The sequence below is a fragment of the Medicago sativa genome, chromosome 7 (assembly GCF_051527215.1).
Source record: "Medicago sativa cultivar Bolivia chromosome 7, Bolivia_mono, whole genome shotgun sequence".
NCBI classification, from domain to species: Eukaryota; Viridiplantae; Streptophyta; class Magnoliopsida; order Fabales; family Fabaceae; genus Medicago; species Medicago sativa.
The window spans coordinates 11,501,121-11,643,154 of NC_140755.1; the positions used below are offsets into that span (position 1 = coordinate 11,501,121).

General features: G+C 33.2%; 9 protein-coding genes, 6 long non-coding RNA genes, 1 other non-coding gene and 2 pseudogenes across 21 annotated transcripts; 9 read left to right on the top strand and 9 right to left on the bottom strand.

The window, feature by feature from the left end:
* The first annotated feature begins 215 nt into the window (after window positions 1–215).
* LOC146904240 (UDP-glucosyl transferase 73CC6 pseudogene) lies at window positions 216–2,125 on the top strand (annotated as a pseudogene). Its single transcript, XR_015018951.1, has one exon. The product of XR_015018951.1 is annotated as a UDP-glucosyl transferase 73CC6 pseudogene (transcript).
* A 10,753-nt stretch (window positions 2,126–12,878) lies between these two features.
* LOC146904241 (small nucleolar RNA R71) lies at window positions 12,879–12,985 on the top strand. Its single transcript, XR_015020954.1, has one exon. It is a non-coding gene; the product is annotated as a small nucleolar RNA R71 (small nucleolar RNA).
* A 6,943-nt stretch (window positions 12,986–19,928) lies between these two features.
* Window positions 19,929–24,396, top strand: LOC146904242 (tRNA/rRNA methyltransferase (SpoU) family protein). The gene is made up of 5 exons (XM_085729919.1): window positions 19,929–20,450; window positions 22,074–22,212; window positions 22,372–22,433; window positions 22,747–22,885; window positions 23,162–24,396. The coding sequence occupies exons 1-5, from the start codon at window positions 19,954–19,956 to the stop codon at window positions 23,288–23,290; spliced, it is 966 nt and encodes a 321-aa protein (XP_085586045.1). The 5' UTR covers window positions 19,929–19,953; the 3' UTR covers window positions 23,291–24,396.
* PTEN1 (Calcium/lipid-binding (CaLB) phosphatase) lies at window positions 24,052–27,558 on the bottom strand. The gene is made up of 8 exons (XM_085729918.1): window positions 27,353–27,558; window positions 26,466–26,794; window positions 26,058–26,234; window positions 25,809–25,922; window positions 25,418–25,606; window positions 24,912–25,148; window positions 24,674–24,775; window positions 24,052–24,438 (listed from the first exon to the last, which is right to left on the bottom strand). The coding sequence occupies exons 2-8, from the start codon at window positions 26,751–26,753 to the stop codon at window positions 24,286–24,288; spliced, it is 1,260 nt and encodes a 419-aa protein (XP_085586044.1). The 5' UTR covers window positions 26,754–26,794; window positions 27,353–27,558; the 3' UTR covers window positions 24,052–24,285.
* Window positions 26,694–27,317, top strand: LOC146904244 (uncharacterized). Its single transcript, XR_015020413.1, has 2 exons — window positions 26,694–26,825; window positions 26,943–27,317. It is a non-coding gene; the product is annotated as an uncharacterized LOC146904244 (long non-coding RNA).
* Window positions 27,559–28,513: 955 nt separating the features above from the next.
* DND1 (Cyclic nucleotide-regulated ion channel family protein) lies at window positions 28,514–35,132 on the bottom strand. The gene is made up of 8 exons (XM_085729917.1): window positions 34,979–35,132; window positions 33,749–34,406; window positions 31,584–31,799; window positions 30,945–31,258; window positions 30,441–30,552; window positions 29,847–30,083; window positions 29,583–29,669; window positions 28,514–29,460 (listed from the first exon to the last, which is right to left on the bottom strand). Exons 1-8 carry the CDS (start codon window positions 35,002–35,004, stop codon window positions 28,975–28,977), a joined length of 2,136 nt encoding a protein of 711 aa, XP_085586043.1. The 5' UTR covers window positions 35,005–35,132; the 3' UTR covers window positions 28,514–28,974.
* Window positions 35,133–41,876: 6,744 nt separating this feature from the next.
* LOC146904246 (uncharacterized) lies at window positions 41,877–43,991 on the top strand. Its single transcript, XR_015018742.1, has 2 exons — window positions 41,877–42,028; window positions 42,139–43,991. It is a non-coding gene; the product is annotated as an uncharacterized LOC146904246 (long non-coding RNA).
* An 858-nt stretch (window positions 43,992–44,849) lies between these two features.
* On the top strand, window positions 44,850–49,082 carry LOC146904247 (uncharacterized). Its single transcript, XM_085726676.1, has 2 exons — window positions 44,850–45,207; window positions 47,232–49,082. Exon 2 carries the CDS (start codon window positions 47,252–47,254, stop codon window positions 48,884–48,886), a length of 1,635 nt encoding a protein of 544 aa, XP_085582802.1. The 5' UTR covers window positions 44,850–45,207; window positions 47,232–47,251; the 3' UTR covers window positions 48,887–49,082.
* Window positions 49,083–68,267: 19,185 nt separating this feature from the next.
* LOC146904248 (uncharacterized) lies at window positions 68,268–69,135 on the bottom strand. The gene has a single exon (XM_085725783.1). The coding sequence runs from the start codon at window positions 68,987–68,989 to the stop codon at window positions 68,291–68,293; it is 699 nt and encodes a 232-aa protein (XP_085581909.1). The 5' UTR covers window positions 68,990–69,135; the 3' UTR covers window positions 68,268–68,290.
* Window positions 69,136–72,692: 3,557 nt separating this feature from the next.
* On the top strand, window positions 72,693–77,529 carry LOC146904249 (uncharacterized). Of its 2 annotated transcripts, XR_015020419.1 has the most exons (5): window positions 72,693–72,883; window positions 73,054–75,566; window positions 75,660–75,755; window positions 76,698–76,723; window positions 77,373–77,529. It is a non-coding gene; the product is annotated as an uncharacterized LOC146904249 (long non-coding RNA). The 2 variants fall into 2 exon arrangements; XR_015020418.1 differs by lacking the exons at window positions 76,698–76,723; window positions 77,373–77,529 and having other exon boundaries at window positions 75,660–75,843.
* A 2,085-nt stretch (window positions 77,530–79,614) lies between these two features.
* LOC146904250 (EID1-like F-box protein 2 pseudogene) lies at window positions 79,615–83,199 on the top strand (annotated as a pseudogene). Of its 3 annotated transcripts, none has more exons than XR_015020415.1 (3): window positions 79,615–79,799; window positions 81,578–82,366; window positions 82,711–83,199. The product of XR_015020415.1 is annotated as an EID1-like F-box protein 2 pseudogene, transcript variant X1 (transcript). The 3 variants fall into 3 exon arrangements; XR_015020417.1 differs by having other exon boundaries at window positions 81,587–82,366; XR_015020416.1 differs by lacking the exon at window positions 79,615–79,799 and adding an exon at window positions 80,510–80,617.
* Window positions 83,200–86,055: 2,856 nt separating this feature from the next.
* Window positions 86,056–93,115, bottom strand: CLPB3 (casein lytic proteinase B3). The gene is made up of 10 exons (XM_085729935.1): window positions 92,729–93,115; window positions 91,710–91,928; window positions 91,018–91,255; window positions 90,458–90,653; window positions 89,870–89,924; window positions 89,501–89,651; window positions 88,914–89,222; window positions 88,076–88,341; window positions 86,948–87,874; window positions 86,056–86,568 (listed from the first exon to the last, which is right to left on the bottom strand). The coding sequence occupies exons 1-10, from the start codon at window positions 92,972–92,974 to the stop codon at window positions 86,239–86,241; spliced, it is 2,937 nt and encodes a 978-aa protein (XP_085586061.1). The 5' UTR covers window positions 92,975–93,115; the 3' UTR covers window positions 86,056–86,238.
* Window positions 93,116–101,234: 8,119 nt separating this feature from the next.
* Window positions 101,235–102,461, top strand: LOC146904252 (uncharacterized). The gene is made up of 2 exons (XR_015019658.1): window positions 101,235–102,191; window positions 102,294–102,461. It is a non-coding gene; the product is annotated as an uncharacterized LOC146904252 (long non-coding RNA).
* Window positions 102,462–104,860: 2,399 nt separating this feature from the next.
* LOC146904253 (glycosyl hydrolase 5 family protein-like) lies at window positions 104,861–109,986 on the bottom strand. The gene is made up of 3 exons (XM_085730380.1): window positions 109,414–109,986; window positions 105,913–106,522; window positions 104,861–105,282 (listed from the first exon to the last, which is right to left on the bottom strand). The coding sequence occupies exons 1-3, from the start codon at window positions 109,984–109,986 to the stop codon at window positions 104,861–104,863; spliced, it is 1,605 nt and encodes a 534-aa protein (XP_085586506.1).
* Window positions 109,987–114,023: 4,037 nt separating this feature from the next.
* On the bottom strand, window positions 114,024–119,127 carry LOC146904254 (glycosyl hydrolase 5 family protein-like). Its single transcript, XM_085726329.1, has 3 exons — window positions 118,469–119,127; window positions 114,970–115,567; window positions 114,024–114,522 (listed from the first exon to the last, which is right to left on the bottom strand). Exons 1-3 carry the CDS (start codon window positions 119,042–119,044, stop codon window positions 114,101–114,103), a joined length of 1,596 nt encoding a protein of 531 aa, XP_085582455.1. The 5' UTR covers window positions 119,045–119,127; the 3' UTR covers window positions 114,024–114,100.
* Window positions 119,128–125,222: 6,095 nt separating this feature from the next.
* LOC146904255 (uncharacterized) lies at window positions 125,223–126,555 on the bottom strand. The gene is made up of 4 exons (XR_015019257.1): window positions 126,366–126,555; window positions 126,209–126,275; window positions 125,997–126,091; window positions 125,223–125,533 (listed from the first exon to the last, which is right to left on the bottom strand). It is a non-coding gene; the product is annotated as an uncharacterized LOC146904255 (long non-coding RNA).
* A 34-nt stretch (window positions 126,556–126,589) lies between these two features.
* LOC146904256 (uncharacterized) lies at window positions 126,590–128,639 on the bottom strand. Its single transcript, XR_015019258.1, has 3 exons — window positions 128,477–128,639; window positions 127,640–127,757; window positions 126,590–126,868 (listed from the first exon to the last, which is right to left on the bottom strand). It is a non-coding gene; the product is annotated as an uncharacterized LOC146904256 (long non-coding RNA).
* A 4,702-nt stretch (window positions 128,640–133,341) lies between these two features.
* On the bottom strand, window positions 133,342–136,363 carry LOC146904257 (glycosyl hydrolase 5 family protein-like). The gene is made up of 3 exons (XM_085729937.1): window positions 135,788–136,363; window positions 134,483–135,080; window positions 133,342–133,799 (listed from the first exon to the last, which is right to left on the bottom strand). Exons 1-3 carry the CDS (start codon window positions 136,361–136,363, stop codon window positions 133,378–133,380), a joined length of 1,596 nt encoding a protein of 531 aa, XP_085586063.1. The 3' UTR covers window positions 133,342–133,377.
* Window positions 136,364–142,034: the final 5,671 nt, after the last annotated feature.

The following is a 142,034-nucleotide window of genomic DNA, read 5'->3' on the forward strand; positions in this document are numbered from 1 at the left end:
TTTTATTTTTTCTTCATTTGTGAGTGTGTGTCCAAATGAAATTAATTTAGGGTTGTGTCCAAGTTAGAATTTCTCTTATTATATTATTATTATTGTAACTATCTTTCTATCTTAGCGAGACCCACGAGGCACAATGCACATGACTTTTCTGCTAGACTTTATGAGGGTAATTATGAGAAATTCTAACTTGGACACAACCCTAAATTAATTTCAAAAGAGATACACTCTAATAGAAACAAGATAGTAACGTGAATAGTACGTGAATAATGAATAGTTCAGCAATGGTAGGTGTTGAAGTAGAACGACCACTGAAAATTCACTTCATTCCTTATCTAGCATCTAGCCATATGATCCCTCTTTGTGATATAGCAGCTATGTTTGCATCCCATGGCCAACATGTCACAATCATCACCACTCCCTCCAATGCCAAATTCCTTACAAAATCTCTTTCTTATGCCGCTCCCTTCTTCCTCCGCCTTCACACCGTCGACTTCCCCTTTCAACAAATGGACCTCCCTGAAGGCATTGAATCTGTATCCTCCACCACTGACCTCGTCACCACTTCGAAGATCAACAATGGCGCAATGCTCCTCCATCGACCCATTGAGGATTTCATTAAAAACGATCCACCAGATTGTATCATCTCTGACTCCGCATACCCTTGGGTTAATGACTTGGCCGAGAAGCTTCAAATCCCTAATTTCACATACAACGTTTTGTCCGTTTTTCCTGTCTTGCTCATGGAATCCCTTAGAACAAATAATTTACTTTTTACGGATTCTGATTCGGATTCAAGTTCCTATGTCGTTCCAAACTTTCCTCTTCCTATCACCATGAGCAGTAAACCACCAAAGGTTCTTAGTAAATTCATAGGACTGATGCTTGAGACAGTGTTCAAAAGTAATGGCCTCATCGTCAACAACTTCATTGAACTTGATGGAGAAGAGTGTATTCAACACTATGAGAAAACTGCAGGTCACAAGGCTTGGCATCTTGGTCCATCTTCTATATGGAGAACCATTATAGAGAAAGCAGGTGGGGGAAACGAGGGTGCTGAGAGTGAGCACGAGTGCCTGAGCTGGCTCAACTCACAACAAGTTAACTCAGTGTTGTACATATGTTTTGGAAGCTTAAACTCTTTCTCTGATAAACAACTATATGAGATTGCATGCGCAATAGAAGCATCGGGTCACCCATTCATATGGGTTGTTCTTGAGAAGAAAGGAAAAGAAGATGAGAATGAAGAAGAGAAAGAAAAGTGGTTATCGAAGGGATTTGAGGAGAGAAACATTGGAAAGAAGGGTTTGATAGTTAGGGGTTGGGCCCCACAGGTTAAGATATTGAGTCATCCTGCTGTAGGGGGGTTTATGACACATTGCGGGGGGAACTCATTTGTTGAGGCTGTTGGTGCGGGAGTTCCAATGATAACGTGGCCGGGTCATGGAGATCAGTTGTTCAATGAGAAACTTATAACACAAGTCCGAGGAATTGGAGTGGAAGTTGGTGCAACAGAATGGCGTGCACATAGTATTGGGGAGAGAAAGAAGTTGGTGAGCAGAGATGACATAGAGAAGGCAATGAGGAGATTGATGGACAGTAGTGATGAGGCTGAAGGTATGAGACTACGTGCTCGAGAGCTTGGAGAGAAGGCTAAACGAGCTATTCAAGAAGGTGGTTCCTCACATCATAATTTATTAAATTTGATCGATGAACTTAAAAAGTTGAGAGATTGCAAGCCACTTGATTAATTAAAGGAATATTAATCAGAAGTGTCAATGTTATCGTTTCGGTCGATGAATTTCTAGTGAATAATGACATGAAGAGGCTTTGTTGTTTTCAGGATTTTGATTCTGCAATATCTACTGCTCAAATCAATGAAGTATAAAAACATAGCTACTCGGGCAAAAATTATTAAGTTTGTTATTTCTGAATTCTTAATTATTAAGTTTGTTTCACTTATCTTAACATACTTCAATTTTCATTGTGGTATTACGTTTAAGCAGTAATAAATGTATCTTTTTTGTGAAAGAAAATGTATTTTAACTTTTATTTTATTAGTAACATTGGTTACTATGTTGAAGCAGTGATTTGCAAATCATATCTAAATATGCAACTTATTCAATCATATATCACATGAATGTTTTTTTTATTATCAATATTGCCTAAAAATATTAAATAAATATATAATTAAATTGAACCTGATGGTGAAGTTTACAATGGTACGTCAAAATATTGCACTTGCACTATATTGATATATATATAATTTTTTTAAGCAAAGTATTAGAAGTGTTATTGCTTCAATATGATATATTGACATCCCAACCCAACTATGTTGACACTTCATTAAACCACTAACAACATCACGAAAAATGTTATTTGTAATGAAAATGAAAACAAGGGTGGGAGACATAAACCAAACCCACCAAAAAAAAACTTAACATAAACAATAATTAAGCAAGTCAAAAATATCTATAAAAGAAGTTTATCTATAGCAATAAGGAAACTAAGACATATACGAAGAAACCCACATTGGTAACTCTATCAACACATATATTCTCTCCTTGTAAATATGAGAATTTCTAAATATAAAGTTAGGTTAATTTCAATTTTGGTCCATATATTTTCACTCATCAACAAAATTAGTCCTCCTTATTTAAAATCACGCAGTTTTGGTCTCTTTTCATATTTTTCAACATAGAATTGGTGATGTGACATTTTAAATGATGTGTCATACGACCCAATTATGTTGAATTATCACCATGAACTTACGAGAAAACCACCTAAAAACTTTAATTTAAATATGATATATCGTCATTTTTAAGGTTAAAAATCTGAAAAAGAATCAAAATTGTTTGATTTTAAAATTTAGGGATCAATTTCGTGAGTGAGAATATGGGGACCAAAATTGTAAATAAGACTATAACTTTTTTTAACTAAATGCAGACACTTCTTTCACTTATTTTAAAGCTTCGAAGGAACAGGATAAATCTTTGAGAAAGCTCAAATAGTTAAAAGTGAAACACATTCAAGCATAAATTGCTCCAACCTCTAGAATGAACAATTTCAATGCAGTAAACCTCAATGTTCTAATATTAGTTGAAAAATCTCAAAGTTTCAAGATGACATCTAAAAATGCATCCACTTGTGTGTTTCGGGTTGGGCTAAGGCCCAATTCGTGTTGATTTAACTGAAATCCAGCGCAGGGCGCACCCATACCATGGACATGCACTAGATCTCACTGGATCGCGGTCCAGAACCTCAATATGGACTGTTCAGTCCGGATCAAATGTTGTCACCACCTCTAGATCAATACAAGTGTTCCTTTACGATACCTATCCATGTGAAGGCCTAAATATCATAAACCCTACTCATTCCCTATAAATACTAATGTACAATGTTAGGTTATGTATCTTAATTACTCTTTACCTTAATATTTGTCTCACTTTCTTGACCACTCACTGCCTTGAGCGTCGAAGCACGTGAGAAGGACTCACGACAGACCACTATGGACCAACATCATATTCCTCTCTCTTCTCAACAACCGTCAACCCTCATACTATCTTCCTTGGGTCCAAAAGGATTACTGTCGACTTCATTGGGGAATATCCCCTATTGATGTGTGGATTAGGCAAGTGTACCAAATCGTTTACCAAGTAATAAAGTGATAAGTAGAGTATCGTATCCACAGGGATTGTCGTTTCGTCTAAACAATTTGCGTTACTTATTTTTCTAAGTTTGACGATATAAAAGTTAATGGTTATAGAGTTGCAATTTTTATCTGTTTGCAACAGAGCAAGTTTACCTGTTTTTGGTTGCAGAAAAGTAAGCAGCGGTTAGGATTCTTCGAATCCCCTCAGTTTATATTGTTGGATATTAGATAACAGCAATGTCGCGTTTATTTATCTTAGGTAGACTATACAAGTGATGAGGTTGTTGGGACGTTTCTAACCTAGTAGGTCTATCCCTCTGATGGCTAACTGCACCAGCTGATCGCACGGTGATCATTACGTGCGGGGTCATGCTAATTCAAAGGTAATTGAAACATAAGCTTAAATTTGCGTTCCAGTTTTTCCCAAGGCAATGAAAGTCAAGGTTCCATTATTTTAGCCCATCTATGAATCTTAGGACATTCATAGCACACCCTCTCTCCACTCTTAGTAGTACTACAAACGGGCAGCCCTATCTCGTCTACCTTACTAAGGGTTTTAAGAGAATGGTACGATCTAGGTTTATTCCACGAAGACGCTTGTTTCCTTAATTACTAATCAGTTACATCCTAGGTTCAGCAGAGTTACTACTCAGTCTTAGTAATGTCACCTCCTAAGTACTTACTACTAGGGTCAACTCTCTTTCAGTATCTTTTGCTAGTTACTAACTAATTACTTCCTAGACAGATAGTTACTAGTATAATGCTATAAATATCAAGATATAAGCAGCAAGATAGTGATAACAATGTTAGGCCCTATCACAACCTAAGTACCTAATGTAGGGTTACACTCCTTTGAAATAAATGACTAAATCATGAACTTAATAGTGAACAAAAAATAAATAAAATAAACGACTTTAAATTAAATAAATATCCAACAAAAATAAACAGAGGTTCATCTTAGAAATCTAACCTAAAAATATTTAGTTACACATGGTAACTAAAAACAAATTACTTAAGATAAAAACATACCCTAGAAAATCAAGGAGAAGATAAAAAATCTCATGGAGCTCCTTCCTCCTGAACTGCCACAGTTATGTACGAGAAATTCTGAATGCGGAAGACTAGTATTTATAGTGGAGATTTCTAACTGGGTTTGGGCTAAAAACGCGGGCTAAACCCACAAAAACGCATAAAATTACGCATGCGTCCCTTGCATTTCAAATGCTCGGGGAGCATATAGCATGCCCTAAGTGCATGCAAGATGCTCTAGGCGCATGGTATATTTTTGCCATGCCCTAGGCGCATCTCATGTGCTTTAGGCGCATGGCTTCCCATCTTGGGCCCAAGTTCGCTGATTTTCGTTGTTTTTAGGTCTTCGTCTTCAAATAACTTGCCTCGGAACTTGGGAACAAAATTCCTCCTATTTTAAAAATCTCCTCAGGCCTCTTGAATCTTCATGCTTTGTCTTCCCAAAGTCTTCACAAATCTTCGGATCTTCTTGATTTGCTGATTTGCATGATTTCTTCGTGAATTACTTCAAAAAAACGCCGGCTTAATACATGTTTTGGTCCCTTAACTTATTTTCAAATTTCATTTTGGTCCCATAACTATAAAACGTCTCAATTTGGTCCCTTATCTCTACTTCCTTCAATCAAGTTAGTCCTCTCCGTTAGTTTTTTTACAAAAACCGTTAACTCTTGCCACATGTCATTTGTGATTGATGATCAAGGGTTAGATTTGAAAAGCACACACAAGATACAATGGACTCAAAACAGACTATAAATTTAACAACCTTCTTTCTCTATCTTCATCAACAACAACAACGATTTCTTCATACCAATTAGCAGCAACATGAACCTTTCCAAAGTTGTATTTTTCTTATCTCATTTTTAACTAAGATTGAGGATTTACAAAAAGAACAAAGCCAAACAATAACTCATAAAAGTTACCCGAATTCAACACAATTAACAACTACTCATATTATAAGTTCATCTATGCAACTTATTCAAGCACATTGATAGACGTTTGGCAAGTGCACCAATAACTATCGAAGTAGTAAAAATATCGTTCCCATGAGGACTGTTTTTAACTTCAATTATTCAATTTCGTTATAAAAGTAGGATGTATAAAAGTTTATTTTGTTTTGCCACTAGGCAGTAGATTTGGTTTGATTTTAAGAAATCAAATAAAAAAGTAAAGATTTGATTAAGAAAATAGGAGAGAGATGAGATCAGGTCTTCGAATCCTCTATGTTTCCCCTAATTGGTTACTGCACCTATTATTACTAATGATTCTCTAGTTTCACGATAGTTAACAAATTAGCCCTAATCAATCCCTTGAGTTAGGACCCTCTTTTTAAACTACAGCCCCTAATTCCTTAGGTGGTCTAATAATCATCAAAGGTTTAAGCACGTTAACCTAATATCACTAACAAACGATTATCCATTCCTAGACTAACCATGTTTATTAGAACAATTCAATTTAGGTCTAAGTCGAAAGCTATGGTCAGTAGTCATTCGATCTCACAAAATCATGTTTATATTTGATCAGGATATAAAAAGCAGTAAGAACAATTGAATTGAATGAAAACTAGAATATCATTAATAAGTAATAGAGTTTCACAGCAACATATGATCAATTAGGGTTACATAGGTTCATCTCCGACCTAATCTCTAAGAGATTTAGCTACTCATAATTGAGTTTACAAATAGCATAATCAATGAAAGAATTAAAACATACATAAACTGGGTTAGAGATGATGAAATCCTCTCCGCTGCAGCCTTCTGGGTGTTAAAATCGCACTTTCGTTCTCCAAAATCGTAACCCTTGTTCTTCAGATTGAGTGCAGTATTTATAGAAGTCATGGGCCTGACCCGTCAAAATCGCGCCGCGCCTTGTTAATTGGCGTGCCGCGATTTCCCTCAAACAGGGAGGATGTAATTTTGCTTCAAAAATCGCAGCACGGCTTGAAATTGGCGTGGCGCGATTTCCTTCGAACAGACTTCAAATTTTAAGCTTTTTGCACTCCAGAACAGTATAAATTGCATGAGAACTCTATCAAAATGTCACAATAAGTCCCTAATATTACGTAATGACAGAATGTCATCACAACCCCAAACTTAAACCATTCCTTGTCCTCAAGGAATTTGCTTGCAACAGTGACAAATGACAGTAAAATAACAGTTACCTGACAAAACGATAGTACCCAAAAGTTCATTCTCCTTCTAGCTAAAGATGAGCTAGTTTGACTTGTTCGCATCCACCAATTCACAACTCCACGCATCAAATTGAAACAGGGTTCTACCAGTCGACATGCAGGTCTACATATTACCATACGCTTGAAAAGTTTCTAAATATCAATCAAAGTCAATATCATTACACACTTTTGAGGTCTTTAGGGTTATAACGGGGCTTAGGTGAAAGGTGGGATATATTTGGATAAGTAGGCTACACAAAATTTGAGTTAGGCATTCCTACGGAAATTAAAGCACAAAATTCAATCCTTCGATCATTCCCCTTGTGGAAATACAATCAATGCAAAGGTACTAGAGAATATTTTTAACATTTAGGGACACTCGAGTTTGAAGTTACTCGGATTTTAGATGTTTTGTCCCTTTTTCATCATTCAATTTTTTTTTGATACACCATTTTTGTGTGTATTTTGCATGACAATTTCATATTTCTTTCATTTTTGTTCTCTTATTCTCTAGTACCCCTACCCCAAACTTAGTTGGTTGCAAATTCCAATAGCAACTCCAAACTTAATCTTTAGCAACATTCTACAATGCCTTAACTCAGAAATTCATTAAGGGACAAGTCCTAAAAGTCTCTAGGCTTGTAATGTAGTTTGTCACCGAACAAAAAGTTCTAATCCTACCGGCTCACAATTGGTTAAGAAAGGATAAATTCAATTAATATCAGGGTAGGCTTTAAAAAGGCTCACAGGACCAAGCACTTTTGCCTCAGTGTGTAATTGACAAAGACCAATCAATAATAGAGAAACAATGCAAGTTCTAGAAATGTAGTTGCATGGAAAACTAATCTAAATATAAGTAAATTGAAAAACAAGATTTGGCAATGAACCTTATGGCTGAGATTTCTGGGAGTATGTGACTACCTAGCAACGCCGTACACTTCGCCTTTGAATCAAGTCACCCCTCCTTTAGAACTTTTTGGAATATCGTTTCATCAAACAACTGTTACTAAACTGGAATAGGTCACATGAAACAAAACAAATTCATTAATAATAAACAAGTGCAGGAGCAATTACAATAGGGAAATAAGTTCAATGGACTTTGACATTAAAAAGAAAATAGAAACTGAATGTATTGAAAAACAAAGTAAATCTAGTGGGTTGCCTCCCACTCAGCGCTTCTTTATCGTCACTAGCTTGACTGCTAAGGATCCTCAGAGGTCCTTCAGAATGAGTGCCACCCTTCCTTTAGGTAGGTCGCCACCTAGGTATGGTTTAACTCTTTGTCCATTAACTTTGAAACTTCGATCTCCTTCAGGTGTCACTAGTTCAACAGGTCCATATGGTGACACACTTTTGACCAAGAATGGTCCAGACCATTTTGACTTGAGCTTCCCAGGAAACAGCTTCAACCTGGAATTATACAACAGAACTAGTTGTCCACAGTTAATATCCCTAGGCACTAAGTTTTTGTCATGATACCTTTTTGTCCTGGCTTTATAGATGAGTGCATTTTCATACGCTCTAAGCCTCATCTCCTCAAGTTCATTAAGTTTCAAAATTCTTTTCTTACCAGCGGCTACTTGATCAAAATTCAAGGCCTTAATGGCCCAATAAGCTTTATGTTCCAGCTCGACTGGAAGATGACATGCCTTCCCATATACTAACTGATAGGGTGAGAACCCAAGATGGGTCTTAAAGGCTGTCCTATATGCCCACAGTGCGTCATCTAATTTCCTAGACCAATCTTTCCTATTTGACGCAACTGTCTTCTCCAGAATCTGTTTCAGCTGTCGGTTTGAAACCTCTGCTTGACCACTAGTTTGTGGGTGATAGGGAGTTGCAACTTTGTGCTTAATGTTATATTTTTTGAGCACATTTTCAAGAAAATTATTGCAAAAATGCTTCCCCCCATCACTGATCAATACTCTAGGAGTTCCAAACCTAGTGAAAATATTCTTTTGAAGGAAGTTGACAACCGTTTTGGCATCATTAGCAACACATGGTATCGCTTCAACCCACTTTGTGACATAATCAACACAGACTAGAATATGGAGATAAGAGTAAGAGGAAGGGAATGGTCCCATAAAATCAATACCCCAACAATCAAATGGTTCAACTTCAATGATTCCTTTTAGGGGCATTTCATTCCTCTTTGATATGTTACCTGTCCTTTGGCATTTGTCACATCTTGTGACGAAGTCGTGGCAATCTTTGAAAAGGGTGGGCCACCAGAATCCACTTTGCAAAATTTTTGCAGCTGTTCTTTCTCCACTGTGGTGGCCTCCATAAGCTGAGCTATGGCAGTGCCACATTATACTATGTGCTTCCTCACCTGCAACACAACGTCTAATCAAACCGTCAGTACCTACCTTAAACAGATAAGGGTCATCCCACAAGTAGTGGTTTGCATCTTTGAAGAACTTTTTCCTCTGAGGGTAGGTTAGATCATCAGGAACTATGTTGCCGGCCTTAAAGTTTGCCATGTCAGCAAACCAAGGTCTTTCTCCAATAGCAAACAGCTGTTCATCGGGGAACTCGGCCTTGATGGCCTTCTCCTTCTTTGTTACCTCGTCATTCTCCAGCCTTGAGAGGTGGTCAGCTACCACGTTCTCGACTCCCTTCTTGTCACGAATTTCAAGATCAAATTCTTGCAATAATAGGATCCACCTCAACAGACGAGGCTTTGAATCCCCTTTTGTTAAGAGATATTTGAGAGCTGCATGATCTGTAAAAACAATGACTTTGGAGCCTATTAGATAAGAACGAAATTTTTCCAATGCAAAGATTACCGCAAGCAATTCCTTTTCAGTTGTGGAATAGTTAACTTGATTTTCATTTAAAACCTTGCTTGCATAGTAAATTGCATGAAAAAATTTGTTCTTGCGTTGGCCTAGGACTGCACCAACAGCATAATCACTTGCATCACACATAAGTTCAAAAGGTAAATCCCAATCTGGTGCAATGATTATTGGTGCAGTTACCAACTTGTTTTTAATCAAAGAAAAAGCATTTAGACATTCAGAGTCAAAATTAAACTCGTTTTCTTTGACCAAGAGGTTACAGAGGGGTTTGGAAATTTTAGAAAAGTCTTTTATGAACCGCCGATAGAAACCGGCATGCCCCAAGAAACTCCCCACTCCTTTAACATTGATTGGTGGAGGAAGTTTCTCTATAACCTCTATCTTAGCTTGGTCCACTTCAATGCCTTTAGCACTTATCTTATGCCCCAAAACTATACCTTCGGTTACCATAAAATGACATTTTTCCCAATTCAAAACAAGGTTAGTTTCGGTGCATCTTTTAAGTACAGCATTTAAATGGAACAAGCATTGATCAAAAGACTTACCAAAAACAGAAAAGTCGTCCATAAATACCTCAATGTTCTTCTCTATCATATCAGAGAAGATGGAAAGCATGCACCTTTGAAAGGTTGTCGGCGCATTACACAGCCCAAAGGGCATCCTTCGATAAGCAAACACACCGAATGGACAAGTGAAGGCAGTCTTTTCTTGATCTTCCGGAGCCACTGCAATTTGATTATACCCTGAATACCCATCCAAGAAGCAATAAAAGGCTTGGCCAGCCAGTCTCTCAATCATTTGATCCATGAATGGTAATGGAAAGTGGTCCTTTCTTGTTGCGGTATTCAACCTCCGGTAGTCTATACACATTCTCCAACCAGTGACGGTGCGGGTGGGTATCAATTCATTTTTTTCATTTGCTACCACCGTCATTCCTCCTTTCTTGGGTACCACATGAACTGAACTTACCCATGAGCTATCTGAGATAGGGTAGATCATACCTGCATCTAGTAACTTCAGCACCTCTTTTTTTACCACTTCCTTCATTGTTGGGTTAAGTCTCCTTTGAGGTTGAACCACCGGTTTGTATTCAGCCTCCATGTGTATTTTATGCATGCAATAAGCTGGACTAATACCCTTTAAATCAGAAATGTTCCACCCCAAAGCTCCTTGATTGTCTCTTAAAACCCTCATCAATTTTTCTTCTTCCAAAGGTGTCAAGGTATTGCTGATGATTACTGGTTTAGAGGCATCCTTAGTGAGAAAAACATATTTCAAGTGAGAAGGGAGTTCTTTTAATTCTGGATTTTTCTCTCCTTCTCCACTCAAAATAGGGGCATCTATAGAGTGCTTACCCATTAATTCTTCTGTTTCTACCGGACCCAACTCTTGCTTGCTTGCTGCTAGTTGCTTCACACAATCACTTACTTCAAGATCTTCATCATCTTCACCTTTTTCTATAGAATTCACAATTGCACGTTCAAGAGGGTGTGTTGGTTGATGTTCACAAGAGTCATCTTTAACTATTTCTTCAACAATGTCAATCCGATAACACTTGGGATTTTCATCTTTGTGCTTCATGGCCTCAAATATATTAAACACTACTTGCTCCTTATGGAATCTCAACATTAGCTCTCCTTTCTCAATGTCAATCAAAGCACGGCCAGTTGCAAGGAAAGGTCTTCCTAGAATGAGTGGCATATCCCCATCTTCAGCCATATCTAAGATCACAAAATCTGCTGGAAATACCAAGTCATTAACCTTGACTAGCACATCTTCAAGTATACCGAAAGGATAAGAGATTGACCGATCAGCTAAAGTAATGGTCATTCTTGTTGGTTTTGGTTCCCCACACTTAAGCTTCTTCATCATTGAAAGAGGCATCAGATTTATACTTGCTCCCAAGTCACATAAAGCTCTTCCAATGTCTACCGGTCCAATGGAACAAGGGATAGTGAAAGCACCAGGATCCTTCAACTTAGGTGGCAGCTTCTTTTGAAGAATAGCACTACAATTTTCAGAAAGTGCTATGTTCTCATCATCCTTAGGCTTCCTTCGTTTGGTTAACAAGTCTTTCATGAACTTAGCATATAACGGCATTTGATCAAGAGCTTCGCCGAAAGGAATATTCACCTGAAGTTGTGAGAAAAGTTGCATGAACTTCTTGAATTGGCCTTCATCCTTTTCTTTCTTCTTTGAAAGGTGAGGGTATGGAAGCTTCACATATGATGGAATAACCTGTGGTTTGTCTCCATCTTTCAAAATTTGACTCTTCGACTTCCTCAAGATTGAATCTTCATCAATTAACTTCTCACTTTTTTCTCCCTCTATTTTTTTCTTCCTTTCGTTTTCAACTACTCCATGATCATTTTCTTTTTCAACTCCACCCTCATCATTTTTTTCAACTACATCATCCTCCTCTACCTCAACTACATCATCAACCTTCTTTGGAGCTTTTGGAACTAAAGGTGTCAAAACCTTTTTGCTCCTCAATTCAATAGCATTACAAGACTCATTCTTAGGGTTATCTTTAGTGTTACCTGAGAATCCGCCTTTACTTTGTTCAGCCAATTGCTTAGCTAATTGCCCCAGTTGAGTTTCAAGCAGCTTCCTAGAAGCTTCATTGTTCTTTCTTTCAGCTTCTTGACTCTTCTTCATCTCTTCAAAGTTGCCTTGAGTCATCTTCATGAAGTTCATCATAGTTTCCTCAAGAGCTGATGGCTTCCTTTGTTGTTGTTGAGGAGGAGTGAGCATTTGAGAGTTCAAAGCATTGTTATTTGAGTAGCTTAGATTGGGATGCTTGTTGATGCCTGAATTGTAGTATTGATTCTGCCTTTGATAACCTCCCATGAAGTTAGCTTCTTCATTTGACCCTTCTGGAACACATTCACCGTTGGGATGTTCTTCACCACATAAGTCACACTTGATTGCAGCTACTTGTTGTTGTTTATGGGCCAGAGTGAAGCCTTGAAACTCCTTAGTTAGAGCTTTGATTTGTTTGTTCATAGCTGCTTGGTTCGCAAGGATAGCAGTTTGTTCACTCACCCCAAACACTCCTCTTTCTTTCTTCTTAGCTTCAGCACGATACTCATTTCCAGCCATGTTTTCTATCAAAGCTTGGACTTCATGATCAGTTTTGCTCTTGAGACTACCTCCCGCGGAAGCATCTAAGAACATTCGAGTGTTTGGTGTTACCCCCTCAGTGAAGATTTGGAGGTATTGCTTCTCGGTGAATTCATGATTAGGGCATCTCTTGAGAAGCAAATTGAATCGCTCCCAAGCATCATACAATGATTCACCTTCTCCTTGCTTGAAGTTAGAGATCTCCATCTTCTTGTCCCAATACTTAGACATAGGGAAGTATTTCTCCAAGAACTTCAGCTCTAACTCTTCCCATGTTTGGACAGTCCCGTTTGGAATTGTTAGCAACCAATCTTTTGCTTTTCCCGTCAAGGTGAAAGGAAATAGCCTTAGCTTCTTTTGTGCTTCAGTCACGGTGGCTGGTTGCACACAAAACTCGCAGGTTTCAGCAAAACGGCTCAAGTGTTCATGAGGACTCATAGCTTCAGTCCCATCGAATTGCTTGTCCCTCAAACCGTTGAGGACAGTTGTCTTGATGTCGAAAGCTACAGGGTTAGCTGGTTGAAAAGTGTGGGTCAGTTGACCGCGATGAGTGGCTAACCCGTAGTCTCCTAGCTTAGGTCTCGATGGTACAACTCCTTCTCCTTCCATAGTTGCAGATTTAGGAGAAGAGATTGTTTCAGATTCACTTGAGAGTTGCTCCGGTACTTGTTCTCGAACACCCGGTGGAACGGATTGAGCTAACCTTTGCGATCGGACAGCTTTCCGAAGTGCTCTAGCAGTTCTTTCAATTTCCGGATCGTACTCTAAGTCGTCCGAGCTCTGTTTACCTCGCATAAACAGCAAAATACCTTAGTAGCACTGCACAACGCAAAGTAATCAAGTGAATATAAAAACAGAAAAATTAAATTGCAAAAACCCTAAATTATAACGTAATTGCCTTGTTGAAATAATTCAACAGTCCCCGGCAACGGCGCCAAAAACTTGATAGACGTTTGGCAAGTGCACCAATAACTATCGAAGTAGTAAAAATATCGTTCCCACGAGGACTGTTTTTAACTTCAATTATTCAATTTCGTTATAAAAGTAGGATGTATAAAAGTTTATTTTGTTTTGCCACTAGGCAGTAGATTTGGTTTGATTTTAAGAAATCAAATAAAAAAGTAAAGATTTGATTAAGAAAATAGGAGAGAGATGAGATCAGGTCTTCGAATCCTCTATGTTTCCCCTAATTGGTTACTGCACCTATTATTACTAATGATTCTCTAGTTTCACGATAGTTAACAAATTAGCCCTAATCAATCCCTTGAGTTAGGACCCTCTTTTTAAACTACAGCCCCTAATTCCTTAGGTGGTCTAATAATCATCAAAGGTTTAAGCACGTTAACCTAATATCACTAACAAACGATTATCCATTCCTAGACTAACCATGTTTATTAGAACAATTCAATTTAGGTCTAAGTCGAAAGCTATGGTCAATAGTCATTCGATCTCACAAAATCATGTTTATATTTGATCAGGATATAAAAAGCAGTAAGAACAATTGAATTGAATGAAAACTAGAATATCATTAATAAGTAATAGAGTTTCACAGCAACATATGATCAATTAGGGTTACATAGGTTCATCTCCGACCTAATCTCTAAGAGATTTAGCTACTCATAATTGAGTTTACAAATAGCATAATCAATGAAAGAATTAAAACATACATAAACTGGGTTAGAGATGATGAAATCCTCTCCGCTGCAGCCTTCTGGGTGTTAAAATCGCACTTTCGTTCTCCAAAATCGTAACCCTTGTTCTTCAGATTGAGTGCAGTATTTATAGAAGTCATGGGCCTGACCCGTCGAAATCGCGCCGCGCCTTGTTAATTGGTGTGCCGCGATTTCCCTCAAACAGGGAGGATGTAATTTTGCTTCAAAAATTGCAGCACGGCTTGAAATTGGCGTGGCGCGATTTCCTTCGAACAGACTTCAAATTTTAAGCTTTTTGCACTCCAGAACAGTATAAATTGCATGAGAACTCTATCAAAATGTCACAATAAGTCCCTAATATTACGTAATGACAGAATGTCATCACACATTCTCACACTTCAAAACCAAACAAGTCTTTCATACCATAAAAACAATCCAAAGAGTCGTAAATACAAACACAACACCAACAATTTTCACAACAACCACCACTTAAAATACCCATACACCCCAATTTCTCAAACTGAACCTTCATTAAACTAGAAGGAAAAAATATGTAGATTTTTTTAAAGATACAAACCCAGAATTGAAGAAAGTTTCTGCAAAGTTTTGAGAAGAAGGAGAGGGTATTCCAGAGGAAGAGAGAGTATTTTTATCTCTTCCATATATATTCATCAATCTCAACAATAGAAAACCCAAACTTAAAAATTGAAAACTCCAAAAATAAAAACCCATAAATAATAATAAAATAATAAAAAAACATAACTCCATCTTCATCAATCTCTATACTCCTAACTAAAATTAAAACCCAGAAATAAACAAAACTACACATTCAAGCATTCTCATGAGATAGAGATTTCAACAAATAATAAGCTTAAGATTAGGATTGAAGGTTAGAGAGAGAATGCATGATGGGAATAGTGGGGAATCAATAATTTGGGGGTGTTTTTTTTTTTTTTTTTGCAGAATGTTCATTGCAGAAGAGGGAGCGCGAGAGAGAAGAAAAGAGATCTGGTTTGTTTAGAGAGAGAGAGAGGGTGTGAGGGAGAAATGTTTTATTAAATTATACAATTTTTTTTAGATTTATTTTTGTTTTTATCTTTATTTCTGGGTATGTGTTGATGAGTGTTTGTTTTGTTGTGGGTATAAGGTAAGAAGATGAAGATGGAAGAAGATGAAGATTGTTGATGATTTTTAATTTTAAGAAATTAAAGACAAAAGGAAATGATAATAAAAATTATCATATGTTGTGAGTCTATTATATCCTTGTGTGTGCTTTTAAAATTCAGCCCTTGATCACCAATCACAAATGACATGTGACAAAGGTTAACAGATTTTGTAAAAGAATTAACGGAAAGGACTGACTTGATTGACGGAAGTAGAGATAAGGGACCAAATTGAAACGTTTTATAGTTAAGGGATCAAAATGAAATCCAAAAATAAGTTAAGGGACCAAAGCATGTATTAAGCCAAAAAACGCCTAAAATTACTATCTTTCAGGAAAACTAGAATTACATACTCAAATATAGAAAACATTACAAAAGTCCCAAAATCATAGGAAATTGTTCTAATACTCCTCCTTTTTGCTGCTAAAACCTACTGAAAATGACTGAAAAACATGCTAAGAATAACGTAAGATGACTTGTCATCACCTATAAATAATCTCTTCTCACAAACAAGATGATTAGAACAAACAACGACGAAGTCCAGATCAAGGAAACATATAATACCAAAGAGGCCTAGGTCCAGTCATTTTCGCCATTGTTCCAAGAACCGCCACCTCGACGATGGCGATAGTTCCGACAGCATACCCGATCCCAACGACAAATCTGGTTTTGAACCTTCAGCAAATAATGAACTTGCCACCCTAGGTGTACCAAATAGCTCTACTAATGCCCCAAAATATCATGATCTAGTAGAAACCACCAATGGATGAAGAACCAACCACACGACGAAGAACCAAACCTTGATAAAGGCACAACCTTCTCTATTTTGATACTTTCGTAAGAGCCACCACTCTTCCCTCAGTGTGAAGACAAACCTTGTTCCTCTTGGGATAATTTCGGAAGAAATTAAGGAGAAGGATGGAAGAAAAGTAGAGAAGAGGAACCTAGCCCTTTATCACCAACAAATATCTGATGTTGAGTGAACGGTGATGACACATCAACCCATTGCAATCGCCTTCGGTTAAAGATAATGGACTAGAGTTCATACGATGAAGAATCAACCATGGAAAATGCATTTCCTAAAAGAATCAACAACCTGGTACCAAAGTCCCTCCTGAAACCCTATGATAAGACAACATATCTCGACAACCTTATTGAGACCGTCGACACATTGTTGTCATTCTGTGAGGTCCTCGGTCTGGTGAAAGGTAAGTTGTTTGTTTTGACCACATAAGAATGATCCATGACATGGTTTAAGACCCTTAAACCTTGGTCAATTGATTCCTGGGCTGAACAATGTAAGAGGTTCAGGTCTCATTCAAAGCCTCAAGGAAGCAACCAAATTTAATAAAGAGGATCGTCCAAGTTAAGGGCACAAATGAAAAGATGAAGACTCATCTGCTTAGGAAAGATTTGCTTCCAGGCACCAAGTTTGTTGAACACATCGACATGGAACCTCCTAAGAATTTAAATCACCTCTTAGCCGAGGGATACATTCAATACGATGAAATTTTTTAGGACAATAATGTGATGATAACTCAGCTGAAAAACAAGGTGATAAGTTATGCAACAAACATATAATGTCTTTAGTTGGATGTAAATTAGCAGTGTATGTGTATACACATATAATTCAAAAGAAAAATACATTATTAAATATTTTTTGCTTTATACCCTTTTTCAATTGTGTGTCTCTGTGTGTGTGTGTGTGTGTGTGTGTGTGTGTGTGTGTGTGTGTAATGTTTGTAAAGATAAGAATCGTCTAACGTTATGGTGCCAAAGTCATTCTAACTTTCATTCTTTATATATTATTGGATCAATCTCATGTTTGAAACAATGCCACATGCATGTCCTTTTTATTTAAAAAAAAAAAAATCGAATCTTGCATCTTCTCTCTCGCCACACCATCTTATTCCAAGCCAACCACAATTATACCACCATCGTCACATACCGTCGTTAACTAAGTCCACTTCCACTCATCATCATTATCTCCATGTACATGCGACAATTTTCTGAAGACGTCGTGGACATCATCTGATTAAGACTAACATACCTGATATGGTTGTGAAGTTGCATAACTCCTCCAAAGGAAACATAAGCTCTCCCTTTTAATGATTGATAAAGACAACAAGGAAACAATGATGGACATGATGGATGGCAATTTAGGTTTATGTGTGTTTGGCTTTACATGTGAGTTTTAAGTTTTTTTTTAAGAGGCCAAAAGGAATAAATTAACAATTGAAAGTCTCAATCAAGCACAAGATGTGCCTAAAAAGGAGCCAAAACAAAGTCACAAGATACATACTCATAACACAAACCAAAAACAACATTAAACGTTGACATAATCAATGCAAACCGAAAGATTATTCCACCAAGAATGGAAATAAAAAAAAAGAATGTGGTTTTTTAGATTTCAACCACCACCAAAAGAAATGTTTGATGCGATATGATGATTGAACAAGATTCCACCCCTTGTTGCCTAAAGTTCATGAGTTCTGCTCCTTCCAAATGAACCATAAATAAGCCAACCAAATCACTTGTAAGCAAGGACGAAAATTCTTCCTAAACAAATGTGAGCCACAAAATTGCAAAGCATACAAGCAAACATCAGATGGTTGAACACACAAAATCCCCAACCAATGCATAACGTAATGCCATATTCTACCAAATAAAGCAAATTCCATAAAAAAGATGATTGATTGTTTCCTTCTTTTCACAGCCACCTAAGCACAAGAACCTGAAGGAAGCATAGCAAGACGAACCAAGTTGTCTTATGTTAGAATCTTTTTTTTAAGAGTGGTCCAAACAAATAACGAGACATTGAAGGCACAACTTTGTTCCATATGATGTCTGATGAGAGTCACGGTCATTTTGAAGACTCTAATTTAGAATCTGATAAACACCCTTTACCGAATAGCCAACCTCATGATCATATTTCCAAATCCATTTGTGAACAACATTATCCTGCACTACATAGTTATCTAACAAAGAAACACACTCAACAACCAATTCCTCCTCCCAAACAAAAAGTCTCCTCCTCCAGCTCCAATCTGAACCCTTACTCCCTAACCTTCATCTCAGCTACAAAAATAGTAATATCTACACATAATTCAGAAAGGTGACTAAACCTGAAACACAAATAACCACCTTCTAACCAATGATCAGTTCATAAATAAATATTTTCACTATTCACTGCTATACACACCAAAACTTTATGAAACCACCCCTACTCCTCCCTTACACCATACAAATCCTCCCATCATGTTGGCACCTTAGATCCTCCCCTGACACAACCATCCTTACCCCCATATTTAATAACCAACACCTTATACCATAATCTTCGTAGATCAACATTGAACCTCCAACATCATTTCTCTACCAACGCTAAGTTAAGCTTCTTAATCCTTTGGACCATCAAACCTTCAAATTTGATATCATAACAAACCTTATTCCAATTTATCCAATGAATTTTCCTAATTTTCTCACTCACACCACAACAAAAAATTAAGCAAGGATTAAATAAAATAAATTGTACATGTAAGAGTCTTGAATAACGAAAGAAAATAATTTAGAAGCGAATACAAATATTAGACAAGAGTAGGTCAACCGCCTATGAACAAGTTTTTACTCTTCCAACAATAGAATTTAAGTTTTTTCTCACAAACATGAAAAGTGTCTACGTGGCATAATCTTGACAATTCAAATGACAGATAAAAATGAATGAATTGCACTATACCTTTGATGCTTAAACGTTAAAGGATTCATTTTCATCTTTAAAATTCAACTTCTATAAGGTGAACAATTCACTTTAGATTATAAAACAAACTGTATCAACCATTACTTAAGAAATAAAAAATTAGATATTATAGATACATCATAACAAATCATAAATTCATTAAAATAATAATAATTCTAGATTTTCTTACTTTACATTTTATTCTCTTTAGAGAATTTAGAGTTTAAATTCCATTATGACCAAGACTACCGACCCGTTTAGATTGACTTAATTTTAAATTTATGCAAAACAACTTATATAATAAATAAATTTATATGCATTATTAAGGTTGTTAATGTAATATATAAAAAAACAAATTATAAAAACATATTTTTCGTTAATTAATACTTATACATTAATATAAAAATTTATTTATTTACGTAAAGTTAAAAAATAAGTCAATTCAAACAGTAAAACATGTCATTGTATGTGTCATATCGAGGTTAATTGTTAGGGACAATGCATATTATAAGGTTTGGGGTTTAAACCCGGCCACTGCAAATGAAAAAAACAAGAAACATGTCATGGTATGTGAGGAGATATATGTTGTTGTGTTATCCACCTTCAAAATCAAAGTAACAAGAACTAAGAAACAACATGAGCAGTTGTAAAACCATGTTGTGTTCATCACTCTCTTCCACCTTCAAATTCAAACCCTCTCTCTCCTCTTCTCTCCGCCGCCACAAATCCACCTCACGATGCTGCTACACCACACCACAAACCGCCGCTATTCCTCAACCAAACGACACCATCCACAACATCCTCACCTCCAACGAAGGTGTCACAACCCTCATGAAAATGCAACGAAAACCACTTCATCACCAATCTCAACCTCGTTGGTTCCCTTACTTAGACAGTTTTCGATGCGAAAATGGTTGTGAAGTTACAAGTTCTGAAGTTATTGAAGCTGTTGGTCCATGTATTTCTGAAACGAGGAAGGAGAGATTTGGAAAAGCGGTTTTGAATCGAAGCTATAATGTTTGTCTTGTTGTTGAAGGGTTGTGTGATTTTGGAAATGTTTCGGCGGCGTTTCGGTCTGCCGATGCTCTTGGTGTTCAGTCTGTTCATGTTGTTTCTTCTGATGCTAACAAAAGGTGTTTACATTGTTGTTGAGGTGAAATTTGATAATGGATTATTTTTTTTTTTTTAGTTTTTCAATTTGTTGTGTATTTTTGGTTTGTAGACGGAGTGACACTATTAGAGAGAGTTAGAGTAGCACCTATAGTATAAAAGACGGGGAAAACTAGGTTTAGGTGGTTTGGGCGTTCAGAGAGAAGACATATAGATGTTGTAGTAATGAGAATGGATCAGATAGAGTATAGTATCACTAGAGGCAACGATTGACCTATAAAAACTTTTTTTTTTCCTGAAGAAGCTAAATTAGCCCACCTAAATTGGCACCAGAGAGAATCGAACCTGAGATATTGAGGAGGAGCACACTCCCGGGTCCCAAGTCAATACCACCAGGCTTGACCTAGAAAAACTATAAGAAAAACTAATAAAAAAGATCTAAAGATTAGTGAATTGGATCGAAATATTGTTTATGATAAAATATTATAGCGTAATTTGATTCATGTGGCCAACCCATTTAGTGGGATAAGGCTTTGTTGTTGTTGTTGTTGTTGTTGTAGACGGAGTGACAAACACCACTGAAAACTCACACACACACACACAAAGGGGATATCTTGGGTTTGAGCCCAGGTAACCACGGAAAATGTTCGGCCTAACAATCTCGGCATTGCCAGTTGAGCTAGGCCTTACAAACTCATTGCATTTGGATTCATGAAGTGATTGAATATCCTAACTGGTGCTTGAAATTATAGGACTCAATGAGTCTAGTTGTTCACATTATCGATATTTTAAAATGATTTTGAAATTGCAATGTTTTAATCATATTCGTCCTTCTGTTGGTTTTTGCAGAGACTATAATGATATTAAGTTGGTAATATCAGAGATGAATTTGAAATTAACTGAATAATGTCAGAGATGCATTTGATATTAGATAGATGGACAATCTTGATTAATATTTTACAATTCTAGGGATCTTTTTGGAGTTTTGAATTATTGATAATATGGAGAATTAGGTTTATACGACCGTACAATGTCAAGGATTGACTTGGATATTTACTCTTCATAAAATAGGTTTGATTTATTGATTTCGTTGAATTCAAAACACCTTAACCTTGGGAACTTAATTATGAATATATTATAGTGGAGTTATATTTCATTAGAATATATTCTATAGTGCAGTTGATTTAGTGGAATCAAAATTGCGTTTATCGTATGAAGTCCCCTCTATTGTAGAAAATTGTTATTATCTATGTAGCACCGACACTTCAGGTTGAAGGCATGTCTGGTGCCTTACTATATTCTTAAATTATCAGTGGTGTTTAAGTGTCAGTATTTGTGTTTGTATCAGTGCTTCTTTGGTTATTATTGTTGGGATTATAAATAAAGAGTGTTCCATTCTATTATATTTTCCATTCTCAACCATAAATGAAGTTAAGCCAACAGTTATTTATGTTGAATTATTGTATATATGTTTTTATTTTTTACCCTTCTTGAATAATGTTACTTTAGATTTAGCCAATCTCATGAGCTTTTTGTTATCAAGATCAAAACTTTTCACAATTATGAATTTGAAGTTTGTGAATTTAAATTGAAATGAAGTTAAGAAAACCTTTACTACTACGTGTAACATAGTTTGCTTGTCACAGGTATAAGGACAATCGCCATGTAAGCATGGGTGCGGAGAAATGGTTAGACATTGAACTTTGGGACTCTACAAAGGAGTGCTTTGAAATGTTGAAATCACGTGGTTATCGAATTGCAACGACTCATGTGGGAATCGATGCGGTATTGTTTGTCTCTACTATTTTTGTTAGTTCATATCCTGAGAAATAGTCTGAACCCTGTAATCATGTATTGATGCATTGTATTTATATATGTAAATTGTGTCGAAAATGCTCATATGTCATACAGTGAAGTTAACTGACCTTTTCTTGCTGTGTATAGGTTTCTATCTATGACATGGACTGGTCCTGTCCAACTGCAATAGTAGTCGGGAATGAAAATAGGTTATTTCCTTCATATCTGTCTCTTGTCTTAGTTGTTTATTTCTATGAATTAATAATAGATGTATTATTAGTAAAGCTCGTTCAGTTCAATTTGACTTAGTTTTGAAAAATAATATTATATATTTCCTTAGTGTTGGTGCTTTTGATATGCGGTTGGATTAAGAAAATTCCATGTAATACTTTTGAAGATGCAAATGTGAGCTTGTTTGTATGTTGGATCAATGTTAAATAGTTGTTCTATTTCTTGTAACTTGGGCTCGAATTTTCTGCTCGGATTTTTGTTTATATTTAAGGTGTTATGTTCTTTTTGCAGGGGTATTAGTGACGAGGCTTTGGCAATCTCAGATTTGCACTGCAGTATTCCAATGAAAGGGATGGTGGACTCTTTCAATGTTTCAGTTGCTGCAGGAATCCTCATGCACCATGCTGTTTGTGATAGAATTTCTCGCACGGTAATGATTTTAATTTTATACTTTATGTGGTATTGCATACCTGTACATATCAATTTCAATCTGATACAGAAATACTTTGCTGGTTAGAACAGAAAAATCAAACGCCTTACAATTCTATACATATTGGAAGAAACAAGTTCTTATATTTTTGCTCTTATAAGAAGTTAATTTTGTTGATATGATATTAAAATCATGTATAGTTCTATAAATTATATTTGGTTTTTCTGCAACTCATTTGGCATTTAGTGAAGTCTGAATTTTTCACGGCATTTGCAGGGCCGTCATGGGGATTTGACAGTTGAAGAAAGACAAATTCTACTGGCAGAGTTTTCGCTGCGTCATAGCAATAATGCAATCAGTGTTGTCGAAGACTATGCAAAGCGCAAGGCATCATTATTGACCTAGCAGCATTCACACCAGGAAGTTAACCTACTAATTGTATGTTCGTCCATCATTGACAATGAGACAGGCAAGCACTAGATCACCCCGATTCATTTTCCTGCAAACTAGCTAAGCAAATGCTATGTTGCATTCACCTAAGCATGGCGGACAGGCCTTACAGATGATAATGGAGAACTCACCGTATAATGCCATGCATCTGTTAAAACTGTAATATTTCCTTTATGTGCTTACTATCCCAATTTTCGTAGCCATGGGAAACGATGCAACTTATGTGCAATTTTTTTTTTTGTTGAGTATTTTTTTGGTATTATTGACTCGTGAGGACAAGGATTTTATGTTCCTAGTTCGATTCATTTTGACATACAGTAGTTTGTATTATAATCAAGGAAACACAAAATGTTATGCTCAAAGAATGATTGATGTGTCCTATAATACCATTTGTAAAAAAAAAAACGTAAATGGTCTGCTGCTGGTTCGAATATCATTCTCTGTCTTGATAATTTCTTTTCTGTGTTTTGAGACTTATTATTTGGAAATCCTTTGAGATTTGAAAATTTGTTAACATTAACTTACTGTCGATCAATCAGGAGTACTTGAGTTCAAACCCTAACTGAAATAATCTTTGGTTGAGTTTTACTGACCTCAGCCGAATTCAAAATTACTAGTGTCCGTTTTCCTTAGAAACCGGAGGGTTAAGACAAAATAGAATTAGAAACCCAGATAGAAAATGACGATCTTTGTTTATTATAATGCTATGAGCCTCATTTTCTGAAAATTGCTATTCAATCACTATAACAATACAAGAATTACACTCATGCCTTTCGCCTATGAAAAATTAGACGACAAGACAGCTAGAGAAATCAGTGCACTACTACACAACACAGTAAGGGACTCATTGTTGGGATCATTTTGCAGAAAATATGTTACTAAAACAAGTTGTGTAGAGAATGGGTCGCGATCTTTCATATTTATTTTTTTTGTATAGATATGTGGACATATTATAATGAATCATCACTAGAGTTTTCACCAATAGATATACTTGATGATGAATACCCTGTATTAGCAGGACCAAACAATAATTCCAGGCAGAAAGTAGGGCCACATATTGATCTTCCTTTCTTCCCAACTTTGTCCAATTCATTTACTGTGAGCTGCAAAAAGAAATAGTTACAAAAGTGAACACAATCAGTTGAACTCACAGTGGATTCTATTGTTATTATTTTCAACTTATATTGGTAATGTCGAATCCGGCTCCCATGCTATCAGGAATTTCCCACATTCATGCAATCAAGTAATGCGTGTAACTGTGTGCTTTTCTAAATGCAGTGATTCCAGGTTCAATTCCCTTCGATGTATTTATCAGTTTCCTGAGAAGGATGAGATTACCTGTAGTAAGCTGTTCCTAATAAAAGCTGTATTAAAGCAGCAGTAGAAAAGACGGCCTCCAATCATTTTCTCGTAGAATATCACACGTACATCTCCGGTTACCTGGTAAATTGTGAATATTTTAGAGACTATTTAGTAGTTCAGAGATCAAATAGAAGAGAAAATGATAGTTTAGGAACCAAATTAACGGTTTACTTGAAAAATACTGTATTATGTTTGATAAAAACTTATAACTTACTTTTATAGGTTTATCAAAATAATGGTCCAAACAAGATTTCTGGTATATTGCAGGAGACTCTGTATCCATTTGAACTACAACACGAGGTTCTTCTATTTCTGATTGTTCTCCATCTTCATCACCTTGAGGAATAGAAATATAATAGCAAGGACTGTTTGTTCTCTGATAACCTTTCTTAACTTCTCTACAGCAGCTCCGACAAACCTCCACTGATGGACGGTAGACCTCATTAGGAATCTATCAACAAAAAAATGGAATAACACATGTTGGTAAGTATACAAAGAAAATTTTGCAGCTTATCATTATTTAAGGATTTTCTCAAGACAGTTGCTAGTATTTGAAAGTGTTGCAACAAGAATCCAAATATTAACTCAAACACTAGCCTCAGCATGTCAAAATTAGCACACAAACTTAAATATTAATGTGAGTTCCTTGAACCATTACCAGAAACATATTTTGGTCAAATGTGGTAAAACATTTCATAAATAAATTGTGATGAAGCTAACCTCCTGCAGTTCTGATATAACAAAGAATACTGTGTCAATGTTGACAGTGTCATACAACCGGATTCGCCGCAATTCTCTGCTACACGGTTGAGGCAAAGTCACCTTTGGAGGTCCATATCCAGCACCTCTAGGTACAGAAAGTAAACTTTCCCAATACCCTACATAACGTCGTTGGCTTGGTATCGATACCTGATAAGTGTAAAGACTTTTCATACTCAATCAATCATAATGGTTAGATCGTCGAAAACGTTTAACTTTAATCAAAACTCTTTCTAAAGTCATACATATGATTAATTCTGATTTGTTGATAGTGTAAAACTTTTTACACAGATGGTTGATGAAGATAAATTCACATTTCAAATTGTAGGAATTATACCTAACATTAACTTACTCCTTCATTATTGGTTGTCCTTCTATCTGCATATAATTGAAGAGCTTCATCTGCTGACATTCCGCAATAAGTTAGGTATGAACTCACCATCAAACCAGTTCTACCTTTACCTGCCTGCATCATTGAAATCAAATGAGAAGAAAACATGTAACTTGTTGCAGTTAAGAGCTTAAAGAACGGTTGAGATCGAAAACTGCGTGACGCAATTATTGCATCGAAAATTGGAATTGTGAATGTGAAATCTCATACCATGCAATGAATAACTACAATATTTTTCGGATCACGTGTCAGCCATGAATTCACACTTTCACAGAAATCTTTAATCATTTCAAGAGATGGAACATGATTGTCATCAAAAGGGTATTCTTCCACACGACCATAGAACTGTGCTGGATCATAATGTTCTTCTATACACAGATTATAGACCTGAAAATTTCAAAAGTGGTATGCTTCAATCAATAATTGTGTCATCCACTTCTAATCTCAAAAGACAATGTTTGTCTGTCGTGGTTAGATTTTCGAACAACTTTCGAGTATCGGTCCATAGTCCGAGAATTTACTCACATAGAGAACTAATTAACAAACATGATTATTAACGGTAAGTAAGATGCTAGTAGTACTATGAAATTTACATGGTGGTGATTCAAACTTGCATACCTTATAATGTTCAAGATGTCTCATATCCAACACAGATTTGACTTGCCAGAGAGGATTTCTATACATTGCTCTCATACGTTCAGCAGGAAATGACATTGCTAATACTCTATCTGTGATATATGACATATCAAGATCATAACCAGCAATAAGCATTCTTCTCCTTTGCTTGGATACCAAGTTACGAATAAAATTCTTGGTAAGGTAATGAATCATTCTTTCATGTAATTGCAAGCTTGTTGGACTACTAATTTTGGGTGGTGAACCCTGCTTTGTAAGTTTCAACCCCATTTCAGGTTGATATGCCAGGTTCCACACTGACAATAAGGTACCTATCACAGAAATAATCACATGTAGTAAAAGGTTAGCAACATTGTTTCTTCTCTTCAAAATTGTGAAATGTCAAAAACTTATATTGTTGGCTCCTTTTTTATGTTACAATAATAATAGATAAAATTTGTTTCTAAATTGTGGTTGCAGTTATGCTGCGAATACTGATATTGCGCAAAATACAGAGAATTTCAGCAATGTGGCCGCCATTATGATTGTGATGGTGAGAGACCTCTAAAATCATTATATTTCAACCGCAATTACAACAAATGTTCGGCTTGATTAGACTTTTTTTCTTGCAAAACTTAAATCATATGTACATTTTGTTTTCATCAAAAAATTTATAGGTTTCAACATGGTTTTAAATTGCCGTTTAAGAATCGCGACATAGAAGTTTTTGAAATTTTCACAACCGTATCGCAACCGCAATCAAACTATATTAGACACATCACAATTTGAAACCTTGGTAAAGAGATATACAAAAATTTTCACTTTTAATACACCCTTTTGAAAACAATGACAAAAGATAAACAAGAAGATTCAAGAACAAAATGTGGTACCTAATGAATCTGAACATGTAGTAGCAGATTAGTGGCTCTAGAATTGAAATAAGCACAATCCAGGGCTCCAAAAAGAATTGAGGAAGCCCCAGAGAAAGGCAGTATGAGGAGGATGATGATGAAATGAAAGGTGATGATGAGAAACTTGATGATCCATGCTGTTGTGATGATAGGTAGGTTGGTAAGAGAGAGAAAAAAATGGAAATGGGATTGGCAGATATGGTTGGCTATATTTAGAGGTAATGATGATCTCACTTCCAATCAATTTTTCTCTAAATTTGGACACAACACAAACCGTTATCATAGGAAATGGTTCTTTTCTGTTTTGTTTGTCTATTTCTTTTCTGTTGCTGCCAAATCACACACTGTTTCACAGAAGTTACAATTAACTCTTATTTTAAATTATCTATAATTTATTTGTATTATGAAATTAAATAAGTACTCATGCCAAATATAAATAGTTTTTTTTTTATAAAAATTATATAATAGGTGCGAAAAATCCACCGTCCTGTCCATGTATAATCTTCGTCGAAGAACCTAGCTAACTATCTCCAAGCCAATTTTTTTCGAATAAACAATCATTTTTATTCTGATATATGTGATGTGTTGTCACAATAGTCCGTGGTTATATCAAATTACAAAGCGATGCCTAAATGAGGAATCTAGTTGTTTAACTTCAAATTACTCTTATTTGCGTGAATAATCATTTTGATCCTTGAATATGTGAGACGTTGTCACAATGGTCCTTGAATGCATCAAAATTACAAAAACAAATCTAAATGGGTCTTTTGTTAGCTAATTTAGTCCTCAAATATGTATGTGTGTTGGAATGCGATTTCACTAGTCAAGTTGGTATGTGTGTTGGAATGCGATTTCACTATTCAAGTTGGTATGTAAAATCATTTAATAAAAGACACATTTGAGGATGTTTTTGTTATTTCGATATATTCAAGGGTTGTAGTGACAATGGCCTACACATATAATAACTAAATGACTGTTTACTCCATTTTTTATCCATAAGGCTTGAATTGGGCATCTCGTTTAAACAACTCGAGTTAGTTTCACTCTGACCAATGTAATATTCATAACAAGTTACTAACTTGAAATTTAAGATACATAGTTCCCTATTTTTGTTTTTAATAGAAAGGAAACTTCTTAAGATTGAAACAAAACAAATCTGACTATAGTTCCCTTCATTATTTATTCAATAAGTACAAGGCAGCCTTAAAAGGAAATTGTTCAAATACAAATCTCATAAAAAATGAATGAACAGGAATTCAATGATTCCTGAATCACTATTTCTCTCTTTTTTTATACATATCATGAATTATTTCACGATTTTCAAATAACAATTTCAAAGGTCTGAAGGGTTTATTTTCACATAAAATTTATTGAGGATCGATAACCCCAAAATAAAAAACCAAATAAATAAAAATAAATAAAACCAATCATGGACACAAGTTTATCACATGGTTTTAAATTGCAATTGTGGTCGCGGTTGCGCTGAGAATCTTTATATTGCCGCAAAATGCAGAAATATATGGCCGATGTGGTCGAAATTGTGATATGTGATATTCCTGTGGAGAGTTCAAACTTCTTTCCATTGCATTCACAGAACTTTATCATTCAAGATGATCATGTGGCCTAATTGACATGAACATTGCAGCGTATTGCATAAGCCTACGCTCAGTGCCTCCATTATCCCTTACAGGAGTCACCGGACCTCTAGTCCTCTGCCTGTAACGTCTATAAGCAAGTTGAATGTTAACTGCAGCCCATGTTCTCCAATTCGACGAGTAGTATCTCGCCGTTCTCTTTAGCCTCTCATTTGCAAATTTGTACCGGAAATGATCGGTTATGTACCTTAAGTTTTGAGCATCAAGACCGAATGCTTCAGTTGATTCAAGACAAACAAATGTGGCTGAGGAAGCTGGAAGCCGGTCGATAAAAGGGCGTCGAAGGCACCAAGAAAGTAGTTCGTCGCCTAAGAAACCTCCTGGTTCGAGGACACTAGTTGCTACAATGCCTTTGCTTAGACTTTGGTTTCGCTTTATGCGTCCGCGAACAATGAACACCATCCTTGGTACGGGATCTCCTTCTCTAATTATCTGTTCCACAAGGATACATATCAAAGAGTTAAGAACCATGATCGTCATTTTGAAGTCCTTTTTTCAAATGGAATGCTTTCGGTCTCTAATTTCAATTGTTTATCGATTCATATCATTAATACCTTTTCATCTCGAGAGAAGACTAAAGGCTTCACCCTGTCACAGATGTTGTCAAGAATAAGATCATCCAAGTTGTGAAACAATGGTACCTGTCACAAACAGACACTACTTATCAGGAAAGGTTACTATATATCACAAAAGAAAGATCATTTTATAAGCTTCTTCCCTTAATTATTTTTAATCTAACAACTTAGGAAATTTATCCATCTTCTTCAGGCAACTTTACGGTCAAATTTGTTTCATTTGCAGGTATGAATATTTCTAACCTTTTTAATGAGGTCCAAGCAAAGGTGGCGCTTGATGTCTCTCCTCAAACCCTCAGGTAAGTCTTTGATCAGTTCCATTTCATCTTCTCCTCCCATGGCCGCCCATCTCTGCCGTTCAAAATGCCGAACTCTTTGTCTTAATCGGGACGGCAACTGCCTCCTCCTCATCCACCATTCCATGTCTCGACATCTCAGCTGCATCTTTCTCTTCTTTGCCATGACTGCATGTAGGAATACCTTCATAGTAGAAATAGTCCCATTGTTAGACCATGTTTGAATAGGAAACAGTTTTTCAATAACTGTAATAATATCTAGAATTTTTCATATTTATTTGTAACAATATTGGATTGGATTTCCGGCAGTCGCCGATCCCACACGACACATTTACACAATCATCCCATCGCCGATTTTTGGATCAAGATTAAACTGTTCAGAAATCAAGAAGATTTGAATTTTTACTTTTAATCTTCAAATACTGAACTTAAAATCTGGACCGCCTGTTCTTGATCCAAAAGTCACCAATATGCTGATTGCGTGAATGTGCGAGTTGTGATTGGCTGCAATCCAAATCCAATAATAATCTACTTCGGATACCTGGATGTTTCCGATCAACAAAGTGAAAAGTAATAGTCCAGCGAGTACAATGCATATGCTAAAAATCACTTCTAGCCAGTTACTTGTGGGTTCAAGATCATTTCCAAAAGTGCTGCAAGAATTAGTAGGGATTAGGAAAAACATAGATGTTAACTAAATCAAGGGATTATTATGTGAAATAGAATATTATTTGGATACATCTTAATCTAACACATTGAGGAAACATTGTTTTATGAAATTAAACTTCAGAAAGATTTTAGGCTTTCACCAGTTACCAGAATTACATTTTAACACTCCCAACAGTTCAAGATATAATTAAGTCAAATTGTTTTCATAAACGTTATAAGCTGTTTTCATAAGCTACCCTGGAGAACTTATGGAAATAAGTTGGAAACAGCTTATGGACATGTCATGAGTTGTTTCCAAAAGCTCTCCCAAACAGTTTGACAAGTGTTTCTTTTAGTAGATAAGTTCAAATAAGTCAATTCAAATAGCCCAATTTACCTGAGGGTCATCAAACCCCAAAAAATGGGATAAAGAATCTTGACAGCCAAGGAATTGCTGGATATGACTGGAAGTGCCCATTGGTAAATCCCATATTTGTAAGGTCCGTCAACATCTAAGCACATAGGCTTCGACATCATCGTTGAGTTTCCACCACATGGATTTCCAATCGTTCCTTCTGGTAACAAGGACTTATAGCATACCTCCTCTGAACATGCCAAAGAAAGATTGCATCCAATGGTTCTTTCACACTGCTGTTGAAGGCATGATGCAACGCGTTGAATCGCAAGAACATACCAACACCCTCCAGCAACCTATAAATTATAGCATAACGTTTTATCTTAGAAGTGTTTATATATAAACTATTTATGTTACTTAATGATAATTTGGTAATAGTTAAAAAAAGGGCAGCTCGGTGCACTAAAGCTCCCGCATACACAGGGTTTGGGAAGGGGTCCCACCATTTTGGTGTATTGTACGCAATCTTACCCTGTTTTTTACACAAGAGACTGTTTCCAGGACTTGAACCTGTGACCTTTCGGTCACATGGCAACAACTTTACCGTTGCGTCAAGGCTCCCCCTCTAACTTGGTAATAGTGACGAGGCTATAATTTTTGAAGTATGCGAGGTTTACTTACGTGCGAAGCAATGAAATAAGCGATGAGATTGAGTCCAAATCCCCACCAAATGGTGCCAAAGATGTAGCCTGTGACTTTTTGCATTCTTCTCATCATAGATATGCTATGGTAAACCTTAGGGAGAAATTGGAACAAAAAAATCAATAGCAATGTTGTCATAATGATTTTAATTCTCTCTTCTCTTATCAATTTTGGTACTACTAGCCAAAACACAACCTGCAAACAAAATAAAATCAGATTGTCAAAAAAAAGCTTATTCAGAATTAAGAAGAACAAACATATCAAGGACTAGTTATCACTTATGTTACTTTTGAAAAGAAAATATATCTACTGTGTCACATATAAACTTTATAGTTTAATGTGATAGTTTTGATCAATTTATAAAGAAAAATTAACTTAGTGAGCTATTTAGAGGTATATTGGTTGAGTCATTTTGAAGCAGTAATCGAATCTAAAACAAGGCAATAATCAAGTAACAGGATATCGACTTTTTTTCACATATGTGCAATTTTGCGTGGGAATTTGACTAATTAAAAGAGAAACAAATTATATAGAATTTTAGAAAATCTATATTGTAATGAAAATTTAAGCTCAAATTATAAAGAGATAAATTTTTATAAAAACTATAGAAACCATATTATTTAATCAAAAAATAAATATAGAAACAATATTATTATCCAAAAAATATGCATACTATTTATCAAAAAAAAAAAAATACACATACTAGAATATTTTATTTTTAAGTTAATTTGTTTTCAACAATTTAATTTATTCCATGTGTCTATAGGACTCAAATAACTTTTTTCAGTATTACTCTCTAAGAACTATTTTATATTTATCTTTTATTGTTCAAAAATTAAACTTTATTTTCATAATTACTTAACAAAGAATAGAAAGTATCAAAATCTTTTGTTAGTAGACCACAATATTTCAGGAATCAATTATTTCGTCCTCTTTATCCAACAATAAATAAACAGTTTTTTCTTGGTTACAATATATAATCAAGTTGGTCACAAATAAAAACCACATAGAACCAGAATCAATTATTTCGTCCTCTTTATCCAACAATAAATAAACAGTTTTTTCTTGGTTACAATATATAATCAAGTTGGTCACAAATAAAAACCACATAGAACCATAAGTTGAAAAGCATCAATTTTATATTTAAAAATCTCACATGTGTGTGGGGCTGTAGGGCAATTAATCATTGATAGTATAAACAAACTAAAACATCTTCCATAATTATCCTTAAAAGAACAAAAGATTAAACCCACGTTTAAAATTTTTAAAGATAAAATTTACACTTTTCATTTTTAAAAAGTGCTTCTTTTAAGTACCAATTTGAATATTTACTCATTCTTAAAAATTTAAAATTATTAAACTAAATCTGTCAAAAAAAAAAAATTATTAAACCAATCAAAAGTGGACTCAACTATCTATTCAAGAGTATAAACTATAAACAAATCAAACTAAACTGTATGTAAGTCAAGCATTTATTCTTTATTAATCTAATAAAAGTAAACCAAGTAGTAAAAACAAAAACATTATTAAAAAAACAATAACTATTAAAAAAGTAAACTAATTGAAGAATTTTCCAACACCGGAGAGACAACGTGTGAACCAAAAATATATTAGTGGACCACATCAAACAATCTCAAACATAAACAATATCATTTCATCTAAAAGTTTAATTTACAAAAATAAACTAAATAATGTAGAGTTTAATTTCTATGCACTACTAATCATAATCATGTTTCTGAATTTAAAGGTGATTATGATCAAAATCACAATTTTTCATTCATTTAACGATTTTGGTTCAGTGACAACGTAAAATATCTTTACATTGTCGGTGCATTTGACGATTTTGATTCAATGCCAACGTAAAATATGTTTATATCGATGCATATGAATTCAATTCAAAATCATAACCTAGAAATGGATCTTTATATATTAACCGTATAAAACTCTTTTACTCATACATTTGATCAAATCATGATATGTAGATATTTTAAGGTATTTTAAAAATTTATCAATAAAAATGATGATTTGATTAAATGAATATGTATATAAAAAAGATTTAAGTTGTTGATATATATCAAATTAAATCCCACAAAAATATTATAATAATTGAGTAAAAAAAAAAAGAATAATGGAAAATTTCATACCTGAGGAACAGGAAGAATAACAAAAACATCAAACCAAAAACCTTTGAAAGATCTCATATAATGAGAAGCAATGGCACGTGCGTCCCACACGAGTTTCCCACATCCAACAACAAGCGATTCTCTCGACACATACGCTAATCTAAACTGCAACCAAACATGAAACAAATGCACCGCATCAACCACCGTACGCGCCACCGTAACAACCGCCGCTAAACCACCATCCATATACAAACACGGCGACCCTTCTCTCCCTATAGACAGCGCGTAGAAAAACAACGGATCAATAGCTAGAGCAACTCCACGCGCCAACAACAACGCGCGGTTAGATAATTGCACGCGCTTGCTTCTTGGATCTAATACTTTGCCTAAAACTCCCCAATTTGGCTTTGATACTGCTCTTGCGAATTTTCCGGGACGGTTTTGGATTGGAACTAGATAGGAACCGGCGGACGCTTCCCATTCGGGTTGGTGACAACTGTCTGCACAGCTGGTGGAGTGGAACACTGGCACACCAACTTGTGTGCATGCGTAACACTCCACCATGCTGATTACTGGGTTGTCGTCTGCTGAGACGGCAACTCCAGGGTCATCACTGCTGTCACCAACGTTGTTGATTGTGTTGCTAGGATTCCTTCCCAAGAATTTTCCACCAATCCACCTGTAACAAAAACATACATCAGAATTTTGAAGAACTCAACTATTTCATATCAAAATCATCATAAAATAGCACTAATACACTACTACAAGTCTACAAGGAGAAAAAAACACATATTATCAACACTTAAATGCCCTTTGAGAAGTAGAAAATGGTTGAAATTACATAGATGGAATTTGATCCAATGGTGTATAATTGGTGGATAAATAACTTAAGGGTAATCACTACATAAAATGATAAAAAATTCGACAGAAATTTTTTGAAATTTCTCTCTAATTCATTCGTCACAAAATTTAATGACAGTGTACAAAGTGATTTCATATTTTCCCTCGTTAATTAACATATTTAGTAGAGATTTTTTTAAAAAATATATAAATTGAAAAACCAGTAGTACTCCATCTGATCTTAAATACAAGTAAAAAAAATTCGTGTATCCAATCTAAATTTAGATTAAATACATAAACTTTTTTGTTATTTGAGACCAGAGAGAGCACATTTTAATTTAATGTTTGAAATATGTGAAACAATTGAAAGATGATATTGAAGGATGAAATTGGTAGAGTGATGGATGGTACCTAGGGAGAGAGGAGAAGGTGGGCATGGTTGATGATGAAGAGTAAGAACCATGAGAGAGTGATGAATCAAAGGAGTACTATTAGTTACATGAAAGAGAGAGTGAGTGAGAGGGTAGGGTTAATATGTGACAGTGAAGAGCACATGGTTTGTAAGGTGTTGGAAAATGAAGAAAGAGTAAAAATATAAATGTGTATAAGATGATGGAAATGAAATGAAGATGAGTTTGATTTTGCATGTGAATTTGGTGAAGTGAATTGAAACTGGTTACGCAACGTAGAGTGGATGGTAGTGTTTTGGGAAGAGAGAGAGTGTTGTGTTGTGGGGTTATCTAACGTTGGTGTTTTATGTATATGTGTACGTGTGTAACTTCCCTATGTTTTTTTGTTCTTTGCCGTTTTCTGAACAATTTAGGGACCACTCTTGTTTTTACTTTGGCTACTTCTGCATAGCTGAGCTGCATTGTTTACAACCAAGTTTTAAACAGTGGTCGAGTCGTATCGCGGTCTTTGATATTATGGAGAATTGCGATCAAATATGATCGACACAATCTCAACTATAGAGGCATTGTAGTTTTGGCAACATCAAAAACCTTTCGAGAAGTGCTACGGACACTATTTTTTTAACACCCTCTCTAACACTAACTCTTTTATTAGGTGAAATTCACATGGATACCACACTTTGAAAATGGATGCCACATGAAGTGGTGAGATCCACATGAGTTTCATCAAATATAAGAGTGGGTTCTAAGAGAGTGCTGGAAAGAGAGTGTTCCTAACATTTCTCAAATCTTTTTGTCACGTCTAGGTTGGTTGCAATAGTTGTGGACTATAATTTAGGTTTTGGATTAGACTCAGGACCGATCCAACTAACAAGCACCAGACAAGCTACGTTAACTATAGACCACATCGAGGACTACGCCAAGAATCACACTGAGACGCACGTTGTGATATCACAATGATTCACCGTAGTTTCTCACTCGACATAATTATAAATCCACATATATCCTAAGTAAAAGTTACACACATTACTTTTTGAAAAACTTCTCACTCTACATAGTTACATACCGACTTGAGCAATATTTGCATATATATTCAGTGGCGGAGCTAAAAATAATCTAAGTGGACCGCAAATATAAACAATAATATGTACAACATTTATGTCTTATAAGGCATTAAACACAAATGTGATCAACAAAAAGTTAAATTACATTCTTTAAAAATTCAAAATAATTATCTGCACATTTTGAATAATTTAAAGTGTGATAGTAAAACCTATTGACATCGACCCTAGAGAGGCTCCACAAGTAGATATATATCACTCCCTCATTGTGAACCTCGTGTCTCTATTTTCCACGTACTTCAGTTGCCACCTAAGATCTATCATGAATGAATTTAAAATAATATTCACAATTCATTTTCTTTTCTATTTTTCTCTCTCTATTTTCTTATCCTCAACATTGCACCACAATAGAGCTTGAGCAATGAGTGAGTCATGCATGTTCTGTGGATATAACTTTTTTTTAGTTTTGAGCGAATAATAAAGGAATAAATTGGTTCACATTCCTGGATCAATCGAGATCGATTGCAAATTCATGTCGGAGTCAAATTTGTATCCCCCCTCTTCAATTATCTGTTTTTTAGCTAATGATGAGGAATGTCACATCTACTCAATCAATGTCACAAGTTTTCAACATTTAACTGATTTCTTCTTTTAATTAATTTCTTGATGAAAAAATCATAGAAGATGGACCTTCAATTCATACTTCAAGCGGTTGAGTTAACACATCTCAATTGAACTGATTATGATTAAGATTGCCCAAAATGTGATCATAAACTTTACTTTCATGTCAAAATTCAAATTAGAGTCTATTTTCTTCTGAAAATTGAAACACTAAGATTAAAATCAAAGTAGGCAAACCAATCACGCAAATTAGTTTTTTTTTTAGTTGGGTACATTGATAGAATCATTTATTTTTTAGGGAAGATAGAATCAGAATTATCTTTCAAAAAAAAAAATCATAATTATATATATATATATATATATATATATATATATATATATATATATATATATATATATATATATATATATATATATATATATATATATATGGTTCTGCTAGAAGCCACTCATGAAAGTGTCTTTTAGCAAGCGGTGTGATTTCCACTTTTTAGTTATAACTTTCCTAAAAGACACCTTTATAAAAATTAGATGGTGTCTTTTAACAAATGTTCATAGAATAACTTGCTAAAAGACACCTTCATAAAATGTGTCTTCTAGGAAAACTTATATATATATATATCACACAAAATTAGTTATATCCATATCCCGAGCCATCAGTAACCCGTGATAAATAACTGAGAGCTCAGTAAACAAAATGTCATTCGAGTTGGTAACGAATCCATGGAAACCCGAGAGGAAAAGTCCTGCAGAATTTCTGATGAGTCCCCCCAAAACCTGCGCGCTGCGGTGTTCCTATGCAACTCCCATCCACGTTGAGGATGGCACACGGGTGGTTTAACCAATTCCACTTAATACCTAGGCTAAAAATGACTTTTTTAGCAAGAAGGATTTTTTAAAAATAAAAAACAAACACTACAAAAAAAAGTGATTTTTTAGTTAAGAAAATATTTTTTTTGGGTTAATTAAGTTTTTAGTCCCTATAAATATTCACAGTTTTGTTAATCACACTTTTTAGTCCCTGTGACATTTTCCTTAAGCATTTTAGGGACTATAAAGGCTGATGATAAAATTTTATAGGGATTAAAAATGCTGATGAAAAATTTTATAGGGACTAAAAATGTTGATGGAAAATTTTATAGGGACTAAAAAGTGTGATTTTATTTTGTAGGGACTAAAAACAAAATTTTGAATATTTATAGAGACTATTTACTTAATTAACCTTTTTTTAAATAAAAAAAATCCAAAACAAACGGGCTTCATATTGCAACATATTAGCTTCTCCATTGTTTATGACCCGGACGGTAACACGGGTAAAACCCTAATACCTTGAATAGGGTTTCAATGCTAAAGAAGAAAAATGATATAAAAAGAAGGGTTAAATAAGTTTTTTCGTCCCTATAAATATAGCAAATTTTAATTTTAGTCCCTAAAAAATTAAACTGAATGTTTTCATCCTCACAAAAAAAATTATTTTGTTTTTTGTCCTTAATGGCCACTTTATGTTTATATGAATGTCAAGATTATAACTCTTTTATGTTCAAGTTGTATCGATGTTATGTCCGTTTATTATGTTCAACTTTTATATATTCATATTATGTTCAAAAAATGTCAAAAACATGTCAAAATTATATCTATTAGGGACCAAAAACAAAACAAAACAAAAAAAATTATGAAGATGAAAATATCTCATTTTATTTTTTAAAGATTAAAATCAAAATTTGATATATTTATAGGGACGAAAATTTTATTTAACCCTAAAAAGAAAGGGATGGATGATTTATCGAAGAATAAAAGAAGCTCTTGACGTAAAAACTAAAGTCAATACAAGAGACATTCATCAATGATTAACTGGTCTTGAGTGGTAAATTTGATATATTTCTCTCGTTGAGAAATAGACAATAAAGGAAACAACACATGACTCTCATGGAAGAGCTAGCTAACTGCCTCAATGTGGGCCTGATCTTGCAAGTACATGATTAAATATATTATTAATTTTCCCTTTAATATTATTTTTCAAATATAAAAATAAAATAAAATGAGATTAATCAATATTCTTAATCAATGTGAGTTATGGTTTTATTTACGGGGTTAGTTTTGACATGTGAGTATTTTTTGGTAGGGATATTATGCAGGAGTCGTTGTTCTAACTTTAAATTTTCACATATTCAATTTAGTGGATGAATATATAACCATTATGTTACTTGACAAAAAAATATTAAATTTTTTTAATCACACCTAAAATATCTGGTTACATCATAAAATGATTAAAATATCTTTATAATAAAATAAATGATCTATTGTATTATCCAATAAACTAAGTCTACCTAAACTCAGTTTAGGTTTAGCCTTTGTAACAAAAAAAAAAAATAACAACTCAGTTTAGGTATGTTATATAAACCGAGCTTACGGTTGTGCATGCAATATGAGTTACTCATACCGTAAGCTCGGTTTTATGAAGTAGTCTTATGAGTTTTTTCTCTTATAAGTTTAATCTATGACTTAAAAAAATGCAATCATGTTTATTTCTCAATTTGGTGCTTTTTGGACAAAATAGATGGATATTTTCATCAAAACCAGCAAATTAATGACTAAACTTCAATGAAACTTTTGCATAATTTAAATTCTATAGGGGAATATTTTACAAAGACTGAAATTATATATTGAACTCTTTATAAAAATCTTACCCATAGATAGTTTTGGACCTTTTGGTGAAGATGATTGTTAAATCGTTATCATCTTCTACGTTTCTATCTACTATTATTGATCTTTCATGTCATAGCCACATATGCATAAAGAGCCAAATTCTGGCAAACCGATCACTCCCCACCATTGCATGAAAATGTCAACATAACGGCAGTTTCAAAATAAATAGTAAAGATACAATTTTATCTTTATTCATATAAAGAGTTTGTGATGTTTGATTTACCAAAAGAGAAACATGAACAGTTGGGTTGTTAAAAGAAAAAGCATGAAAAGTTTGTAATGATTTTTTCACCTAGATGTGAGATTGTGATGTGAGAGTAATCCAAAAACAATTAAATTCGTGTTTGATTCATAGTAATTATTTTGAATAATTTGATTATGTAAAAGTTGATTTTGACTAAACGTGTGTTTTACTTTATTTTGTGGTCACAAAATTTTATTTTAGATGAAATAATTTTAGTTGATGTTGCTTAAATGTGGAGTGGTTTATATTTTGATACATTGACTTAAAAGTAAATTTCAATGTAAAAGTTATGTCTAAAGTCAAAAACTACAAATCTGAATTGATTTTAAGTTAGAATAATTTCTAGAGATAAAATCAATTTTATTTAACAACATCCAAACATACCAAAAATCAATTTTATACCTATAGAATTAATTTAGCCACATCTAAAATTGAAATCAAATATACACTAAAAGAGAATTCAATATATAAAATTAATTTATATTTGAATGCCTTTATGTAAATGCGGTTTGAACAATTAATTCAAGACTAAAAATCAGTTGTAGCAACAAATATCTAGATTATACATTTAAGTTAAAATTAATTCTTGTTTCAAAAAAGTTAAAATTCTTAAGACGAAATTAGGTTAACTATAAAATGTTTAAACATCTCAAAATCAATTACACATATCTAAAATCAATTTCAATTCTTCAAAAAGTTGAACAAAACAAACAATAACAGCGTGTCAATGGGTATCTAGTGTTCAATTTGTAGCAGCAACCTTTAGAAACCACAACATTTATTTCTAGAACTTTGAGGTCGAAAATCATTTAAGACAACCCAACACAAGCACAAGTATTCTCAAATAATTGAAAAAAAACAAAACCCTTATCTTTGTGGGACCTTAATTTGATTTTGAAACTTCCGTACAAAACTAACAACTTAAGAGTTGTACCTCTCCTTCTTAATTAATTTTGAAGTGAAATTGAAGCAATTGCACCATACACATGCACCAGGACACTCAGAGTACTAATTCAAGATTATGTCCCCCTCTTACATTATGTGTCATTTAAGATTATGACACTTGCTAAAACATTTTTTTTTAAGAACTTGCTAGAACAATTATTGTGTTTGCTTAATTATTAAAATAATTTTTAATAATTAAAGTGATCTTAAATATCATTTTATAGCGGTTCTTGAAGATATTTGAACTCAATATTTTTATGTTATAATGTTAAGCTCTTATTATTGAGTTAATACCTCTAGTGTAAGTTTTATTGGTGTTGTCCATAAGACCAAACTCATTTGAGAATGTCAAAATTATTAGGTTGGACATCATTAAAGTTCGAATCTGAGACTTCCACTTTATATGTAGTAGTGGCGAAAAAGTAAAAAATGTTTTTATTGGTATTTTAAAATAACAAATATTAATATAAGACAATTAGATATTTCTGAATATGGCTCAATATAAGGGTATATGTAAGTTGTAATTGACTACTTGTACATTATTTATTTTTTAGACGATGCATTATTAATTAACTATGACAAAAAAAAAAAACTATGACAACAACCATGAACACAAGGCCATATATAACATATAATTTTTTGGTATATACAAATATGTGTATATATATATATATATATATATATATATATATATATATATATATCTGTGTGTGTGTGTGTGTGTATTTTATTGAATTGATCGGAAATGAAAATCCCACGTAATAGGGATATGATCCTCGTCCCCCATCTTTGCACTACCTTCGAATGGACTTTCTCCTCCATCCTTGTGCCCACAGAGAAGCATTACCCACCCACGAATCTCCAAATGAAACAATCTCTATGAAGATCTCCATTTACGGATGCAAATTAACATCTCCATATCAAATTGTAGGTTTAGTCGACGTGATGAGAGGTGTAAAGGATTAGTTGTATGAGATAGTCCTTGGGGTACAAGAAGCGACCCCCAAAATAAATGGGAAGCTCCAAGCCCAAGCCCCAAAAAAGTGTTATGGATTGATTTGGAATTGGATCGTCGGAAATTGAAATCCATCCAATTTTCGCATGTTAAAAATGATAGAGTATTACTTTTCCCACCCTATAAGATTCTCGCGAGCCTTGCGTTTTTTCCAAAAATGCCCTTGAGGTTCCGGATTTCATAATCCGGAATGGTGTTTTCCTTTGTTAAAGGGTGAAAAAATGAGTTAAGGATTTTTCCGGATTTTGTAATCCGAAAATCTCAAAAAATAGGGCGCGTTACATATTTTTTCGGATTACATAATCCGAAAACCCCCTAAACACCCTTTTTTCATGGTGCTGATGCAATCCGGATTACGTAATCCGGACATCACCATCACCAATTCTTGTTTAAACAGAGGGTGTGATGGTTGGAGCTAAGGCAGCTATTGTTGCTACTATTGCCACTGCCATTCCAACTGTAACCACTCCTTCCATCTATTTAATTTTATTTGCTTCATACTTCCATCCATTATAAGAAATATACTTTTGGCATGTAGCTAACTGGAATTATATATGTTTGATATGCAGCTGGCTAGTGTAAGGATGCTACCTTGGGCAAGAGCAAACCTGAATCCCACTGCTCAAGCTCTCATAATTTCTACAGGTTAGCTGACTCATTCTTGTTGCCACAACACTGATCAGTTGAGTTTCATGTACTAGTCATCACATATGTACTTATAATTAAAGAATGGATTGCATTTTCATAGTGAGAGAGCACTACATATGTACCAGTCAATCATATTATATGAATGCAAATTAGTAACTTCTCTTTCTGCAAAGTGAAAATGGTATATTCCATTGAACAAATAGATAATTAAGATTCACCAGCAATAATTACATGAGCAAAACCCATCTTTAAAATGGTGAAAACGGTTTCTATCTCTTGCAATTTTTTCATGGTGCTGATGCAATCCGAATTACGCAATCCAGACTGCAAATGGGCATTTTTGGAAATTTTACAGGGCGCGCGAGAAATCAACAGGGTGGGAAAAGTAATACTCAAAATGATATTGTTGAGATCATAAAAGGCATATTAATCTAGTTTTTACTTTTTCCACCCTATGTGTTACTCACGCGTCCTATTTTTCCAAAATACTCTTGGATTGTATAATCATGTTTCAGATAATATAATCTAAAATTTTGTATTGCCTAGATTAAACAACATTGACATATAATATTAAGAAGATATAATTAGAAATTACCAAAGAGACAAAAATGAATCAAATTATCATTTTATTAATCATATCTTTCATAGTATATTTACACTAAGGTTGAAGCTTATTACACAAAATTATCAAACACCTAATGATAAACCTGTGGTGCTGAGCAAATTCTCTTTTATTGGTAGATGGAGGGGAAGGAGGTTGTGGTAAGGTTTGTTTCCCCTCTAGGGAGAATGACACTTTGATGATCAATCTTACACATCAACTACTGATTGTAGCCATGCGCCTCATGCATATGGCTTATGGTAACAGGAGCATGAGCGCTTCAGGCAGCCCCTCGTGCTTGAATTCTGCAGTTTTCGACTATTTTTCAAGCGTTCTTCCGTCTTGCAATGTCTTGGAATTTCAAATAAATTTTTTTCACTTTGTATTGTCTTTGAATGTCTTCTAAAAACCATTGATCTTTGATCTTTATATCCTCAATCATTTACTTGATGTCTTGTTTTGTCGATTTACATGATTTCTCACTAAAAAGACTCAAAACACTGATGGAGTTGCCTGATTTAGGATTAAACTGAATTACAACGACTCAAATATGATTATGTCTTCTATGATGGTGGTTGGGCTTTAGCTTCCGGTGCCTTTGGTTAAATGGTTAGCTCTGGAGGGAGCTTCGAACACAAATTTAGATCATTATGGTTTTGAGTAGTGTTATGTGGCCATCATCTCTCTCTGGCTCATCACACCAGTTGTGCCTCCTGCAACTGTGTGGGTATGGTTGAGGTAGTGTCAATTGGTGTTTCACTTTACTGACCTTTATTCCCCTGATTCTGTTTCTAATCTATTGAGATTCACAGGTTCAAAGTTTTTGGTTCTACGTATGTCGTGTGAGAGAATATGGAGTTGGTTTAAATCTACCTCAATCCTCCGTGATTGAATTGAGACTCATAATACTCACTATACAAACATGAGGACAATTTGAGTGACAGTAAAGTTACCATTATTGACAACTTAGCATCAACAAGATGCCTATTTAAAGGATCAACAAGATGTTATGTTTCCTGTAAAAAAAAAAAAAAACAAACAAGAAGTTATGTTTTTTTTTTTTTTTGAACGAAGTTATGTATTCAAATACAAATTCATATTGTATATCAAAATAATAAATGATGAAAATCAATCAAAACGACCCATCCTTGTCTTGATGTTGAAAAAAGAAAATCTTAATCTAGTACACAATGGTCCTCTCAAAAATAAAATCTAAGTACTCAATGCTGAAATTTCAGTTTTTTTTTTTTATTTTTTATTAAATGTCGTTTGTAAGAGCAAAAGACTTGATCACTTTTTCATGTGTGTCTCACTTGATCACTTTAAAGTTTTGATGACCCAGTTAAATTTTAATTATTGTTTCAATATTTCAAAATTTGAAATTCAAAGTCTACAATAAAAAAAAAATAAAGTTTCATATTATTCGAAAAAAAGGTTTCATATATTTCAAAATTTGAAATTCAAAGTCTACAATAAAAAAAATAAAGTTTCATATTATTCGAAAAAAAGGTTTCATACAAAGGTTAAAATCTACAAAGTGAGAGAACTCATGATATTTGCTACATGAACTCATTTAGTAACCGCAAAGTGTTGGATGTAAAACTATTTATGATCCAATTAAATGGATAAAATCAACCATTTATTAACAAATCAAAATAAATATTGTAATTATATCATAATAAATCATAAATTTGTTAAAATAACAACACTTGATTTTCTCATTTTATATATTGCTATGATTATATTTTTTAAAAGGATTTTATTTCTTTTATATACTCTACTTTCTCCCTTAAAAACAATACTCTACTTTCTATTTCCATTAAAAAAAATCTCATTTTTTTTTATATTTTTTCCATATAAAAGTGAAAAGGTGTCAAGAAGTTTAGAAAATCTTTTTTTTTTAAGAGGAAATTTAGAAAATCTTTGTACCCGCCAAAAAAAATAACAAAATCTTTCTCTCTCTTATTTTTAGATTTCTATATAACAAACCCGCTATAGTATAGTAACACGCTCAACCAAAACCAAACCAAACCAAAAACTGTTACAATCTCTTGAACCCTAATCTTCATTTCAAATTTTAAAACCAGAAACTGTTACGTTTTGTTCCTTTTTTCTTGTTTTTCCGTTAAACCCTAACCCTATTTTTTCTCTATGTGAAACTGTGATGTTATATAACAAAGGTACATGTTCTTTTTAAACTATGATATTTTTTTTTGTTTATTTTTTAGAGAAAATTAGTGGGTTCTTTGAAATATGTGATTTTCATTGAGTTTTGAAAAAAGGGTTTCAAAGTATACCCTTTTTCTTGAACTTGTTTCGTGTTTATTTTATTGAGTTACGATGGTTTTTGTAGTTTTTTGATGTGGGCTTGCTGAGGAATTGGTTTAAGGTGAGTTTTTTCTTTTCTTTTCTTTTATTTATATAATGTATGAAATTATTTGTGTTATTATGCATTTGTTAGCATGAAATGGGTGCTGCATGGATCCCACTGTTGTCTGTTTGTGTTAGATGCATATTTAAGATGAAAATGACCAAATGAATCTGATTGGTAATGCTTTAGATTTAAAGTTTGTTGTTTTCTTCTTTATTGATTTCCTTTTATGTAGCCTCGATCGTGGTTTTAAATTGCCGTTAGGGTCGCAATTAGGGTTGCACCGTGAACCTTTATACTAGAAAGAAAATGTGGTTGACGCTGTCGAAATTAAGGTTGTGGGATTTAAAAATGCTTTATATTGTGGCTGCATTTGCGGTTGGGAATCGCAATTAAAAACCTTGCCACCGACACTTCAGTCCGAAGGTTTGTTTGACATGTGGGTCTGTATCTAACATTGACACGACATTGGTGTAGTTGCCCACCTAGAAAATAAAAAATTTAAAATCATAGGTCTGATTACGAGCTTTTAAACAATTTTTCAACGGTTTGAGTTTTTGGCTTTTCTAAAAGTGACATATGTGAATTTTGTTATGCTTATACTTGGTTAGTAACGGAAGTTTACATACCTCCTAATTTTTTTTGGGTTTCAAATAGGCATGGCAACAAAACCCATACCCGTGGTTACCCACCCGAACCAAACCCAATTTGACGGGTTTTCCCCGTTTTGACTGGGTTTGGGTATGGGTTTGGGTTTTCCCCGATTTCAAAACACGGGTATGGGACGGGTAACGGGTATATAGGTACCCACCCCGAACCCATACCCAAACCCGTCCCGAATGCATAAAACTATTTTATGTTGATATGTCATGTTATATTATTTGATAATTGTCGTGTTATAAAAACTACCATTGATATTTAAAGGAGCAACTAAATCAATGGGTCTAACAAATGTTAAAGTGGACATATTGTTGGATAATGCATTACAATATTTCTCTAGGGGTTGCAAAAAATCTTCTATTTTTTACTAAAAAAATTTATTCAATGCGGGGACGGGGATGGGGCGGGGATACCCGAACCCGTTGGGGACGGGGATGGGGTTCAATTTCCCATCCCCGTTGGATATGGGTAAGGTAACGGGTAAGTATATGAGAATCGGGTATGTGGACGGGGAATGTAAAACCCGTCCCCACCCCGCCCCATTGCCGTGCCTAGTTTCAAATCCTCCAATTAACAGTTGTATTATACAAATATTTGTAATTTATAGCAGTAGTAAACTATGTAATTTTTTTTTTTTAAAGCACCCAAGCTTTTTAGTCAAACTTTTAATGGTCCACCCAAACTATTTTTTTTGGCTCCGCCAATGTGTCTATGTGTCGTGTTAGTATGGTGTCTGATGTATATATGTCGATTGTCGACTGAGTTGATGCTTCAAAGATTTTCTTAAATCTTAGAGATGCACAATTGAAACACCTATATATGCAGAAAATTTGTTTATTAGAAGGGAAAATGTTGTTCATTGAAGTATATTTTTAAAATTGGGCTGAAATTAATGAATGAAAGGAGCCTCTTAGTTTTTTTCATTTTCATCAGTTTTTTATGATTTCATTTGTTTTCTATAATTGCTGTTTATGGCATGTTCTTATTGCATTTATTGTTTCACGTGTATCATTTGAATTCAAATTCGAATTTGTTTAATTTAATGTACATGAATCAGATGAGAAATCAAGTAATTCTGATGTTGAATTTCTTATACATTAAATTCTGTACATTATTTCCATTTATTGATAATTAAGCCAATTTTTAAATTAGAAATGATAAAATCAAATATTTTGTTTTACAACTTATATAAAGATTATGATTTGTAAATAGTATTATTCAGGAAGAGTGCTTAATAAATTTTGATTTCATATCACCTTATAACAATTTAGATATTAAATAATTACTCTCTTAAGTTTTTCTTGTGCTGAAATTTTGAATAGACATTGGTATTGCATTTTCTGTTATTAACCATTGAATAGTGTCTTCTTCTCCGGTTTCAGGATTTTTTCTTCAATATCAAATGGCAGAGGAATGTGTCGATGTACCAGTGATTTCTGGAGTAACTATGCAACGCGTCGGTGGATTAAGAAGAAGACACTCTTCTGGAAAAACTAGTCCCGGAAACAATGAAGAAAAACTTGTTCCTCATTATCTTCGTGATTCGACTGGTTCATGTCATGATTTTTGCAAATATGGGATGAAGCTTGCACTTGAAGAAAAGAAAAGAAGTTTAATACCTAGGATAGCTGAAAGAACACAACTTCACAGAAGTACACTACAGAACCTTGCTGAAGTCGTAACATCAGGTGTCAAACTTCGTGCATCAATGAATTCCGAACCAACCAAGATGTCATTGGTTAAACACCTAAAATCAACTGATTCTGAGGTCCGGATTTCTAATGTCTCAAACACAATCAAGGTCGTTAAAACTGGATCAGGCGAGCTAGTTAAACCTGGCAACGAAGTTGTGATAAACAGGAAGAAAACATCATTGGTTGGTGTGAAGCGATTGCCCCTCCTTCCAAAATCGCAGAATTCCATTACCTACAAAACGACGAGGCAAGAAATTTCATCAAGTTCTAAGATGGACTCTACACCAAAACCAATTTCCAAGAGGGTTGGAGCTTCATCAATACCAAATTTCAGGAAGGAGGAATCTCTATTGAAATCAACCTCTCAAAGGCTGAAAACTCATCCAATATCGACTTCTCAGATGGCCAAAACATCATCAAAATCCACTTCCAAGAAGACGCAAACTTCATCGAAGTTTTCTGAAAAGCATGTGACTTCATTGAACCTAGAATCCTCCAAAGCAGTTTCACCAAAGGTTTCTTCGTCATCGAAATCTTCTAGAAAAAGAATTGCAGGTATTAATATGCATAAGAGCCTGAAAACTGCGTTGCGAGTTAAGAATAGTCTGAAGCCTAGAATTGATGAACCTGAGGAACACTACAGTGAAGCCGAGGAAAAGATGCTGTATGTCATCAAGATGGAAAATGAAGACAATACTTTTCAATCTGATCAAAATGCAATCCAAGATATTGAATTAAGCCCCTCTAAATCATTGTCATCATCCAAGTTTTCATCACAAGATCAAGAGGAATCTGAATATGCAACAAGTGAGTTTGAAGAGGATTCTTTTACAGGAAACAATGGTAAAGAAAACAAGGAAACTTTGGAGACATTGGATTTGGAAGTCGAGAAGAATGCGAAACCTCAAAAGGATGAGATTGAAAATTTGGCTGAAGCTGAAATTGAGAAGAGCAGTCCAACAGGAAACAATGGAAAAGAAAACAAGGAAAGTTTGGAGACATTAGATTTGGAAGTTAAGGAGAATGAGAAACCTCAAAAGGGTGAGATTGAAAATTTGTCTGAAACTGAAGTTGAGAAAAATAGTCCAAGTAAGCTTAAACTCAATGTAGGAAAAGTGTTGAAGGAAAATGCTACTGATTGTGATGAAACTGTTGCTAGAACTGGTCTTGAAAAAATTGTTTTGAGACATCAAGATTTGAAGGGGAAGAAAGATGAACAAGTGTTATTGAATAATGTGATCGAGGAAACAGCTAGTAAACTGGTTGAAACTCAGAAGGGTAAGGTGAAAGCTTTGGTTGGTGCATTTGAAACTTTAATTTCTCTCAACGAGAAAAAAACTTGAGAAAATGCTCTCAATTGATATATCGGTAGACATTTTCTAGTTATTTCGTTTAGTGTATGTTTGGATCGTATGAGTTTGACCAAATCACAATGTATCGTTGTGATTTTGTCAAACTCGATGTGATTCTGAACATTTATTTACTTTGTAAAGAAATAATAGGATGATAGACCAAAGCTTGTGACAGTAGATGTAAGTCAAGTCAGAGTTCGGATCCTCTCCATTTGGAGAGTAAATGGCAATCTCCCTTTCCTTTCATATCCAAGTGACATGTGGTTTAAATGAAAATCAATGGTTCAGATTTAATTTTTTCTTTTTAAATTAATAAATAATTAAAAAAGGAAAGAAGAGACTCGCACGCGAAATGAGTGTAGAGTTTTCAGAAAAAACAACTCTCCTTCATCTGTGCAGAAATCCCAGAAAAATTGCTAACAGATATATTTGAATTCACACAACAGGTACAATGAGTTTAGCCTTATGCTTAATTGCAAAATTGCTTAACAAATAAATTTGAATTCCATTATTCTTGATTAAAATACAAAATACATTCACTAAAACACAGCATCACAATTCAATGGCCTTATGCTCGTTACAAATCAATATTCATATGTTTGATTACACTTCACTATACTTTCTTTAATCCTTTCTCTATGAGTTTAGTACATGTAGTAGTCTTCTCATTTCTTCAATCCATTCTTCAATACACCAACCTTGCTTTCACTGTAATTGCATTAGTCCTCTTACATCAATCCAGCAACCTTGTTAAGCAACTGTTACAATGCGTGCCTAATCCATTGAGTCCTCTTGCATCAAGTTAAACAAAAGGTGTTCTTCATAATCAACTACCTTGTTAAACATCTGTTACATCAATACAGTAGATGCTTCATGATACAACTAACGTGTCAGAATGAATTCACCCAAATTTATCTCAATCCCCTTTATTATCACAACAATAACCCACACAGGCAAACTAGAGAAAAATTGAGGGAGGGAGAGAGAGAGAGGCAATAATAATGGAAAAAAAATGAGATCCACACTAGTTGTAAACCCAGATCGACCGTTGTGAGCTTCCAACAGACCTGTTCTTCTGCCACCGCGATTAACAATCACAACACCATCAAGAACCCTGTGGTGGTGTTTTACGACACCAACAAAGAGTGGACGAGACCCTTGAGCGACCTCCGACGTCTGGTGAGTATCATTCAAAAGAAAGGAACTATGTTTTGTGGCCGACATGAAGAAGAGGAAGAAGAAACGAAATGGGATTTCTGGAGAACAGAAAAGTCATATACGATTATACGAAGATGAGAGAAGATGGGATCTGAAGAATTTCATTTTTTATTTTTAAAAATAAATGATTTAAGTTTATTATTAAATCTGAGCCATTGATTTTTATTTAAACCACATGTCACTTAGATATGAAAGGAAAGGGAGATTGCCATTTACTCTCCAAATGGAGAGGATCTGAACTCGTCAAGTCAACAAGCTGATGGTTAGATTTTCCTTGTTTGTTGAAGTTGAGTTAGAGTTGAAAGGGTAATCTTTGTATTCACCGTTCACCACTCATCATAAATTGCATCAAATAGTTTGAGTAAACATGCATCATTCTATTTTTGAATTCTTATCTTTTGAATAAAACAGTGATGATATCAAGTTATTTTGTGTTTATAGAAATGCAGTGAAAGTGATTTTGACAACCTTAATGTTCACATAGTGAAAGTGATTTTGAGTTAAACAGTGTGATTTTGTTAATACCAATAATTTCTTTAGTTGCATCTGACACTTATTCTTTGCAATATTAAGAATTATGATGGTCATAAAAGCAATTTAAAACTTTGATTCTAACTTTCTTGTACTCATCACCATTTAACAATATATTTTTTAGAGAATAACACAATACAGAAAATATTTGTTATCACAGAAGAGCTTAAAAACACCACCGATGAAATCAACTGTGTGAATATCTTAAAATTCGTACTGAACTTTGAACTGGTGATATGTTCAAATCATAGATCAACTCCCCCGCCCATTGTCCCTCTTCTGGACCTTGAAGTGTTGATCTATTGTCCATGAGTTTGCAACGCTATGCTAGCTCAGCTCCCCCGCCTCTTGCCCCTCTATTGTGTATATGAGCGATACTCAACATTTGTTTCTTTAGCTCCAGAGTTGACTAAAGCCGAGTATAAACACTAGTAACAAAAAACCGAGAAATGACTAAAGCCGTGAAGAGATGCACCATCGCCACCTCATGTCTTCCCTCCTTGCCTTGACATCAGCTTCTCCCTCTCTTCACAAACCAGTATGCTCTTCTCATTTCAATTTTTCTTCACATTCAAATTTTTTCATTATTTATTTAAGTTGTTACTGATTTGCATTCTTCAGTTTAATTTTGCAGCGTTTTCTTCAGGATTGAAAATCGTAATATTCTCAATTTGTTCTTGTTTGAGATTTTATCTCATTTTATTGTTTTTTTGTTTTCTTTGAGAAGATTGAATTGTAAATTTATAATTTGCTTTCAGATTTGATTTCTAATTTTGAATTATTTTTTTGGTTTGGAAGAGTGCATAAGGTTCATGGCTAATTTCAAACTAATTGGGAATGAGATTGATTTTGTTAGGCAAAGTTTGTCCACTTCCTCTGAGGTAAACCAAATTGTGTTCCTCACCCTAGCTATGTTATCCTTGTTTACTAATGCTGGTTGAAATATGGGGAAGGGATTGAAGTTTTTTAGTATCATGAATTCATATGTAACATTGACAGATTTCCAATAATAAAAAAATTATGTGTTAGTCTCCATCAACATAGACCGGTTGGTAGGCATATTGCGATGTGCAGGGGCGGGGTATGAACTCTGGATTTCCCACTTATTTATCTTTAGTCGATGGGCTACTTGACAAAAAAAAAAAAAACTTCTCTAAAGATAATAGATTAGTTTCCTGTGATCCTGATGCCGCTACACATTGCATAAGCTAAATATAGATTATCTCTAAAACTGCGTTTCTACAACATGAAGTAGAGATTATTGGCTGCCAAAACAATATTAATCTACACTATCATAGCAATCATTCCAAAAGAGAGTACCAATGAGAAGAGAAATGCTATTATTCATGACAAAAACAGAAAATAATAGAGAAATGAAGATGTACTTGTTGACATGTTCAAAACATAACCAAATACTTGATGAGATAGTGTCCGTAACATATCAATGCAAATCTAAAGCAGCTACGCTACGGGCACAGCTCTAAATTTGTCATTTCTCACCTTAACGGTTCTTATAAATTTCTTCAATCCATATTGCAAAGCAGATGTTGAGGTCAAAGATGCTTTTAAAATGCCAAGTCCCTGTAACATTTAATGAAGGGTAAAGAGTACTTTTAGCCCCTGTAATATAGGTCACTTTTTGGTTTAGTCCCTGTAAATTTTTTTTTAGATTCCACCCTCATAAAAAAATTTTGTTTTGGTTTTGGCCCCTAACCCCCTTGAGTCAGCAGAATCTTTGACGTGGCGCTGACGTGGCGTGCTGCGTCACCTTTTTTGATGACGTGTCACGCTGACTGTATAATTAATTTTATTTTATATTTTTTTGGGGTACACGTGGCATTTTTTTATTTTTTTTAAAAAAAATTAAAAAAATTTGGAAAAATTAAAAATAATTAAAAAATTGAAAAAAAATCTGAAAATTAATAAAAAAATTCTGAAAATATTAAAAAATTCTGGAAAAATGAAAAATTAATAAAAAAATTGAAAAAAAATATTAAAAAATTCTGGAAAATTGAAAAATTAATAAAAATTTAAAAAAAACGGAAAAAAGTTTAAAAATTCTGGAAAAATTAATAAAAATAAAAAATGATTAAAAAAATAAAATAATCTAATAAAATGAAAAATAATGAAAAATTCTGAAATAATAAAATTTCGAAATTTTCTGAAAAAAATTAAAATTCTGGAAAAATGAAATTTTCGAAATTTTAATGAAAAATCTTAATTAAAATTTTCGAAATTTTAATTAAAATTCTGGAAAAATTCTAATTAAAATTTTAATGAAAAATAAAAATTGTGAAAAAATTCTGGAAAATATTTAAAAAAATTTCGAAATTTTCTTGAAGATTAATCATTTTTAAAAAAATGAAATTTTTGAAATCTTCATTAGTATTTCTTGAAATTTCAAAATTTTTATTACTATATATGTCGAGCTTAGGTTTTTTCAGTGTATTTATTTCCAAATTTTTTTTTGGGAATTTTTGTGTATTTATAAACCGAGAATAAGGGAAAAATATGTGTATTTGTAAACCGAGCTTAGGTTTTTTGTGTATTTTTCGAAATTTTCATTAGTATTTTTTCCGGGAATTTTTGTGTATTCCGAGCTTAGGTTGAATGACAAGTACTTTCCGAAAAAAAAATAAGAATTTTTTTCCGTTATACGGTTGAATGACAAGTACTTTCCGAAAAAAAATATGAATTTCTTTCATTTTTCCGGTATTGAAAAAAATTTGGAAATATGAATTTTTCAAAATTTATTAATTTTTTCCAGAATTTTTTCATTTTTTAATCTTACCATATTTTATTTTTTATTTTTAAAATTTTTTAGATTTTTGTTTTCATTTTTATTAGTTTTTGCAATTTTTTAAAAAAAATTCAGATTTCAGAATTTTTTTCATTTTTTTTATTTTTTAAGAATTTTTTTCGTTTTTTTATTTTAAAATATTTTAATTAAAAAAAATATTAAAAAAATATTTTTAAAATTTTTTTAATTAAAAAAATAGAAATGCCACGTGGACATTCATTTACACACGTGGCATTCAAAAAAAAATTGAAAAATAACAAAAATGCCACGTCAGCGCCACCTCATAGATTCTGATGAGTCACAGGGGTCAGGGGCCAAAACCAAAACAAAAAATTTTTATGAGGTGGAATCTAAAAAAAAAAATTTACAGGGGCTAAACCCAAAAGTGCCCTATATTACAGGGGCTAAAAGCACTGTTTACCCTTTAATGAATAAGCTAGTAAGTTTGAAGTAAGCAAATGAAAATAAATAGCGATAAATGACACGTCTTATGTAAATGCTTACCTCCTTCACACCAATTTTGATAACTCTTTCTTCCAAATCAGATAGAGGAACTTTTGATCTTTTGAGAAATGACATTGCAGATATTGACGACATTAGACTCACAAACAAGCTATCAGTCACCATGTAAGTTGATGGTCCTTTAACAAATGATGATTTTGCAATAGAGGAATCATGATCAGTGATAAGTGTTTAAAAGTGATATATTTCATATAGGAGTTTAGGCATTTTAGTGACTTGTTTTGCAAGATTCTCTATGGAAAACTCCAATTATTGTGTAAATATGTCATTTATGCTTTTGAGCCTTATTCTACCCTTTTTGTGCAGGAAAATACAAGCAAGGAGCAAGAAACGTCAAAGTTCAAGGTCCCACGCTATTAGCGTGTCCTACGCTATTAGCGTGATGAAGAAATGGCCAAGGTCAGAGAGATACGCCATTAGCGTACCTGGGGCGTAGGATCTGGAGCACTCTTAAAGACTACACTATTAGCGCATACTGAGCTATTAGGGTACATTGTCCAGAGAGCTACGCCATATGCGTACCTGGAGCGTAGCAGACCATGAAGAACTACGCTATTGGCGTAATATACGCTATTAGCGTAAATACTCCAGAGAGCTACGCTAATGGCGTGGCTGGAGCGTAGCATCAGGGCAGGGCCAACGTGGCACACTCCTATTGGCCAGATTATAGGCCGCCTTACCACGCTATTAGCGTGAGTTGCGCTATTAGCGCAGGTGCAAAAACACAGGCCATTTAAATAGCATTTTTACCTCTCTTTTAGGTATTCACTATTTCCATTGAAACATTTTATACATTTCTAGAGAGAGGTTAGAGCTATTTCATAGAGAGAAACACAAAGCAAGTGATTAAGGAGTAGATTCAACCCTAGATTCATTGAGACATCAAGGATCTTGGCATGGAATCTTCATCTTTCCTTCATTCCTTGCATTAGTTTACATGTCTATGTGTAACTATCACCTTCTTTGTAGTATTGAGGTAACTATCAAGCTATTATGTAATCTTTTGATCTTTTATATATAAGGTTCTAGCTTAATGATTCAATATTGTTGTTATTCTTGCTTTTAATGCTTTCAAAGAGATTCAAGATGATTTGGACACAAACTCTTGAATCTAGAACTAGAATAACAATCTATCTTATGTTATATCACTCTTGACAAGTTTGTAAACCTTTGATAATTACTTTTAATCAAGATTTTAATGCTTTCGGATACTTAATCAGGCTGGACACGGTCGATTAAGTTATCCGATCGACTTTGTTATCGTTTAAGGAATTTGGACACGAATGTTTAAACGCTAACTTGGAAATAACGATGTCGCTTTGGACACGAAGGATATTGTAGAAATGATTGTAATAATATTGGTTATAAAGCTAGAGTCTGTTAATCGATCGAGAGATTGCTGCTGTTATGCTTGCTCGTTATCTTATACCGCAAGCGAAATAGTTCGATCCCCTCTCGTTTTTACTTTAGTGTCATATATGGATATAGTGTTACAAACAAACAAATTATATCCAAACCCTTAACTTGAACGATTGTGAAAATGCTTATGATTAACGTAACTCCCTGTGGAAACGATCCTATATATACTCACGTGTACATAGTTATATGATATGTAGGAAAAATCTTACATCAAAATGGCGCCGTTGCCGGGGAGTAACGGAAATTTTTGTCATAAGTATGGAAACAATTTTGTCATGTTAAGTCAATTTTGCACAAAATTCTTTCATGCATATACATATACACATATATCATTCATTATTTTTTATGCTAACCACCTGGTATAGTCTTGGTGAACTTTGTTTATGCGAGGTACCGTTGCTAGCGAAGACCTACAATTTGATCCTGAGATTGAGAAAACTGCTAGGTTACTTAGAGCTCAAGCAAAGGAAGCTAAGAGATTAGCCAGGCTGGCTCAGCCGGAATCTTTACTTTTTATTCCTTCTCCGACAGGTTCGGTGCATACTATTTCACTTGGTGATTCTTCACATTCTTCACCACATTCATCTCCGAAGAGTGAACCAGAAGTAGTCATGGCTCAAGAAAATGATAATGATGCTCTACCTATGTGGATTAGTCCGAGGAGGCTAGCTAATCTTGGCAATCGTAATGCCAAATCAATTGAGCTGAAGTCGGGGTTGATAAACTTGATAACTCATAACCAGTTTACTGGAATGGATCATGAGGATCCATATAGACATTTAACCAACTTCTATGTTACTGCCGGTACACTTGGTGCAAAGGAAGATGAGGAAGAGGGCGTGTTTGTGCAATTGTTTCCTCATTCTTTGATCGGGAAGGCTAAGGAGTGGTATCTTGATCAACCAACTTCTTTGATGGAAAATTGGGGTGAGTTAGAGAAAGCATTTCAAGAAAGGTTCTTTCCGGAGGATAGGCATCTTGAGGCTAAAACTTCAATTACAACTTTTGCTCAAGGCCAAAGTGAGTCTCTTTGTGAAGCTTGGGAGCGCTATAAATCATTGCTAAGGAATTGTCCAAAGCATGGTTTTGATAGCCAAATGCAACTATATCTTTTTCGTCAAGGGCTACAAGACATGTCCAAGACGATGCTAGATGCAAGTGCTGGAGGTTCTATTGCTATGAAAAATCTAGCTGATGCTGTCAAAATCATTAACCAAATGGCCATCAACACAAGAAAATCTTCTCACAACCGGAGTCCTCAACAAAGGAAAACCGGTATCCTTGAACTAGAAGCAAATGATGCGGTCTTAGCTCAAAATAAGCTTCTCACTCAACAAATAGAAGCTATGCAAAAGGAGATGAGAGCTTTGCCAAAACAAATTCTTGAATCTCTCAAGCAAGAAGGAGGAACCGCTCAAGTCAATACTTGTGGACTTTGTACGGGGGATCATCCAACCGGCTATTGTCCCGAACCCGGTTCTTTTGAAGAGGAAGAGGTCAACTATGTGGGAAACCAACAAAGGCCTAACCAACCACAACATGCCGGAACCTCACAACAATCCCAAAATCCGGGTACTTCCAATTCTCAAGGAAGATATCCGGCCAATCAAAATTTTCAGAGACCGTGGAGAGCACCTTACAACAATAACTACCAATATCCTCAATCAAATTTCTACCAACAACCTTTCCCCCAATTCCAACAACCCTTCAATAATCAATACCAATTCCCACCACCAAATAACCCCCAACAACCTAACAATTCCCAAAGTACCGAGGAGGTCTTGAAGCAATTCATGCAAATGTCCATGGCTAACCAAAAAAACACCGACGCGTCCATCAAAGGCCTTGAAACGCAAGTTGGTCAGTTAGCACAACAAATGGCTCAAGGTCCTCCGCAAGTGGGAACTTTCACCGCAAACACTCAATCAAATCCTAAGGAGCACCACAAGGCATAGCAGTCAAAAGCTATAGCTACAAGGAGTGGGAGAGTAGTAGGTAAAGGGGTAGGTGATGATATTGTTGTTGAAGAGAAGGATGATGAAGTTGTCAATGAGGAGGACAAAGAGAAGTTCGAGGAGGATAGTGTAGAGATAGAGGAGGAAGTGTATATAAAGAATAAAGAAGCATTAGTTGAAAAAGAAAAAAATCAAAAAAGAGATCTAGTGGTACAAGAGGAGATGGAGAGGAAGAATAAAGATGTGGGGAAAGATAAAGGGAAGAAACAAGTAGTTGAGAAGCAAGCGGTGGCTCAACGCTTACCATACCCACATGCTCCATCGAAGAAAGACAAAGAGCGGCAATACGCAAGGTTTCTTGAACTCTTCAAGAAGTTGCAAATTGATATACCATTCTCAGAAGCCTTGGAGCAAATGCCGGTCTATGCGAAGTTCATGAAAGATATCCTTTCCAAGAAAAGAAGAATCAACGATGAAGAGACGATCCAAATCGATGCCAATTGTAGTGCTATTATTCAAAGAACGTTGCCTAAGAAAGAGCAAGATCCGGGAAGAGTCACTCTACCGGTAGCTATTGGCACAACACCTGTAGGTAAAGCACTACTTGATCTTGGATCAAGCATCAATCTCATGCCTTTGTCCGTTGCCAAAAGAGTTGGTGACCTTTGTATAAAGCGGACTAGGATGATGTTGCAATTGGCCGACAAATCCTTTGCAAAACCACTAGGTATGGCCGAAGATGTTCTTGTAAAAGTGGACAAATTTATTTTTCCGGCTGATTTTGTGGTTATGGATGTCGAAGAAGATGAGGATGTGCCTATCTTAATGGGAAGGAATTTCATGCAAACGGCTCGAATGATGATTGATCTTGATGATAATATCATGAAGGTCAAGGTAAATGATGAAGAGGTTACCTTCAACATCCGAGAAGCTTTGAAGTACTCGAAAGACAAGGGTGCATGTTTCAAAATGGATGCAACCGAAGAAGTCATCTTGACTACTCGGAAGCAAGTGCACAATAGAACACCCCTTGAGAGTGCTTTGGTGGACGCACTCAATGCTATTGATGAAGACGAAGCAAGTGCCATTGAAGAGTGTTTGAAGGAGCTAGATTCCTTGAAGGAGGTTCTTCCTAATCAAGCCATACTTGAAGATTTGAAAGAAGAATCCAAGGAAGAAGCGAAAGTTGATGACACCAAGGTAGAATTAAATGTTTTACCATCTAATTTGAAATATGTTTTTCTTGAGAAAGATGGTACAAAACCGGTGATCATTAGTAGCTCCTTGTCCATCGATGAAGAAACAAAGTTGGTAGAGGTTCTCAAGGCCAACAAGGAAGCAATAGGGTGGAAATTATTTGACTTGAAAGGGATAAGTCCATCTTATTGTATGCACAAGATTATGATGGAAGAAAACTTCAAGCCGGTAGCACAACCACGACGCCGCTTAAATCTAAACATGAAAGAGGTGGTGCGAAAGGAAGTAGTGAAGTTACTTGAAGCCGGCATGATCTATCCTATCTCGGATAGTGCTTGGGTAAGCCCGGTTCAAGTAGTTCCCAAGAAAGGAGGAATGACGCTGATCACTAATGATAAAGATGAGTTGATCCCAACTAGGACCGTCACCGGATGGAGAATGTGTATAGATTATAGAAGACTCAATCAAGCAACAAGGAAGGATCACTTCCCCCTGCCCTTCATGGATCAAATGCTTGAAAGACTCTCCGGTCAATCCTTTTATTGCTTCCTTGATGGTTACTCCGGTTACAATCAAATCGCCATGAACCCAGATGATCACGAGAAGACGGCTTTCACTTGCCCCTTTGGTATTTTTGCTTATCGAAGAATGCCATTTGGCTTGTGTAATGCACCCGCAACTTTTCAACGGTGTGTTCAAGCAATCTTCTCCAAACTTATTGGTAAATGCATGGAGGTGTTCATGGATGATTTCTCGGTTTTCGGTTCGTCATTTGATATGTGTTTGAATAGCTTGGATACCGTGCTGAAGCGGTGTATTGAAACTAGCTTGGTGCTCAATTGGGAGAAATGTCACTTCATGGTTACCGAGGGTATTGTCCTTGGTCATAAGATTTCTGCTAAGGGTATTGAGGTAGACCAAGCAAAGGTCGATGTCATAGGAAAGCTTCCACCACCGGTGAATGTCAAAGGTGTTCGGAGTTTTCTTGGTCATGCCGGGTTCTACCGGAGGTTCATCAAAGACTTCTCAAAGATTGCAAAGCCTATGAGCAACTTGCTCAACAAAGATAAGTCTTTTGTTTTTGATAATGAATGTCTTGATGCATTTGAATCTTTAAAAGAAAAGTTGACCACCGCACCAATAATCATTGCTCCTAATTGGGATTTAAATTTTGAATTAATGTGTGATGCAAGTGATTATGCTGTTGGTGCGGTCTTGGGTCAACGTAAGGATAAAATTTTTCATGCTATTCACTATGCAAGTAAGGTTTTGAATGAGGCACAAATTAATTATGCCACAACTGAAAAAGAGTTACTTGCAATAGTTTATGCAATGGAGAAATTTCGTTCTTACTTTGTAGGTTCCAAAATTGTTGTTTATACTGACCATGCAGCTATCAAGTATCTCCTTACTAAGTCCGACTCAAAGCCAAGGCTCATCCGTTGGATGTTGTTGCTTCAAGAGTTTGACTTAGAGATCAAGGATAAAAAAGGTACGGAGAATCTTGTAGCTGATCACCTTTCAAGGTTGACAAACAATGAGGTAACCAAGAATGAACCGGAGGTTCGTGAAGAATTTCCAGATGAACGGTTGCTAGCAATCAATGTGAGACCGTGGTTTGCCGACATGGTGAACTACAAAGCAACCGGGTTCATTCCGGAAGATTTTGAATGGCAACAACGCAAGAAGTTCCTTCATGATGCTAACCACTTTGTGTGGGATGAGCCTTATTTGTTCAGAATTGGAGCGGACAATCTCTTGCGTAGGTGTGTGGATGATGAAGAGGCGAAGAAGATCCTATGGCAATGTCATAATTCGCCCTATGGAGGTCACTTCAACGGGGAGAGAACAGCCGCAAAGGTACTTCAATCCGGGTTCTATTGGCCAACTTTATTCAAAGATGCCAATTTACATTGCAAGTATTGTGATGAATGCCAAAGAACCGGATCAATGTCAAAAAGAAATGAGATGCCTCTACAACTCATCCTTGAAGTGGAAGTGTTTGATTGTTGGGGGATAGATTTTGTTGGCCCTTTTCCTTCATCATATTCAAATGAGTACATCTTGGTAGCTGTTGATTATGTTTCAAAGTGGGTGGAAGCCGTAGCATCGCCTAAAGCCGATAGCAAGACGGTAGTGAAGTTCCTAAAGAAGAATATTTTCACCCGCTTTGGTACACCAAGAGTTCTTATTAGTGATGGGGGGGTCACACTTTTGCAACACACAACTTGCCAAGGCCCTAGATCATTATGGAGTCAAGCACAAAGTAGCATCACCGTATCATCCGCAAACGAATGGACAAGCCGAAGTTTCTAACCGGGAGGTCAAACGCATACTTGAGAAGACGGTCTCTACATCTCGGAAGGATTGGTCGGCTAAACTTGATGAAGCTTTGTGGGCATATAGGACTGCATACAAGTCTCCTATAGGCCTCACTCCTTTCCAAATGGTCTATGGCAAATCTTGTCATTTATCGGTCGAGCTCGAACATAAAGCATTTTGGGCATTGAAGTACCTAAACTTTGATCAAGAGAAGGCCGGTGAAAGAAGAAAAGTTCAAATGCATGAGCTTGAAGAATTACGAAATCAAGCTTATGAATCTTCAAAGCTCTACAAAGAAAGGACCAAGAAGTATCATGACAAGAAGATCATTCTGAGACAATTCATGCCGGGACAAATGGTATTACTTTTCAATTCAAGACTGAGGTTGTTTCCGGGCAAATTGAAGTCTAAGTGGTCCGGACCTTTCATGGTTAAAGAGGTCAAACCGTACGGAGCTGTTGAACTAGAGGACCCAGTCACCAAAGCCAACTGGACTGTTAATGGGCAAAGGCTTAAGCCCTACTTCGGTGGTGAAATTGATCGATGTTTGACGACGATTTCACTAATCGAGCCATGATTTTTTCAAAATGCGTCAAGCTAAAGACGTAAAACAAGCTCTTGCTGGGAGGCACACCCAGTTTTGTAAGTATTTTTATGTTTATTGCATATAGTAGTAGTACATAAGCATTTACAAGCAGAAATGAAAAACTTTGAAAAACTGATCCTGAAGCTTCACGCTATTAGCGTATTTTTCGCTATTAGCGTGAGAGCTCCAGAGAGCCACGCTATTAGCGTGAGTTTGGCGTGAGGGAAAAATTTTTGTGGGCCCAAGGGGAATAACTCCCCTTAACTTCCCACAACCCACTCCCCTTATTCCTTTTACGGTTTCATTTGCCCCTTTTCTCACTCACACACACAAAACAACTTCTCTCTCACATACAACCCTAATTCACAAACCCACTTTTCAATTGGTTTCAAGCATCCATTTTTGCATCATTTCTTCTTGCATTTGTGTTGCTTCTCTCTTCATTAACAAGGTTTGATCTTCTCTTCCTATCTTTGTTTTTGAATTTAAAAAATCTATGTTTTTGACATGATTAGAGATGGTTAGGTTAGGGTTAGAGTTTTGATTTGTGAATAGAGATTGTTCTTCATTGATAATAGTTGGAAAAGGAACAATAATCATAACCCACATGCAACAAACATTCATCTTTTGATTTTGACCCATTTTGTAAATTTGAAAAATAAGGGTTTTGAATGATTTGTATGCCAATGTTGTGATTTTGATTCCTTTTCATGATTCTAATGTGTTCTTGAGACATAGGATGAAACCTAGGGTTGAAATATGCTGGGTTGTGCTGAGAAATTGCAGGAACAAAGATTTTGAAAATGTGAAAAATTGCAGGAACGAAGAAATACGCTAATAGCGAAATATACGCTAATAGCGCAACTTTTCCAGAAAAATTTCGCTAATAGCGTACCCTACGCTAATAGCGAAAGTTTCCCAGAAAAATTTCGCTATTAGCGTGGCAGGCGCTATTAGCGTAGTTCTTCGTACTTGCCCAGATTTTCAAAATTTTTGATGTTTTTAAATAACCAATTCTACTTTGTGCTAATATTTTCTATGCAATATGTTGGTGTTTCCTGGTTTTGTTGCAGATGGCACCGAAAAATGTTGAAAAAACTACCGGGACTAAACGTCCTAGAGGCAAAGGTGCCTCTACCTCTGCTGCACCTGCAATCCCAAACCGTTTCCCCACCCCTGCCCACGCTGCCAGGTTTAAGAAGATGGCACAGTACAAAACCTGGCACGAGAAAACCTTTGACATTCACCCTAGTGGTGAGCATGCTGATATGCTCCATATTTTTACTGGTCGCAAATGGACCAAACTCCTTGTGCCCGCAACTGAGATTAACACCGACCTAATCAGGGAGTTCTATTGTAATGCTGTCCCTGATGCCTCACCCGCTACCCTTGCTGAGACTTTCTCTTGGACTTCTTATGTCCGAGGAAAGCAAATCCCATTTGATAGGGATGCAATCAATGATTTCCTTGAAAATGCCTTAAACCTTGAGCCATCACCTGACCCCACAATGCCCACCTTGTGTACCTATGCTAACAGAAACGCTCAAGGAAATTGGAAATTTCAGCAAATTGAGCGTGATATCATGAACAAGGGTAGGCTCTTTGTAAAGAATGACAAGGGAGAGATTAGGCATGCACTAACCAAGGAGATGACCGCTACTGCCCGCTTAGTTTTCCAATTCCTTGTCCACAATGCCCTTCCTAGAGCCCATACATCCGATGCCCCAAAAGCCGTTCTGCCACTCATCTGGTGCATTATGAAAGAAGTGCCTGTTGATATTGCTCGCATCATAGCCAATGAGATGAAGGCTGTGGCTTTGAAAGTTGCCACAGGTGCTAAGAAGGTGGCATTGTTCTACCCGGGTTTGATTATGGGATTGCTTAAGGCTAATGGAGTGGCCATTACTGGACCCTTTGATGAAGATATTGAAGGGGTCATTACTGACACTTCTATTCGCACCTGGGAGAAATCAAAGCAGAGGGCAGCCCAATACCATTTCTCGGATGATGAAGGTGGCCCATCTGAGGGTGCTGGTTCTTTTGACTTTTCAGGTTTGCAGACCTTTATGCTGGAGCAGCAGATGCATAACCAGTACGTGAGGGACCAGAATAGCTTCTTAATGGATCAGAATGAGGCAATTTGGAGGAGCAACATGGGCATACACCAGGACCTCTACAATGCTCACATGCATCCGGGAAATGCTGATTACCCGGTCATGACACCTGACCAGTACCAGAGCTATGTTCATTGGCCTGAGGCCAGGCCAAGTCCTTATGTGGGGGTGGCTGATGCTGTTGATGATGAGGCGACACCTGATGATGCTGGAGTTGTGGGTGATGATGATGTGTACCAGGATCTTGATATGGATGATGCTGGAGAGGATGATCAGTGATATTTTGGGTTTTTAGTGATGTTTTTCTTTTTGCTTTCTAACTCTATGTTTTTATTTCATGTTGGAACAGTTGTTTATTTGGTTGTATTTTGTACTCTTCAAGCACTGTGGTTTTTAGTGCTTGATTTGTTACTTTGTTACTTTATATTGGTTTAATAACTTAGCTTTTTGGTTTTTTAATTATGCTTTGGATGAAATTTTTTGTTTACATCTTGCTTGTGTCTCTCAAAAGAAAATTGCTCATGAACAATAAATTTTAAAGTGCTCCCTGGAGCCATGTTTGAGCAAAAGCAGGTGAGTGATAATGATATTACTTGTGAGAAAGTGTAAGGCCAAGGTATTGGTTTCCTGTTATTCTAGGTTTTTAATAAGAATTTGAAACTTGTACTTTGCACAAAATATATATCATGTAAGTCTTTTCATAAACATAAATATCTTTGAACCACTTAGTACTTAACCTAAATGTGAGGTAGCTTCAATCTGTTGTATATATGCTGGAGACCAATAATCATCGTCTAACTTGTTTTAGTTATGTTAAATCTGATAATTATTTTGAATTGTTTGAAAGCATGGAAAGGATCAAGGCACTTTTTGAATTGAGAGTAACCTACTTGACCACATAAAGCCTACCTGTGAGAAGAGCGAGTATCTGATACCCCAATCTGAGCCAAATGAATCAAGTCCTCAAACATGAACTGTCAATATTCATAAGCACAATGCTTGTTGAATTTGTCTGAAATTTTTCAAAAATCCAGTTCATGGTTGAATCTTATAGGACTTTGATAATTTTACTTTGCTGAACCCTTAACCTTTTTGTACTTTGTCCCTTGCCTTAGGATAGGGGAACATTCAACTAGAGTTTTGTTGTATTCAAGTTGGGGAGGAAAAGGAGGCATTATATGTTAAGTTATGGTGAAGTTGTAAAATAACCTGACAACATTGAATCAAAGAAAAAATAGTATATTTGAAAAAGAAAAGAAAAGAAAAGAAAAGAAAAAGAAAGAGAAAAATCAAAAATAGAATAAGTTGTCAAGGTTATAAGTTTGATTGTTAATCACCAAAGGTTTTAATTCTTGGTAGGTAAGTATTTGGATTTCAAGTTGTGATACAAAAAAATGTTCCTCTTTGATAGGCTTTCTGATCAATTGCCCCACATATGACATTTCTTTTGTAGCCCGGCCAAGTTATAACCCTTGCAAGACCTTTTGATCCATGCTTTTATGCTTTTTGAGACGATATTTGGATGGACACCTAACTTAAATAGGATGTTAGCATGATTGTTGGATGTGTGTTCATTACCTCATTCATTGTTATCATTATATTGCATTTACTTTCAAAGAAGTGTGTTAGGTGTGGTTCATAGATAGATATGTTTATGTCTTGAAGTTTATGATGTATAGTTTGTGCTTAGGACATTTTTCGCATTCTTAGTTTGAACCTAGAGTAGCGGAGGACTTCATGTATTTTTTCCGGGAATTTTTTTCCGGGAATTTTTGTGTATTCCGAGCTTAGGTTGAATGACAAGTACTTTCCGAAAAAAAAAATAAGAATTTTTTTCCGTTATACGGTTGAATGACAAGTACTTTCCGAAAAAAATATGAATTTCTTTCATTTTTCCGGTATTGAAAAAAATTTGGAAATATGAATTTTTCAAAATTTATTAATTTTTTCCAGAATTTTTTCATTTTTTAATCTTACCATATTTTATTTTTTATTTTTAAAATTTTTTAGATTTTTGTTTTCATTTTTATTAGTTTTTGCAATTTTTTAAAAAAAATTCAGATTTCAGAATTTTTTTCATTTTTTTTATTTTTTAAGAATTTTTTTCGTTTTTTTATTTTAAAATATTTTAATTAAAAAAAATATTAAAAAAATATTTTTAAAATTTTTTTAATTAAAAAAATAGAAATGCCACGTGGACATTCATTTACACACGTGGCATTCAAAAAAAAATTGAAAAATAACAAAAATGCCACGTCAGCGCCACCTCATAGATTCTGATGAGTCACAGGGGTCAGGGGCCAAAACCAAAACAAAAAATTTTTATGAGGTGGAATCTAAAAAAAAATTTTTACAGGGGCTAAACCCAAAAGTGCCCTATATTACAGGGGCTAAAAGCACTGTTTACCCTTTAATGAATAAGCTAGTAAGTTTGAAGTAAGCAAATGAAAATAAATAGCGATAAATGACACGTCTTATGTAAATGCTTACCTCCTTCACACCAATTTTGATAACTCTTTCTTCCAAATCAGATAGAGGAACTTTTGATCTTTTGAGAAATGACATTGCAGATATTGACGACATTAGACTCACAAACAAGCTATCAGTCACCATGTAAGTTGATGGTCCTTTAACAAATGATGATTTTGCAATAGAGGAATCATGATCAGTGATAAGTGTTTAAAAGTGATATATTTCATATAGGAGTTTAGGCATTTTAGTGACTTGTTTTGCAAGATTCTCTATGGAAAACTCCAATTATTGTGTAAATATGTCATTTATGCTTTTGAGCCTTATTCTACCCTTTTTGTGCAGGAAAATACAAGCAAGGAGCAAGAAACGTCAAAGTTCAAGGTCCCACGCTATTAGCGTGTCCTACGCTATTAGCGTGATGAAGAAATGGCCAAGGTCAGAGAGATACGCCATTAGCGTACCTGGGGCGTAGGATCTGGAGCACTCTTAAAGACTACGCTATTAGCGCATACTGAGCTATTAGCGTACATTGTCCAGAGAGCTACGCCATATGCGTACCTGGAGCGTAGCAGACCATGAAGAACTATGCTATTGGCGTAATATACGCTATTAGCGTAAATACTCCAGAGAGCTACGCTAATGGTGTGGCTGGAGCGTAGCATCTGGGCAGGGCCAACGTGGCACACTCCTATTGGCCAGATTATAGGCCGCCTTACCACGCTATTAGCGTGAGTTGCGCTATTAGCGCAGGTGCAAAAACACAGGCCATTTATATAGCATTTTTACCTCTCTTTTAGGTATTCACTATTTCCATTGAAACATTTTATACATTTCTAGAGAGAGGTTAGAGCTATTTCATAGAGAGAAACACAAAGCAAGTGATTAAGGAGTAGATTCAACCCTAGATTCATTGAGACATCAAGGATCTTGGCATGGAATCTTCATCTTTCCTTCATTCCTTGCATTAGTTTACATGTCTATGTGTAACTATCACCTTCTTTGTAGTATTGAGGTAACTATCAAGCTATTATGTAATCTTTTGATCTTTTATATATAAGGTTCTAGCTTAATGATTCAATATTGTTGTTATTCTTGCTTTTAATGCTTTCAAAGAGATTCAAGATGATTTGGACACAAACTCTTGAATCTAGAACTAGAATAACAATCTATCTTATGTTATATCACTCTTGACAAGTTTGTAAACCTTTGATAATTACTTTTAATCAAGATTTTAATGCTTTCGGATACTTAATCAGGCTGGACACGGTCGATTAAGTTATCCGATCGACTTTGTTATCGTTTAAGGAATTTGGACACGAATGTTTAAACGCTAACTTGGAAATAACGATGTCGCTTTGGACACGAAGGATATTGTAGAAATGATTGTAATAATATTGGTTATAAAGCTAGAGTCTGTTAATCGATCGAGAGATTGCTGCTGTTATGCTTGCTCGTTATCTTATACCGCAAGCGAAATAGTTCGATCCCCTCTCGTTTTTACTTTAGTGTCATATATGGATATAGTGTTACAAACAAACAAATTATATCCAAACCCTTAACTTGAACGATTGTGAAAATGCTTATGATTAACGTAACTCCCTGTGGAAACGATCCTATATATACTCACGTGTACATAGTTATATGACATGTAGGAAAAATCTTACATCAATCAGCCAATTCTAATGGTACAAACTTTTATGGAAAACCAATTTTATCGTGAGAATAATCCGCGGATTTTGTAAGATTGATAACACAGTTCCCACTTTTGTGACATAGTAAGTATGACAGTACTTTATAGGTAAGGTAGCTACACCAATCGGTAAGAGTTGGTTGATCATTTCAAATTGCGGGGCAATAAGAGGCTTAATTAGTTTATCTTTGAGTCCTTGTGACATTAAATATATATCTGGACTCAAGTCGCACAAACTCTTGTACAAGTTATCAATGCAGCTTAAAGAGGAGAATCCTTGAAGCATGTGTAAAACCCCTCCTAAGGGGAAGGTTAGAAAACTAAAAACAAAGTCAATAAAATCATCCCTAGCTTCAACAAACAGAATTTGTTCATTTGATTTTCTTACGGTAACTTTCACAGATATCTGCCTATCCTCGTCAGAAGGTAGCTCTCCAATCAGAAACTCCAAATTGTTTCTTCGGTTCAGATTAACAACAAATCGGTTCTTCTTTAAAATAAAACTGGTCAAAGCAGCCTTTGAGGTTAAGGATAACTTGTGAAGATCAACTACCTATAGAAATAATCAATTAGAGAAAATAATTAATATTTAAAGAAGATATATAGAAGATGAGACAACATGCCTCTTTCTTGTCGATATCAACGGTTTGTTCTTCAATAGCATCAATAGCATCGAGTCCAAGCTTTAGCAGCAAACGTAAACTTGCCCCAAAAACATTAGGCATCACGTATAGATCATCAGAAACGATAAAAGTAACATTTTCCTTAACAAAACCGTTTTCTAGGTTTGAATATTCGGGGAATACTTCTCTATTCATTACTTTCCCACAATAGCATTTTTTGTTCCTAAAAATGCTCAAACGACATCCACTGTCCTTTCTTCTGCAATCCCAATTCTCGCACACAAAATACTGCACAGGCGTGTCGTCTATATTCAGTTTGAGCTTCTGGCAATAATCTTCCATCGAGTTTCTAGGATTGAGCAGCATTTCTTTGCAGGTATGTGACCATAGATATTGTTGGTCAAGTTTCGACACACTTTGATATAGTGAGCTAATGCTACCAAATCTCACTGCTTCAATATTTGAATCCTTAGACACTAGTCTTGCAATAGTACCTAGAGGCAATGTTAAGAAACTAAAGAGAACATCGACGAAATCCTTACCAGCTTCAGCATATAGAACTCTATTCCTTTCTTTGTCGACTAAAACTCGCAAGCTAACTTTGTCAACTTGTTCAACTGATTGAGTTTCAATTGCAGCCATCATATGGCAATAGAAGAACACAAAAATGCAAAGATGGTGTCATAAAATACTAACAACCAACATATGCTTATAAAGAGTTCTTGTTTTGTTCTAGTTTCTATACGACATTGGAAAGGGAAAAATAATTAATCACGTAAGATAGTGTAACCATTAAAAGCACTTGTTAAGCCAAACAAAAACGTTTGATTATTTTGAAAATGTAAACAAATAACGGTGGGTTCGGGGGTTATCGAAGAGAAGAGACAAACCATTGTTTTTTTTGGGTCCTGCTAACCGGTGCCCCCGGGCACGTTAAACATACCATAAAAGAGAATTATTACTATAAAAGAAAACTGTTTTTGACTTTATTATAAATTAATTACACAATTTCAATGCATTAACTACTATATAATTTTCTTTTTCATATCGTTAACCAGTGTCCAGGGCACCGGTTAGCATTTCCCCTTTTTTTTTTTACAAAAGAAGTGACTAACCATATATCTTCTTGAAAGAGTGAAAAAATTTGGTGGAATTGAAAGCGTTAATTTAAGCATTACGGAACAGGATTCCCTGCTGTAACAGCAGGGTGCTGTAATCAATTACAGCCATATGATCACAATTGAATGGTCAGGATTGTTTTAACTAAAAACACACAGTTTCAATCTCAACCGTTTGATCTGAGATGAACAGCTGAGATTGGAAACTGTGTGTAACTGTGGGCTTTTTCTACAGCAGGGAATCTTGATCCAAGCATTACTGGTAGTAACAATCACAGGGCATTATGGTGGTATCATCGTACAATATAATAGAGCAAGTAAATTCTTCGGTAAAATAGACCAAAAATGCACTTTTTAGATTCATTCTACACTTAATGTATTTTGTCAATATACAGATCAAATATATTATGTATTCAATGAATCTAAAAAGTACATTTTTGCTTATAAATATGACCGGAGGAAGTATGTAATAAGTGTCCGCTATATTTTGTTATTATTAGTAATATTTCATTAATTATATTTTTATTATTTTTTTGATTTTTAATTATTTGATTTGTTAATTAGTACTCATTACTCCCTCCGTCCCTATATGTAAGCACCATTTGCCTCTAATAAAAGGGTGCTTTTTTGCACCGCTTCACTTTCCATGCAATTTCCAATGTATCTACTCCAATGAGTATACTCTGATTTTATGACATTCTAGAAAGAAAAAAAATGTTTTAAAGCACTCCTAGGAGATTATGATTACACTCCCCTCTCATCTTATGATTAAATATACAATTTAATTAGTCATTTTACAACATCAATGAATAATTAATATGAATTTTACTATTTATTACTTTATCTTTTTTCAATTTTTTTATTTTTTATGTTTTCTATATCATTAATGAAGAATATTTTTGTAAGATAACTATAATTATTCATAGTTGGTTGCTTTAGAACTATACATATCTTTTACTACCTCCGTCCCTAATTATAGGGCCCTTTTAAAAAAATAACGGGAATTAAGATAGTGGATATTTGTATTAAATATGTTTGTAATTACTATTGCTTTTACAATTTTATCCTTTAAGAGAGAGGGTTGTTTATGTTTTCAACATGTTATTTATTGTTGATTGAAGAAAAAGATGTATAATAAATAGGGGCATGTATGTAAAGAAATAATTAATGTAGTTGGAAATAGCAAAGGGGTCTTATAAAAAGGGACAAAAAAATTTCTCAAAAGGGTCTTATAATTAGGGACGGAGGTAGTATATTTTTGAATTTCAATTAGAGTACCAAATTTTTATGTACTTTATATCTCTTAATTCTTATCTTTTGGATATTTATGGTCATCTGATAGTCATGGGAAGTTAGATCAGTGTCCTTTTTTTATTTTTTATTTTAGGGTCTTGTTAACCAATGTCCTTAGGACACTAGTTATGTATTCAAATATAGAAATAATTTACAAGTTTTATGTAAATAAAGTTACTTTTTAAACTTTCAATGTGTTGAATACATCATTTTCAAGATAAAATTTCTTTTTTAAACTTCTTAACAAGTGCCCTCCCAAGGGCACTTGTTTAAAGTCTCCCTTGTTTTTATAAGGCTTTGTTCAAAGTCTCCATGCCCATGCTAATACCTTCTCTAGTTTATTGTAGGAGTATAGAGAAGTTTTAGAACGTGTTTCACGATTTTGTTTTAGAACATGTTTCACGATTAAAACAATCATATATCAACTGCTTTAAACCACTCAAATCGGGAGAAAATCACGATAATACTCTTACCTATTTATTTGAAAGAGAGAAACAATATAATGAAATAATAAATGGTTTAAAGTATTATAGAAAAAAATACAAAAAATTCATCAAAAATAACAAAATTAATTTAATTTTTTGATATGTGTAAATTCCTTAAAAGTAACAAATATGAAATGAAACAAATAGTAACGTTTAAGTGCACATGTTTTTATTTATTTAATATTTAATATTACATGTTGTCATTTGCATTTTCCAGATACGAATATGCTATATGATGTGTTGATAATGATATTCTTAATTATTCCTTTTTTTTTTTGACAGATTCTTAATTATTCCTTGAAACAAAATCATTTCAACGACTCTGATATTCATCCATACGTAGAATAGTTTATGTTTAACAATAAAATGAGATGTCCCTAGAAAAAACAATGAAATAAGATGTCACAATCACATATTTATATAATACAGATTCATTCTTTAGGAATTGGTGTGTGCCTTATTTGCAAAGGTGTGTGCCTTTGTCTTTTGATCTAATCATTGTAGGCAGGTTTGTGTTACGCTCAACAAACAATACAGGGGTCACTAAATCCACTCGTAGAACATACAAGCCCGAATGTTAAATCTTTCCAACAACGACCTCCAAAACATTACCTTGACCTCTTTCACTGGTTCATCCTACCTCGCAATCTCATTGTTAAAGATGCATCCGTTAATAGGTTTCTAAATTACCTAATTTACCACTTGCCAAATCATACGCAATCCTTTTGGATTCTTTTATTTACAAGCCCCAACTCCAATTCTTCAAATGTGTAAGTTTCTATTGATTATTGTAATTTCGTCTATCTATCGACAACAAAAATAATTGCACAAATTTCTACGTCAAAGTCTTGATTATTTAAACAAACTAGTTACACATGTGCTCAAAATGATTGATTTAGTTTATTGTTTCACATGTTAATATACAATTTTGACTTTTAATATTTTAAATTAATCTCTTATCAAAATTTATAATAAAGTTGATATTTAAAAAATATTCATCGACAAAAATCTAACATCTTATATATTAGTGAAAAAATATGATCAAAATATGTTATGTAGATAATACACGTATACAAATTTGATCACCTGTTGTTTGGAGGAGTAATGATATTTACACAATCATTTTATGACAATTTTTGAAACACCATTTTTTTTATTTTATGTTATTGGTCAACAATAATATAGAGAAAGAGAAAGAGAGACAATAAAAACACAATAAAATTATTTAGATAAAAAAATATATTCAAATATTGACACAAAATTATTTATATGAATATTTTCTCTCATTTAGTAGGAGTTCAAAAATTCCCTAAAAAATTGTGTTTTTCAAAATAATATACTTTGTGCCAGCTATGAAATGATTATGTCATCCATAACCACCACGTGTCGCAACATTACTGGGCCTCATAATTTGGATTATAACAAAGGCACCACACTATGATCCAAATGATTGTCCTAAAAAAATCTTTACAACTTGCAACAATCTCTGTTTCTTTCTGCACTGTCCTTACTTCTTTACCTTCTTTATTTCTTTATCTTATTACATTTCTTGACCAAATTACCCCTCATTTTAGCTGAAAATTACTCAACACTGTTGTTGATAACTTCTTATTCTCAGAGGCGGGTTTTTCCAGGGTTTCGAGGTAACTCTCTCTCTCTCTCACTCTCTATAAAATTCGATGTTCTTGTCAATCTTTGATTCATTCCACTCTAAATTTTATCCGATTTGGATTGGTTTATTTCCTTATTCAAAGTTCTTGTCAATTTTTGTACTGTAAACTTGATTTCCATATTTTTGATGGGAAATTTCTAGGTGATCTATGATCTTGGGACTGGTTGATGTGGATTCAGAAAATTTATCAGAACTTTGTTCTTGTTCACTAATTGAATTGACAATTTTTTTTTTGTGCTTTGGTAGATTATTGTTATTTATAGGTAGTTGATAACTTTGGTCATTTTCTTTTTAAGTAAAAATGTATCAGCAGTCAATTAATTGATGTGTTTATACAAAATAGCTGTTTTTGTTGCAATTTCACAATTAATACTGTTACTAAACATCGCCCATCATTGATTGAGGAAAAGTATCTAAATCAGATTTTGTATTCTGCATTTTTTTTATCAACTCAATGTTTCTTTGGCTGGAGTTAGTAACACAACTAAAGTCGCTTCATCACCATTATCTTATTCTCCAGCTTGTTGTGCAACATCAGACAACGTGTGACACTGCAACACTACAACATCACAATTGTGTGGCGGTTTTGCAGGGACATGCTACGTTTGACTATGCACATCATGTGGGGGATAAAGTGGTGATAAAGTGACTTTTAGTGCATTTCGATCTCTGGCTAGAAAAGTGTTAAGTTGATAAAAAAGTGTGACGGTGTTTGAGTAGAAGAGGGAAATTGTTGATTTCTTTATTTAAGATATCTTACCTCCAATTAAGGAAGGCGTTTAGTACCAGTAGCAATTACTTGTATATTTTTGTAATCAAGATTCTAAAAAATGGTAAGCTTCATGCGTGTAACAAGACTTAAAAAGCTATTTGGTACAAACAGACCCATCAACTAATTGACTGCAGATACAAACACATCCCATTAATTGATGGGTTTGGGCTGGCTTATTTGAGTTTGTCTACTGACATAAACACTTGTGTGAGACTGTTTGGGGGAGCTTATGGAAATAACTTATTACACGTACATAGGCTGTTTTCAGCTTATTTCGACAAGCTTTGCAGGATAGATAATGAATACAACTTATATTTTAGAGAAAAATGATTTGACTTTATTTTATCTTTTATTATAGAATTAGCTTATACATAAGCATTATATGATAACTGCTTATGTTATAAGTGCGTAATTAATTTCTTCATCTAAACATGGCTTTTATGTATGATTTGAGGGATTTGTGAATGTTTGAACTATTAGGTGTATTAATTTTGATGATTTGGCATGTGAGTTTTTGTTGCTGCTAAAATTAGGAATGAACCAAATTAATTGAGTATTGTTTGGATTTTCTAACTTAATATTGTAAGAGCTTGTTTGGGGACAAAATTTCGAAACATGAGGGAAATAAAACAGGGTAGTATTTCTGTAATTATATTTGTGATGGAAATATATCAGCAAAAATTTTATTTTTCTTTTCTTGACCTGATTTATGAGTACTATGGATTGCAACCCTTTTCAAAGTTAGCATTTTTTGTTCCTAAAAATGCTCAAACGACATCCACTGTCCTTTCTTCTGCAATCCCAATTCCCGCACACAAAATACTGCACAGGCGTGTCGTCTATATTTAGTTTGAGCTTCTGGCAATAATCTTCCATCGAGTTTCTGGGATTGAGCAGCATTTCTTTGCAGGTATGTGACCATAGATATTGTTGGTCAAGTTTTGACACACTTTGATATAGTGAGCTAATGCTACCAAATCTCACTGCTTCAATATTTGAATCCTTAGACATTAATCTTGCAATAGTACCTAGAGGCAATGTTAAGAAACTAAAGAGAACATCGACGAAATCCTTACCAGCTTCAGCATACAGAACTCTATTCCTTTCTTTGTCGACTAAAACTCGCAAGCTAACTTTGTCAACTTGTTCAACTGATTTAGTTTCAATTGCAGCCAAAGTATAGCAATAGAACACAAAAATACAAATTAACTACCAATATATGCTTATAAAGAGTTCTTGATTTGTTCTAGTTTCTATACGACTTTGGAAAGGGAAATATAATTAATCACGTACTAAGATAGTGTAACCATTAAAAGCACTTGTTAAGCCAAACAAAAGGTTTGATTATTTTGATGCTTCATTAAAAAATGTAAACAAATAACAATGGGTTTGGACACAAAAAAGTTATTAGAAGGCATTCGTTACTAATACAAAAAAAAAAAAAAAAAAAAAAAAACTATGTATTTATTATCATTCTGAGAAATATTTAGTTGGACACAACCCCAAATCAAAATTATTTGAGCACATACACATAAATGATAAAATTTAAAAGAGAAATAATTAAGTCACATAACTTAATATCATTTTACTTTTAAATTTTATCATGTATGTGTGTTTAAATGAATTTTATTTAGGCTTGTGTTAATTACAAGAGTTGCTCTGTTTTCCAATAATAAAATGGGAAATGATATTTATACAATCATTTTGTGACAACTATTTCTCTCATATTTACATTATGTTCTTATTCTCTCTTGTTTTTTATATTTCTATTGTTTTTGACTAATGAAATGAGAGAAAAAGGAAGTTGTCAATATCTACAATGTCATCAAAAGTCCCTCCATCTGATTTGGAAGAAAGAGTTATCAAAATTGGTGTGAAGGAGGTAAGCATTTTCATAAGACGTGTCATTTATCGTTATTTATTTTCATTTGCTTACTTCAAACTTACTAGCTTAATTATTCATTAAATGTTACAGGGACTCAGCATATTAAAAGCATGTTTGACCTCAAACATCTGCTTTGCAATATGGATTAAAAGCATGTCATGAATAATAGCATTTCTCTTTTCATTGGTACTCATTTTTGGAATGATTGCTTTAAGTGTATATTAATATTGTTTTGGAAGCCAATAATCAATACTACACTTTAACATTTTAAGCACACAGCCATTGTCATCCTATAATTGAGTTCTGCATTCTTCATCTATCAATATGTAATTATTTCCGCCTTAAAATTAGATACGTGTGTACGCGCGCGAGAGAGAGAGAATTACGGTAAAACCTAATCAAAATAATAGGAAAACAGAAATATTAAAACAGGATCCTGAAAATCATAAAAAGGGGGTCGAAGTAGCCTTCTACTGCTTTTGTGTAGCAATGGAAGGGTTTCTAGTTATGTAGTTCCAGAATTTGATTAGAGAAGTTGTCAAAAAACAATAACAACTATTTGCATAGTATTAATTCTAATATTTTAAATAAAAAAAATGGATAGAATTTTTAAAAAAAAAAATCACATATATTGGCATGGAACCTTAATAACATGCAAGACAGTAGAGGATAAAGCACCAAAACAGCCTTATTGTGATAATTAAAACAATGAGTATTGAGCTAGAGGATAAAGTCCTTGATGAGTGTTGAAAAAGAACCATTGATTTCGATATATATCATCTACATAGATTAATACGTAGAGGCATACTCCATTATTGTGATAGAGGAGAAGAGATAGATCATATTTGCTAGGTTGAAATCGTAACTGAATTAGAAATGTCACACCAAGGCCATGGAGCTTGCTTCAATCCATATAGCCCTCCTATTGGGATTTCGTTCGTTTAATCTTGCATTCGATCTAAGGTTCTTAGTTTTATCTCACAATTGATCGAAGATTCATTTGTTTGTTCATCCATCATTCTGCTTCGTTGGTTCATCAATCTAATGTTTTTATTGAAGATTCATTTGTTTGTTCATCCATCATTCTGCTTCGTTGGTTCGTCGATCTAATGTTTTTATTGATATCAGCGGAAGCTCCAACATAATCAATTTAGGTACTTAACTTATTCATAGTTGTTTGTTTTAGATTTGCACATATCTTTTCTCAATTATGCATATAACACCAACATCCTATTTGATTTGGTCAAGTGTGGATGGGGACTTGATGAATTGGTAGAAGCATCTTGCAGTCATTTTTACGCACTATTTTTTATTGTGATTCTGATTTGGAGCTTCACTTTTCTACTTGAGATTTATTTCCTACTGCATTGTTTTTTTCTCTTCTTTTTTGTTAATTTTGAATGTTGTATACATCTTTTGAGTGTCGTTAAAGTCGCTTGTGCTGGGTGGCAATCTATTTGTTGGATCACATATTTGTAGATAAGCCTAAAAACATGGTTTATCTATTCGAGTCATAGCAGTTATGGTAATTTTTCATATTTGTGACAACTATCATTCCATCATGGTTTATGTATTATAACTCTTAATTCTTATAGAACATTGCTAAGGATACAAAATTTGTGTGCCTCTAGCACACGTCACATTACAAAAACGACCTTTCATTATCTCAGCACTGCGTCATAAGACGCTGCGCCACTTAAAATTCTGGTGGTAACAATGGATAATTCTTCAACAGTTAGAGATTTTAGGAGATTGGTTAGAGGATGCTTCACATGTTTTGTATCTCATGTGTATTTTGTGCAGCAAAGTCTGGTTTCAGAAACAGGAGTGAGTCAAGATTTGAGAATCAGAGACTTGTTTTGTGGCTTTGGTATTGGTATATACTATCAGAAATTCAGAATAAAATCCTTTGAAGTGGATGTATTATTGATAGTTTGGTTTGTGTATCTTTTCTTGTTTGTACTTATGTGATTATTAATTTAGCAGAATTATATGTCACATGTGTGTGTCTTTGAATTGAATTAATTAGAATATGCTTTGAATTCATTGAATATACTTTTAGCTTCTTACTATGAATGATAAATGTGGATCCTTCGTTAGAAACATTTTTATCGACTTGGTGCAAGTATTTCCAAAATATTACTCTTTCTAGCTTTCGCAGGATAATTTTGTTTCAGTTTACTTGTTCGTTGTCACATTCAACTTTCAATGCAAAATTAATTATTGATTTGTCGATAATACTCTTACTTATTTATTTTAGAGAGAGAAAAAATAAAATGAAATAATAAATGGTTAATGGTATTATAGAAAAAATATAAAAAAATTTCATCAAAAATTATAAAATTAATTTGATTTTTTGGTATGTGTAAATTCCTTAAAAGTGACAAATATGAAACGAAACGAATAGTAACGTTTAAGTGCAAATGTTTTTATTTATTTAATACTTAACATTACATGTTGTCATTTGCATTTCCAAATACGAATATGCTATATGATGTGTTGATATTCTTAATTATTCCTTGAAACAAAATCATTTCAACGACTCTGATAGTCATCCATACCTAGAATAGTTTATGTTTAACAATAAAATGAGATGTCCCTAGAAAAAACAATGAAATGAGATGTCACACTCACAAATTTATATAATACAGATTCATTCTTTAGGATTTGGTGTGTGCCTTATTTGCAAGGTGTGTGCCTTTGTATTTTTAACTAATCATTGTAGGCGGGTTTGTGTTACGCTCAACAAACAATCATGGGGGCATTAAATCCACTCGTAGAACATATAAGCCGAAATGTTAAATCTCTCCAACAATGACTTTTAAGACATCACCTTGACCTCTTCCACTAGCTAATTCTACCTCGAATCTCATTGTTAAAGATGCATCCGTTTATAGCTTTCTAAATTACATAAATCACCACTTGCCAAATCATACGCAATCCCTTTGGATTCTCTTATTTACAGGCCCCCGCCCCAATACTTCCAATGTCTAAGTTTTTATTGATTATTGTAATTTCGTCTATCTATCAACAAAAAAAAAATAATTGCACATATTTCCACGCCAAAGTCTTGATTATTTAAACAAATTAGTTACACATGTGTCTCAAAATGATTGATTTAGTTTATTGTTTCACATGTTAATATACAATTTTGACTTTTAATATTTTAAATTCTATTAGAAAAATTTATAACAAAGTTGATATTTAAAAAATATTCATTGACAAAAATCTAACATCTTATATATTAGTGAAAAAATATGATCAAAATATGTTATGTAGATAACACACGTATACAAATTTGATCACCTGTTGTTTGGAGGAGTAATGATATTTACACAATCATTTTATGACAATTTTTGAAACACCATTTTTTATTTTATTTTATGTTATTGGTCAAAAATAATATAGAGAAAGAGAAAGAGAAAGAGAGACAATAAAAACACAATAAAATTATTTAGATAAAAAAAATATTCAAATATTGACACAAAATTATTTATATGAATATTTTCTCTCCATTTTTTTTTTTGGTGGTGGCCGGGTTCGAACCCCGAACCTTACATATTTTTATGCATCGTCTATACCAATTGAGCTAAGCTAAGACATACTCCCTCCGTTCCTTTATAATTGTCACTTTTGCATAAAATTTTTGTTTCTAAATAACTGTCGTTTTCAAAGTTCAAAGTATTATTAAATGTGGCTTTACCTATATTACCCCTATATATTTATTGCAGAGAGAGAAATGTATGAAATGAAGTATTAAATGATTAAGGTTATTATAGGAAAAAGAAAAATTGTTGTATCAAAAGTAGTAAAAGTATTTGTTGTCTTGGTTTGTGTAAAAAGTCAAAATGTGACAATTAAAAAGGAACGGAGGGAGTATTTTCTCTCCTTTAGGAGTTCAACAATTCCCTAAAAAATTGTGTTTTTCAAAATAATATACTTTGTGCCAGCTATGAAATGATTATGTCATCCATAACAAGCACGTGTCGCAACATTACTGGGCCTCATAATTTGGATTATAACAAAGGCGCACTATGATCTTTGCAACTTGCAAGTTGCAACAATCTCTGTTGCAACTTTCTGCATTGTCCTTACTCATTTCTTGACCAAATTGCCCCTCATATTAGCTGGAAAATTGCTTAACACTGTTGTTGATAACTTCTTATTCTCTCTCTCGATTGTTCTAACTTCAATTTCCCACTCAGAGGTGGGTTTTTCTAGGGTTTCGAGGTGATTCTCTTTCTCTCTCTAAAATTCGATGTTCTTGTCAATCTTTGATTTTATTCGATTTGTATTGGTTTATTTCTTTAATCAAAGTTCTTGTCAATCTTTGTATTGTTAACTTGATTTGCATATAATTGATGGGAAGTTTCTGGGTGATCTATGATCTTGGGACTGGTTGATGTGGATTCAGAAAATTTAGCAGAACTTTATTCGTTTGTGCTGTTCACTGATTGAATTGATAAATATTTTATTTTTTGTGTTGTTGTAGATTATTGTCATTTATAGCTAGCTGATAACTTTGGTCATTTTATTTTAAATAAAAATGTATCAGCAGTCAATTAATTGATGGGTTTTTGTAGCTCGTTAACTTTTTAAGTTTGTTTCAAGTTCATAAACTAATTGTTACTGTCATTAAATGTCGCGGTCATTGATTGCAGACGAAAGGTATCATAAATAAAAAATCAGATTTTCTTTATTCTTTATAAACATCATTACATTTTTTCATCAGCCACATTTTTCTCTGTTGTAGCTCGTAATACAACGAATCGTTATGATGATTTTATCATCCAGCTTGTTGTTCAGTGTAACGACGTATGACATTGCATCACTACCACATGCCGTTTGACGTTGCACATCAAGCAGGGTTAGAATTAGCACAACGATAATGCGACTTTCATTGGGTTTCTAACTCCGGCTGGGAGAAGTGTTGAGTTGATGATAGAATACAAAGATATTTTTGTAGAAGAGGGAAAGTGTGCTTTCTTTATTTATGATATCTTTCCTCTAATGAAGGACGGTGTTTTGTACCGATAGCAATTCCTTGGGTATATTTTTGTAATCAAAATTCTAAACACATCCATTAATGATGGGTTTGGGCTGGCTCATTTGAGCTTGTCTACTGACATAAACTTGTGTAAGACTGTTTGTGGGGCTTATGGAAATAACTTATGCATGTACATCTGTTGTTTTCAACTTATTTCCATACGCTTGCAGGATCGTTAATGAATACAACTTATATTTTATATGAAAATGATTTGACTTTATTTTATCTTTTATTATATAATTAGATTATACATAAGCATTATGCGATAACTGCTTATGTTATAAGTGTTTAATTAAGCAGGCTTTTATGTATGATTTGAGGGATTTGTGAATATTTGAACTCTTAGGTGTATGAATTTTAATGATTTCATATGTGAGTGTATGTTGCTGCTAAAATTAGGAATGAGTTGAAGCCAAAGTGATTGAGTATTGTTTGGATTTTCTAACTTAATATTTTAAGAGCTTGTTTGGGGACAAAACTTTGAACACATGAGGGAAATAAAACAAGGTAGTTTTTCTGTAATTATACTTGTGATGGAAATATATCAGCAGAAAATGAGAATAAGAAACCAAACCAAACATATTGTAAATTTGTAGTCTTCATTTTCATTTTTGGAGATGAATTGTTGTAAAACTAGTTAGCTCAAAGCAATTGAAGTAACATTAAACTTGAAACCCACAACACACTGCTCGAAGCAGAAATTTCATTTTTCTTTTCTTGAACTGGTTTGTGAGTACTATGGATTGCAACCCTTTTAGTTGAATATTAATTTTGTTTTGCTTAAGTATATATTGGTATATTTCAATATGATTCAATCAGCAGTCTTGATCTTGCTGAACTTTTCATATTATTGTGAAATGTTTTTTTTAAAGAAAATACAGTGTTTGAGTTTTGTCTATTTGGTGAGTACCATGATGTTTGCTAACCAAGAATTTTTATTAACTGATAACTTTTCTTTTAGTTTTGCTAGGTGAAAAAAATGATTATCACAAAGCAGTATCGATGCATACATTCAGCTAGCTGTCAATGTTCCATAGGGCATCTAAGTGAAGATGCGATTTTCTTAGTGTTTCATAATTTAAAATGGAATCCTAAGCTGATTGCGGCTCTATCATGTGTATGCAAATGGTTTGACGATCTTGCGAAGCGAGTTCTATGGAAAGAGTTTTGTCGAACAAGAGCTCCAAAGATGTTGTGTGATCTGCAATCTACCGGGAGCCACGTCGTTGATGGGAACTGGAGGGCATTAGGGAAGCTTCTTACGTACTGTTCGGGATGCACGAAAGGTGGCTTGTTTAAAAACATTCAGAATCAGATCCCTGGTCACTTTGTGTATCAGACACGATTTTCTAGAACATCAGGGAAGAGCTTTCTTTTGCCTCAATGCAGAACTGATGTTTTGTATGTATCTGATCCTTGTGAGCATCTAGATCAAGGTGAAGAAGGAGATATAGGATTCTTCCGTGGAGTTTTTAAGTCGTTTGCAACATCAAAGGTCAGAAAGATGCTTATTAGTAAAGGTGCTAAGCTTCATCAAACAGAAGTTTGCCCTTATTGTAAGGCGAAATTGTGGAGCATGCAGCAAGCTAAAATGATTCCTCAAAGTGCTAGCTGCAGGTTGGGGTCTTATGAAGATGATATTGAGTATTTTGTGTGCCTCAATGGTCACTTGATTGGGATATGTACCCTATTGCCGTTGTCTGATTCTGAAGAGGCACCTGAATTGGAGTAATAGTTGAATGATTTTCAGGTATTTTTGTGTATCTGGAAAACCATTACTTACTATTTTTCTGTTCATCTTTACTTTTCTTTGAGAACTGGATCCATTTTGAATGTTAGCAGGTAGAATTTTATTGTAGTTAATCATTATTCTTTACTGCTTTGAACACTTATTGATCACTTTCTCAAACAAAGAATAGCAGACCCTTCTACTGTTCTCTATTTGCTAGTTATATATGTAAAGATGTATCTGATTATATTTGGCAAATGATTAGCAACTATCTTCTGGTACCTCAGTAACAGGTTAATTGTATGTGTTATGTGATTAAATTAGTTTGAAGGCTAATCACACTTTTGTACTAAATGTTTCTGCAGCTGTCATCATTCATTCCGACTCTGCTAAATTCAAGATGAAGAAGGCAAATGGTGAGCCTCTTGGGGTGGTTTATGATGTGCTATCGCGTATGTTGGAAAAATGGTTGAAAATTTCTTTAGATGCAGATCACCTGTGCAGGTGAAGAATACTCATAGTATAGGTGACTAGGATGTAGCATGTAGCATGATCCATCTATTGGAGGTGTTATTGTTGTATTATTCGACATTTATTGTTAATTCTATTATTTTCAATGTCTGGTTGGTATGCTTTGGATAGAATGTATATAATTGTTTAAACAACTAGCAAAATTTACAGTATGTAAGAACAAATTCAAGCAAAACAAGTTTTAGCGCACTGATTTTTTAGGGTATGTATGTAAGAACACTTATGCTTGGATAAGTTAAAATGTGTCCATCCAAACATGATGTAAATAATCGTGCTAAAATGTGTCCATCCAAACAACTTGTAAATAATCTGACTTGGACAAACTATACTGATTATGTTGGCAAACTTGAGCTTGTTAGCACTCATTGTCCTCATGATATCGTGCTTACAAAATAAAGATGAATTTTATCGTTGTTGTTACGAGCAATGATACACATGTCTACTATGTCTTGATCATTTAACATCTCAACTAACATTACAAACAACACTACTAAGTATATTATCGGTACCTCTCAGTAAAAAATAACGCATATTTAGTTCAAGTCATTACTGTAACTGCAGTGGAACTTCTAGATCTAAACGGAAAATAACAAAAGTCCTGTGCAGATTAACCATTGTCAAACTGGTTTGAATACTTAGCCACTTAAAGCTAACCACATTCTGAAACAATGAATTCCTTACCAGATCCTTGTACATTTATTAGTTATATATGTGTAAGTATTTGATTAAATTTGGAAAATGATTAGCAACTATCTTCTGCACCATGTTTAGAGTTAGAGGTTAATTGTACACCTTATGTGATTAAATTAGTTTGAAGGTTAATCACATTTGTTCACTAAATGTTTCTGCAGATGTTGTCATTCTTTCTGAATCTGCAAAATTCAAGATAAAAGATTGTTTAGAAGAAGCGTGAAGAAGGCAGAAGGTGCCTTTGCGGGGATGGTTCTTGATGTGCTATCTTCATATTCATTTCACTTGTGCTGGTGAAAATACTCGTAGTCTAGGTGACTAGAATGTAACATGATCAACCCTTATCTGTAGGTCTTGATGTTATGTTATTTTAATTTGTATTCAATATTTATTGTTAATTCTGTCATACTCAATGAGTGGTTGCTATGCTTGGATAGAATGTATATAAATATAAATACTTACACAACTAATGTGTCTTTGGATTGACAGTAAGTTGGATTATCTGTGAACTCGACAAAATCGAGATAAATCCTTATTTTGTTAAGCTCTAAACTATAGCTTTTATCAAAATCGTGATGGCTCAATGTGATTTTATCATTTTCACCATTAATACAAACATGTAACACAAATTTTAGTGGTTTAATTATTGTCAGCGAAGTTCAATGAACTTAATCATGTTTGGTGATATAAATGACATTAAGCCTGTCCAAAATTACTTTTTGTGATCTTTAGATGACTTATATATCAAGATAAAATATTACATGTATTCAAAGTTCAAACTCATCGATAATGCCACAACTTATAGATTACATAGTCATGCTTTTATTTTTTTAAATTAATTTTTTAAATAACTTAGATTATAAATAAATTATTAATGATTTTACAACAAAAATGTAAAGAATATATTTTAACAGTCTAGAGTATCGTTTTATCAGTTTAAACTTAACACCGAAAATCTGAGTAAGAACATTGTTGCTCTTGGAATACCTAATAAGCACCTATTATATATACAATACAATATACTATTAATTTACAATTGAACTTTATGCTGATGTCTCACCCACTCCATAATTCCCTTGTGTATCATATGATGTGCCTTGAAATTTTTTTTAGGTGAATGAAACTTTCTGGATTTTTTTTTATAGGTGAATGAAACTTTATAAGCAAATGTTAGTTGTTAGTAAATTGTTAGAAGGGAGAAAAAAATGTTAGTTTTTGGGATTGAACCTAGGACTTCCTTAAATCTCCTTGAACGTCCCTTAGCTCACCAACTGAGCTACCTACATAGGACTTGTGTGAATGCTACTTGGTTGACGCATGCACACTGATTTATACCTCCATCATCAAGATTCAATTGCAAGTTTTATTCTCAAGATTCAATTGCAAGTTTTATTCTATTATGACTCCCAAAAGATAATTACTCTGTGTATGTAAAATTGATTCTATCTAAAGTGGGTTAAAGGCAGTGACGGAGCCAGGCGAAAAAACTTGGGGTGGCTGGCGGCCGACATCTAAATAAACTAAAATAATAAATCATATTATATACAACACATTTTCTTCGATTGTTAGATTAGGTTCGAATGAAGAAATTATATTTTCTTCATCTCTTTCAATATTATCAACCTTCCTCTTTAAAAATGACTTCTTAACTTTTCTGTCTAACAAAGAAATAAATTTATCAAAATTATAGTACATAATTCATAATTATAATTATAGTGTGTTGATTCTTGTAACAACCAACTTAAATGAAAATCAACATTACTCTCAGGCACAACATGATGAGTGAATACAAAGTTTCAAAACACACATTCAGTCTCACGATATGTGGAAAAGAAAAGTGAGGATGGCATGCTTGTAATTTTCAAATTAACTCAAGGCATTTTGGTAATTTTCGGTGTACAAAAAACCTAAGAAAAATAAATAATGGGGAGGCCATGGCCTACCCCAGTCCTCACGTGGCTCCACCACTGGTTAAAGGTACAATGCATTGTGTTTGAATATGTAAAAGTGAGTTAAATGATAAATTAAATGCAAAAATCAATTATAGAATAAGAAACTACAAAATCTTAACATCAAGTAAAATCAATTATGGAGTTAAAATCAATTATGCTCCAAAGCAACTAAACATGTCAAAATTAATTTTACACCTTTAAAATCAATTTTGAAAAGTGAAATTTTAGCATATTCCTACTACGATTTTTTAGGTCAGCTACGAGACTAACTATTCCCTCTGATTTTAAATATAAGCAAAAGTCAAAATGTATTTGGTCTTAATTACTTCTTGACTTTTGCTTATATTTAAAACTGGAGTAGCACTTAAATTCGTAAATTTTAATAAAGTTTTTGTTCTTGTTAGATTTAAGTCATGCTTCTCAGTCGAGATATTAATCGAAGCTGGAACTAATTCAGTATATTAATTAAAATTGAATCAAGCTCAGCCATACTCATATATACTCAATAGTAATATTATCATGGGTTCGTTTAGTCAGTTCTGAAGGATGCAACTCATTCAATAGGTAACATTAATTCAATATATTCACAATGCTTTGGAGTGACAAAGCTGATACTTTGTCATGTATTATATTCGTATTAGTCAAAATCTATAGAAAACATAGTCACATATTAATGAAATCTAGTATGCTGAGAAATATGGAGCAGTAGAAAGCATTCTTTCAGGGAGCTTGTGAAGAATGTTCCAGGTTTTCTTGTGGTGTAGATTGCGAATAAGCATTGATCTTCCTAAAAACTAGCTTTTGCTGTGGAAGTTGATTGTTGGCTAATGCTGTGAGTTCCGTGTCTACTAAGATTGTGTCCTCATCTTTAAATTCTCCTCTCAGAATACCCTTGGCAAGTTCATTCTCCACATTTTGCTGAATCACTCTCTTGACTGGCCTAGCTCCATAGTTAGGGTCGTACCCCAAGCTTCCAAGAAGTTGGATGGCGGCATCTGTCACCTGGATTTTCATCTTGCGATCAGCTATTCTCTTCTGCACACGCTCCAACTGCAATAAAATGTAGAAAAAGATCGGAGTTAGGGATGTTAAATGACATGGAACAATATCCTGAAAATCTTGCAAGAAGGCTTGATGTAATTCACATCGCAAGGTTTTAAAAAAAAGTTCATGAAGGCTATTGTGATTGGGCCATCATGGTTTTTAATGTCTCAGCAATCCTAAAGGGACTGCAATTACGGCTATATTAGTTGTGTTTAACCGTGATTTTCCTTGATATCAAGGATCACAATGTGATCACAAATTTTATAATTTCAAAAGACCGATATTCATAATTTTGATATACTTGTAAGAATCGACAATCAATATGTATATATTGGAGTCGATCAAATTTTTGAAAAATGGAAAGGAGTGGGAGGAGTGAAGTTACCTGTAACCGGACAATGCTACTAATTTGATCACGGTCGAGAGGCTGGAAGACAATATATTCATCAACTCTATTCATAAATTCGGGGCGAAAGATGGATCTTGCAGCATCCATTACCCGCTGCTTTATGGTTTCATAGGCTAATTCCTTAGGTGCTGTGTCATCATCCGTGTTTAGAATGTACTGCGATCCAACATTTGAGGTCATAATGATAACAGTATTGGTAAAACTTACTGTTCGACCCTGTGAGTCAGTTACTCTTCCATCATCTAAAATTTGAAGGAATACGTTGAAGACATCTGAGTGTGCCTTCTCAATCTCGTCAAACAAAATAACAGCATAAGGTCTGCGGCGAACTGTCTCGGTAAGCTGACCTCCCTCTTCGTACCCAACATATCCAGGTGGTGCCCCAATCAATCTTGAAACTGCATGCTTTTCCATGTACTCACTCATATCAATTCTTACAAGTGCTTCTTCTGTATTGAACATGTAGGAAGCTAGTGTCTTAGCCAACTCAGTTTTTCCTACACCTGTAGGCCCCATAAACATGAAGCTAGCAATTGGACGGTGAGGATCTGAAAGACCTGCTCTTGAACGTTGGATAGCCTCGGCTACTGCTTTAACGGCAGGATCTTGACCTACAACACGCTTATGAAGTACTTCCTCTAAATACAACAACTTCTCCCTCTCTGATTGTTGAAGTTTTGAAACAGGAATGCCGGTCCACTTGCTTACAATTTCAGCAATATCACTCCCGGTTACTTCTTCTCTTAGCATAGACTTCCCAGAGTTCATATATTCATCTAACTCTTTCTCTGCACTCTCAAGTTGTCGTTGCAATGAGTTAAGGCTTCCATACTTTAATTCAGCAGCACGGTTCAGATCATACTCTCGCTCAGCCTGTTGGATCTCAACGTTCACTCTGTCTATCTGTTGCATAAATACAGGACACATTAGTATTTGGTGCCGACCATTAATCAATAAAAATTCATTTCCTAATTAATTAAGTTTCAATTATTATTACCAAATCAATCCATTTAATTGCACTAGTTTTTCCAAATGGTGAAAATTATACAGAATCACATATTTGAGAACCTTCAGTATTAAAAAAAAAAGTATATGATAACACACCTCCTCTTTGATTGATTGAAGTCGAGTCATTACAGACTTCTCATTTTCCCACTGTTCAGTGAGCTCAGCCTGTTTATCTTTTAAAAGAGAGAGCTCAGCCTCAAGACGATTTAACCTATCTTTAGAAGCCTTATCTGTATCATTCGTGAGAGAGAGTCTCTCCATCTCTAGTTTCAGGACCGACCGGTTGATCTCATCAAGTGCAGTAGGTTTTGAAGTGATCTCCATTTTCAGTTTGGCAGCCGCCTCATCAACCAAATCAATAGCTGTAATTTGAAAGGAGCTAGAAGTTAGTGCCTTATGAACATTATTGATTGCGGCCCAGAAAGAGATTTTAAGCAAATAATCTCGATAGTGGAATAAAAGAGAGATGAGTCAGAACTACATTTTTATCGTTTAAAGACTATGTTCCCTAACAGTAGCATCAATTAGATTTAAAGATCTTTATGAAATGACAGTGTCATCAATTATGACGGCCAGCCAAAAATCCACAATAGAAATGCCACGTTGCAAACCTATGGCATAAACATGGTGGATATAACAGTTGTTGCTGCCTATGGAGGCTAAAACAAAATTCGTGACAACACCTTGGCGGGAATTTGACAACACCGGAAGCTAATAAACAATTCTAACAAACATCTGTAAATTATCTGTTCTCCATAAACAAGCAAGTTTGTTTTCTCAAAAGCATGCTTAAAACAGTAAAAAAAATGTTCAAATCTAAAATCCAGTTTTCATTAATATCAAATTTCTGAAGTGTTATATTAGTAATTTATTGTTAAAATCAAAGCGAATGCTTATGAAACTTCTCAGTTCTTTTGTAATTTAAACAAGTTACCTTTGTCAGGCAAAAATCTTCCACTAATATATCGATCCGAGAGAATTGCAGCTTCCACAAGTGCACTATCAGAAATTCGGACTCCATGATGTAGCTCATACCTTTCCCGCAGTCCCCTTAGTATTGAAATGGTATCTTCAACAGTAGGTTGGTCAACATAAACTTGTTGGAAACGACGCTCTAGTGCTGGATCCTTCTCGATATACTTCCGATACTCATCAAGTGTTGTTGCACCAATGCATCGCAGCTCTCCTCTTCCGAGCATAGGCTTTAAGAGATTACCAGCATCCATAGCACCATTTGTAGCACCTAACATGCGAAAAAGTATAATTGCAGTTAAATCCAGCATGCTCATGTTACTTTATAAATTCTATTAGGCATAAGCGTTATACAAAGGTCATCTATATGATTAGATTCCTTCCGATTTAACAACCTTTTGGTAAATAAACTAATTTGCATCAAGCCTGTCTACCGACATTTTTGGTAAATAAACTAATTTGCATCAAGTAATAGATCAGCCTTCAGTGGATTTTTAATCCCCAAAATCAGATATCTGAAAATGAAAAGCTTTGAAGTTTATTTGTTACCTGCCCCAACAACTGTATGAATCTCATCAATGAAAAGGATAGTTTGACCATCGGATTCTGTTACTTCTTTAAGAACAGCTTTCAGCCTATCTTCGAATTCTCCCCGGTATTTTGCTCCAGCAATAAGTGCACCCATATCAAGGGATATAAGCTGAAAAGAGACCGGTGCATAAGATCATTGAAATTAAAACTTCTGAAGGACTGTAAATAATATTTTATTATATTATTTTTTTCCTAAAATTGAAATTAAAATTAGACTGGCAGAGGATATAGTAAGGATCATTATAATGAAACTCAAAATATTACATTTCTAATCTTTGCATGTCAGTTCTATAAACAACAGCCTAAGCATTTTGATGAAGCACATACCCTACGGTTCATCAAAGCTTGAGGAACATCTCCTTGCACGATTCTCTGAGCAAGTCTGTTTCAAAGAAAGAGATAGGTCAATATGCATAAACTTGTAAAGAATATATATATATATATATATATATATATATATATATAAAAGAAGCATCCAAATTATGGGGAAAGCAATAACATAATTATATAACCTGTTTGGTTTCCAATAAAATTATGAGACAATCCTTAACCTAGGTTGAACACATTTAAACCCATTTCATATTTTTAACAGATATCTTTGAACTCCAAAATTTGCATGCAGATCATATTTTCAATATATTTCTTTATTTCCATTTAGAGCGAAAAAAGTATTCCAGGTTTAGATAATTTAAATTTTTTTTTTTATCTAAACCATATGTTTAAATAAAATTTAAATTATTTACTTGCATTACTAGTATTTATCGAGCTAGTTAGAGTTAGACATTGAAATAAAGATTTTACGAGCCAGTTTGTAAAATCTATTCCAATATGATTTTAACAGAACAAGCCCTCGACAGATGGGAAATAATCCAATCTTAGGGAATAGATATAACAAAGAAAGAACTAAGCACGCACCCTTCAGAAATTGCAGTCTTTCCAACACCAGGCTCACCAATCAGCACGGGATTGTTCTTTGTTCTTCTGGAGAGAATTTGAATGCACCTGCGTATTTCATCATCTCTTCCTATAACTGGATCAAGCTTTCCTGCTTTAGCCATTGCTGTCAAATCTTTCCCATATTTTTCCAATGCTTCATACTTCCCTTCAGGATCTATAACAAATATAAAGCAGTGTTGTCAATTGCAGACAGCGTAAAATTGCAATTTATTCAAACTCCACTACATATAAGTGCTCTAGCGCCACTATGTGATATTTTGTGCCAAAACAAATTGTTCAAATTCTGCCATAGCCACAATTTCACAACATTTAGGTAAAACAAAGTTTTATCAATACTAAATGTAGAAAATCATATACAACACACAACTTGTAAAAGCTATAAAGAAGAAATTCAAGTACAACATGAATCCCCTGCTTAATTTTCCCAAAGATATCTAAGTCTTTTAAGTAATGAACAACATATTGAAACAATCATTTATTAAGAAATTTAGAATGAAACAAATGGAAAATGTCATTACCTTGGTCAATTACTGACTGGCGTCCCCTAATGGACTCTATTGCAGATTTTAGACCCGGCTGAGATATCTGAAAATCTTTAAAGAGTTGCTTCCCGAATCGTTGGTCCTGGATAAAACCAAGAACCAAGTGCTCAACTGAAACAAATGAATCCCCGTATTCTTTCTGGAAGTCCCTGGCTCTCTGAATCAATCCCTCCAAATCGCGCCCCAACATTGAACCAGCTGATTCCCCTATCACCTAACATAATTGAAAGTGATTCAAACAAATGAGCTTTTTGGGTACAGAATAAAGAACACCAGAACAAATATCTCTGGTCTCTTTGGGTTGACTTATTTAAGCTTGTCTACTGGTATAAGCGATTGTCAGTTTGTTCGGAAGAACTTACAGAAAGCTTATGACATATCTATAAACTGTTTTCAGCTCATTTCCATAAGCTCTCCGCGACAGCTTAAGAAAACGGCTTATAGTTTCTATAAAAACAGTTCGACTCATACTAGTAGGTCACACATAAGCACTTTTATGACAGGCACCTCTGCATGAGCTTTTCATTAAGTTATTTATCCAAACAGGCCCTAATCTGCTAATGGGTACTTAAGTAGTAAAGTTAAACTCAACAAATCAGTAAAATACTAGACTGCGAGTGCTCCTATTTCAATTCAAACTTGTTCAAATGTAAAGAATAGAAAATCACCTTGGGTTGCCGCTGAATGAACTTATCAGTAGCTTCTAGAAGCTGAGTATTGTCCACTCCAACCTTGGAAAAGATCCTGCGAGCAAGACCATTCTTTTGCTCCAACAAAGCCTTCATCAAATGCTCTGTCTCCACAATCTGATGCTTGTTCTCTTTAGCCACCTCGGGCGACGAAACTATCGCCTGCCAAGCCATCTCTGTGAACTCTTGCTGTGTAATCTGCCATTGCATCAAAATTCAAAACCCCAAGTCCCAACATCAACCGCTGTACCTCATAAGCTATAGAGACATAACAAACAAGATACAAATTTACAATTCTCCAATTCTGCAAGTAAGCTGAGAAAACTATCCATGTGGTTAGCAAATTAATGATTGATTATTTAGAAGATTATTGAATGCTTAATTTTTTACTGGTAAGTGATTAAGTGGTACCAAGTCCCACTTGGGTTGGCCTGATGGTATTGACTTATAATCTGGGAGTGTAATCCTCTTCAAGGTTTCAAGTTTGATTTTCCCCGTGTCAATTTAGGTGGGCTAATTTAGCTTATTAAAAAAAAAAAAAAATGGTACCTAAGTCACTTTCCATTATTCAATAAATTTGTTGTCTTTCATCACTTTCTCTCAATTTCCTCTACTCTCTCTACAATGCTTATTGTTTTCTTACGAGCTCGTTGAGTTTGGCAAAATCATTGTGTTTTTACAAAAGCTACAATTTGATTTTGTCCAACTCATTGTGATACCAAACATACCCAAAGTTTAATTGCTTCTATTCTAATTAGTCTGGAAGCATATCGTAATTGTAACTTAAAAACAAAAAAAAATAAAATAATGAAATTGAAGCTGATGAGACTATGAAGCCCCGATTTGGACAAAGACACCGGCACTGACACGCCGACACAATTAATAATTAATAATTTGAAAAAATCACATAATTCAGTGTAATTATATGTGTGTCAGTGCACATGTCCGACACCAGAGAGGAGTGTCCGTGCTTCATAGATTCACTTTACTGTTATTACCCTTCCAGTTCCAGTTGAAGAAGCTTCACAACGAATAGAGAAACGCTTTGAATTTGTTTGAGTTCTGCAAATTCCATTTGCAAGAAAGTTTGTTTGATTTAATGGAAGTGATGATTTGAGTGAAACGCGTTTGGCGGAGAAAGAGAGAGAAACACGGTGATGATGAGAAAAATACAGAGCACTGTTTCTTCTGTTGAAGGAAATGGGAGTTGAATAGGGAAGAGAAAACGACGTCGTTGAAGCCATCACTGAACTGAATTGAAGGAAGAAAGAAAGAGTGATGATATTGAATAGTGATAGTAATTGAGAATTTGAAGAAAGAAAGTGTTTGTGTTTGCGTTAATACTGAGAAAGGAATAAGAGACTATTTGAGTTTGATCCTTCAATGGATGATAGAACACCAATTTATTTAAACAACTTTTTTTTTTTGGAAAAAAAAAATTAATTTAAAGATCATAAAAACATAAACATAGCCGTTAATTTTCATTTTTGACCAATATATACATTTTTTTTTGACAAAAATATATACATATTTTTTAAACTCCATATCTGATTCAAGTACCGATTAATTCGTCATATCATCCACTTGCAGGAACTCATTTAAAAGTAGAGGAAAAATTTGTATGGACTTATCAACTAAAATTGACACCAGAGGAATCAAACATGGTATATTTCAAACTCTGAAATCCCACAGCAACCCAAATGAATTTATTTTTTTGACCAATATTATTAGGTCATAATCCTCGAAGATTGTAACGAGTATTCAAAATAAGCTCATAATTTTAAAATAATTTCCATTGTTGTGATACGTTTAGCAAAACAACCAATAACGTTAAAATGCTTCGTTAACACGGTTATATCAATCTCTCTATATTATATTTTATAATTATAATAATCTAATCAGTATCGCTTTAATTAAGGCAGTGTACCATCAAAAATTAATTTTTAGGGAAATCAAGAATTATTTTAGAATTTTGATACATTAAAATTTATTATGGAATATATGTCAAGAATTATTTTAGAATTTTGATACATTAAAATTTATTATGGAATATATGATTTGCCCAATATTATTACTGTTATTGAAAAGGAAAAGAAAAAGAAAATAAGAAGAGTGAGTGTGGAGCATTCTGGGAAGTTCTTGAAGAGTGTCGATGTTACGTTACTACCACACGACGAATGCGCTGTAAGCAACCTTTAGCCACGTGGACCTTCTTTTATGGGATTTCCATGTCACTTTATAGGTGACAATCATCATATTTTTGTTGTTATTCTTTCTTAGTTCTTTATTTTCATTTTTATTTTAAAAAAAGAAAGTAGATTAAAATAAAATAAAAAAGTAGATTAAAATAAAAGATAACTTATTTTAACAATTATTTTTATAACAACTTATGTAACAATTAAAGATATATATAAAAAATGTAAATATTGATACAAAAATCAAATAAATAAAACTAGAAACTATAAGAAAGAATGAGAGTATAAGAGAGTGTTGTTCGAAAAAGTACAAAAGATCGGGAATGTATAACTTATTTGGGGAAACACACAAACAGTGTAGTAAACAATCCGAAAAGACATTATAACGAGTGTTAATCATCATAATACAAAACCAACCTTAATCGATAAATTATGAATTAAGTAACTCAAATTTGGACCAAACAAACACCCACCACAAACACAACCCAGTGTACCTAATTCAGGATGCGTAACTGGATTAAAAAAAAAACACTGGTACGTGTGTGTTTATTAAGAACCAAACACATGTTAAAACAAGAAGGCTCGTGACTGTTGAATCGACCCGAGACAAGCCCAGAAACTAACCTAATCGCTTAAGATAGGACGAATGACTACTACCATCAACACAACGTATCCATGCACTAACAACTTACTATGGCAAACCTCGACAACAGCGACCACGAAACGATTTGAAAAGCTTCAAATCATGATGCCTATCCCTTCCAAGCAACATTAGACGAATCAAAGCGACATTAGTTTTTATTTTTTTATATGAATAGAACATATTTTATTTGTATGAATAAACTATTAATTTAGTCCATATATTATCACTCTCTAATTTAGTTCATAATCGATATAAATATTACATATTATGTATAAGTAGTTCTTACCCTATATAAACTCGTCAATTTAAACTATATAAAAACTCATCATTTTAGTTTTTAATATCTTAATAGGATGGATTAAATTGACAGTTTTATATAGTTTAGGGACGGGACGACTTAACATATTTATATTGTTTATGGACAAAATTGAATTAAATATGTAGTTCAAGAACTAAAAAAAGAACTAAATTGAATATTATATAGTTTCAAGAGTAACTTGAATATTACCAAAAAAAAAGAGTAACTTGAATAAAATATGATAGTTTAAAAACTAAATTGATGGTCTCTCAAATAAAATAAAAAGAACTAAATTGATAATTTACTCTTATTTATATTATCTATAAGTAGTCGGTTTAGTGATAAGAGTCGGATTTTATATATTATTTACGTTGCATTTAGTTTGTTTAGTTGCCCTTATATTAGTGAAAAATGAAATGCAATTCGCAAGGAATAAAAATAACCATTTGCATCTTTAAAAAAAATGCATTTCCTTTCAAGAAAAAAACCGTGAATTTGTTTTCAAAATCTATACCTATTAATAAAGGAAATACTATTTTTTGGTGCAGCCTTTTTTTAAAAATCCCAAAATGCCCTTTCAGTTATATTTTCCACCTATTAACTTCTCATCTCACACAATCAATTAGTTTTTAATACGGTTCTTCCCATAAACTTCTCACCTTACACAATTGCTGATAACTACTTCCCCATTTTACTCTTTCAAAAACACATATATCTGCTACAAAAAATCATCAATTCAACCATTTTTTTATTAACACTTCTCTATCCATTGTTATTCTTATCTCTCCTTTAATTCATTTCTTCTTGGAATGATGTTGTCCACTCACAGTAAATCGTTCTTACTTCCAACGTAAGGGGGATGTTAGAGGCAAGGCAGCATGGATTTGGGAGCAATGGCTTGAACGTATAGAAACGAGAAAGAAATATGGAGAGAGGGAGAATTGCTTCCCCGTTTTTGTGTAGTGCTCTGCTTTTTCTATAATGCTTTTTTCTAGATTGATTTTTTTCCCTGTTTCGGTTGAATTTTTTTAATTTGCTTTTATTGTTTGCAATTTTATGCAATGAAGATATCAATTTTTATTTGCGAGAGTGAAATAAAGGCATTTGGATTGCATGGATCAATGAATAATTTCTTTGACGCCTTGATGAAGGTAATTACCATTTGGTGAATTGCGATGTTAGTACATCTTATTGATATACGTCACAACTTTGTGTACATCAAAAATTGAATCAATGGAAAGAAAATTATTCACAAAAAAAAACATGGTGAGTGGGGATATCTATTTTGTCAAATACTCAAATTCTATGCATATGCTTTGTGACTATACGGTCTCTTCTGGTGTGTTTGCAACAGAACTTTTGTCAAATACTCAATATACTAATTTTTAATCGATCCACAACACACATGCAGGAAGTGGGCAATAGCACAACACGCATGCAGGAAGTGGGCAATAGCACAACACATCCTATTCTTCAACATGAACTATGATGAGATCATATTTACACATAACACATCGGAAACATTCCAAGGTTTTATATTATATATTTTTGCTTGGTTGAATTGTTTTTATATTCTTGGTAATAAAATGGGCAAGATCAATTATTGGATGATACTAGTAAAGAAGATAACTTGCGCAGCAAGTTATCTAGGACAACTTAGTTTTCAGTTTCTATTCTATATAGATAGATCACCATAGCTATCCTACTCTATCATTCTATGTATATATATGATTGTAACCTCTATCATTAATCAATAAGAATCATTTTTACTTCATTCATAATATGGTATCACGAGACTCTCTCAAGAGAGAGAAGTTAGTTACGATCCGTTTCTCTTTTCTAACCGTTTCCGCCATGGAAGCTTGAAGCTCAAGCTTCGTTCTTCTCTGTTTTTTCATCCTTTTTTCGCGTGAATCTTCTTTGTTTCACCGATTATTCTTGTTCTTTGATCTCAATTTCTTGTTGAGATTCTTCTTTCTTGCTTCACCATTTCTGTGAACTGGTTTCTTCGTTGTTCTTCAATCCTCTGTTTTTGGTTCATTTCTGATTGATTCACTATGGTTCGTTCTCAGCAATCCAATCAAGATACTGAATCTCCTTTCTATGTTCACCATAGCGAAGGTCCACATTCTATGGTGATTTCTCCAAAGTTCAATGGTTCCAATTACCTCGCATGGAGTAGATCAATGCAACGTGCTCTTGGCGCGAAGAACAAACTTCCATTCATCAATGGATCTCTTCCTGTTCCTGATGATGATGATCTTAACAAAAATGCTTGGGAAAGGTGTAATCACCTAGTGCAATCTTGGCTCATTGCTTCACTCTCTGATTCAATTGCACAAACAGTTGTCTTTCACAACACTGCTTTTGATGTTTGGCAAGATCTCAAGGAGAGATTTTCCAAGGTTGATCGTATTCGCATTGCAAATTTACGTTCCTCCATTAACAATCTTAAGCAAGGTTCCAAATCTGTGTTGGAATATTTCACTGAATTGAATGCACTATGGGAAGAACTTCATTCTCACCGTCCAATTCCAACTTGTACTTGTCCTCTTCAGTGCAGATGTGCTGCTATGAGAGTTAACAAGGAATATAGGATTGAAGATCAAATAATTCAGTTTCTAACTGGTCTCAATGATCAGTTTTCAGTTGTGAAAACTCAAGTGCTTTTACTTGATCCTTTACCTTCATTGAACAAGGTATTTTCTCTTGTTGTTCAGGAGGAGAGTAACAATGTATATACTCCTTCTCTTCCTTCTCTAGAAGAAGGCTCTGTACTTGTGAATGCTTCAGATACTAGAAGACCTCAAGGGCGTGGAAGGGGATCTTCTAACAAATCTTCTGGCAGATATTGCAGTTTCTGCAATAGGTATAATCATACCATTGAGTATTGCTATCTGAAGCATGGTTTTCCTAACAAACCTAATCCACAAGTCAACATGAATTCTCAGACTTCTATGAATTCTCAAGCTAATGCTTCTTCAGCTGAATCTTCTGATGCAAGCAATGTATCTGGTAGTATTGGTTTGGCTCAGGAGAAGATTGATCAACTTGTGTTGCTTCTTCAACAAGCAAATTTGGTTTCCTCAGTTCCTAACCCTTCACCTGGCCCCACTACTAACCATATAAGTGTTTCTCCCAATATCACTTCTGGTTATTCTGCTTCTTCTTCATCTGCAGGTATACCCATTGTTAACTCATGCTCTTCAGTTTCCAATTCTTTTTGGATTCTTAACTCTGGTGAAAATGAACATATATGCACTACTTTATCTTTGTTTACTTCTATACATTCCATTCCACCTGTTTATGTCAATTTACCTAATGGTTCTTCTGTTGTTCTTAATCAAGCTGGTACTATTGTCTTCAGCCCTCAATTTTACTTGACCAATGTGCTTTATTCTCCCACATTCAAACTGAATCTCATGTCTGTTGCTAAAGTGTGTCAAAGTTTATCTTGTGTTTTTCATTTCTCTGATAATCAATGTCTTATACAGGACATGAAATCATTGAAGATGATTGGTTTGGCTAGTCAACAAAATGGACTATACAAGTTTCATGTTTCCAGTTTAGCTTCTTTTGATTCAGTTTCTAGCAAAATAAATGTACCTTGTACTTCAATTTCTTCTGTTACTTGTAATTCAAGTATTTCCATTCCTGTTCAAGCCTTATGGCACTTTAGATTGGGACATTTATCCCATCAAAGATTGAATAAAATGTCATCTTTGTATCCTATGATTACCAATGATAATAAAGCTACTTGTGACATTTGTCACTTTGCTAAACAAAAACATATACCTTTCAATACCAGTTTATCTCATGCATCTTGCAATTTTGAACTACTTCACCTTGATATATGGGGACCCTTATCTGTTTCCTCCATACATGGTCACAAATTTTTCTTAACTATTGTTGATGATCATAGTAGGTTTTTATGGGTCATTTTACTTAAATCCAAAGCTGAAGTAGCTCATCATGTCCAGTCTTTCATTACTATGATTCAAAATCAATTTCATGTCACTCCTAAAGTTGTTAGGTCTGACAATGGTCCTGAGTTCATGCTTTCTACTTTCTATGCATCTCATGGTATAATACACCAAAAATCATGTGTTGAGACTCCCCAACAAAATGCTAGAGTAGAAAGAAAACATCAACATATTCTTAATGTTGGCAGGGCACTTCTTTTTCAATCCAAATTACCTTCATCATATTGGTCCTATGCTATTTTGCATGCTGTATTTCTTATCAATAGGATTACCACTCCTGTCCTCAAAAATCAATCACCCTTTCAGGTTTTATATAATAAACTCCCTGATGTTACTTCCTTTAAGGTGTTTGGTTGTTTGTGTTATGCTTCATCATTGCAAGCTCATAGAACCAAGCTCCAATCCAGATCCAGAAAATCTGTCTTTCTAGGATACCAATTAGGATACAAAGGCTTCAATCTTTTAGACATGCACACTAGAGACATATTTGTATCCAGACATGTCATCTTTCATGAACATATTTTACCTTATCCCACCACCTCAGAATCCATTACTTCTAATTGGGAGTATTTTCCTTCTGTTTCATCATCACCATCTCCTTCCAACATTGATGAACCTTTTGTTCATCCCCCTATCATCATTGATGACCCTCCTATTGAGTCATTAAACCCTAGTCCTCCTCCCTCTCCTCCTTTACCTGTTCCTCTTAGACATTCCTCCAGACAAATTACTACTCCATCCTATCTTCAAGACTATGTCTGCAATAGTTTTCATACTTCTGCATATCCTATTTCCAATTATATTTCTCATAATAAACTGTCTAACTATCATTCTTCTTATGTTCTTTCTTTACATTCCAACCCTGAACCTAAAACCTATACTGAGGCAACCAAATTTGAGTGTTGGAGACAAGCTATGCAAGCTGAGATTTCTGCTCTTGAGTCAACTGGTACATGGAAAATTGTTGATTTGCCAGATCATGTAAAACCAATTGGATGCAGATGGATTTACAAAGTGAAACACAATGCAGATGGAACAATTGAAAGATATAAGGCTAGATTGGTAGCCAAGGGTTACAATCAGATTGAAGGCCTTGATTTTTTTGACACATACTCTCCAGTGGCCAAAATGACAACTGTCAGATTGGTTCTTGCCTTAGCATCTATAAAGCATTGGAACATACATCAGTTGGATGTGAACAATGCTTTTCTACATGGAGATCTGCAGGAAGATGTTTACATGACTCTTCCTCCTGGTGTTTCATCCCCCAAGCCAAATCAAGTTTGTAAGTTGCTGAAATCATTGTATGGTCTCAAACAGGCAAGCAGAAAATGGTATGAGAAGTTGACATCCATTTTGCTGCAACATCACTTCATTCAAGCTGCTTCTGACCACTCTTTGTTCATTAAACAAACTGATTCATCCTTCACTCTTTTACTTGTCTATGTGGATGATATTATATTGGCTGGTGATTCATTATCAGAATTTGATCACATCAAATCCATTCTGCATGCATCCTTCAAGATTAAAAATTTAGGTCAACTTAAATATTTTCTTGGTCTTGAGGTTGCCCATTCTCACAAGGGTATTTCTCTATGCCAACGAAAGTATTGCCTAGATTTACTATCTGATTCAGGCTTTATTGACTCCAAACCTGTTTCCACACCCTCAGATCCTTCTATCAAACTTCATGCTGATACTTCACCTCTGATTGGCAGGTTACTTTATCTTAACACCACAAGGCCTGACATTACCTTCATTACACAGCAACTGAGTCAGTTCCTTTCAAAACCTACTCAGATTCATCATCAAGCTGCTTTAAGGGTACTCAAGTATCTCAAAGGATGTCCTGGCAAAGGTCTTCACTTTCCCAGAAATTCATCCTTACAGTTGCAAGGTTTTTCTGATGCTGATTGGGCAGGGTGTTTTGATACCAGAAGATCTATTAGTGGACAATGTTTCTTTCTAGGCAACTCCTTAATTTCATGGAGAACTAAGAAGCAGTTAACTGTTTCCAGATCCTCTTCTGAGGCTGAATATAGGGCACTTGCTTCAGCTACATGTGAACTCCAATGGCTTCTTTACTTGCTTAGAGATCTTCACATTCAATGCCCTAAGCTTCCTGTTCTTTTCTGTGACAATCAGAGTGCTATTCACATAGCTTCCAATCCTGTATTCCATGAAAGAACCAAGCATTTGGACATTGATTGCCACATTGTTAGAGAGAAGCTTCATGCAGGCATCTTGAAACTTCTGCCAGTTTCCTCCAAGGAGCAACTCGCAGATTTCTTCACCAAATCCCTTTTGCCTCAGCCTTTTGGTATTCTTTTGTCCAAGATGGGTTTGATAGACATCTACCAACCTCCATCTTGTGGGGGGATATTGGATGATACTAGTAAAGAAGATAACTTGCGCAGCAAGTTATCTAGGACAGCTTAGTTTTCAGTTTCTATTCTATATAGATAGATCACCATAGCTATCCTACTCTATCATTCTATGTATATATATGATTGTAACCTCTATCATTAATCAATAAGAATCATTTTTACTTCATTCATAATATCAATATTGGTCCATTGATGAAGTCAAAGATGCATCTAAATTTGGTGGTCACGCATAACAAAATTGCAACAAAGGGTACATGTGTCGATATCTCAGTGTTGTGTCCAATATATGTGTTTGTGCTCATAGCTTGAATATCCTATCACCATCTCTTATATATGGATGATTTTTAGGTTGAATTTCTCTCAAATCATTATCGTCTACTATTTTATCTCTTTAATAATGGCTAATTTTTTTTTTCCTGTTTCCATATGAAGCAGTCTACAAGATCATGGAAGGGGATGAAGGGGATGAGTAGAGGTGTTGCCATCATCCAAGATAGACGTAGATGTTTTCTTATTGTTTTCAATGTATGCTAAAAGAACTTAATTGTACCAAGGGTTTTTTGTTCATTTTTTAATTATGTTTTTCTATTTAATCTTCTTATTTTATTCTAACTAATATTTCAAAAACATTAATTGAGAGCGGTATATAAACATGAGAGGTATTAGGGCGTCTTGAGGAATGGTCCGAAACAGCGAGATAACAAAAATAGGAAGAAATCAGGATTTATGAATATCAATTGAGCATCGCAACAATGTTTTTTAACAGGAAAACTGAGATTCAGGTATATGTGGTGAAGGCAGCAACACTGTGAACGTTGCTCTTTCACGGGGAGGGTGGTGTTATTCTTGGCTGCCAGCAAAGAGAAGCAATGTGGTTGATTGGAAGACCAAGGAGGCATCATCAATTGTGAGTACAACGGGTTATCACAGCGGCAACGGTGCAACCTTTACAATTGTAGGGATTTTCTACCATTTGTTTCTTCAATTTTCTTTCCTCAGTCCTAATTGTATTCCGTTTTTTTATATGCTCATTCCTCCTTTTGATTTTCTATTACAGGTTTTTAATCCTTCATCAAAAAGAAATCATCTCATATACCAATATCTCGGCACCACTCCATGGAGGAGTCTAAATGGAGTTTCATATTCTTCAATTATGTTGTTCAATAATTTTAATTTTAACAATACACTCTTCAATTTGTATACTTCTATATTTTTGTTTCTATTTCATGCTTTTATTTTCTTATCATTTTTTCTTTAATTTTGTGTTTCATCTATGAGCTGGCTCAAAATTAAAGACCCAAGATAATGCATTTTACTAAGAAAGGATACACAATGTAAGAAATTAGGTCACCGACACGGTGGCAGTGAGAGTGAAGCTAGACTCACGGTGGCTTCGCAGAGGGTGCAACCCCCCTATTCTCACTCTTTTATGGTCTTTCTCACACATTTTTTGGTTTTCTTCTATTTGAAAGATTCCAATTTTTTATTTCCTTCTACATTTAGTAATTTTATCTTTTGTTATTTTATTTCTTTTTTGCCTATAATTTGTATCATGATGATATTCTCACATTGGGTCATACAAATAAATGACATGATAACCAAGTGAAAAAAGATTATACGCTTCTTGATAGAGGGATTTGAAAACTTTGTTTTCATTCCATTTTTTGCATGAAACACTAAATGAGCAATATTTTTGTATGGGTTTGGATTAGACAGTCTGACGTCCATTCTACTTAACCATGAACAAATAGTTTTTTTTTTTTTTTTGGGATTAAAAAGATTATGATTCTTTTGAAAAAAAAAAAAAAAACCTCTCTTATTTCACAGTGGCTATTGATGCTTCATAAATATTAAATATCACGTTTTGTGATTATCATGTAACTCAATGCACAACCCTTTTTATTTGTTTTACTAAATTTGTATCGTATTATATATCGTTTTTTTTTCGTTGAAATTTGGTTACTTCATTACAAATTTGCATCTAATTAGATATACCGGAGTGAATTCTAGCGAAATAGAAATGACAGTTTTTTCACCATGAAAAGGTTTTGTGACAAAGAAGTGTTGAAGGAAAAATACGACAGAAGACTCAACTAACCCTCTATTCCTTTTTTCTAAAGATAAATTCGAGTTTAGATCTCTATTCATCATGTTCTAATTACTCTTTTAGATGGTGTTAAATGAATTATATTTATATATCAATACTATATAATTTTAGCGCAGTAGAAAAGGTGGACAAACATGCATGTTTGGACGCTAGAGGGCAATATGAGATAATTAAGTGTTGAAAACCACGTCTTCCTATGAAACAAATATTTATCGTCTAAAGCACTTCCTTATCATCATTTCAATAACACTTAATATTTTTTTAATAATAGATTCATCGTCTGAAGGTGTACTCTTTTGGGTGGGGTTCAACATATAATAATAGATAAAACACATATGTGTTGTGAAAAGAGAAATATTGATTCAAAGAAAAATAGGTATTTACTGCATTAATTTAAAAAAATATTATCTACCAAATATATTATGTATCACTTATTCAACTTTGAGACAAATCAATAATTACCCTCATATATAAAATAAAATTTGTTAACTAATTTATTTATTTTAGCAATTTGCACAATCCATTAACTACGGACAACTATCAATCTACAACATCTAAGTTAAAGCAAGATATCTTTATTGATCATTTTTTTTTGTTATAAGCTTTATATAGTACTCTTCTACATGGTGTTCCATAAATTATATTTGCATTTAACATTCTGTAATTAATTTGTAGTTTTTTGAAAGACAATAAATTATTGATAAAGGAATGTACGAAGAATTAGCTGCAATTCTTAAAAGGTAATCAACTTTTTTTATTTTAAATGATATAATTTTAAATGATATTTTATAGCCTTTTCCCGTACAATTTGGGTTTTTTTGATTAACGACTAATAAAATTCATTTCAATCAAATAAAATGCAAAAAAATGAGAAATGCTTCTGATCCTGATTTCATGTTTGGCCTCCCCATCAAGCACCACCAATAGATAAAAATGCAATATTAGTGATGATAAAAATACAATATTAGTAGTAATGCTTCTGATTCTGATTTTAAGTTGTTGAGTATGATTTAAAATGCAATTTTTTTTAATCTATGTTTATATTATCTATGTTTTAATATGTGTTATTTACCCTGAACTTATAAGGATATGCATATTTCATGTGATCCATATGCAAAGTTATGTGAAAATTAAATTAAACAAAGAAGAGTAAATATTGTATACATATGTTATTGCAATACCAAAAAAATAAATGGCGGATAAAAGGGCACTGATAAATCTTTATTCATCAGGTTTTTAGTTCTTATATTTGTGAATGACAAACTATATATTAATTTATTTATACAAAAAATACAGTGAAGTATATATACGTTAGCGCAGTAGAAAAAGCGGACAGACGGGCACGGAAGTGCCCGTCTGGACGCTAGTTCCTAATAAAGAAAAAAATACGCATCACAATGTAGGGACTCATGCAGGAAAAACCCTAGTGAATACAGTGGATAATTTATTTCTCATATGAAGTAAAACAGTTACACATTTGTATTATTCAAAACAAAACAAAACAAAACAAAGAACAGTTACACATTTGTTGTAACTAGTTGAAACCATTGACTTTGTGGATCGTCCAAACAAGCAGGATTATCATCCACACATATGCATTTTTTTGTGACAATCGTGGGTGAAGTTGGTGATTCTCTTTGCAAGCATAAATTTTGTCCTTGTTCATCCAAAGTACCCAAATGAAGATTAGTTGCTGATAATGTTTTCCAAAAACTTTGCTTGCTCTTGCAATCATTTGATAGCTTCACTTGAGATCCATCACTATTTGCTTCTATGCATGTACCATTGCCAACCAATTTGATTTGTTGCCCTTCTTGATTCCATTTACTTGCCCACTCACAATCACCCAATTCAAGTTCATTGTTATTGTTTACTTTCACACATTGTCCACTTAATGGGTGATATATTAGGTAGGATTTGCTTGAATTTGAACTTGGTTCTGCAAATTATTTGGATAAACAACTTATTAATTTGCAATTTATAGTAGAAACAATTATAATGATAAAGACTTATGTATAACCTTACATAGACTATTTTTAGAGTAAAAGATGAAATAAAATAATGTCGTTTTCGTTTATGCTATAAGATGTTCTTATATGCTATCTTGATGAACATTATGAAAATACTAAACTGAAAAAAGTAAACCTTACGAAAAGTGTCATAAAAAGTTTTTATAACTTCTTTCAAACAGCCTCACAAAACTTATGTCGATAAATAAATTTAAATTAATCAATTCAGACAAACCCTAGTTGAAATATCCTCTTTTATAATGAAGTCTTTGCATTTTTAAACAATTATATTTTATATGTTCCAATCTACCTGTGTATTTGTTATGACCTATGCTATAATTTCATTCCTGTATATGTCAATTATACTTGTTAACAAAAAGTTATAAATGAACAAGTATGAAATAAGTCTCAAATTTCATCTCAAAAGTGTTAGAGACACTAAATTTAGAGGCAAATTTCATTCTCTACCCCTCTAATTTTTCATAGTCAATTCAACTTTATCAAGTAGTAAAAATGACTGTAAAAAAAAAAAAAAAACAAAAGTATTAAAAATGACATACCTAGAAGCTTCTTTTGCACAAGTTGAAATCTTTGAAGAAAATCTGGATATCGAAGTGATTTAAAATCAATATTCCATATACCAAAAGGCTCACTCGCATTACTTTCTTTATCTCTAATATAGTAAGAACCTTGTGCAGTCCACAATGCCCAATCCAAGTCAACCCCAGCAAGATAAGCTAACATACAAGACAAGAATCTTTGATTGAATGTTTGATTCTTGTCATCAATAGCAGTCAAGTCTACACCAAATTCACTCATAACCAATGGTTTAGGGTTAGAACCACTCATTAGAAACCCTGCCTTATCATTCAAATTATTCATTACATCAGCACATTTTTTGTTCAATGGTTGCTTGTCCCAATCACTTCGTTCCCCAGTTGACCATGCATAGGAATGTACCTCGTACACTAATTTGTCTCCTATGCTTATGTTTAGAGGATTTGTTTTCAAGAAGCTTAAATCAATGTCATAGTTAAAGCCAGAAATAAAGACTAGAACATTGGGATTTTCATTGTGAACTGTTGTTGCTCCTTGGCTCATGTACTTCTGCCAACTGCTTATGTTTTGACCTGGACCTCTTAGTTCATTTCTTAACCCTATAGCCACAACCTATAATTCAAAACCCTAACATTAGAAAAATTGTTTGTTTTTGGGTTTAGGGTTCTTAACCCTATTGCCACAACGATGATTCAAAACTCAAACATTAAAAAACTTGATTGTTTATGGGTTTAGGGTTAAGGGACCTAAACCCTAAACCATAAACAATTAATTATATCCGGTGGTGTTAATCTTATCTAGTGTTTAAAGAATGGAAAAAGCTAAAGTGCACGATTAAAATTGTCGTCAAAATTGCACGAATTAGTTTTTTGTAATGATTTGAGTTCTTATTTAATATGGATTTTACTCAAAGTGATCGATTTGGTCCAGCAGATGTTTGTTTATGAGAAATAACAAACATTTTTCTCCCTGTCACTGTAGCATGCAGTGAGTTGCTGACCTCCATATTGACCGTCAAATGGTGAAATAAGTGTTGCACCACACAAGGCTAAATACCACATTTTATCTTCTTTGATGTTTATATAATAAACTAGTTTCATGTGTTATTTAAAAATATTATAAGCTAGCACCATTAAAAGAGATACTCCTACTTGTATATGAACGTGTCGTGCAAATTCGTGCGCTATGAATGTCGTGTCGTATAGCATTCCTCTTAAAGAATTTACTCTAAATTAATTTATACCACATCACTTTTCAGATGATTGATAAAATGAACTATTAACCTGGATACTAAAACGTGGATAAATTATGTTTTATGACCTAAACCCTAAAATGAATTATGTTTTATTAAAACGGAGGTAATATTTTTTTTTTATAGGTTAATGTACCCTAGTTTTTTTATCTCATATGTGTGTGACTGTTGCTAAATTATCCTATGTGTGTAGATATATTCAATGTTAACTTTTAATATTTTAAGACAAATTTGTAGTATTAATAAAAGATAAATTTTAAAAAAGGAGTAATAAATATATCTAAAATGTGTAGACAATTTTATATTTAGGGACTAATCTCTCTTTTTTTGTGGTGGCCGGGGTTTGAACACCGGACGTGTATATATTATGCATTGTCCCTAACAACTGAGCTAAGCTCAAGAGGAAGGACAAAACTCTTTTATAAACGGTATAATAATTAAGAAAGGGGAGTAAAAAATAACATTAATCACTTTTAATTTCATCAGTTAAATTTAACTTCTTTTCTCGATTCAATTAAGACTAATGCTACTCATACCCCAAAAAACACAGGTTACACCCCAGACTGACTAATATACCCTTAAACTAAAATAAAAATTCAAATTAATCTAAAATCCTTTCATCCATTGCTTAAGATATCGCTTAATCATTGAAACCTAGAAACGTAATCCTAATTCGTTTTCGAAAGCTATCGCTCTTATATACATACGTAAACTTAATTTACATTAACGTAAATTGAACATAAGTAGTCCCGTGAGCATAGCTCAGTTGGTAGGACAATGCATTATTATATGCAGGGGCTGGGGTTCGAACCCCGGACACCCCACTTATTCACCTTATAAGGTGAATTCTAATTCACCTTATAAGGTGAATTCTAGCCACTAGGCTACCTGACCAAAAAAAAAAAATTGAACATAAGTAAACTTAATTTACATCAACCTAGAACATAAGTAAACTTAATTTACATCAACCTAGATCGAACGTACGTAATTTTAACTAACCTATTATATACATACGTAAACTTAATTTACATTAACCCAAATTGAACATACGTAAACTGAATTTACATTAACCTAGATTGAACGTACGTAAACTGAATTTACACTAATCTGTTTATATACATACGTAAACTTAATTTACATTAACCTAAATTGAAACATACGTAAACTGAATTTACACTAACATCTTATATACATACGTAAACTTAATTTACATTAACCCAAATTGAACATACGTAAACTGAATTTACAATAACCTAGATTGAACTAGATTGAACGTACGTAAACTGAATTTACACTAAATTTACACTAATCTGTTATATACATACGTAAACTTAATTTACATTAACCTAAATTGAACATACGTAAACTGAATTTATATTAACCTAGATTGAACATACGTAAACTTAATTTACACTAACCTCTCACTTAAAATCAAATTAACAGGCATATCTCATGCCAAAACAAACAATAAACAAATAGAAACTCATCGAAAATGAAATTCATGAAATTCACTAACCTTTATGAATATAGTACAGATCAATGACAAAGATGTTGATTCAGATCTTGGTTACACATCTATGGTGATTTGTGGATAAAAGGGGGTGAGCGTTCAGAATGATCATAAAAGATGGGGTTTTAGAAATTTACATGAAGAGGACAATTTTGATATTATTGTAAAATTTTAAATAAATTTGGGTGTAACTAGAATTATATGGGGTGAGACTAGCAAGAGTCTTCAATTAATTACAATTTTAAGAACAAATATTTCATTTTCGTAATCTATGCATGAATTTAGTAGGGCATTAAATTGCAATAAAAATTGATTAGATCTATGGACACTGATAAAACACCAACATTCATGATTACATCGAATTATGTCATTTTCTCAATATTTTATCGGTGTCGACGTGTCTGTTTCAATATCATATCCGGTGTTTGTGTTGTGTCCGTGCTTCATGAAATTTGATTGATTTTCGACATCCAAGTCCCATTATTAAATATGATGAAACGAAAACATGGTGTGAGATATAGTTGTTTAAGATAATAGACCATTAGCCAAAAGAGAGTACATAAAAAATTTGTGTAACCCTTTTAATAGTAATATAGATTAGATAGAGTAGTAGTATAATATAAAGTCCTTAAAAAAATGTAGTGTATTATATACTAGATGATTGATAAAATGAACAAGTAACCTAGAAATTAAAATTTTACATTTCTTATAGAAGAGAAAGAAATAATGTTTTATATGTACCTGGGATTTTTCTTTGACACGATTGGAAACATTGGAAAGTCCTTGTAGCCATTCTTCAGGGTCGAAATATTGGTCACCAAAGAATCCATTCCCATCGTTATTGTCACAACACCATTTAGGATCACTAACATGATTATCAGCCAAAACCATCATCCCTTGTCTCCCAAACTCATCAATCACAAAATCAAATGCCTCCGCAACGGTAATATTCTCTAAAGAAGGGTTATAAAAACGAATTCCTAACCTAGAACTAGTGAGGTTTAGTTTGTCTAAATTTTCTCCAACTTTATAATTTGAGTAACGTGTGAACATTTCTGTTGCCCATGTGTATCTAACACAATCAAACCCTAATCCCTTCAATTGGGCTATAACATCTTTTAAAGGTATTGTTTCAAGACCTTCAGCTACCATTGCATTCATGTGACTTGACCAATTGACACAATGTAGCTTTACCCTCTTCCCCGTCTCATCTACTATCCATCTGTTGTTGGTTGAGAGAGGAAGAGAATTTGAATTTAATGCAAAAATTGAAAATGCCAAAAGTAAAATTAAGCTCAAAATTTTTCCTCCCATCTTGAAATTTTAAAATTTATGATGTGAGAAAGTAGAAATTTGTATAGGTTTTTGGGTTTTGGTTTAGTCCCCTCGATTTCATGTTTTGTGCTTATATAGGATTATGACCGTAGATATAAATGATAAGATTGATTCTTTTTCCTTTTGTAATTTTAGCATGAATATGCTTTTTTATTCAAAAAATAAAAAAAGAGGTATGAATATGCCTTTAATAGAGGTGATCTCGTAGTCAAAAAAGAAAGATATTTTGGCCACATTGTTTGTTATAATGATTATGAGCTTGATATAAATGATAAGATTGAAAATAAGATTGATTATTTTTCTCTTTTCTTTCAATCTAAATAAGTGGTTTTCACATAGATCAAGTTTCTTCTTTTGTGTTTTTTTGTGATTTCGTCGTCTAAGTGCGGCGTTGTGTTGTTCGTAGGGATGGCAAAGCGGGCCGGCCCGCCCCATTTAGGCCCGCCCCGTCTAAGCCCGCTAAAAACGAGACGAGACGAGCCGAGTTAAATTTTGTGACCGAGTCCAAAATCTCACCCCGCCCCGTTTTGTGGCGGGCTTGCGAGTTGGCGGGCCGGCCCGCCAAACAAAAACTTTTTTTTTTATTTTTTTCCAACTTAATTGTTACAAAAATACTATGTTGCTTTTATCGTAAAAAAATATAAAAGAATAGGTAGCAAGTAAATTTGTGAAAAACCAGATAATTATCATTGTCGAATTCAACATCATAACTAATAGCTTTCTTTCTTCAAAAAAAAAAACTAATAGCAAAATAAGGCAAATGCGCAACATAAAATAAATCCAACAACCAAATTATAAAATAAGTCTCAAAATAAATAAACTCAACAACCAAGATAAACCCAAAAGCATAAAATAAGTCTCAAAATATATCTAACAACCAAAATAAATCCAAAAACATAAAATAAGACTCAAAATAACAAATTAAAACACGAGTTAAGAGGGCCGCCCCGCCACGCCCCGTGTCCGTCCCGTTTCCAACGAGTTAAGCGGGCCGGCCCGCCCCGCCCCGTATTTTAACGAGACGAGCCGAGCCGAGCCAACTATAGAAAGCGAGTTCAAAACTTCGACTCAGCCCGCCAAAATAAGCGAGCCAAACGGGCCGGCCCGGCGGGTCAGACCCGTTTTGCCACCCCTAGTTGTTCGTCGTCTTGTGCGGCGTTTGATTTTGCGTCTTGTCGCGGTGTTCGTTTAATTCCTATTGAAAGATCGACATCAGTCAATTACAAATTCAACAAATGATTTGGTCGTCAACGTTGCAGATCCGGAAGCATGTGAATTTCGGTGACTTAGGTTTTATCATATTTTTTGTAGGCATTTTGCCGTTTTATGCTATTAACTTGGGTGCTGTGAGTTTGTTCGCAGATTCACCCTTTACGTTTTTAGCGATGTTTGTATCTGATGTACTCTATCAATTTGAATGAATGAATATCGTTTTGTTTTTGTCAAAAAAAAAAAAAAGATTGATTATTTTTCCTTTTCTAATTTTAGTATGAATATGTCTTTTTATTAAAAAAAAAAAAAGAAAGAAAGTATGAATATGCCTTTAATAGAGGTGATCTCTTAGAAAAAAAAGAAAAATATATTTTGGCCACATTGTTTGTTATAATGATTATGAGCTTGATATAAATGATAAGATTGATTAGTTTTCCTTTTCTAATTTTAGTTTGAATATGCCTTTAATAGAGGTGCTTTTTATTTTTATTTTCTTTTGTAGAAAAAATCATGAAGCAATTTTGGCATATGCATTAAGTATAAATAAAAAAAATGACTATCAATTCTCTACACACACAAAAAAAAACTATACAATACAATGTACTACAAAAAAACCTTGAAAATTTCAAATATATAAACTTTATCAAACAATTGGGTCTAGGGAATCTCCTCCAGCTTATTAGAGGCCCAAAGTTTGTCTTAGAGATGTAGTAATTGATTAAAAAAACAAAAAATTGAATTATAAAATAAAAATATCAATAATCATTAAATATGAGATATCACAATAAATGATACTTTATCGTTAACTCATAAGGATTCATTGTAGGATTTTTATATCATGTGCAAGTTTACACATGTTAAAGACGTTTAAAATATATAACTTTTAACAAATAATTGTTGTTTCTAATATTAAATTATTATTTTTTGTTGCTTTAACATGTGCAATATTACACATATTAGACAAACTCTTTTAATAAATATAAATTAATTTGAACCATGCAATTTGACTGAAGTGGTTCATGAATTCCACCAAATGACAAATTGTTTAGGAGAACTTTAGTTTGTCTTCTGGGTGAAACAATTCTTGCTGAGGCTTTACTTACCTTCCAACTGACCTCTAGAGTATTAGGGGCCTTCTTCCAAAAAACGGAGGGTTAACAAAAACAAATATAAACTCTATGAGATCTCAGTTCTACTGCCCAGTTTATTTCGAATGAAACATGTCAAAGTTATTTTTAAATACAGACTTTCAATCTAATTTCATATTATTTTTTTAAGGAAAAAATCAATATGTGGTTGTTGGATCATGATCGTAATTAATATTGGATATTTTTTTAAGGGAGTTTCGAATGCTTATTAGTATAAAAAATGAAAGTATTCATTTTTTGAGTCATTTTTATAAAAATAAGAAATGTTTATCTATTTTCAAATGTATTAAATCTTTTTGTTTTAGGAGAATGTATTAAATTTTATATTTCATTTATACCCTTATTTATTACTTATTGTGAAGGATAGATAAATATGAGACTATGTAAGAGTATATACAATGGAGTTTCTCATTTATTCATAAAAAAAAAATGAAGTTTCCCATCTTGGATGCTTGGATGCTCAAGTATTGTTGATAATGTGTACACATTACTTATTTTATAACTTTTTTTTATTAGGGATACTTAATTTATAATTTGTTATTGTTAATATACTGCATAATCACCTAGTCTCTGCAGCTCAACGTATACAATGTACAACTCCAAAAAGCTCGTTGAAAAGTTCATAATTTCACAATAGTCCCTCAAGTATCAAAATTTCAAAATAGCCTCTAATTATGCATTTCGTTAGTCAAAATAGTTCTTGATGTTAAAATTATTCATTAATATTGTCATATTAGTCCTTCAATATACTTACTTATTTTAATATCAGTCCTTATAAGTACTTGCTTATTGTCATTATAGTCCCTATAAGAAAGTTGTTATGAGTATTGAGAGATTATTTTTAGTGTCAGGGACTATTCTGACTAATAAAGTGCACAATCAGAGACTATTTTGAAATATTGATACATTGAGGGACTATTATAACTAATCATTACACATTCAAAGACCAAAGTGACTATTTCCCCTAATATAAATCCATTAGTTCGTTTTCTATTAGATAACGCCGTTATAATCGCTATTTGACAATATTATATACTAAATAGTGTATTGTGTGGAACAATAACAATTCATTCAAATTTTCGCTATACCACTATAATGCTGCTAATTGTCAAGAATCAAACAACATTTTTCTCAAAACAAATGAATCCCCATATTATTTATTTATTTATTTAGTTCACAGTTGTTTGAATCAATGCCCGGACATTGAATAGTTGGCAATTTAGGTTTGAAGTAGGCTTGATAGTTGGATTACTTGTAAAACAAGAAATCAAATTGTTGAGTTAGATTTGCGAGTTAGTTGCGAAAACTCTCATTGGATAAATAGATAGAATAATAATGCAATGTTACAATCAATCATAAAAAAATAACTTATCATTTTACTCTTTCTCAATTGTCTTACAAATTATCTTGTGTCTTTTTCTCTCCTCTCTTGCTGTTTTAACTTTTGCTTGTATTTTATAATTTTCACCCACGTTGATATTGGTTGTTTGGTTAATTTTCTCCAAACATCAAGTATTTTATTGGTGTGATTTTTTTACGAATTCACAACATGAATCACAAATGCAAGGACTTGTGCAGGAAATTCCATATACTGACAATAAAATCCATTAATTTGGTGGATAAATTATTTCTCATATGAAGTCTAACGAGAATGACAATAAAATAAACATAGTAGTTGTTCAAACAGTTATACATTATTTGTATTATTCAAAAAACAAAAAAACAAAAAACAGTTACACATTTGTTGTAACTAGTTGAAACCACTGACTTTGTGGATCGTCCAAACAAGCAGGATTATCATCCACACATATGCATTTTTTTGTGACAATCTTAGGTGAAGTTGGTGATTCCCTTTGCAAGCATAAATTTTGTCCTTGTTCATCCAAAGTACCCAAATGAAGGTTAGTAGCTGATAATGTTTTCCAATAACTTTGCTTGCTCTTGCAATCATTTGATACCTTCACTTGTGATCCATCACTATTTGCTTCTATGCATGTACCATTTCCAACCAATTTGATTTGTTGCCCTTCTTGATTCCACTTACTTTGCCCATCACAATCACCCAATTCAAGTTCATTGTTATTGTTCACTTTCACACATTGTCCACTTAATGGGTGATATATTATGTAGGACTTACTTGAATTTGAACTTGGTTCTGCAATTAATAAAATTAACATGCACTCATCATCATAAATTATTTACCACTATACAACACTATTTGGATAAAAAACTTTATTTGCAACTTATTTCCAGAGAGTCTCACAAAACTTATGTCAATAAATAAATTTAAATTAGCCAATCCAAACAGACCCTAGTTGAAATATCCTCTCTTATAATGATGTCTTTACACTTTGCAGTTGCTTTAGAAAAACAATTACTGTGCTTGTAATAAATCTCTTGCAATTAGACACATTTATGTTCTATTTGGTTCTACCATTTTTTAACAATTATATTTTACATGTTCCAATCTACCTATGTATTTGTTAAGACCTATGCTAGAATTTCATTTCTATGTTTGTTATTAGAGACACTAAATTTAGAGGCAAATTTCATTAACGTTTCATAGTTAATTCAACTTTATTAAATAGTAAGAATGACATACCTAGAAGCTTCTTTTGGACAAGTTGAAACCTTTGAGGAAAATCTGGATATCGAAGTGATTTAAAATCAATATTCCATATACCAAAATGCTCACTCATATTACTTTCCTTTTCTCTAATATAGTAAGAACCTTGTGCAGTCCATAAAGCCCAATCCAAGTCAACTCCAGCAAGATAAGCTAACATACATGACAAAAATCTTTGATTCTTGTCATCCATATCAGTCATGTCTACACCAAATTCACTCATAACCAATGGATTAGGTTTTGAACCATTCATTAGAAATCCAGCTTTGTCATTCAATCCATTCATTACATCAGCACATTTTTGGTTCAATGGTTTCTTAATCCAATCATTTGGTGACCCAGTTGACCATGCATAGGAATGTACCTCGTACACCAATTTGTCTCCTATGCTTGTGTTTTGAGGACTTGTTTTCAAGAAGCTTAAATCAGTGTCATAGTTTAAGCCAGAAACAAATACTAGAACATTGGGATTTTCTTTGTGAACTGTTGTTGCTCCTTGGCTCATGTACTTCTGCCAACTGCTTATGTTTTGTTTTGGACCTCTTAGTTCATTTCTTAACCCTACTGCCACAACCTATAATTCAAAACTCTAACATTAGAAAAATTCTGTCTATTATAATACATAGGAGTAGTAGATTTACCTAGTACTCTTGAAATATTTATATAATAAATTAGAATACTTAATCTTTTGATAACAAAAATTTAGAGCGAAGAGATGATGTCACGGTCCAAATAAAAAATCTTTTGACTATGAACTCGAACATTAACAAATAAAACTATATTTATCCCACAGAAATGGGATATTTTGATTTAGTAACCACTTCCTATTTATTTAGAAAGCTTGAAATGGAGCCGTGGAGGGGGTTTATAACTAAACATGGTTTATTTTTCTCAGCCTTGTATGAATAGTTAAAATCTCCTAAAACAATATACATTAATAGTTGAAATGAAAAGAAAATTGTTTTTTGTTGTTGTCGAATAATCTAAAGCTAAAAATTCACCTCTTAAATTGAATAAGTGAAAAATTCGAAGTTTGAACTTCAATCCTTTTATTCTACCATATCTTTTTTTTTTTGGTGGTGGTCGGGGTTTGAACTCCGGACCTTGCATATAGTATGCATTGTCCATACCAACTGAGCTAAGCTCACGAGGATTTATTCTACCATATCTATATCAAGAGAGTTATGTTAGCGGAGACAAAAAGAAAATTGTTTTATATAATATTAAAGCACACACATCTATATACCATTTAGTATTTAATCTTATCGGTGTTTAAAAAAAAATTAATCTCTTCCCGTGAAGTTAGCTCAGTTGGCAGGGACATGCATTGTTATATGCAGGGGTCAGGGTTCGAACCCTGGACATCCCACTTATTCACCTTGAAAAAAAGTGAATTATAACCACTAGACAACTTTCTTCAACAAAAAAAACCACTAGACTACTTGACAAAATAAAAATTACTCCTACTTGATAAAAAAAAATTACTCTAAATTAATTATACCACATCACTTTTTAAATGATCGGATAAAATAAACTATTAACCTCGAAATTAAAATGTGGATAAATTATGTTTTATATGAGTGAGATTTCCCTTTAACACGATTAACAACATTAGGAGGTTCCTTCCTTCAAAAAAAAACATTAGGAGGTTCTTGTAACTATTCTTTGGGGACCGTCGAAATATTTTTCATCAAAGAATCTATCTCATCATTATTGTTGCAACACTAGTTGGGATTACTAACATGATTATCATCCAAAAACACCATACCTTAGTTTCCCAAACTCATAATCAAATGCCCTCCACAACGATAAAATTCTCCAAAGAAGGGTTATAAAGCTCAATTCCTAACCTAGAACCAGGAAGGTTCATTTTTTTTCAAATTTTCTCCAACTATAATTTGAGTAACACGTATGAACATATGTGTATCTAACAGGTTTAAACCCTAATTCTTTTAATTGAGCTAAAAGGGCATTTTATATACATTGCATTTAAAATATTGTTTGTAAGTTTTTTTATAAAACTTCTTCAACAATAAATATTTTTGTCCCTTTTTATAAAACCCCTTTAATATATATTTTCTACTACATTGATTATTTTTTACCAACATACCCCTACTCATTTTAATCTTTTTCATTAATCAACAACTAATATTATGTTAAAAACATAAACTAACTCTCTTTCTTAATGGATAAAATTGTAAAAATAATAGTAATTACAAATAAATTTAATATTAATATCACTTTCTTAATTTCCTTTGGTTTGGTAAAAAAAAGTTATGTATTCGGGGATGAAGGTAATATTTTTTTTATAGGCTTACGTACCTCAGTTTTTTGTCTCATATGATATGTGTATATGTGTGTGACTGTTACTAAATTATTTTTTGCGTGGAGATATATTCGATGTTAACTTTTAATATTTTAAGACAAATTTGTAGGATTAATAAGAGATAAATTTTAAAGAAGAGTAATAAATATATTTAAAAATTCGTAGATGATTTTATATTTATGGGTGAAACTCTTTTATAAACAGCCTTATAATTAATGATGGAGAGTAAAAAATAACATTAATTACATTTAATTTCATCAGTTAAATTTAACTTCTCTTTTTTATTCAATCAATTACAATTTTAAGAACAAATATTTCATTTTCGTAATTCATGCATCTGAATTTACTAGGGCATTAAAGTCCAATTAAAAACTGATTAGTTCTATGTTGCACCGACACGTGTTGTGTCTCACACTGACACTTATGATTACGTTTAATTATGTTATTTTCTCAAAATTTTATCGGTATTGATGTGTCTGTGCCAATATCGTATTTGATGTTCGTGTTTGTCTCCGTGCTTCAAAAAATTCGATTGATTTTGGACATCTAAGTCCCAATATTAAAAAAAATAGCACAAATATGGGCACTAACGAGCTCGTTTGTATGATCTTTTCAACAACAAAAGAAAGAGCTCGTTTGTATGATTTTCTATTTGAGTATTCTCCTATGTTATTGATTACTTTTTTTTATTATTTCTGATTAAGTTGATTTTTAGTTGAAGTTATTTTCCTTTAAAAGATTTTGAGTTTTGTTTTTGATAGGTAACATTCTTACATTTAAAAAAAATATATATATAAATATGATGAAACGAAAACTTGGTGTGAGAGATTAGTTGAGAATAATAGGCCAAAAGAGAGTGACTAAAGTCATGATTTATCAACCTGCAACCGAACCATTAATTGTCAATGTGTAACTTGTATATCGAAGAGAAGCTACCTAAAAATTTTGTGTAACCCTTTTATTAGTAATATAGATAGAGTAGTAGTATAATATAAAGTCCTTAAAAAAAACTAGCATATTATATATTAGATGATTGATAAAATGAACAATTAACCTAGAAATTCTTCTCAAAAAAAAAAAAAAAATTAAGCTAGAGATTAAATTTTTACATTTCTTATAGAAGAGAAAGAAATAATGTTTTATATGTACCTGAGATTTTCCTTTGACACGATTGGCAACATTAGAAAGTCCTTGCAACCATTCTTCAGGATCGGAATATTTGTCACCAAAGAATCCATTCCCATCTTTATTGTGACAACACCACTTAGGATCACTGACATGATTATCAACCAAAACCATCATACCTTGTCTCCCAAACTCATCAATCACAAAATCAAATGCTTCCACAAGGGTAATATTCTCCAAAGAAGGGTTATAAAAACCAATTCCTAACCTAGAACTAGTGAGATTCAATTTGTCTAAATTTTCTCCAACTTTATAATTTGAGTAACGTGTGAACATATGAGTTGCCCATGTGTATCTAACACAATCAAACCCTAGTTCCTTCAATTGACTTATAAGATCTTTTAAGGGTTTTATCTCAAGACCTTCAGCTACCATTGCATTTAGGTGACTTGACCAATTGACACAATGTAGCTTCACCCTCTTCCCCGTCTCATCTACTATCCATCTCTTGTTGGTTGAGAGAGGAAGAGAATTTGAATGTGATGCAAAAATTGAAAATGCCAAAAGTAAAATTAAGATCAAAGGTTTTCCTCCCATCATGAAATTTTAAAACTTATGATGTGAGAAGGTAGAAATTTGTAAAATAGGTTTTTGAGTTTTAGTTTAGTCACCTTGATTACATGTTTTGTGCTTATATAGGATTATGAGCGTAGATATAAATGATAAGATTGATTAATTTTCCTTTTGTAATTTTAGTATGAATATTCAAAAAATAAATAAAAGGTATGAATATGCCTTTATTACAGGTGATCTCTTAGTAAAAAAAGAAAAATATTTTGGCCACGTTATTTGTTATAATGATTATGAGCGTAGATATAAATGATAAGATTGATTATTTTTCCTTTTGTAATTTTAGTATGAATATGCCTTTTTATTCAAAAAAAAAAAAAAAAGAATGAATATGCCGTTAATAGAGGTCATCTCTTAGTGTCCATGTAAACCTAGCTCACTTGGTAAGAGATAATGCATATTATATGCAGGGACCGGAATTCGAATCCCGAACACCCCACTTATAGGTGGTCTCTTATTCAAAAAAAAAATTACGTTGTTTGTTATAATGATTATATTTGGCCACGCTGTTTGTTATAATGATTATGAGCGTAGATATAAATGATAAGATTGATTATTTTTCCTTCTGAAATTATAGTATGAATATGCCTTTATTAAAAAAAGAAAGAAAAGAATGAATATGTCGTTAATAGAGGTGATCTCTTAGTGTCCCTCTAAACTTAGCTCACTTGGTAAGGGATAATGCATTTATATGTAGGGATCGGGGTTCGAACCCTGGATACCCCACTTATTCACCTTTAAAATATGAGGTGGTCTCTTATTAAAAAAATTAAAAATATTTTGGCCACGTTGTTTGTTATAATGATTATGAGCTGATATAAATGATAAGATATTTTTTAAGGGATAAAAAGTTTTATAAGGGATATAAATGATAAGATTGATTATTTTTCCTTTTCTAATTTTAGTTTGAAAATGTCTTTAATAAAAGTGCTTTTTATTTTTATTTTCTTTTGTTATTGTGTTAGATTCATGTCTCTTAACATTTGTTTGGATTAATGGAACGTAACGGAACGGAGCGGAACAAAACAAAATGGAATGGAGTGGAACGGAGCGAAATAGAACCATGATTCCATTCAATTGTTTGGGTATTTTATGAGGTGACATAAAAATATTTTCATTCCATTGTTTAAAAAGTGGACGGAACGGAACACACTATAAATTTTTTATTTCATTTTCACCCATATTTAAAAAATGGTCTCTTATTCAAAAAAAATAATAATATAATTGGCCACATTGTTTGTTATAATGATTATGAGCTGATATAAATGATAAGATATTTTTTAAGGGATATAAATGATAAGATTGATTATTTTTCCTTTTCTAATGTTAGTTTGAAAATGCCTTTAATAGAGGTGTTTTGTATTTTTATTTTCTTTTGTTATTGGGTTAGATTCATGTCTCTTTGACTCTGTTTGGATTGATGGAACGTAACGGAACCGAACGGAACGAAACAAAATGGAATGGAGTGGAACGGAGCGAAATATAACCGTGATTCCATTCTATTGTTTGGGTATTTTATGATGTGACATAACAATATTTCCATTCCATTGTTTGAAAAGTGGACGGAACGGAACACACTATAAATTTTTTATTTCATTTTCACGCATATTTAAAAAAACACTATAATTATGTAAAACATATTATTACTAAATTTATTCCTAGGAATAACATTACTAGGGAAGATAAAGATGAGAATTTTATTCCTAGGTATTTAGAAAAAATATGTTTGCTTAACATTATAATATTTTTGATAACCATAAAAATAGGGATTATAATAGGTAATTACACATGAATTTGTTCTCATCTTCGTGGGAACGTTATTCCCGCCATTTTCTTTAGCAAAAATTTTCTATTCCCAGCAATGTTTTACACCCGGGAATAAAATTTAATATACTTGTAACAAAGATAAGCATATATTCCTTCAAAGAAAGAAAAAACATAAGCATATATATTTCTATCTTTTATTCCTAAGAATCTGCGAATATAACTTGAAACAAACGCACCCTAAAGTTTATCTCCTTCAATTCAACACTAAAAAAAAGAGCTCATAGAACATTCTAATTTTAGTTTGAAAGCCTTTAATAGAGGTGCTTTTTATTTTTATTTTCTTTTGTTACTGGGTTAGATTCATGTCTCTTAGCGCTTTTTCTTTTTTTCTTTTTTCTTTAATAGATTTTTGCCATTATAAAAAAGTCGATTTAATCCTTAAACTATCAGACACACCAATTTACGCCATAAACTATCAAAATTAACTAAGAAGTCCTTAAAATATACTCTTATCCGTCAATTTGATCATTATACCAATTAAATGAGGGACCAATTTGATAGATAAAAATACAATTTAGGTATCTTTTAGTTGAATTTTCTTTTTTTCTTTTTTCTTTAATAGATTTTTGCCATTATAAAAAAGTCGATTTAATCCTTAAACTATCAGACACACCAATTTACGCCATAAACTATCAAAATTAACTAAGAAGTCCTTAAAATATACTCTTATCCGTCAATTTGATCATTATACCAATTAAATGAGGGACCAATTTGATAGATAAAAATACAATTTAGGTATCTTTTAGTTGAATTTATTAGTTTAAAATCAAATTGGTTATTGATTAATAGTTTAAAAACTAAATTGACCGTGAATTCTAGAAAAAAGATATTTTAATCCAACTAGTGTCAAAGTTTAATTTTTTGTAAATAAAATTACGGTGTGACACTTAAAAAAATAATCTCTTATCTATTAAAATGTTTATCTAATTTTAGGTTTGTTTACTTTTGAAAAGGTTTTGGCACAGTCCTCATTTTCTTTCATGTACTCGTTTTCTATTTTTTTTAATGAATTTTGGTGATGCTCCTTGCATCATCACCTTTGTTTAGAAATAAATAAATAACAATAGCAATATATCATGTGATTAGAAATTTGTGTGTACATCTATATACTTTAAGAAATATACTACCGAATTCTTTAAAACTATTATCTATCTATTATATAAAGAGTAAATTACACTCCCCTCTCTTATGAGAAGTTTGAATTGCATTCCTCTCCTCTCTATGTTAAAATATAATTTTCCCTTCCTTGAAAAGTAAAATTTATACTTCCCTCCCCTATTAGATGCTTGAATTACAACCCCCTCCCTTAATAATAAAATATGCACTATAGTTTAATCTATTTTAACATAAATAAATATTTTTATGATATATACTAATTTTAAACCACCATTTAAGAAAAATAAATTCATTTCTTTATAATTTAAATATCAATGATAATTAAATTTAAATATTTTTCTAATAATTTTATAATTTAGAGTATAAAATTAACTTTTAAATAACCATACTTTATTGTCTTTAATTAGTAATTTTTCACATATTTACATTTTATTTTGGATTGTTTCATATTTTATAATACGGTTTAAAACTATATGTTAAAGAAATTGTGAATAAAAAATAGAGAAAAATATGTATTCAGATTTTGATTATATTGTAATAGACCCGCAATACTATCTTTTTTTTTCGAAGTGTGTTAGATTGTTAGTTTTTTGCTAGATTATTAGAAGTAAAAAAAATTATTGAGGGAGTAAAGTGTATATTTTAACATAAGAGGAGAGATGAATGTAATTCAAGCTTCTCTTAAGGGAGGAGAGTGAAATGTTTTCTAATATGTTTTTAATAAGAGGGGGAGTGTGTATATTTTTACATAAGAGGGTGAGGGGATTGTGATTCAAGAATCTTTGAGGGGAGGGAAGTGTAATATAGTCTTATATAAATATCTCCATGAACCCACTTGGATTGGTCTGGTGGTGTTGACTTGGGACCTTGGAGTATGCTCCTCCTCAAGGTCTCAGGTTCGATTCTCCCCGGTGCCAATTTGGGTGGGATAGTTTAGATTCTTCAAAAAAAAAATACATATCTCCATGAACTTAACTCAGTTGGTAGAGTCATTAGTATTTTATATGCAGAGGTCGAATTCGAATCTCGGACACCACACTTATTCATCTTTAAAAGATGAATTTCTAAACAATAAACTACCTAAAAATATTTTACAAGAACTATTCCAACAAATCGTCCTTGGTGAAACTCATTTACCACTTGAGATCAATTGAATGGTTTGAATTATAATAATTTTGTAACCATCCTCTTAATTTATTTTTGAAGGGTCGAATCATAACACATGACATGTGCAAACTAATCACTAGTATGGAATTACATGGAAGTTTTTTTTCCTGTCAAGTATCCAGAAAACTAGAAATTAACCCCTTTTAAGGTGAACACTACAACATATTTTACTTTAAGCAACACCACAAAAGCGTGGCCAATGGTCAAAAAAACCGTTTTCTAAACATTCAGCCTACGATTTACATGCGTAGCATACACGGCCGTTAGGCCACAGTTTTTGAACTTCTTGTAATGTAAATAAAGACCGTCGTCTGAGTGCCTCTAAATGTCGTGGTTTTTATGCTAGTTTTGGGCCGCGGTTTGCAACATAACAATGATAACTAATGGTTGCCTGTATGTTTAAGCTCCGAAATAAATAGTTGTCATACACTTTAGACAAAATGTATAAAACATTGCATGTTTACTTAACCCACACAATCAAAACCGTGGCCTCACACATTTCTATAAAACTACACCTTTTGGTCACTATTGTAAGCAAAACTTTCCATTTTAGATTCATTCAATTAATGATGTATTTGGTCTTTATTATAGACCATAAACATCATTTAAAGAATGAATCTAAAATGCAAAGTTTCGCTTATAATAGTGACCAGAGGGTGTACAACATAAACACATTCACAAAAAACATTCTTAACTTGTACTCACATTCTTAGATTGGAAAGTGCTAGTGAATGTGGAATTGCACTTATTGAAATTAATTACGAAATTAAGTATTTATTAAACTTTTTGTTGCTCTTTTCTAAAATAAATAAAAAAAAAGTAGCAAGATCATTAACAAAAAGTGACAAAAAAGATAGTGACATGCTTAAGGCATGTAATAGGGACAAATTTTTATGGAAACAATATTTAGAATGATTAAAGTGAGTGTAAATTAGTGAGGTGCATGTAAACAATTTCATAAAACTTATAAAGATAAGTGTAAACAATCAAGTGGGTGTAGATTGCTAACTTACACCTTAATAATTTTAGGCAGGTTTAACTTGCTAATTTACAAGCAGCCATATATATATATATATATATATATATATATATATATATATATATATATATATATATATATATATATATATATATATATATATATTCTATTTTATTTTATTATTATTATAAAGTTGACGGAATCACCAAAAAAGTAGAGGACAAATTTGCAGGCCATTAAATAATTTTAGCTCATGAATTATAAATGTTATTAGCAACGGTTATCAGATATGGCACAATATTTAATAAAACTGTGGTGAGAAGTAGTTTAGGTTGTGCTTTTTTAGATGCAGCCTATTCATAAAAGATAAGCCATGAATTTCGTTCGTGGTTTGAATAGCAACATCCAAAATCCGTTGCTAAAAGGGAATAGGCAACGGCTACACTATTCCCACGGTTATAGAATCATGGATATATCTGAATCAGCAACTATTCTCAGCTGGTTAACAGACAAAGTACAAAAACTTTTTAACTGGTATAAATTCGTGGCCTATTACCCCTTTAGACAACGGTTTTTCAGCCGCGGGCTAATATTTCGTTGCCTAAAGTAAAAAAATGGTGAAGTGGAATAAATGAGTGTCTAGAGTTTGAACTCCGACCACTGCCACTACAAGAAATTTGCCATTTAGCAACGGCAGAAACCGTTGGTAAAAGTCCAAAAAACCGTTGGTATAGGTCATAAAACCTATACCAACGCCCACCTGCTGCCGTCTAGGATACTATGCTTATACCAACGGCAGAAGTGCCGTCCCAATAGCTTATACCAACGGATAACTAGCTTGTCGCTAAAAATTTCAGAGCTATAGCAACGGCATTATTTTACACCTGTTTAATTACTTTAGCCAACATGTATATCCGTTGGTATAGGACCAGACTGCCCGTTGCTATAAGTCTTTTTTTTTTTTTACAAATAAAGATTTTTGTCTAAACCAAATAGTTTTTTAATAACAAAAGTTTTACTCTGTTTTATTATATGCACCACACAATATTTAAAGCAAAATAAAAGAAAATTTCAATTATATTGTCAAATTAACAAGTCTTACAAACATGTGAAACTAAAATCTTACAAACTAACAAAGCTACATGGTACCAAGCTCTTATCCTTATAGAATTAACTTAATACAACCTATTTATGACTTAAGCTCGGATTTCTATTAACGATTTAAGCATCTCCTCTTAAGGAACTGGAACGGAGAATGTTATCAACACAGTCGTTGAATCATATTTGAAGCCGGCACACACTTCAGCGGATGCTGCAAGGAAGTAAACTTCAAACTTGCCACTGCCTCTCACCTTAACAAATTCACTCGTCTGCAACATGGGAGAGAGAATTATTAGAATCCAACAAAAAACACACAACACAAAGCCTACATCCTACGATAACAAAACACAACAAGGAGAAAAATACACTCAATCCTAAAAGAAATCTCAGTAACAAAAAAACGCCTATGACATGTAAAAGTAGGTTTAACATTTTTCCCACTATCATCTCGGTCATATTTTAATATCAATATTAACTCAGCACAACAAATCACAATCAGAATGACAAAAATCAAAATCTCCAAATCACAATTATTAAAAAGCTAAAAAGAGAATTAGGAAAAATAACTTGGTCTATTGTATCCTTAGCACCTAATTTCATAGCAATCGCAAATACATATTTCAGTGGCTGGCAAAATATCATACTACCAGCAACTTCAGTGTATTAAAAGTTCAACTCCCCACAAAAAATAATGCTAATTAGTACCTCGGATGATAATGGTATAGGAAGTACCTTGCAAGGTCTGAAGAGGAAGTGGCTTTCTCTTAGTAAAAATTCACATGTAGTGCTTGAAACTTAGTAGTTTTATTCTTCAAGGAACTTTCAAACTGCAGTCATGTAATCAAAAAAGAAGAATTAAACAAGTTTTCTTCAACACATATTTCCCTTCCTGCTAATGACTCAGTTAACAACATCATTCATAAACCAATTTGTATTTTAAATACCTCTTTGGAGCTGATATTCAGGTGAAAACTTCTCTTTGGACGGTGATGGTGATGGATCATACAAGATCTGCCAAATAACATGAAGAAGCATTGACACGAAACTGCAACATAAGATTGACAAGACCTTCATTAGCTGTATAATGGAATTCTCTTGTACCACGCTCGATTCAATGTGCTCTCCATTCTTATTCTTTTGAAATTTAGCATTCTCTTAATGCCTATCAGCCTAGTAGCAAACCTGCAATAATAATTTCAATTTCAGACATATCAATTGCTAAGGAGCAAAATGCAGCCCCTAAACACAAACACAACACCCCAACAGGAATCAAAACCAAACACACCACACAAAAAGAAAGCAATAAAGAAACTATAACATCTGACCTCTGGCATATGTGAACCAATTATAAGTAATGCTTTGGAAGAAGTGACTTGCAACTCAACAGAGCCTTCAAATCACATAGTGTTCCAGGAACCACAGAATGTCTTGACTAATGACACAAGTTTAGTCGATCCTTCTAAGGACTTATTTTTCTCCAACTCTGACTCAAAGCACTTCATTAAAAATTTGATCATGGCAACGTATGTGCTTGATGGAAAAAGAAGGTGCTGGTCTCTAACTTCAGATCAAAAGAAACTTCATAGTTAAATCACCTCAGAAACCTAATAGTGGTAAAAGCACAACTCAAAGTTTTCAAACATTATCCAACGAATGAAGTTCAGAGATAATCACTATGGGATAAAGTAATTATCTACAACATAAAAAAATGCATTACAGGGTGAAGAGACACTTTTACTAATAAAAAAAGTAATAAATTAGTGTTACTAATACCCAAGAAATAGCGTAATAATCACAGTGAACTCAAATAGTGTAATAATCACTAATAAATTAGTTATACTCTTAAGGATTTGTGTAATCTAAATAAATTCCTAAAACTTAATTCCTATCATGATACCGTCTCGTGAGAGATTGCAACCAAATCAAGAAAAAAAATAGCCATAGCCTAAGCCCTAAAAGCAGCAGTGCTCCAACGGTTCCTCTCCTCCAATGACGAAGTGTCAAGGAAATGATGATGATGAAAGTGAGACAGATCCTTACGATGGTTTGTTTGATGATGACAAAAGAAGATTAAAGAGCTACTAGAATATCTTTGCCAGGATAGTTTTGAATATTGGTTTTTATTATTATTTGTTTGAAATGAATGAAGAACCTTGCTAAGTTGCTTATGGTGTTTTTTTTTTAATAAAAACTTTTAAGTCTGAAGATTCATTGATGGAATAGCTGCAAAATCTGGTGGATATTGATATTACATTCCAAGAGTTGAAGGTAATTCATTTTTTTTTTTTTGAAATTGTGATTTTCGATTTTGCATATCAAAGAACCCTATATTTACTACTAAATACTTCAATCAATCAATCTTAAATAGAAATTACCTTCATTGTTGGATTCCTCTTTCTCTTCAAAACCAACAGCAGTATCAAAATATTTCTCAACACTCTTCCCAAGCTTATTCACTACTCCCGCAAAATCAGGAAAGTTCCCTTTCAAAACCTATACGCCAAAATATAAATTAATCACAGATAAAAATAATGAAGAAAAACGTTCCGAAGAGCAAATAAAGTAGCAAAATAAAGACATACAGAACAAACAATAAGCAAAGAGGAAATGAGCCAAACCAATGAATGGTTTCCTAATGAGCCAAAATAAAATGTTAGTAATTCAAGTAGTTTTCTATGTCTTCGCTCCTCTTCGCATACCATGTTTCCTGAGATGCAATTTGGGCTAGAAAAAAAACCCTACTTATTATAATACAAGCAAGTTATTCTTAGTACGACTCTTGAAGTTGAAAAATAAAATCAGAAATTACAGTACATTTACCAACCACAAGCCTACAACTCAATTTATGCAACTTTCCTCAAAAAAAAAAAACTCAATTTATGCAACAAACAATACAAAATTGGAAACTCCCAAAATCTTTACACAAGCATCAAGACCAACACACAGATATAATCAAGTAGGAAAATAATAGTCTCAGGCTTCAGAAATAACTATTATCTTTATTTGGACTTTCCGGCCACCAGAAGACCAATTTTAAATGGAAAGAAATAATTTCTTTTTTTTACCAGTGAACCAGAGCATACCCTCAAACATTAATAGCTAATACAATACTAAAATTAAGGACTAAAAACAGATTTTGAAGGTTTACAATTTTCTCATATAAAATTAATTACACAGCTTCACTTGTAGGAACGTAATTAATGATGAATTACCTATGAGTTGGTTTTGCAAATGATCAATCTCCAACACATCAGTAACTCCAGTTTATATTTCACCAGCATTGTTCGACACGCTGCCAATTGATATGCCTTGCAGCAGAAACTCCAGCTAAAGAGCCCAAATCACCAAGGTCTAGTATCATTCAAAGTTAAGCACCTAAACATCACATTTGTAGGAAGACCATTATGATTCTGACTATATAATGTTGCAAAAGGTTTTTTTACCTTAGCTTATAGTAGCTCATAGAGTGTCGATATATCAGCTACTACACAGAAAATAGTTATGATCATCATCGTTATTTAAAATATAGCACGTTTTAAAAATATGATCCCTTAAAAAAAAGAGAACAATCAAATCATAATTTTTTTATTTGAAGCTATGGGCATACTTTTAGAACTAAAATGAAATGAGTTTACAAATTTTTATTCTTTAATGATGAAAAAATAAAGGCATAAAAATGCTAATAAGATTCTTACAAAATGGCCATCAAGCAATTATGACTCACTATTCCAATAAAACAATTTCAACATAATCAAGATTAGTAACACAATTGACCAATCATTCTCACTTGTTAGTTTTACATAAAACAAATCATCATTTTGGAATGATATATCATATAAATTAAAATTAATCAGCATTGTCAAGAATATTAGTGGCGCAGCTGCAGGTAACAACAATTGCAACATTGAATCACTATTTTAACAAGTAGTGGTATTTCTTGCATTGATATATACAAAACCTTTGAACAGACTAAGGACTTTTCACATTGTTCAGAGAAAAAATTGAAAATTCTTTATGGAGAATTCTTACAAAAGAAACAACATGTGATTATTTGCAAATCTAATTAACAAAAGAACTAATTAACATATTTACACCCTTCCAAATCACTGAAGCATAGTAGTAACCTTATGGATAAAGTTAAAAAGTGACATAAGCGACTCATAAATGATATTTCTGCAAAACTGTTAAACAGACCCTTAATCTTACCAAAATAAACCAAATCACAAATCAAATTCATTAAAAGAAATTAATTCAGTGATACACTTACAGTTTTAGGGTTTATAGAGAGATTGAGATGAAGAATTGACTCTGATTCTAGAGATTGATGCAGAGAGAAGATGTCGGTGCGGTGACTGAGTCCGCAAGAGGAGAATTCGCCGGCGGTGGGTTATGACTGAGTGAGTTTGCACAGCGAGGGAGAAGAGAGAACTCGCGTGCTTGGTTCTTTTTTCTGGTTCTGAAGAAAATTAGTAACGAGAGATTGGGATAGTCATAGTTGGTGAGTGGCATGGCATATAGTAATATTAAAATTACCTCAGGGGGTATTTTAGTCTTTTCACAAAATTAATGGGTATGTGGCTCCGCCACTGGTTTTACCCAAGACCCTATACCAACGGCAGGCTTGCAATTTCGGTCCCAATATGCTATCTATACCAACGCATTTCTTTACAGTCACTAAAGGTGACCGTTGCTATATGGCAAATTTCTTGTAGTGTGCATATATTATATTATATAATGTTCATATTAACTGAGTTAAGCGTATGTGACAAAATTATAAAAAAGTTATTAACGAAATAGAGTGCATTGAATCAATTATCGATATAACTGGTAAAAGAACCGTATCAATCATGGGTCGCGTAATAATGTGGTGATTATATAAAAAACAATTACATTGGTAATCTTGTGAAATGTTTAAAGATGTTGAATTAAAATTATCAGCATTTATGTAATGTTTCTATTAAATATTTTTTTATATGCAAAAATCCGTTAAATATTTTCACCATGCCGTTGCAAATTTTCTATGCTTATATCTGCGGATGCAAATTTTATGTATCAATATAAGAAAGGCGATATGATAAATTTTATTTGTTGATAAAATGATATGATAAAATTTTGAAAATCCGTGACTATTTTTTAAATAGAAATATTCATGTAGTGTTTCTATTTAATACTTTTTTATTTTATAAGCAAATTAAGAGAAAGAAGATGAGAATAATTTAAATTTTAATATTTGTGACAAAAGAGAGGAGAAAAATCTGCTTTCATATAATAATGACATAATACATTGTTTTTTCTTATTATTTAAAAGCAAATTGACCATTAACTCATCAAATTGGTGAGTTTAAGAGTCTAAACAAGGATATTTTAAATAAATATGAGATATCATAGTAAATGATACTTTATCGTTAACTCATAGGGATTCATTGTAGAATTTTTCTATCATGTGCATATTTACACATGTTAAGACGTTAAAAATAGTAAGTTTCTATTGAAAATTGTGCATTTTATATAAAATATATTATTTTTTAATAAATAATTGTTGTTTCCAATAAAAAAAAATATTATTTTTAGTTGCTTTAACGTGTGCAATCATACACATATTAGACAAACTCTTTCAATAAATATAAATTAATTTAAACCATGCAATTTCACTCAAGTGGTTAATTAGCTCCACCAAATGACAAATTGTTTAGGAGAACCTTAGTTTGTTTCCTGATGAAACAATTCTCACCGAGGCTTTACTTCCATTCCAACCGACCTTTAGAGTATGGGGTCTTCTTTCGAAAAATGAAGGGTTAACAAAAACAAATATAAAATAATTTGTATACTTTCAAATGAATAATGTCAAAGTTATGTTTAATTAAATATAGACTTTCAATCAAATTTTATATTATTATTTTTTTTAAATATCAATATGTGGTTGTTAGATCATAATCGTAATTAATATTGGATATTTTTTTTAAGGGAGTGTTGAATGCTTATTAGTATAAAAAACGAAAGTATTCATTTTTTGAGTCATTTTTAGAAATATAAGAAATGTTTATCTATTTTCAAATGTATTAAATGTTATATCTCATTATACCCTTATTTATTTACTTATTGTGAAGGACAATATAAGAGTATCTACAATGAAGTTTCTCATTTATTCATAAAAAAAAAAATGAAGTTCACCATTTTGGATCAGGGCCGTCTTAACAAATTCGTTGGCCCTGTTTTAGTTTTTAAGATCTCATTATACCCTTATTTATTTACTTATTGTGAAGGACAATATAAGAGTATCTACAATGAAGTTTCTCATTTATTCATAAAAAAAAAAATGAAGTTCACCATTTTGGATCAGGGCCGTCTTAACAAATTCGTTGGCCCTGTTTTAGTTTTTAAGATCTCATTATACCCTTATTTATTTACTTATTGTGAAGGACAATATAAGAGTATCTACAATGAAGTTTCTCATTTATTCATAAAAAAAAAAATGAAGTTCACCATTTTGGATCAGGGCCGTCTTAACAAATTCGTTGGCCCTGTTTTAGTTTTTAAGGACTGACAAAAAATTGAAATTTTGGGCCCCAAAATACTTAAAAAGGCACTATAAAAAAAATTATTAATAAAAAAACCTCAAGTAGTGTGAGAGTTGAACCCATAACCACACACTCTGTAATCAAGGAGCACGCCACTGAAGTAGAGCAATTTATATGATATAAATGCTAATTATGTGCTATACATATAAAAAAAATATATGCTTTGGGCCCCAAAAAAATCGAGGCCCGGTGACATAGCCCTACCCCGACGGGCTATGGGCCGGCCCTGTTTTGGATGCTTGGATGCTTAAGGATATTTTATAATTTGTAAATGTTAATATAATGCATAAACACTCAATCTGTGCGGTTCAACGTATACAACATACAACTCAAAAAAGCTCGTTGAGAAGTTTAAGGATAATATAAATCCACTAGTTCGTTTTCTCTTAGATACCTAACCTAAGTCTTCAATAAGTAAATTAACAACTCAAACCAGTGTTGTCAATTGGAGATTGCATAAAATAGCAGTTTGTTCAAATTATGTTATGCAGCATTACTACAACGGCGTAATAATCATTTTTTTGACAATATTATTATATACTAAATATTGTATTGTGTGGAACAATAACAATTCATTCAAATTCCCGCTATACGTACTATATATAGTGCTGTTAATTGTCAACATTGACTCAAACAATGGTTTTCTCAAAACAAATGAATCCCCATATTTTTTTTTGTAGTCCATGGCTGTTTGAATCAATTCTCTGACATTGAACCAGCTGATTCCTCTATTATTACGGATGCATTTCAAGTTGGTTAGCAATTCACGGTTGAATTAGGCTTGATAGTTGGATTACTTGTAAAACAAGAAATTAGGTTGTTGAGTTAGATTTGCTAGTTAGTTGCTAAAACTCTCATTGGATAAATATATAAAATCATAATGCAATATATTACAATCAATCATAAATAAAGAATTTATCATTTTACTCTCTCTCAATTGTCTTATTATTCCTTATAATATCAATTCTTCCAGCGTTTTGTCACTTATAACCTAAAACAACCCACATTGTGTGTACCTCAACACGATAGATATTAATCTTGCGATTATACAAGAATAACTCATTCGAAAGAAGAAAAAAACGACGTTGTTAAGGCATTACTGCATTGAAGAAAGGAAGAGTGAGAGTTGAATTGAGAATTGAAGAAAGAAAGTGTTTGTGCTTGCGTTATTGAGAAAAGAATAAGAGATTGTGAAGAAGAAGAATAATTTATTTTGATCGTTCAATGGATGTTGTAAAGCAAATGAAATGACTTGATAAAGAAAAGTAATTTAAAGAATTTATAAAAGTATATGATATGAATATATTTCTAGTAAAAAAAAATGATATGAATATATATAGCCATTAATTATTAAAAATTGATAATAATTTTAAATTTTGATAGATTTTATTTCATTATACTTTTTTTTTTCTGTGAACGTGCTTAAATAAATATTGTAATGTTCTACCAATAGATGTAAACATAACAAATAAAGCATAATGTAAGGGAAGATGTAAAAATAGCAAATAAAGCATATTGTAAGAGAAATAAAACAGTTACACCACATTTGTGGTAACTAGTTGAAACCACTGACTTGTTGGATCATCCAAACAAGAAGGATTATCATCCACACATATGCAATTCTTTGTGACAATATTGGGTGAAGTAGGTGATTCCCTTTGTAAGCATAACTTCTGCCCTTGTCCATCCAAAGTACCCAAATGAAGATTAGTTGCTGATAAAGTTTTCCAAAAACTTTGCTTGCTCTTGCAATCTTTGGAGAGCTTCACTTTTCCATCACCAATTGTTTCTATGCATGTACCATTGCCAACCAATTGGATTTGTTGCCCTTCTTGATTCCATTTACTTGCCCCCTCACAATCACCCAATTCAACTTCATTGTTATTGTTCACTTTCACACATTGTCCACTTAATGGGTGATATATTAAGTAGGATTTGCTTGAATTTGAACTTGGTTCTGCAATTAAGAAAATTAACAAGAACTCATCATCATAAATTATTTACAGCCATACACTAGTACACTATAATATAGTTATTATGCTTGTTACTATTCCTACTAATGACTTTATCCCTAATAGGCATGATCTTCCTAATTTTAGATTTAAAATGCTTTCATGAGTTTTTGGTTTTTGTAATTGTGTCCCACAAAAATATTTTTTCTTGCATTTTTTAATATATTCTACGGTCCTACAAGTGATTAGCAAGATTTATGGTGCTAGCATAGTTTAGATCACGTTCTTTATAGTGATGCCATTGCATTTTAGCTGAGTTTAGAAAGAGAATAAAAATTCTATTCTAACAATATCTATATCTAGTATAATATATTTGGTTCTCTATCATTCACACTTATGTTCTATTTGGCTACTATTATTGAACAAATTTATTTTGGGTTTATTTTTTGACCAACCGAACAAATTTATTTTGGGTTTATATATTCTATATTCTAACTATGTACGTATTTGTTATATTTAACCTATGCTTTCATTCCTTAAATATTCTATTCTAACAATATCTATATCTATTTATAATTTAACTTGGCAACAAAAGTTAGAAATGAATAACAGAATAAGCATGAAATTCATTTTATGTCTCTTATTTCTAATAATAATGTAAGTTCTTTGATTATTAAAAATGTCATACCTAGAAGCTTCTTCTGCATAAGTTGAAACCTTTGAGGGAATTCTTGATATCGAAGTGAACTAAAATCAATACTCCATATACCATAATGTTCACTCACAATACTTTCTTTTTCTCTAATATAGTAAGTACCTTGTGCAGCCCACAATGCCCAATCTAAATCCACACCAGCAAGATAAGCCAAAATACATGACAAATATCTTTCATTTTGCTCATCTATATTTTCCATGTCCATACCAAATTCAGTCATAACCAATGGATTAGGGTTAGAACCACTCATGAGAAACCCTGCCTTGTCATTTAATCCATTCATCACATTAGCACATTTTTTATTCACTGGTTGCTCAATCCAATCCCTTGGTGACCCTATTGACCATGCATAGGAATGTACTTCATACACCAATTTGTTCCCAATGGTAACATTTAGAGGCTTTGTCTTCAAGAAGCTTAAATCAGTGTCATAATTTAAGCCAGAAACAAAAACTAGAACATTTGGATTTGCTTTGTGGACAGTTGTTACTCCTTGGCTCATGTATTTGTGCCAATTGTCTTGGTTTTGACCTGGACCTCGTAGTTCATTTCTCAACCCTATTGCCACAACCTATTTAAAACTCAAACATTAAAAAAGTAGTTTGTTTATTTTAATAAATAAAATAAGGGTTTTGCTAACTTATGCCTTATTGTGCCCTAAGGGCACAAGATAAAAAACTAAATGTAGAAATTTAACTTTGGAAATTGTGAATTCATAACCTTAAAATCTTAAAAAACTTATCTTTTCAATACATTTAATTCTATTTTAAGATATTTATCTTGTGCCCTAAGGGCACAAGATGCATTTCGCATAAAATAAAGGATTTAGGTAGTACTCTTGGAATATTTATAAAATAATACTTTAGGATATACTTAACATTTTTTTTATAACAAAAATTTAGGATGTTTGATAAAATCCCTTTAAGATTTGAGGGATTATTTAGTAAAAATAATTAAAACTTCAATTTTTTTTTTGAGATGCTAAGTAATGTAACAAAAACTTAGTGACACCTATATGTTGTTAAAGAGTGCACTTTCTACTTATTAAGGAAGTATGAGGGGATGTTCATGACCATAATAGCTTAAAATGAAAAGGAAAAAAAAAATGTTAGAAATAAGTAGTATCCAATGTTAAACTAATTTATGAATTTACTCTAAATTTTCTAAACCACACAGACATTTAGATGATCAATAAAATGAACAAAGTTTTTTTTTAAACTATCTATGTTAATCTTATTAATATTTGGAAGAGATAAGAATGATGTTTCTGTTACAAACCTGAGGTTTTCCTTTGACACGGTTGGCCACATTGGAAAGTCCTTGTAACCATTCTTCGGGGTCAAAATATTGGTCACCAAAAAATCCATTCCCATCATTATTGTCACAACACCATTTAGGATCACTAACATGATTATCAGCCAAAACCATCATACATTGTTTCCCAAACTCATCAATCACAAAATCAAAAGCCTCCACAACAGTAATATTCTCCAAAGAAGGGTTAAAATTTCCAATTCCTAACCTAGAACCTGGGAGATTCAATTTGTCCAAATTTTGTCCAACTTTATAATTTGAGTAACGTGTGAACATATGTGTTGCCCATGTGTATCTTACACAATTAAACCCTAATACCTTCAATTGGGCTATAACATCTTTTAAGGGTATTGTGTCAAGACCTTCAGCTATCATTGCATTCATGTGACTTGACCAATTGACACAATGTAGCTTCACCCTTTTTCCTGACTCATCTACTATCCATCTCTTGTTGGTTGAGAGAGGAAGAGAATTTGAATGTGATGCAAAAATGGTAAATGCCAAAAGTAAAATCAAGCATAATGGTTTTCCTCTCATCATGATTTTTTATTTTTTTTAATAAGGATGTGGTGGTATAGAAAATTATTTGATTTTCCTCGTACTTCACCTTTTGTGCTTATATAGGAATTTTTTGGCTACGATGTTTGTTACCAAGATCATGGCTTAATAAAAATGATAAGATTGATTTTTTACTTGTTTTCTAATTTTAGTATGGATATGTTTTAATGCAACTAGTGCCAGTTTCATTTTCCTTAAATAAATTTATGTTGTGAGCTTGTGACATTTCAAACAAAAATTATTATTTTTTTGAAGATATTTCAAACAAAAATTATTGTTTCTTTAAAAAAAAACCAAAAATTATTATTGACAACGTATTTGTTTCCAGAAATATAGATTTGTTTGAACTTACTTTATGCTTAAAAAAAAAACTTATTGGTTGAAGGAGCGATAGTTTAGCTATTGAAACAAACATAGTCTTTAGACTATAATTGACATTTGTCTATGTAATGCAAACAATATATATGGTTATAAAAATATCATCTATTTTTTTTTGTGGGATAAAAATATCATTATATATATATATATATATATATATATATATATATATATATATATATATATAAATGATTAATGATATCACAATGTCAAACTTAATTTACGCCTTCAATACTTCTTTACCGGATAATCGTATTACAAAATTTTCCATTAAATAAAAAGATAAGTATAATACTTATAGCTAAAAAATTAATAGTATTTTAATCCTTCAAAAAAAAAAAAAGATAGTATAATACTTGACCAAGAAAAAAAGATAGTATAATATAGATCATGTCTATAAAATTTTACAATAGTTGGAAATCATTTGATATGTCAATGAGATACATCAAGATTAATGTCTTATGAACCTTTTGTAAAACGAGTTAATTTTAATGTATCTTATTGACATATCAAATGACTACCAATTAATGTCAAATTTTATAGATATGATTTATATTACAATATATTTCAATCCAAGATCAGGTTTTGTAATAGGACAGTGGGGTAAAGAATTTTCGAAGGTGTCGAATATAAGTTTGACTTCATGATGTCAATTTATCATGTCTCATACACACACACAAACTTATATGCACCCAAAAACTTGAAGGACTAAGTTAACAAGTCTACTCCCACTATCAGAGTAAATAGGCAAACATACTCACTTGCTTTTTGTCAAAATACAACTTCTACTGTTTAAACCAATTTTAAATGTAAAGGTAGGTTTCTAACTTTTCTTTAATTAATTAAAAAAAAACATAAGCATCTAAAGAAAACAAAACAAAACGTTGTTGTCTCCCAAGATCCATATAAATTTAGGCCTATAAAAAAAGAGTTATGCTATTTCAAGGGAAAGAATTGATCACGAGCGGTTCGTGAATTTCCTTGAACCGTCGGATTTGGTATTTGATGGAATACATGGGGTTTAAATAGTAAAGAGGTGGAGGGGAGATAAGTAACAGGCAAGCATCGTGATTTGTCGGGATAAAAAAATTCGCTGGAAGTAGCAATTCCGATAAAAAAAAAGGAAAATGCTATTTATCTAGAAAAATAGCATCAAGAATTTTTCAAGACACATGTGGCAAGTTTTAATTGCATGATTTATTTGTCCACTTCCTATTTTTCAGCCACACCTCCTTGAATTGTGGCAAATAGTGCATTGTGATTGGTTGCTCTTTATTCTTGAAGAATTCTTGATGTTTTTTTTCTAGATATATAGCATTGCTCAAAAAAAAATTGGTCCATCTAAGACCAAAATTTCTCAGTTAGGATCATCAAATCCCCACATGATACTCTCTCTGCACTTGATTTTGTTCCCTCTTTCCTTTACCACTTCTAGGTTCCGACCACAATGATGTTGCATGTGCAACACTTTATCCATCAAAAACAACTTCCTTCATTTCCCTCCCCAGTCTTTATGAAAGCTTTGATGCTGGAGATGGCATCAAGACCATTGTGATTCTTTTCTGCGGCAACAATCAATTTTAAGTTTGAATTTCTCATTTCGAAAACATATATTGTTAAGATGGGCAGGTACTTAAATCAAGCTTTGTCAAAAAAGTTTGGCCTTACAAAGCTGATCCATCGATTATCAAATCTTTGTCAAATTCCGGCATCAGAATAACCATCGGAACAATCAATGGCAACATTCTGATTCTAGCATCAAATCTCAGCTCGACGACTTATTATGTCAACTCAAACGTGTTACCATAATACCCTGCAAGCAATATCACCCTATTCTCCATCGTTAAAAAAGTCATGACCACCGTTGACCATTGTCTCGTATACACACCAGATGTTCGATTTTGTTGAAAATTAACAAGCAACACTGGCACCGTACTCTTTTCACTGTTTACTGTTATGAAGTCAAAGTTTACGTAAGTCAGAAACATGTTTTGTTTAAAAAATTAAATAACATTAAATATACAAATTTATCCCTCACTTAAATTTAATTCTAAATAGATAGAATTTGTTTTTTGATAAAAAGAAAGTGGGAGTGCTAACATACTCTTTCATGGTATGTTGGCGAGCTATTCCTTCTTGGCTAGAAGCCAAACTTTTCTCCATACTTGATTGATTAGTGAACCGTCATTATATTCTTAAAGACCTTCAGAAAAGGGCTTTTAGGCCCTCCCAAAGGCCTCAGTGCCCTCCAGAAAGGATGTTGGGCTCAAAGGCGCGTATCTCCCCATACGGCGCCTCTATACGCTTCTAGAAATTTTTGTAAACACTTTTCTAAGATTAAAGTTTGTATGAAATTTTTTTTAAGTGTTTTTGCGCTAGAAATTTTATCAGAGTTTTGGCACAGTTGAAAGTGTGTGATTCTCTAAATTTCTTCAAACGCTCAACTTCCTTTTATAGGAGATTTGAATAAAGCCGTTTTTAAAGAAGTGTCAGAACATTAAAATTCCTTGAGAAGTTTTATTTAGATTCGAAAACATTGCCTCTTAAGGATAAGGCTTAATACATCCCCAGGTCTCTTAACTTATTTTTTCTTCTCACTTCAATCCTTTAACTATTAAATGTGTCAATTTGGTCCTGTAAGTCATCTTCCGTTTACTTAGTTGGTCCAATTTTATTAATTTTAAATCACTAAAAAAGAAGACCGTTGGATCAAGGAAGTTCATCATATCTTACCGTGTACCACCAACACCTAAGTATATGAGATTTAATTTTTAAAAATAATATAAATCCATTTCTAAAAACACCTTATCCTTCTCTCTAAACCGATTCCATCTTTCCTCTCTCTACATTTTCAGAAAACAGAGCCGCCACCAAACTTCATCACTTCCGACGAGAAAACATTTTCCGGCGCGGTGGCCGGTGGTGGCACCACCGCGCCGGAGTTTCAAAACTCCTCCAAATCAAAAATTCTTTACGGATCTACGACCCTCTTTCCACTCTCTATTCAAATCTGAGTTTAGTTTTTGAAAACAAAATTCAATACACACTAGATCTAACAAAGTAAAAACGAACAAAACTAGCTTCCTTTCCAAATTCGAATCGGCTTAGTTGAACTGAGGATTGAACCAGTTTACTTCTTCAGCTTCAGCTCGGTCTCGGTTCGAGCTTCTTTGTTCAGATCGGTTCACTTCTTCTTCTTGCTCGATTCGGTTGTTGTAGCGTATGGAACCGATTCCTTGAAAGTGATGCTCGATTCCGTTTTGTTGTTGCTGTGTTGTACGGATTCGAATCGGATTCGACTGTGTTGTTGTTATTGAAGGACGATTTGGTATGATTTTGGAATTTCAACAGTGATGTAAATTTGAGAAAGAAGAAAAATGTTTGGTGATGATTTTTGTTAGAACGATTGTGATGGTGAATTTATGATTTTGCTTTGGTGAAATGTTGTGTTTGAGATCTATTGATCAAGGATAAGGTTTAGAGAGAAGGATAAGGTGTTTTTAGAAATGGATTTATATTTGCACCAAAAAAAAAAAGAAATGGATTTATATTATTTTTAAAAATTAAATTTCAGATACTTAGGTGTTGGTGGTACACGGTAAGATATGATGAACTTCCTTGATCCAACGGTCTTCTTTTTTAGGGATTTAAAATTAATAAAATTGGACCAACTAAGTAAACGGAAGAGGATTTACATGACCAAATTGACACATTTAATAGTTAAAGGACTGAAGTGAGAAGAAAAAATAAGTTAAGGGACCTAGAGATGTATTAAGCCTAAGGATAATTATGTTGAATATCACTTCAAAATTTATTTGTTTCTTTTAGAATGATCTGTTGCATATATTTTGATTTCACATAGGGTTGTTTGTGTCTTCATTTAATTCACCAAGGACAAAATACACTAGGGTTAAATATGTTTTTGGTCCCTACATTTTACCTTCCTTTGAAGAATAGTCATTACATTTCAATAAATGTTTTTAAAATCCCTACGTTTTAACCCCGTTATTAAAAATAGTCCTTGCTGTTAAATTGTTAATGAGAAGCTGACGTGGCAGTGGGAGTGGGCCCCAATTTTTTATGATATAGCCAAAAATCAGATTTATTGAAATAATTAGTGTTAATTTGTAGTTAAATTAATTGATTAACAAAATACAATTAAAATAAGAATTTTTCAGCAGCTTCTTAAGAAAAACAACACAGCAACAATTTCATTTTAGAATCAAGAACAAGAATACAAGAACAGCAAGAACAACACAACAAAGCAACAAGAACAACACAACAACAAATTCTTCATCTTCTTCATATATTTCTCTCATGTTCATCTTGATAATCAACACAAGAACAACAGCACAGCAGCAACAACACAACAACGATAACAACACATCAACAACAAACATTCATAAAGCAACATCATCTTCATAGGTTGTTCATAAACCAAATCTGGGTTAACCAGATTCAACATCATCTTCATATCATAAAAAAAAATCAGAAATAAAAAATTGGGTTAACCCATATTAATTATCATCATCATCGTTTTGTCTCCCTCACTTTCTTTCTCTCTTCTAGTACACTCGTTCCCTTCCTTCCTCCATGATTTCCCCCAAATATTCAGTACCAAATTGACAAAGCATGATATTCAAAATTTGATCTAGTAACAACAACCGTGATGCTCTTTATATGATTGTGAATGAAATGAAACAAAAATAAACATTGATAAATGTTTGATTGTGGTGGTGTAGGGTTAATGAATTTGTCTTTGTTATTGTTGTTAGAAAGAACAAAGAGAGAAGAGAGGGAGGAAGTGAATAGAAGGATTAGAGAGAAGAGAGAAGAAAATGGTGAAAGTAGAGGAGGGAGGAAGAGAAGGGAAGGGTTTAGAAGAGAAAAGAGTAAGAGTTTTTGGGAAACAAGAGAGATCGCAAAAGAAGGAAGGAGGGGAAATTTGGATCCATGGGTCGGGTCTTATTTGACACATTTTGTTAGCCCAACCCATTAAAAAGTTATAAAAAAAAATAAAAAATTGCCACATCACCATTCCGTTTGGGGATTAGGTAAAAATTGATGGCAGGGACTATTTGTACTAACAGAGTAAAAATGTGGGGATTTTAAAAACATTTATTGAAATGTAAAGACTATTCTTCAAAGGGGGACAAAATGTAGGGACCAAAAACATATTTAACCCAATATACTATTGTCCCATAGAAAGCGACGTTTCTTTAAAGAAAGACAAAACTGGTCAGATGTTATTAAGAGCGTTGATCATTAACTTGGT

What these genes read in the sequence shown, in the direction of transcription:
- LOC146904254 (XM_085726329.1), bottom strand. Translation starts at nt 119,044, where the DNA reads ATGATGGGAGGAAAACCTTTGATCTTAATTTTACTTTTGGCATTTTCA. An exon ending in GTGTCAAAGGAAAATCTCAG is followed by an intron (nt 115,568 to 118,468) that starts GTACATATAAAA and finishes TTTGAATTATAG; the next exon opens with GTTGTGGCAGTAGGGTTAAG. An exon ending in TGTCCAAAAGAAGCTTCTAG is followed by an intron (nt 114,523 to 114,969) that starts GTATGTCATTCT and finishes TATTAATTGCAG; the next exon opens with AACCAAGTTCAAATTCAAGT.
- LOC146904257 (XM_085729937.1), bottom strand. Translation starts at nt 136,363, where the DNA reads ATGATGAGAGGAAAACCATTATGCTTGATTTTACTTTTGGCATTTACC. An exon ending in GTGTCAAAGGAAAACCTCAG is followed by an intron (nt 135,081 to 135,787) that starts GTTTGTAACAGA and finishes AGTTTTAAATAG; the next exon opens with GTTGTGGCAATAGGGTTGAG. An exon ending in TATGCAGAAGAAGCTTCTAG is followed by an intron (nt 133,800 to 134,482) that starts GTATGACATTTT and finishes TCTTAATTGCAG; the next exon opens with AACCAAGTTCAAATTCAAGC.
- CLPB3 (XM_085729935.1), bottom strand. Translation starts at nt 92,974, where the DNA reads ATGGCTTCAACGACGTCGTTTTCTCTTCCCTATTCAACTCCCATTTCC. An exon ending in TCATACAGTTGTTGGGGCAG is followed by an intron (nt 89,223 to 89,500) that starts GTAACAAATAAA and finishes TTCGCATGTTAG; the next exon opens with GTGCTACAAATGGTGCTATG. An exon ending in TTCAATCAATCAAAGAGGAG is followed by an intron (nt 87,875 to 88,075) that starts GTGTGTTATCAT and finishes TTTATGCAACAG; the next exon opens with ATAGACAGAGTGAACGTTGA.
- LOC146904247 (XM_085726676.1), top strand. Translation starts at nt 47,252, where the DNA reads ATGGCAGAGGAATGTGTCGATGTACCAGTGATTTCTGGAGTAACTATG.
- PTEN1 (XM_085729918.1), bottom strand. Translation starts at nt 26,753, where the DNA reads ATGGGGTTGAAACTTACAAAGCAGGGTTCACCACCCAAAATTAGTAGT. An exon ending in GACATCTTGAACATTATAAG is followed by an intron (nt 26,235 to 26,465) that starts GTATGCAAGTTT and finishes TGAAATTTTCAG; the next exon opens with GTCTATAATCTGTGTATAGA. An exon ending in ATTTTGATAAACCTATAAAA is followed by an intron (nt 24,776 to 24,911) that starts GTAAGTTATAAG and finishes ACAATTTACCAG; the next exon opens with GTAACCGGAGATGTACGTGT.
- LOC146904253 (XM_085730380.1), bottom strand. Translation starts at nt 109,986, where the DNA reads ATGGGAGGAAAAATTTTGAGCTTAATTTTACTTTTGGCATTTTCAATT. An exon ending in GTGTCAAAGAAAAATCCCAG is followed by an intron (nt 106,523 to 109,413) that starts GTACATATAAAA and finishes TTTGAATTATAG; the next exon opens with GTTGTGGCTATAGGGTTAAG. An exon ending in TGTGCAAAAGAAGCTTCTAG is followed by an intron (nt 105,283 to 105,912) that starts GTATGTCATTTT and finishes AATAATTTGCAG; the next exon opens with AACCAAGTTCAAATTCAAGC.
- LOC146904248 (XM_085725783.1), bottom strand. Translation starts at nt 68,989, where the DNA reads ATGATGGCTGCAATTGAAACTCAATCAGTTGAACAAGTTGACAAAGTT.
- DND1 (XM_085729917.1), bottom strand. Translation starts at nt 35,004, where the DNA reads ATGCCCACCTTCTCCTCTCTCCCTAG. An exon ending in TGGGGTTTGATGACCCTCAG is followed by an intron (nt 30,553 to 30,944) that starts GTAAATTGGGCT and finishes TAATTCTTGCAG; the next exon opens with CACTTTTGGAAATGATCTTG. An exon ending in GCTTGGACCTCATTAAAAAG is followed by an intron (nt 29,670 to 29,846) that starts GTTAGAAATATT and finishes TGTTTGTGACAG; the next exon opens with GTACCATTGTTTCACAACTT.
- LOC146904242 (XM_085729919.1), top strand. Translation starts at nt 19,954, where the DNA reads ATGAGCAGTTGTAAAACCATGTTGTGTTCATCACTCTCTTCCACCTTC. An exon ending in TCTTCTGATGCTAACAAAAG is followed by an intron (nt 20,451 to 22,073) that starts GTGTTTACATTG and finishes TGCTTGTCACAG; the next exon opens with GTATAAGGACAATCGCCATG. An exon ending in GTAGTCGGGAATGAAAATAG is followed by an intron (nt 22,434 to 22,746) that starts GTTATTTCCTTC and finishes TTCTTTTTGCAG; the next exon opens with GGGTATTAGTGACGAGGCTT.